Source organism: Eretmochelys imbricata, chromosome 1 (genome assembly GCF_965152235.1).
Source record: "Eretmochelys imbricata isolate rEreImb1 chromosome 1, rEreImb1.hap1, whole genome shotgun sequence".
Lineage (NCBI taxonomy): Eukaryota > Metazoa > Chordata > Testudines > Cheloniidae > Eretmochelys > Eretmochelys imbricata.
Genome location: NC_135572.1, coordinates 145344718 through 145488896, shown reverse-complemented (window position 1 = coordinate 145488896; position 144179 = coordinate 145344718).

Genomic DNA, 144179 nt, shown 5'->3' with positions numbered 1-144179 from the left:
CCTTCCATGTAAAATCAATAGGCATAGCAAAGCCACTAGGGGGATTCATAGTGTCTGGTTCTCTTCCCTTTTCAGGGTAAAGACCTTATTTTGGGGTATTCTTCCCCCTGCTTTTTTTTTTTTGAGAGAGAGAGATCATTGGGGTAAGCAATGGTTTCTTGAGATTTGGAAGGACTTTGGGGGTCTGGAGAATACTATATATATATAAAGCAAAGAATATTGAATATATATATTGACAAAGTTCCTCCTCTACCTTGGTGGGTCTTGCGCTTATTGGCGGATTTGCTCGCCTTGGAGCTTCACAGCAGCCCTCACTTTGGGAGTTTTTCTGAACCCACAGTCCAGGTCGACTCCTCCTGTGTCTGACCAGGATTTGGGGGGAACCCGGGCCCGCCCTCTACTCTGGGTTCCAGGCCAGGGCCCCGTGGAATGCAGCTGTCTAGAGTGCCTCCTGGAACAGCTGTGCGACAGCTACAGCTCCCTTTCCCTACTTCCTCATGGCCTCCTCCCAACACCTTCTTTATCCTCACCATAGGACCTTCCTCCTGGTGTCTGATAATGCTTGTACACCTCAGTCCTCCAACAGTATGCGTTCTCACTCTCAGCTCCTAGTGCCTCTTGCTCCCAGCTCCTCACACACACACCACAAACTCAAGTGAGCTCCTTTTTAAACCCAGGTGCCCTGATTAGCCTGCCTTAATTGATTCTAGCAGCTTCTTGATTGGCTGCAGGTGTTCTAATCAGCCTGTTTGTCTTAATTGTCTCCAGAAGGTCGCTGATTGTTCTGGAACCTTCCCTGTTACCTTACCCAGGGAAAAGGGACCTACTTAACCTGGGACTAATATATCTGCCTTCTGTTACTCTCCTGTAGCCATCCGGCCTGACCCTGTCACAATATATAAAGCAAAGAAGTTGAACTCTGTAAGAATTGTTTGTTTAATTTTTATTCACATTTACAATTGGGAGTGTTTTAAGTGATTAATGCACCAGGAGACTATTCAAAGCTTAGCAATGTTTAGCAGCCTCTTGGTAAGTGCATTTTGATTTCTTCCTACGAAGGAAAAATGTTGTGTATTGTGAGAGCATTAGATGGTGCATTGTCAATTTATATACTTGCTACAATTGCACTCATAACTCTTGCTGTCTTTGTCATTTGGCTTTATAGCTCCATTTTAACTTTTCCCCTTTTTATAATCATATAGACATGGCTGCTCAGCTGCATAAATATCAAAAGTAAATAGTTAAAATGTGCTTTACCCTGCAGTATGTAACAATTGCATAAAACCATCATTGCAATCACATTTTAATGTGCTATACACCTGTGGCTTGATAACAGCAAATTTGGTTGAATACGTAGTGAACAAAAGTCCACTAACGTATTTTAAACTGTCCTCTTTTTTGAGTTATATTATAGCTCAGTGTCCTTTACCTACTCTCTTGACATAGGTGGTGAGAGTCTGAGTACACATTTTCCTAACATATCATAATTATAGAAGTGCTAAAAAATGTTTTGATCACCCTCTGGGACAGTAATAGACAGTCCTCAAAATTTATTTTTTTCTTACCTAGAGTGGCTACACATTAAGCCACAGCATATAATTAGAATGAACAAAATAGAGTCCAGTCCAATGTTATTTATTATTTGTTATTTTACTATACTATGTTTGGACACTGCATGCATGGTACAGCTATTGTTTGTTAACTTATAACTGGTGGCAGTGGCAGCAAAACAAGTGAGTGTTCAAACGTAAGAAATGTTAAGAACTGAGAAAAGACAGCTGAACATTTTGACTTGACCAGAATCATAATTTCCAGGATTTTCTATTCATCCCTCAATCCCTTCCTTCAGAACCTTAATCTAACTGGTGTCGCTTGTACTCATTCATATATTTTATTTCAAACATTGTTCATGGTAACATATGTCATATGTTTATTACTATTTACCTGCAGTAGTTCTGCCTACGTTCCCTGTTTACAGTCTGTTCCATCAAAGCACTTAAGCTTGTGCTTAACTGTAAGCATATGTGTACAATAGGCCCCACTCCTGCAAAGGCTACAGTGGAGTTAAAGTTAAGCATTTGTGTCAGCCTTTTGCAGAATTAAGGCCTAGGTGCTTTGCTAATCTGGAGGCTTGTTCCCAAAATCCCTTTTCTTTTTTTAGGTTCTGGTTTTAGGTCTAAGTTCATCAAGGCGAACATTTGACCTTACACAATCCCCTACTTCAGTTTCCTCATCTATAAAATGGGATTCATGATACTGACCTGCCTTTGTGAAATGCTTTGAGATCTACTGATCAAAAGCATTATATACAAAGTAGGTGTTGGTGGTGGTATTATTACAATACAGCTGTTACAATCCTATTATTACAATCCCTTCCATAATTTTGGAAATCTTTTATTGAGTCATTTTGTATTCTCCTGTTTCCTAAGCAGAATAGCCCACAGTCTCTCAACTTCTATACAAAATAACTTCACTTAAATTGATTCATTCATTTAATTAATTTTGTCTCTTTTTTTGCAATATGCACAATGGGCTCTATCTGTAAATTGAACCTAAAATTGTGACTTTTTAAAGATAAAAGATTTTGTTTGTTTGTTTGTTTGTTTGTTTTGGACAGAATGAAGATCTTTACTAAAAGTGCATCTTGTGGATAAAGGGGAAGTGGTAGATGAGGTATATCTTGATTTTAGTAAGGCTTTTGATATTGTGTCACATGACCTTCTTATAAACAAACTAGAGAAATATAGCCTAGATGGAGTTACTTTAAGGTGTGTGCATAACTGGTTGGAAAACCATTCCCAGACAGAAGTTATCCATGGTTCACAGTCAAGCTGGAAGGGCATATTGAGTGGGTTACCAGAGGAATCAGTCCCATTCAATATTTTCATCGATGATTTAGATAATGGCATAGAGCATACACTTATAAAGTTTGTGAATGAAACCAAGCTGGGAGGGGTTCCAAGTGCTTTGGAGGATAGGATTATAATTCAAAATGATCTGGACAAACTACAGTGACCAGACAGCAAGTGTGAAAAATTGGGACGGGGGTGGGGTGTAATAGGCACCTATATAAGACAAAGCCCCAAAAAATCAGGACTGTCCCTATAAAATTGGGACATCTGGTCACCCTGGGATGAACTGGAGAAATGGTCTGAAGTAAATAGGATGAAATTCAATAAGGACAAATGCAAAGTACTCCACTTAGGAAGTAACAATCAGCACACACAGAAAATGGGAAATGACTGCCTAAGTAGTACTGCAGAAAGGAATCTGGGGGTCATAGTGGATCACAAGCTAAATATGAGTTAACAGTCTAACACTGTTGCAAAAAAAGTGAACATCATTCTGTGATGTATTAGCAGGAGTGTTGTAAACAAGACATGAGAAGTAATTCTTTCACTCTACGCTGCGCTAATTAAGCCTCAACTGGAGTATGGTGTCCAGTTCAGGGCGCCACATTTCAGAAAAGTTGTGGACAAATTAGAGAAAGTCCAGAGGAGAGAAACAAAAATGATTAAAGGTCTAGAAAACATGAGCTATGAGGGAAGATTGAAGAAAATGGGTTTGTTTAGTCTGGAGAAAAGAAGACTTCGAGGGGACATAAGAGTTTTCATCTACATAAAAGGATGTTACAAGGAAGAGGGTGAAAAATTGTTCTCGTTAATCTCTAAGAACAGGACAAGAAGAGATGGGCTTACATTGCAGCAAGGGGGCTTCAGACTGGGTATTAGGAAAATCTTATTGTCAGGGTAGTTAAGCACTGGAACAAATTGACTAGGGAGGTTGTGGAATCTCTGTCATTGGAGGTTTTTAAGAACAGGTTAGACAAAAACCTGTCAGGAATGGTCTAGCTATTATTTAGCCCTGCCTTGAGTGCAAGGGACTGGATTAGATGACCTACTGAGGTCCCTTTTAGTCCTACATTTCTATGGTTCTATGATTCTATGACTACAATACTCACCTATTTAAAGAGAGATGTGATTTTGTTTTTAAAAGCTTAAAAATGTAGTATGGCAGATAAATGCTGACAAGCAAGCGTCTTTCAACTGTTTTAAAGCATCCCAGCTAGAGTCCCCCTTACGTAGCCTTGTGAATGCTTAGACATAAAAGAAATACCCCTTCTTGGTTGTGATGTAGTGCTCTAGGAGAGAATACAGAGAAACCACCAAAAAGAAATCAGTTGCTGGCTGCCTGCACACATGGTGGGTAGTACATCTGTGCAAAAAGTTTGCATTTAACTGGAATCCCAGTTGTCTGAGGTGCTAACACATTTGTGTATATCAGAGCAGGTTCCCTGAACAGACCACAAGGTCTCAGGAAAGTGCTCAACTGAGTCACATTTAAAGGGGCTTTACCTGAGGCCCCAAGACTCACATACTGTCTCTGGAGTCAAAGGGTTTTCTTATAAGCTTAGATTCATGAAGAAACAGAAACTCCATATTAGCTTGAAGGGGTTGGTTCATCGTCCACATGTACTGAACTGTTCATCATTCACAGACTTGTCTTTGGAAAGTTGACTGCAGGGTTATTGAATGGAGAAACACTGAGGGCCAGGTGGAGAACTCATTTAAAATCTCTACAACACCAGTACAATGAAGTGGGCTGGAAGGGATGTAAGGAAGGGTAGAATCTGACCCTGAAAATAAAGCAAGAATAACTTATAAGAGAGTAATATACTTTAGAGGAGCAAAGTCAGCAAATTGGATGAGTAAAAATAAACTTTGGACTGACTTTTTCAAAGGCTTAGTTGCTGAGGACTGGTCTTTCTGTGCTGTACAGAAATAGCTACTTTTCTCACTTTCTTTTTACCAGCTTTTGAGACCTGTATCAGCAAGATCTCAACCTGAAACAGAGAATAAGGATAAAACAAAAAACTAATAAAAAGATGATGAAGGGTATATTCACAGATGGAAAAACTGAATGAATATTTTACATGGTTATTTTGCTGGGTGAAATCAGGCCAATGAACAGTCCTTGTGCCAGAGATTCAAGCTAAAACCCAGATTTCCAGTGCCTGAGAAAATGAAATGCAAGACAGGATTCCTGAGAGAGAAGTATATAACTAATTCCTAATACAGGGCCCTATCATTCCCTCTGCCACATGACCCTAGGAGACAAAACCCCTGCAAATCTCTACTGGGGAGAGGACTATCTCTGCTGGATAGTTCCCTTTCTCTTCCCCTGACTTTATGATAATTCTGTGAGGAGAACAGCATTGAGTTTCCTGTCTCCTATGTGGTCCTAATATTCATTGGACTAATTTTTTTCCCCAACTAATGGAGTGGGATAGGAAGTATACATCAGAGCAGAATTTAGCCCACTGACTATAATCACATTTTACAGATAAGAGGCAAGCATTGTGTTTGCACTATTATTTCAATGGCATAAGTCAGCACAGATTTCAGCACAAAGAGGGGGTTTTTTTAAATGAATCTCTCTCCACAGATACCTTTAACACCAACCCTTCCCCAGAGTCCTGAAAGCAGTGATTTCATAGGTAATGAGCCCACTAATGATACATCTGGAGTTCAGGCCCTAGCTTGTAGGGGTTTGGGTTCCATTATTGTGCTCAGGCTGACCCTCCCCTGCTCCCCCAGCATGGGTCCTTCCAGTAGCTTGCCTTCCTCTTCGCAAATCCTGCCCCCAATTCTCCCTCTATCCTCTCTGATACTCCAAGAGTTCCCAGAATACCCACATGAGCTCTGACAACCTCTTTGCTGGGCAATCACTCCTAATTCTGCATGTTCTGAGGCTGAGGGAATTGTATAAGGAGCAATGCAGTATTTCAAATGAGCAGCAGTCTGTGACCAGATCTATTGGGGACTATGATGTGATCCTGAACAAAAAAAACAGCCAAAAGAGGGTGCAACTAGGGAATATTTGGAGATTGTGAAAATGAGTGAAAGCCAGGCACAGACTATTCTGAGAAGTGGAAAGAGATTATGGGTGTATGTGATCATTTACATTTGAGCACATCTTACACCTTTTCTCCCCCAACCGGTATCATGATATGTCATTAAACACAGTGAACCGTATTCTTAGTATTTACTAATCTACTTAAAAGGAGTGATTGTCTTGGATAACTGCAATTGAGTGTGACTGTTCATTGGTTTGTTGTGGTGAATTTGCTTTAAATGAATGAATAAACTTGTTAATTAATCTATAAGTAATGGCAGAGTTTGTTTCATAGGTCTATTAATGAACACATTAGCACAAACAGATTTTGTTGCTGTGATGGTGTCCACAAGTGCCGAGTCATACAATCCTTTCCAAATGAGTGCCAATAAAACCCTTAATACATATCACTCCAGCTATTCTGAATTTTAAAATATTGTGTGCATAATTTTTAATTGTTTGGCACAGAATTCCCTCAGGAGTAAATGCTGTTGAAAACTGTAAATGGAACTTCTCTATTTTCTTCTCCCGGTATCTCATTAGCTTGGCTGCTGTGCTCAGAAACTCGTTGTTCCACTTTAGATTCTTACCTCTCTTTCAAAAGATCATGTAAGGGCAATATTCTCCCATACACTCCTGCAAGCACAGGAGTGTCAAAACAAGCATATCCCAGCAGGGAAACGAGAAGAAGGGAATGTCAGATACATAGCATGCTCCTCCTTTTTTTGGCATGGCACAAAATCCTCAGCACTGGGACAGCATGTGGCCAGACCTCTCTTGGCTTCACTAGGCAAGACAACAACAAAATGTAGTGTGCAAGGCAGCAAGCGCTCTCCAAAGCATACTGCCTTGGTGAGCTCGCAGATGTTGAGACAGATATCTGATCAGGTGTCAGTGATTGGCAAATCAGCCAGTGGGGCACATCTTCTGAAGAGCCATGTTACCCAAAGGAAAGTGGCCCAACATGGTGCCGCACAAAAGCGCAGAGTCACCCAGACGGACGCAGCCCTCCTGCTAGGGGAGAAGACAAAAGCCATTGGGAGGCAGAGCATGTGAGAAAATCTTGCAAAGAGATGAACGTGGAATGAACGTGGAAAGAGAGGACTATGGAATTATTTGGAGTGAGGATGTATGTTTTATATTCTGCATCGCACGTGACTCTCATTAGTGATGCATAGAGTGGGTCCAAATATTTTGATATTTAGACAAAAAATTTCACTATTTTTTATCCAACTCTAGTGATGAGAGAGAAGAGTTAGAAGAAAAGTAATTACAGACATTCAGTTTGAACATATCTGTGTACTTTGTGTTAAACTTACTGCAATGGCCTTTGGCAAAAAAAAAGGAAAGAGGGAGAATGAAAGATATCACTTGCCAGCAACATGATAATTTAAAATATTACATTCACGGGGCAAAGAATTTCTAGGACAATTTAAGGCTTTACTTATAAACAAAAATGAAAAAGCTTTCTGGCTAAAGCAGTGCTATTAGTAAAAGTGTACCAGCTCCCAAAATATCATCTGATAAACTGAGACAAAAGAGAACCATACTTGCAACAAGGGATGGTAAATACAAAATCAAAGAATTGTGTAAGGATTGTGAAAACCAAAGACATGAAGACCAAAGAAAAATGTATTTGCAAATGGCAATTTTCCTGCCTTCACTAGGAACTAAAAGAACGATTTATTGGTGCAGAAGCTTTTATGATGGAATTAAACAGAAATCTATAGGTAAGCTGCTGGGCCCCGAGGCCAATGCAAATATTAAAAAACTACCAAAGGATTTGCCTCTTCCCCCGCCCCCTGAATCTTACCAATTTATTTAAGTTTCCTAGACTCCTGTCAGATTTCAAAATTCAAAAATAAAAGCCATATTTAATTGATTTTGAAACCCATCAAAGAAAAATTGACTGTGCCTCTTTCTCTATTAAACATTCACGTCAAGACATTTACCAAGAGGCTTGCAAAAAGGCTAGATAGACTTTCTGCTTCTGTGATTAACTGGGATTAGACAGTCATTTCCCCCTCACAGAGTAGAGCACAGGGTTATGGAGACATATTGAACCATGGTGCCATTCCCCCTACTGCTGTTTCTCAATGGCTTGGGGGAAGGAATATTTCTGTGTCATTGTTGATCTTTTCCCTAGAAACCAGTGGATCTCCCTGGCACATGGTGTGGTCTGCACAAGGATGTATGGTCTCGACAAGGATGAGTCCTTAAATGGGTATTCCTAGAGGCACATACATTCAGCGACGAAAGTGTAGTTAAGGAATTGCATGCACAACTCCAACTAAAGGTCCAGTCTTGTATATATTTGTTCCACTTACCTAAATTCAGCAATATGTTTTCAATTAGCATTCTGTGTTTTAAAGAGGAAAGCAAAAGAAGACAGAAGTTAATCGTAGTAGAAATCAAGCATACAGTGTACTGCAGTGTTCAGAGAGTACTATACCTACCACTGAGCTTTCCTTAGCCTGGTCCAGCCCTAGTTCTGCTGCTTTGGAATGTCAAAGTGCCACAGATGCTGTACCTTTCCTGATATGCTAGGAGACTAGAAGACTTTGGTTCACAAGCCCTCGCTTCCCTTACTCAGCACTGTGCCGCAGTGACACAATTTCGCCATAGCGTTCCCAACAGCATATTGGACTGTCACTTGGATGAACTCAGAGATTTGTATAATACCCTAACTTAGCTCTCATTTCCAAGGATCCACTTCTTGATTTGCATACCTGAGAGACAAAGTCAAGCTACAAAAATGTCTTCTGAAGAGAACTCCCCATTTTTGTACTGCTCTCTGATGGACAGCTTGAATATTCGTCATTCAAAAATATGTAGTTGGACAAACAAAGCCATCTGCACTAGAACAAATTCATGTGTGCTTGTTTTTCCCCCCCAAAAAAGCAATTAGACTTGTCCAGACTTCTCAGGTGCATGTCGCCATATCCTGGTTTCTGTAAAGTGCATGGGAATGATTTGGCCCTAGAACTCCGTTAATGGTAATTGGCATTCTGCATGCTAATCTGCAGGAGGAAAGATACAGCAATGGGGCTGTACCTGACTTTCTCATGTTATTTACTAACAAAACAGTCATATTTTCCTCAACAACTTCCACTTCATTGGGTACATATGTTCTTGACTCAAAACTAGGAAGCAGATTTAGCTCAACAGCATATGGCATGATGTGTACTTATGTCCTTTTTTACCGTTTTAAAGGGAAAACATATTAAACAGATTTCACTATCATACATTAGCTGAAAAGTATAGGATAGAATTTGCTTTAAAACTCTTTCCCTTCTCTTATATTTATTCCCAGGTATTAACTTATTCTTGTTTTCCATCAGAGAAACTCTTTACTAGAGGAACTCTATTTTTGGAAGGTAAAGGAGGAAGTGGATGCAAGAACAGCTGCCATGTATAGAATTGGAGCAGTTGCTTTCTCTCTCATTCCAATCCTATTTTGTGTCCGCAGCAAAATGACAGCTGTGCAAATGTACTAACCGGTCCCTATTTTCAGGATATGCTGAGCTCATAATTCAGTCCTAATGAATGTGTCATTGGAATCTAGCAGCCTGTTTAGATTGCTGCTTCCGCTGTTATGGAAGGACTGGATGCAAAAATGATACCACATTAAATAAATAGATCTCGTGTTAAGGGCAAGGAAATGGAGGCAGGGTGGGGTCTGACAAGTGGTAGAGTGGACTGCGGAAGGCTTTGAGAGCTCTGCAATCCAGATACAAACACCCCTCTCCCCCACCATCCGCTTCTTTTTTTAAGGTGCTTTATACTTGATGTTGGCTGAAATAGTGTGATTTTTTTTGCAGAAACATTTGAGCTCATACTGCATGGTAGATTAATACTTTATGTTATCCAGTATAGCAGAGACAGCACTATTCTTGAATAGATGAGGAATTGTGTGACAGATGGTAAATTATAATGGCAAGGGTAGAAAAGCAGCAGAACAGTATAGATTAGCGTCTGGGCATATATACCTTCAATTGTACACCTAAAGGGCTTAAACGAAGGTACAACTAAACCAGTAACATGGTATTGCAGTTTCAGATGACATAAAACAATACAAAGAAAGGAAGGTCAATTTTAGAAAGAACTCTGTGGGCTAGGGAACAAGGAGTGAACAATGGCTCTCAAGTTTTAGTTTTAAACAAAATGGAAAGTTCTCGTGTCTGGGGCAGAAAGAGTCCTAAGGACTCTAAACCAGAGGATCATGAACAAACATGGGGGGTTGCAAACATACTCCCTTCTTATGGCTAGATGAGAGCAGGGGATGTGGGTAGAGGGTCCCAGAATTATGAGAGGGGGAACTTACTTTTTTTTCTGTTGAAATGTGGTCACAGTATAGAAAAATGAAAAGCACTGCCATAGAGCATATGCTTTGTACCACTTCTTAAGTTTTCTTAGAAGCAAGAATTTACCCAGTAAAGGTGATGTACTGTACTCATTAGCCTCATGATAGCAAAGACTAGCATAATTGGAACTTCTAGATTCTTCAGAAAGGATGTGTCTAACATGCACCAGCCAGCAGAACACACACTTTGGTGGACTTTCTACCACCAAAGGCCCCGTGGCCTGGGTTATAACAAAGAGTGAAAGAAATAGTCAATGGTTTTTCAAGAAAAGTATCAAATTTTTAGTTTGTGATTGTTGGAGGTAGAGGCAAGCAATGTGTGGGAGGAGGTGGGGAGAGATTGGGTATGCATTGAGGTGGATGTGGAAGACAGAAGCAGACAAATTTCTTGGAATATTGGTGGGTTGTGGGTTTGGGGAGAGACAGAAAGGCCAGGTTCTTACCTATTTGCTTTGTGTTGAATGAGACAGAGAAGGCAGGGAAAGGGGACCACTGGAAACACAAATGGAATCTTATAGATAGCTTCACCAGTGTGACACGTAGGGGTGGCCTACACAAGGTCATCATGAAAGGGAATTGGCAGGAAGAATATGCACATTGTCCAATAAGAGATGAACCATGATATGACATTCAGTATTTCCTCCAAGTGATTGGGTCTGCAGAGTCTGAGTCTCTACATGTATCTTGAGGGACAAATGCCATCCCACAATGTGGACTGAACAATAGCAGAATGTAGTTGGCTGTAAGTAGCCTCTTTTTTAAAAAACCTTTTGAATGTTTCTACTTGTTTATTTTGTTTTATCTGGTGTGGGGCCAAGTCTGCAATGAGAACTGTGATATCATGGCTGCAGCATCAGCCCCCTTTGTAAGACATATTCACATTTTTCTGTGCTCTCAGTTTTCCCTCCAGGATCCAGTGACTTTGGCAAGGTGCCTGAGCCAGAGGAAGCAGGTCCATCTGGCCCAAGGATCAGAGAAGCACAAAGAGGGCTTACATCCCCCACTTCCTGAGCCACACTGTGGTCACTGGCTGAAACCAGAGACCTGGCCCTTCATGTTCACAAAGGACATGAATATATGTTATGTTAATATGACAAATATGTTGTTAAAGCCTGTGAAGGGTGAAACTCACTAGGCTTGTGGGTTCATTTTGGAAAAGTAATTATGATGATTATTCCATTAGATACAGACCTGTTGTTTCTAGACATCTCATGAGTCTGGTTCAGTTTTGGTTTTGCTCAGGTCAGAGAGATAGCTATTTTTTGAAACTTCAGGAAACGTTCAAGTTTAGTTTGGTTCAGATTCAGGCTGATCACAATTTTAAGGGAACAATTCTGCCCTGTGCTAAACCTGGTAATCAGGAGATAGTCATAAACCTGCTTCCTTTTTTGTCTCGTGTTACAGTGTATCACTTGAACAGGTTTTTGAGGCCCATCATAATTACACTTCTTGCTTAGCTACACTAAAGTAATGCACATTTTTTAATATATAAACAATGTGATCGATCCAAAATAACAAAAGTGTGTGATTGGTTCTAGTTCTTTTCCTGCATTGTCTGTACCTCTGTCTCCACTGTTTGATATCAGCTAGTTTCTTTCTTCCTCCTCTTTCAAAAGGCAAGGCCTTTGCAAGAAAAGTTGATGCTTCTCAACCTAGGATATGTGAAATGTTGATGTGGCCCTTTGAATGGGTTTTAAAGCAGCAGATGACAAAAAGTACTTTGGAAAGGCTTTTGACATCAAGAAAGTATGAATCGTAAGCTTGGGAGAGGAGGAGCAGGTCAAAGCAATTACAAATAATACTTCAAAGCAATGTGAGAGGCTTCTGAAAGAAGTCAAGAAATGTAACATTGATATGATCTTCTGCCTTTTCTTTTTCTGCCACATTGATTATGTCCCCCCAAATCACACCGCCAGCACTCTGTAATCTTGTGGGGGGTTTCTTCTCTTGAATCTCAAAAAGTGCATATCCCTCTTCCCTCCACCCCCCCATTATTTTTACTATGATTGTTATGGTAAGTTTTTTCTCAGCAGTTTCTTAGATGTGTGACCTGAATAGCTTTCGCATAGTACATTCAATATTTATATAGCTGTTTATCACTGGATTTTTTCTACTTCACATACCATATCCATCTAGAAACCTCAGGGACAGTATCACAAAGCAACAACCTAGACTTTTCTTCTGTATTACATTTGTCAACTTACAAATGGAGCTGCCCTCTTAAATCTGCCCATGATATGAAACAAAATCTACACCTATGTCACTTAAATTCTTCAGTCTGACAGTTAACAAATGGAGCAACCAAAGACCTCTGTGGAAGTGGTTTAGTTAGGAAGAGGATTAAATCATGCCAACTTCATATTAAAAGTGCAAATATGCCACCCTATGACCTCGGTCACAGTCATGTCAACTTTCTGTAGACACTGAAACAAGAGTCATTTATTTTGCTTGAGTTTTGGTCATTCATAAGGTGTGTACAAGATTTCTTTCCCCTGGCAAATCCCACATTATGCAGTCTTGTTTTTTAAATCCAATCTGTCTGTGTCAGAAGCATAGCAGTAAGTCTGCTTCTCTGTATGAGGGAAATTGTTTTCTACTAACTGATGACCTCAGCTTAGCAGTTTCTTTTCCAGCACATCAAAGCGCACAGCCAGCCTTGCTGCAGCAAGTGCACTTCTGAGTGGCTTTATGACATATAAAGACCCTCTTTGGCATTCATACTGTGCTTCTCTATTGTTTACAAGCTAGCAGTGAATTATTTATGGAAGTTACAGGAGCTATCGCTCTCTTTTTTGCCCAAAAGCTGAATTTTATCTTGCGGTGAGATTTTATGTGAGAGCTATTTTTTCGGGTTTATGTCCTTTTTGCATTTATTTGACAGGTTTTACAGTAGCAATCCCATGTTTCCATTTTTTATTACCGTTAAAACCCAGCTCCGAAAATTATTATTAACTGCAGCATAGATTTAACCCAGCAGATAACATTTTTCTTAGCGTTCCTGTTTTGAAATGATTTCAGACAAGATCACAGTGAATAAACTAATATAAATAATCTCAGTGAAGAAGGTGCCATTTTGTTGGTCCAAAATAAAGCTACAGGTCATTGGTTCACTTCTGTGGTGTAAGTATATAAATGGCAACACATGGCTGAGAAAAATGATGTTTGACAGTTCTTAAAATAATTATTGATTACATTAACCACTGGTTGCATTTACATAAAATTGAACAGCTAATAGTGCCTATATTAAACGTTGCTCATCGTATGCTCTTCCCTTCTGCTTTCTTTCATAGAGATATACATATCAAATAACAGAGGCTGGTAGCCCTATAGACATTTGCTCAAACTTACCCATGTCCAGCTGTCTACTTTCACCCCTGTGAGACTTAACTGTAATATAATTTTTATTATTATTGTTAATTTTGCAACTGAATTCACTACCATGCTCTTAAGTTGTTTCCATTTAGATTTCTTTCCATAAGCATTGAGACAAACTGTGAGAAAGCAGTTTGCAAAAGTGGAAGATTTCACTCAATGCGAGCTGCAGCTGGCTAAGAATGGGTCTTTCATAGGTTCTTCTTCCTGTGAATTATTATTTATTTGTATTGCAATAGCACCTAAAGGCCTCAGTCAAGGCCCCATTATGCTAAGCACCATACATAAATATTAATTAGTCAATTAGAGCCCTGGAGGCAAAGTTTAGATTCAAGCCACCATAGTTCAGGCATGTTTGGCTCTGGGATTCTGATTGGGGGCCATCTGTAGTCAGAAGTATGTTGATGAGTGGTTTATTTCCTGTGGATGGATTGCTTTTACAAGTCTGGAAATGAAAAAGATGTCCCCATGAGGCTGCTTTCCATCCCGGGCCACCCTCACATAGGGTTTGTGCCCCCAAAGTTCTCCAGAGTTCCTTGTCTCCCTGTCCCAGTCTTTGTGTTCATGGTGGACATTCCTGAGCCTGACACACCCTGACACCTGGAATCCTTGAATGTGTGCACTAGGAGTCTTTAAGCTGGCGACACCGGAACCCTTCAGACATATTGGAATGGCCGTTTGCTGTACTGCCAATATCCCATATTGAGGTTGAATGATTCCTAAGCACCTGTTTCCTCTCACTTGCTTTGAGGTATATGCCTGTACACCAAAATTACAGCATTTTAGGGAGGCTGAGATGCCAGATCACTAATACTGCTGTCGGCACGTCCACACTTAGGAGCACACTGTTCAGTTTTGTGGCTGACTGGAGATGTAACTCATCGGGCATGACTCTAGCTGTTTTCAGCTAATGTCAATCTTTTGAAATGTGATGTGACCCTGATATGGGTGTGGATTCTACTGAGGAGACTGTTATGATTAAACACCTGCTCATAGCGGTGGCAAACTTATAGAGGGTATATATGACCTGTATGTCCTAATGGTTGGTGTGTTTGGAACCTGTTGCATGAGACTTTCAGAGGGGTCCAACATTGGCCTGTCTCAGCTTCCTTTACTATACCATTGAATTCAATGGAAGCAGAGTTGGGCCCTCATTGAACGTTTTTGAAAATCCTATCCTCCGTGTGTGCTATGGTTGTTCCTTTCAGCTGTAGTCAGTCAGAGAGAGGATGGCAGCTTTACTCCTCTTCCTCGAGGGAATGGGTGATCTTGTAAAATGTATATAATGGCATTTGAATTTTAATGCTTCAAATCAATGACATTCCTATAGGGGTGAGGCCCTATCTGAAGGCCCATTGTGGCATTCCAGGTAATGTAGTGGGGGAAAGTGGCCCAGGCTACTCTGATCTTCCCCTTGCTATAAACCCGCATGATAGACAGGGTACTGTTCTGTGGCCACTGCTCATCATGCTGATTATAATCACCTGCTTGTTACCTTGTGCTCTGTGTGTCTGTCCCATCGACCTGTTGTCACTCATTTTATACTTACCTGGTAAGCTCTTTTGGGCAGGGACAATCTTTTTTATATATTTGTACAGTGCTGAGCACAACGGGGCCCTGCCCTCTAGATGCTACTGCAAGAGAAATAATAAACAATAACCAACATCACCACATTTGTGAGTTTGGGCTAGACTTTCATTAGGGCATTAGCATCCATGCACTTGTTCCCTAGACTGGGCTACCATCCCCAGGTTGATTTTCTTCTAATCACACAGTACATTAATTGGAGTTTAGTCTTGCTCTTAGTAGCTCAGCATGAAATTTCATAAAGACCTCGTACCTGCGTGGCTGCTATTTTTAAAACTCCCTCTACACCCAGGCTGCTCCACTCAGCCAACCACCACAGACTGACATTTCAAAAATGAAAGAACATTCATACCATTAAACAATCTGTTCCTTGTAATCAACGTGTTTCAAGATTATTAGCATCTTACTCGCGAGCCACAGCCCTGTTCCTTCAAGTGGGAGCCTGTCTCTTAAAATCTGAAAAATCTCTTGGAATCCTAGAAACAATGGGTCAAATTTAGTCTGTGGCTCCTGTGTACTTTTGTCTGAAGTACACGTGGAAAGTTAAATGCAGTAAAAAGCATCTCAAGGCATAAGACAAAGGGATGTGGGCAGAGGGTCCAAAAAGGAAAAAAAAGACTTATGACTTGACCACGCAGCTCTTCTGTACATAGAACTCCTATTGACTGTAGTTGGAGTTGTGTGTGAGAAGAAGCTACAGAATAGGGTCTGATCATTTCAAAATTAAAAACAATCAGAGAGTTAAAAACTCCCTCAGAAAATAGAACGTTACTTAATTAAATGACTCTGATTCAAAGGAAGTTAGGAATAGAATAGTTGGTGAATCCAATTGTGTACTTCCTAATGGACTAGACTATTAGTGTTAGACTGCTGATTTTTTTTTTTTTAAGGAAAGGCAATTGGCCAAATTTATACCTTGTGTGACTCACTTGATTTTTGAGCAACAATACTCTTTCAATTCTGTAGCTTATCTTCTCAGATCACTCCCACTGAAGCTAGTTGTAGAATCAAGTCCTAAATCTTTTGCTGGAATTCCAAGCTAATGTTTTGATTGAGATGCTGTTTATTGCTTTAACTTTCCAACGACTGTCCTGACTACAGCCAAGAAAAAAGCATATGGATTGTTTATGCTCAGTTCTTTAAATTCAACAGACAAGCTTCTCAATTACCTATGTCCTGCTTGCCCTGTCATAGTAATCCCTCTCTTGTACACAAGTCCCTTATGATGTGTCAATTAAGCATTAAAAACAATATGAAGTTACTTCAGAATCAAGATGAAGAAATAACCTTTGTCTGAATGACACATGTCTGGTGCTTACTTGTGTTTTGCTTCTCCAGCATGTGTCCATAAAATTAATCTTTTGTTTTTGTCTTTATAAAAATTTTAAAATAGGGCAATTTTACTCTTATGAGACTTTTAAAATTACCACAAAAGATTACACTGTTAAAATTAGACTTACATAAAAATGTCTGCTCAATGGAGATGTGAATCAGACTCCTTAAAATTCTTCTTTAAAAGAACTGCATTGTATGTTTCAGCAGTGGAATAAAAAAATAAATAAAAAGCACCTTGTACTATTATGCTCATAGATGACATCTCAGTTTTCTATTTATGAGCAACTACAGGATTATGATTTTGGGATGCTTTTACAATTACTGAACTAAAATTTAAGGCTACCCTGAGTCCCTAACTTTATTTCTTTGCCAGTAGTGCTATTTTTTCCTCACATTTCATCCTATCAAACCAATGTAAAAAAAATTAATATAGGCTATAATGTGTCATTTTAGTTATAGCCTGTATTTGTGTTTAGGGTTATTGGGTAGCTACAATACAGAGGAGCTGCTAAATAGCAGGGGTTTATGGAATAAATCTGGCTGAGTCAGCCACAATTCCTCTGGGCAATCTGGAGAATCACACGCCAGAGAGCTTGCTCAGATAGTTTTTTAGATAGTTCAGTGTATGCTGCCCCTACTCATTCTAGTATTTCTTTCACTATTTGCTTCTGCTGGCATAACCTAGGCCAAAGGGTGTTTTCAGTGGTGTAAGGCAGGGATCAGCAACCTTTGGCACGCAGCCAATCAGGGAAATCTGCTGGCGGGCTGGGATGGTTTGTTTACCTGCAGTGTCCGCAGGTTTGGCCGATAGCAGCTTCCATTGGCCACGGTTCGCCGCTCCAGGCCAATGGGGGCTGCAGGAAGCGGCACGGGCTGAGGGATGTGCTGGCCGCCACTTCCCGCAGCCCCCATTGTCCTGGAATGGAGAACCATGGCCAGTGGGAGCTGCAATCAGCTGAACCTGTGGACGCTGCAGGTAAACAAACTATCCCGGCCCGCCAGCGGATTTCCCTGACGGACCACATGCCAAAGGTTGCCAATCCCTGGTGTAAGGTATACTCCATGTAGCCTCTGCTGCTGCGGTCTGTTCTGAGCCCCAACCTCAGTTTACAGCAGCCCTCCCCAGGGAGAATCCAGGGAAGGTGATGATGCAAACCCAAACTTAATCCCTTAGGTACAGTTGCTCTTTTTGGTACAAAAGGATATAATTTACACACCTCTCTGACAGCAGAGATGAATCTCAAGCCCAGTAGCTCTCTAAAATCAATAGTGTTAGAAAGGGGTCAGTCGTTCATATAGTCTAGTTAAGTTTGGTCCCTATAATATCTTTGTTGGAATGTCTCCTTCCTCTCTGGATTCTATTAGCAGAAAGCAGGTGGCTTGTTACAGCTTGGAGCAGAATCCTGGAATATCAGTTTGCTGGCTAAATTGCAAGAGAGGGCTCACTGGACATAATAGGTTGGGAGCAACAGATTTCACAGCATTCCCTCTAGTTTATTCAGTAGAGCATCACATTATAGTGGCTCTTGCTTCAGTACATTATCCCTACCATATCTTATTGCTACATTCCCACGTGCAGAGCCTGAAAACAGCTTTTTGCAGATTCAACAAAGGCAAAGATTTTTTTTAAGGAACAATAATAGTTCCTCCCTTCAGCTGACAGATAAAGACCCAAACAGTATGGGTAACAAATTGAACATAAATAATTTCAGGCATTAATGGTAAAATAGCAAGGAAAATGCTTGCATGCTCACTCTGTCAGGGCGGGGAGTTCTCATTTAACTTGAAGCATACATAAGGCTAAGATCTCTCTCTCTCTCTTTCTTTCTCTCTCTCTCTGTCAGTGCCTTTACAGTGTGGATGTACACAGTCAGCAGAAGCAGTGGAGTTACAGATTTTGGACTTCTTTAATGGGGCCAATCAAGTTAGATATAATGACAAGTCACTTTATTTCCATACACAGATGACAGTTCCCATATTAATCTCGCGAGAAGGGCCAATTTAGCACTAATAGTGTTATTTAACCTGGCCATTCAAAAAGTTAAAACTTTTTTAATGTAGTCATTTATCTAGCACTCACATCTTTAGACAGCTGATGTGTTTTGTTTGTTTGTTTTTCTGAATGTCTGAAATGTGAATTTTTGATTTCTCATCTAACAGGCCAGATAGTACTTTTTTTTTTCCTGAAGGATTTTTATGACACTTGAACCTCCAATATTTTTTCCATCCACCATGGTCTGAGAATACTCATCTCTCCATCTTCTTACTTTGCTTAATCTTCATAGATTTTTTTCTTGCACATATTTAATGGCATTTTAGGCATTCTCTGTCCTGCAGTGGCAGTATGCTGTACAGTGAAGATTGGTATATTGTTTTTGTAATGGAATTGGAGTGGATGACCTGGTTATTTGGACGTTTATTGTATGAGTTTAATTTAATAGGAGGTTATAAGGAAAAAACAAGCAAAAATGTAAAAGAATAGCTCAAGATAAGCCACTTCTCTGCAAATACTTGAAGATTAAGAGAGACTGTAGGACAGGTAAAGACCCAGGAACACAAAACATCAAAAGAACTATAGTGAGGTAAAAAAGTGTCCTGAAGAAGAGTTGTTCAGGGGAACCAGGCTGAGACACAGGTACCTGATGGGGTATCTGGATAAATTAGGTGTGCTCAGGGGATGGTGAGCCTTGAGGTATTATCGATGTGTGTAGACTGTTTTTAAATGATTTTTTTTCTCTAAAAGCTTAGCTCTTATTGTTAAAATAAATAATATTTTGGTTTGAAGAAGACTCTTTGTTCACTGTATACCACTGGTCACGACCTCCAAAAGGGAAGAACCACAGGTGCCAAATGTTTTGGACCTGCTTGGGTAAAAACAGTGATATATAGGGTGCTGTAGCCCAGGGTCTGGTCTAAGAGCAGGAGAATTGTGGAGTTTCACCTCAGGCAAGGTAAAGGCATGAGTCCTGACACCTGAGGGGTGCCCTCAGACAGATCAGAAAGAGGACAGAGGTGCAGCGAGCTCTATATGGGATAGCTTCATATAAGCCAAAAACAATAACCACTTCTGAACCAGTAAAAGTATGTGTCATTATTTTGCCTTTAGCAAATCTCTCTCTAATACAGTTATATATACAAAAACATAAGTAAAGATGCACACAGAGCATAGGCACATACATGTACTCATTTATCTTAAATGAGTGCTTTATGTGACCTAGTTCCAAGAAATTTAAACCAAAGACTTTTACTGATACACATTAAAAGCTGTATACCTCCCTTTATACAAATTCAAATGTGCAGTAAGAAATGCCACATTGTAAAATTTTCCTTTTCACATTTGGGCATAATGTAGTTTAGAGGCAGGATATAATGGTTTTATATCTGAGACAGCCCCATATAAGCAAGCTTCATAATAAGGATTTACTTTTGCATTTATTCATCAGTGAGATAACAAGTGCAGCCTCTTTTTCCCCTGTCAAGTGTACACAGTGCCAAAAAGGACAAGGCATTACAGCAGATTACTTTACATTCATTTTAATAATGTAGTTTAAATAAAGATATAAAACTCTTTATGGAACAGTGGCAGCGTACAGCCCTCCTCAAAGCTTATCCAAGCAAAAGAAAAGGAGTACTTGTGGCACCTTGGAGACTAACAAATTTATTTGAGCATAAGCTTTCGTGAGCTACAGCTCACTTCATTGGATGCATGCAGTGGAAAATACAGTGGGGAGATTAAGCTCATGCTCAAATAAATTGGTTAGTCTCTAAGGTGCCACAAGTACTCCTTTTCTTTTTATATACACAGAGAACATGAAACAATGGGTGTTACCATACACACTGTAAGGAGAGTGATCAGGTAAGGTGAGCTATTACCAGCAGGAGAGAAAAAAACAAACAAACAACCTTTTGTACTGATAGTGATAGTTTACAGTGATAGCAAAAGTGATCGTTTCAAGGACATACTACTTCAGTACCTTTAGAATTTTCATTGTGATGCCATTGCTTGATAATCTTGAATTTTCCAGTTCCTGTATTTGTTTTTCTTGCACAATCTCCAAGATTGCTTGTCTTTCTCCACCTTTTGAGGACTGGTTTCAGAGTGGTAGCCATGTTAGTCTCTATCAGCAAAAACAACGAGGCATCCTTGTGGCACCTTAGAGACTAACAAGTTTATTTGGGCATGAAGTGGGTTCTAGCCCACGAAAGCTTATACCCAAATAAATTTGTTAGTCTCTAAAGTGCCACAAGGACTCCTCGTTGTTTTTTTTTTTTTGTTTGTTTGTTTGTTTGTTTGGTTTTTTTTGAGGACTGTGTCTTGTAATTATTTCTGACATGGGAATCTCTCTCTCACGACCCTTGAGACCAACAAATGAGGCCATGCCACACAATTCAAGACCATTCCTAAGCCCACTTTCTTACCACCCACTTCCTGCCTCATCACCATAAATTCCTCTTTGGCAATCCTTCTCATAAGCAACACTATAGGGACAAAGACTTATGGCAGCTGAGAGTTGTAGATGTGGTAACAGTGATTTACCAGGGTAGAGGTTTTTATTCCTGGTATTTTCTTAACCCAAAGAACAAGAGGTTTGTGTCCCATTATCCACAGGTCTCTTACAAAAATAGAATTCAGAATGATATTATCTTTTCTCTGCCTGCACAATAAGAATTTGGGACCCTTGACTTTTAAGCTGCATTCTTCCACATCCCAATAAAAAGAAAACACAAGCAATATGACAAGCTAAGTGATAACTGTTACCTGTATGAGGTACTACTTTCTGGACAGGGTACAGCTTCCAGAATATGTACTGAGGGCGTGTCTAGATGAACACTCAGTGTGCAATAAGATGTGTGTAAATCTACAGCATACTAGCCTGCCACTCACTAACTGTTGATGCAGACCCTGGCACTGCGTACTAAAAGTTCCCTAGTGCACTTTTATTTACCCTGCTTTGAAAAAGAAGTAGAGCAAAGCACCCTAGGGAACTTTAGTGCATGGCACCAGGGTTCACATGGACAGTTAGTATCTGGCATGCAAGTGTGTTGTAGATTTACACACCAACTGTTGCACACAAACTTGTCATCCTGACAAGATCTAAGGCTCCAATTTAGGAAAGCACTTAAAATGTACTTAAAATAAAGCACCCTTTCGGAATAGGCATATGTTTGTGAATGGTGGCTGATATTCCTTGACTGACAGTGTCCTCTTATTAAGAAGACTGGCTTTTAAGAGTGCACTCAAGTGAATGATTAGTTCTCATTCTCAAGGGATTTTGGTACTTGTTCAAATCACTGAAATTGAGAGGAAATTTGAAAAAATTCTAATTCTAATCATACTTAGTCATTGACATTAGTAGAAAACTTTGAATTCCAGATGAGCCAGTATTATGTTATCCAGACCCTACTTTTCCTCCCACTGTTCCCTTTGCTCTTTGTGAAATACGGTCTTGAATAAAGTATAATATACCTGCTGGTTGTTCATGCGGAAGTGCTGCTTTTGTATAGTTAAATTATACTTTGGTGGGATTTTTTTGTTTGGTTGGTTATTTTTAGTACAATTTACAAGTGCATTGTTCAGTAACTTCCTGATTACCCCCTCAAAAACACCAATATCAAAATACAAGCAATTATAGCACTATTTACAAGCATAGAAATAAGTCAGGGGTAAAGCTGCTTGAATACTGTCAAATAACTTTTTATTATTCATTCAAATTCTGAATTCTTAGTTCAGCGATATTGGTACAAATTATTCACAATTCACTAACATTAATGCAAATGTGGTTTTGTTCACACAAGTTTATCATTTGTGCAAAAACACATTCCCATTCTTAGCTTTCTTTCATCATTCCTGGGTACAAGACTGGTTATTGTCTTCCTCAACAGGGCACAACATGACAACATTGGGAAATTGTTTTGTTAGTGTATTTGTGCTCTCAACCATGTCTCCATTAGTCCTAAATGAGAAATGTATTTCACTCAAAGCAAAATAAATAAACCTTGTGTTCTTTTTTTGATTATTATGCCACAAAAGCTTCAAGGGTTCATCATGTCACTCAACCTCCCAAAAATACAGAAAAAGTGGTTTTAGTTGGGGGGGCTGTATGTGATGGCTAGTGGCGTTCTGTTACTTTCTTTGTTGGGCCTGTCCTGTAGTAGGTGACTTCCTGGACACTCAATAACAGACTTAAAAGTGGCCATTCTTCAACAAAAAAACTTCAAAAACAAGACTTCAACGAGAAACTGAAGAACTGGAATTAATTTGCAAACTTGACACCATCAAATTAGGCCTGAATAAAGACTGGGAGTAGCTAGGTCATTACAAAAAATAATTTTCCCTCTGTTGATACTCACACCTTCTTGTCAACTGTTGGAAATGGGCCACATCCACCCTAATTGAAATGGCCTCGTTAGCACTGACCCCTTCCCCTCCCCCGCTCAGTAAGGCAACTCCCATCTTTTCATGTGCTGTGTATTTATACCTGCCTACTGTATTTTCCACTCCATGCATCTGATGAAGTGGGTTATAGCCCACGAAAGCTTATGCCCAAATAAATGTGTTAGTCTCTAAGGTGCCACAAGGACTCCTCATTGTTTTTCCATTGATTTCAGCGGGGTCAGGATTTCACCCATCATCTCCATTCAATTGCATAAGCCTTAACCATGCTAACTATGTGGGGTCCTGATTCAGCAAAACACTTAAGCACATGAGTAATCTCTGCCTATTCAACAAAGCATTTAATCATGTTCTTAAAGTTAACATGTGGGTAAATGCTTTGCTGAACAGGGTTGGGGCTAGGGCCAGTGTCTCTATTATTCTGCATTTGCACTATATTGCCAGTAGTCCCATAGCCTCAAGCTCCAACCAACGTGCCCAGGCTTGTGAGAATTAACTCTGACTGGGCAGCTGCCAGAAATCAGTGTAATGGTCAGAGCTGGGATTAATTGTAGGTGCAGTTGCCAAAGCTTTCCTAGCCTCTCCTCCCTTACTTCTGCTAGCCCATCGACCAAGCCCTTGCAGTGAGCTCAGTGAAACTCCTTTAATTGTGTTGACAGGCAGTCAGCAGAGCCCTTCAGCAGACTAGGCAGAGCTGTTATGAAACAGGTTAAATTAGCAAAGTTCTAAAGCAGCCAACCAACTCCAAGATGTGGCATGTCAAAGGAAAATACTGGCAAAACCTGGGATTCAGGAAAGCATCACCATAAGGAGCAACACTGCAATGTAGACCACCATCTTGGAGATGGTCCCTTCCTTTCAGTGCTTGTGAAGTACCAGTAAACCATTATTGTCTATTTCCTGCTTACAGATTGTACTTCATCCAGTATTGCATATTGTTTGCCATCTGTTTCATCCTCCTTAACCTCTTCTCCCATTGTCCTTATGTCACTCTAATTATTTGTACTCTTTTTGCCTCCGCATAGCCAAATGGCCATGGCTGGGCAATATGCCATCCTCCAACCACAACAAGCCAGTACCTCTGAACTGTCTGATCTGGATTTGGCCATGGTAACCACCAGGCTGATTATTGTAACATACTACCTCTAGGAATCACATCGCTGACTTTAATAAAGCTACACTGGTTCAGAATGCAGCAGCCTTTCTGCCGAGCAACTGAGGCCTCCGAGAGCACATCAACTCAGCAGTCCCACTGGACCAGTTTCAAAATTTGGTTCTCATCTTCAAAGTCCTATGTGGGATTCGCCCAGTTTACCCAAGAAACCTCTCTACCCTGTGTGATCATGGTGACTTCCCACAGCAGAACTGTGCCACTGGAATAATAGAACTGCCAGCCTCAAGAGTCACCTTCCTGAGCACAGGACACACAGCTTTCTCAGGGACTGGCCCATGACTGCCGAGCTCATTTCCAGATGAGATCAGAATAATATCAAACCTCAGCATCTTCAGAGTAAAAATTAAAATGCACATCTTTGACCTAGCTCTTTTACAATGATGCCCCTGAAAAACAATTCTCACTGACTGGTGGCTAGAGTCAATTAAAGAACCTTGTGTGTTCATTTAGGGGGAAAATGTGCCAAATGCTCAGATACAATGCTAATGGGCACAGTATAAAAAATTAGATATGAAGCTACTAAATTATCTATTTATCTATCTATCTAAAAGATTAAAATTTGAGCCCAACATCATAGGCAGTAACCTTTTAAAGAGTAACTCATGGCTCAAAGGAAATCTTAAAAGCATACTAATGCATTAGAAACAACTCTGCTTAGACAATATATCCTGCATCTGGTATTTTTTTACTTGCAGATACTAAGACTATTTGCTGAAAAGCGTAAGCTTTGTTTTTCACAGCTTCTCCTGACCTTCTTTATTCCCTTCTGTCAAGGTTCCTCCCCCACTCTGAACTCTAGAGTAGAGATGTGGGGACCTGCATGAAAACCCTCCTAAGCTTATCTTTACCAGCTTAGGTCAAAACTTCCCCAAGGTACAAAATATTCCACCCGTCGTCCTTGGATTGGCCGCTACCACCACCAAACTAATACTGGTTACTGGGGAAGAGCTGTTTGGACACGTCTTTCCCCCCAAAATACTTCCCAAAACCTTGCTCCCCACTTCCTGGACAAGGTTTGGTAAAAAGCCTCACCATTTGCCTAGGTGACTATAGACCCAGACCCTTGGATCTTCAGAACAATGAACAATCCTCCCAACACTTGCACCCCCCCTTTCCTGGGAAATGTTGGATAAAAAGCCTCACCAATTTGCATAGGAGACCACAGACCCAAACCCTTGGATCTGAGAACAATGAAAAAGCATTCAGTTTTCTTACAAGAAGACTTTGACTAAAAATAGAAGTAAATAGAAATAAAGAAATCCCTCCTGTAAAATCAGGATGGTAGATACCTTACAGGGTAATTAGATTCAAAACATAGAGAACCCCTCTAGGCAAAACCTTAAGTTACAAAAAAGATACACAGACAGAAATAGTTATTCTATTCAGCACAGTTCTTTTCTCAGCCATTTAAAGAAATCATAATCTAACACATACCTAGCTAGATTACTTACTAAAAGTTCTAAGACTCCATTCCTGGTCTATCCCCGGCCAAGACAGAATATATACAGACACACAGACCCTTTGTTTCTCTCCCTCCTCCCAGCTTTTGAAAGTATCTTGTCTCCTCATTGGTCATTTTGGTCAGGTGCCAGCGAGTTTACCTTTAGCTTCTTAACCCTTTACAGGTGAGAGGAGCTTTCCCCTGGCCAGGAGGGATTTCAAAGGGGTTTACCCTTCCCTTTATATTTATGACACCTTCTTATTTTTGTATATTGTATACTTTGTAAAACATAATTCAGTGACTTAGTCTGAGTCACTCGCTAAGCTTTCTCTGGCTATGGTAAGGTTTTTATACTGCCACCCATCACCATAGTCTCTGAGCCTTCTGTGTAAAATGGACTTCTTGGTGTGTGGGGCTCTTCTCCCTTTTCAGTACACAAAAAAATTCTTGGGGGACAGAGTTATGTTTTTGTTTCTTTGATTGCTTTTTAATTATGGGGAGGTATTAGAGACATTGAATTTTAGGGGGGCAGGATTAGTTTTGTGAGCATTGTTTTTGTTATGGTTTCCACAAAGGAAGGTTTAGACCCTGGATTGGCTGGATCTCCTCTGGAAATTAGCAGGAACTAGTATCCTATCATGCCAAGCTTCAGTTTAGCATTTTCTCTTGACTTTAAGGCTCTGTCTCATTTCCTTTTGTAGTGCTACCAGAGCAAAGCTGGTCAATTTGCTTTATCCTAGATACAAAATCATGTGAGTCTTTGCTGATTCTATAAAAATTAATGTATATTGCACATGCCATTTTCCCCTTTTGTTTCCTATTCTAGTATATGGATGTAATGTGGTTTAGGTTGCTAAGAAGTATCTGCATAATACATATTCTGTATTTTTGTGGCTGACAGTGACTTAGGTTTTGAGAGAGATAGTCCAGTAGAAAGATAATTATGTTGGTGGGAAGGGATTGATTATAAATGTGTTTACAGTATGGCTCTTCCCTCAGATTATTTTAGTAGGGGAACATTTGATTTCTACACATGCCTCAGGAATTCTCAAACACACCAGTTTTTTCCAGCACTAATTGCATGGAAGACTGGAGTTATATGTATAGTAATTTCTTATAGGAAAGCAATGATTTTTCTAAACACTTAATTGAAAAAATAATACTGTGTATACACTTCAGTTTTCTCTAGCCCAGTGGTTTTCAACTGTGGTCCACCGCTTGTTCAGGGAAAGCCCCTGGCAGGCCGGGACAGTTTGCTTACCTGCCACGTCGGCAGGTTTGGCCGATCGCGGCTCCCGGCCAATGGGGGCTGCGGGAAGTGGCGCTGGCCGAGGGATGTGCTGGCCACCCTTCCTGCAGCCCCCGTTGATCTGGAGCGGCGAACCGTGGCCAGTGGCAGCCACAATTGGCCGAACCTGTGAACGCAGCAGGTAAACAAACCGGCCCAGCCTGCCGGGGGCTTACCCTGAACAAGCGGTGGACCACAGTTGAGAACCACTGCTCTAGCCAAATCCTTCTGCCCTGTGTTGGGTGTTTAAGGCTCAGGGTGTGAGAGCATTGTATGCCCTCCTGTTACATACAAGGCAGCAGAGTTGAGATCTGAGAGACAATGAAGAGACCGGGTAGTATGGGAGCTGCACAACTGATGTTCCCACACTGTCAGCTGGAGGGGAAAAGGGAGTAGAAGAAAGGTGGCAGGGGAAAGGACCAAAGACAGGAAAGAAAGTGCACTAGTTAGAGAGAAAAGGAAGAGCAAGTGTTGGGAAGGAGAGGGTCATGATGGACATTTACAGGGAAAAGAGAGAGGAGGAAAGCTGTTGGTTCCTACCTCCTTACAGCTCATGATGCCAGCCTCCATCGCCCACTTGTTAAATTTTTAAACAAGCACCTTTGTGTTTTCTCCCATGCTGTCCCTCATCTTTGGGAGGAGCTCCCTAAAAACATCTGCTAAATTCCTCATTAGCCTCCTCCAAATCTGTCCTCAAAACTCTATATTTGCTGTGATGCCGACAAATATCTTGACAACAGTGTGGTCACTGATGTGACGAGATCACTGCCTATCGTGCTGACCAATATTGTCTCATTGTTTCCCTTATATTCCTGCGTCTCTCTGTATCATGTTTCCTCTTGTCTTACAGTCAGATCATAAACTTTTTGGCACAGGACCATTTTTTTGTTCTGTGTTTGTACAGCAGCTATCACAATGGGATCCTGGTCCATGACTATGGCTTACACGTATAATAATAATAATGAATAATAATTAATAATAGAAAGGCAAAGAGGAAAATATCGGAAGTCAGACAGGAAATGAAAGACATAGAAGTAAAGGGTCATCAGCGGATTTGAAAAGCAATAAAATGATGTAATGATCCATATCAAGAGGGTGAAAGCTATGGAGTTTTCTTTGGGGATGTTGCTATTAAGTTCAGCTTCCTCAAGAAAGCTGAAGGAAAATAGCATTGTCATTGGAAAAGCTCAAGAACCAGTTGGGAAACAAAGCTGTATTTAAATAATTTTATGGTTGTACCTGTTTTTTAAACAATGAATGCCCTGAATTTCATCTAAATGTAAGACATGTATAAACAGGACATTAGAAGTACCTTTATTTGGGTGTATTGCCATGACCTGGAAAAACAAAAGTAAAGAAAGATGCAGGAATGTGATCAGTTGAAAATACATGTTGATGAATAACAGAACCTGTTTGCTGGGTGGATTCAATGAGCAATGGCATTATGGCATGATGAGATAATTTCTCTGGAAGTGAAGGTGGCATAAAGCCACTAAGTCAACTCTCCATATGCCACCTAGGGATCCCCTTACAAAATGAAATCCCAGGGTGTCTGCTTAATTCTGCTCTTCAACCTGCTTTGAACCACTGAAGCAGTTCAGGAAGCCAGAGTGGAGCTCAGAAACTCTCTGTTTCAGTCTATCGCTGTACCTCAGTCCACCACGTGTCTATTTTAAGCACTTAAAATATATTTATCACTACAGGAACTAGACTCCTTTCATGATCTGAATCCTGCCCATGCTATCGGATGTTGCTTATGGCATGAATGATGCTCTGCCATCCCCCTCTATCTTGCCCATGTACTCTATGCTGTTGAATCCTGGAATTTTCCCCTCTCGAAGTAATGTTTGATGGAAGAATTCTTTTGGTCAGTCCCTTTTGTGCATTCCTCCAGCTGCCCAATGGCATGCCTGTCATGGCAGACTCTGGCTTCATTCTTAACACATGTTCCAAACACTTTCCTATTATCTTCTGAATAATTTTAAAGACAAAGATTGTTGAACTCTCTGACAAAGCTCAGTTTTGTTAAAAAATAATTCTATTTAATATCTGGTATTTTTCTAAGGCATTTGCTTTCAAAGGCGTTTAAACATCTGTCTGTTCCTTTGGTGGATCTCCTACATTCACATCCAAAAAAACTCAAAAGCAACATTTGAGTTGAAGATTCATAGCTTGGTCCTTAAACTGCGGATTTTATATGATCAGATCTTGTACAACTCATAAATGCAGCTGCCACCTTGCAAGTTCATGACATTATTTCCTTGTGGATATCCCTATTGACTTGCAAGTCACTGCCAAGGTAAGTAAATCGACTCACTTCCTTTATTCCTTTGACACTCATGTTATTAGAAGTACATAAACAAACTTGAGGGGTCCCAATTTTGGTCAATCTTGGCAACAAAAAGTCTTAATCCATTCCTGTTTGAGTTCTATGTATGTAAACTACAGTGGTTTCCATTTAATTTCATCAGTTGTTAATCTTATTGAAAGATGAGAGATCCAGTTATGTGTATTAAAAATAATCTTTATCAATCAATTTTGGTTCCTTTAATGAGGTAATACTGGATAATCTACTCACTGGATACTGAAAATTGCTATACAATTAACAACATCACAGTGCTGAATGATTTAAAAGGAAGAACCCAAACAAGGTATGATAATAAAAAAGTGGTTGAAAACAAAAGTTGTTGTACAATATCTGTCACCTCTACATTTTGAGTGGAAGGATGATCTTGTGGTTACATCCCTGGACTGAGACTAAGGAGCTCTTAACTCAGTTACCAGCTCTGTCACAGATTTTCTGTGTAACCCTAGGCAAAGTATTTAATCTCTCTAATCATCACTTCCCTATCTATAAAATGGAGATAAAAATACTTCCTGTTATCTACCTGTCAGTCTTGCCAAGTTAGACTGTGAGCTCTTCCGGGCAGACTGTCTGTCACTGGGTGTTTTTACAGTGCCTTGTACAAAGGGACTTCAGACATTATGATAATACGGATAAATAATAATCTACTACAGAAAGATGTAGCCTACCCCCTCTAATAATCCAACAGATTTTCAAAATTTTGGGTGTCAGTTTTAGAGACACTTTAAAAGGGGCCTGATTTTCAGCAAAAAATTAAGTGGGGCCAGGGTACTGTGGTGCATACCTTACAGAAATGAAGCTATGGATGCATGGAATATTGGTGGTAGCCAAATTACAATGAGCTTCCAAAACTTTTCTGAAGCTTTTTGAAACCGTAATTAAGATGCTGAGAGCCTGAACAAGAGTTCTGGCAGTGTGGACAGAGGAAAAAGGGCAGATATTTTTTAATCTGTAGGAAGAAGCAGCAGGATTTGGACACAGCTTTGGATGTGCATAGCAAGGGAAAGTCAAAAGTGACATAAGTGAAGTTGGTGCCCCTTTGTTCTCACTCTCTCCCAGGGCTGAGGAGGTATAGCGCACGGGTGAGTTCGCGGCCAATCGCCACAGGTGATCAGAGTGCAGTTTTGAACACAAGACACCCCAGATTTTTGCCCCTGGATTGTAAAGTCTGCCATGGTCTGAAGTCATCAAAGGATTATATGCTTTCAAATGATGAAATCCAGCCCCCTGCACAATGCCAATATACACATAAATAGCATAGAGGGAGGGAAACCCTCCCCACCTCCTAAAGGCAGGGTATGGAATTCTAGTGCGCTTCAATCAGACCTGGTGCCACATAGCACTGCCCCCTACATAGGGTTTGTGACCAGTCTGCCCATTCAAGGTATGTTCTTGCCATTCTCCCAGCCAATCCAGAAACTCATGCACACTCCCATGGACAAAATTACCTTAGCATGGGCTTTCACCCTGCACAGCGGGTGGTCCTGCAGAGCACGTCTGCTGTCTCAAAACTTCCTAGTCCCTTCTCTCAGAAAAAACATGTCAGTTCTCCTGCATTTCACTCTTACTAGGTCCAGAAGGAGTCACACATACATAGGTGGAAAAGAGAAGATTAACACTGAATTCACAGCCTTTACACTAAACACTACTGCCATGTGGGTTTAATGGGACAAGGGCGGTGAGGTAGTATCTTTTATTGGACCATCTTCTCATGGCGACAGAGACAAGCTTTCAAGCTCACCCGGAGCTCTTCTTCAGGGTCTGATGTTACTTCATTCTTCATGTGTGGTTTAATCTGGTAGTCCTATATGTACTTTTTATGGGAACGGGTATTACAACACAAACAAATTCGAATCACCATTGTCTGAACTCCAGAATAGGTGGAATTATAACTGCAAGTGAATAATATTTATTCACAACATTGCTTAATTTACATGTTAAATATAAACCAGTGACAATTTACAGCCTCTAATTTACTTGAAAATGTTGGTTCCAGAAGTTTTTCTGGTCATTGTCCTTTACCTAAAATGCCGACTCATGTCCAGCCCTAATAATTCTCAGTTCAAGGCATTTGGAAAAAAAGCACTCAACAGCTATGGTAAACACATGGGATAATTCTTGTCTTTTGTGGAACAAGTGTTTGTCTGAGAGCTTACAGGAGGACAGGAGAGGGTAATCAGAAATGCTGATTGCTGGGTTGGTTGTTTAAACCACAAAGAGTTTTAAAGCAATCCAGCTCTGCTGCATGCTAATTATTTTGCTTTGATAGCTTGGAAAGAGGAATCAATTAAACTGCAAGATTTCAAAAAATGTTTAACTCCCCTCCTTGTATTGTTTCTCTTTAGTTGTCTGCCGTTGTGTGGAGAAGCCGCATGGTCCAGTGGATAAGACGTTGGACTGGAAGGCAGGAGACTGGGTTCTTTTCCTAGCTCTGTCTCTGACTTGGGTCTGTGACCTTGGGCAAGTCATTTCACCTCTTTGTGCCTCCTCCATCATTGTCTCTCATGTTTATTTAGACTGTACGCTCCCCAAGGCAGTGACTGTCTCCTGATGTACAGCATCCACCACAATGAGGCCCTAGCGAACAGGGGACCACAAACAGGGGAATTTGAGAGGGGGAGAAGGAGATCCCCCTGCTGAATGAACAAGGTGCGTGTACTAACCTTGGGCTGAGTGAGTTTGTTTGGCTGTTTGTGTTTTTCTTTCTCTTTCAGGTTATTTCAGTTACAGAGTCAGCTGGGATTGTGTCTCTGGGGACTGTTTGAGGCTTTGTTCCCCGGATCATCCTTGATCATCTTTGCTCAGCCTTGTGATCACCCTCGTGCTGTGTGATTAACGAGGGGGTAGGGCTGACCTAGGAGAGAAGGCCTTAAAAGCCAGAGGCTAAGTGACACTGGCTGCTGGTTATTTCTGGCAGCAGGCAGTGCTCCACCCCTACTCCCAACCCACCCATCATGGTGATGGAAAATTGTCATGCTGCCCTGGCAATGCGATATGAGGAATCACCCTGAAAGGTGGAGGAGGAGAAGTCATGTACCCCCAAGGCTGGGAGGATCACAGCCACCACTCCCAGGAGAAAATGTAGGGTAGTGGTGGTTGGTGACTGTCTTCTGAGGGGGACAGAGGCACCCATCTGTCACCCTGACATGGCAGCCCGGGAGGTATGCTGCCTGCCAGAGGCCTGTATCTGAGAAGTTGTGGAGGGATTGTCGAGGATCATCGGGCCCTCTGACTACTACCCCATGCTACTCATCCATGTGGGCACTAATGATACTGCAAGGCATGACCCTCAGAAGATCAGAAGTGACTACAGGGCTCTGGGAGCAAGGGTGAAGGAGTTGGGAGTGCAGGTTTGATCCTTCGGTAAAGGGTAGGGGCCCGGGCAGAGACAGATGCATCCTGGAGGTGAATGCCTGGATGCAAGGATGGTTTTGCCAGGAGAGCTTCAGCTTCCTTGACCACAGAATGCTGTTCCAGGAAGAAGGGTTGCTAAGCAGAGTTGGGGTCCACCTATCGAGGAGGGTGAAAAGCATATTTGGATACAGCCTGACTAACCTAGTGAGGAGGGCTTTGAACTGGGTTCGAAGGGGACAGGTGACCAAAGCCCACAGCTAACTCAAAAACATGGAGACCTGTTGGAATTTTGGGAGACCTGTTGGAATAGAAGGGTTGGAATTTTGGGGGAGCATGGGTTGTTATATCAGGGATAAAGGAGACACAAGACAGAATTGTGGGGTGGGGAATCAAATCAATATCTTAGATGTCTGTATACTAATGCGAGAAGTTTGGGGAATAAGCAGGAAGAACTCAAAACGCTAATAAATAAACATAGCTGTGACATAGCTGGCATCACAGAGACTTGGTGGGATAATATGCATGACTGGAATATTGGTACAGAAGGGTACAGCTTGCTCAGAAAGGACAGGTAGGGGAAAAAAGGAGAAGGTGTTACTTTATATATTAAAAATGTATACACTTGGCTGAGGTTGAGATGGAAGTAGGAGACAGACTTGTTGAAAGTCTCTGGGTAAGGATAAAGGGGGTAAAAAACCAGGGTGATGTCATGATAGGGGTCTACTATAGACCACCTAACAAAGACGAAGAGGTGGATGAGGCTTTTTTTATACAGCTAACAAAATCATCCAAAGCACAGCATTTGGTGGTGATGAGGGACTTCAACTACTCAGACATCTGTTGGGAAAATAACACGGCAGGGTACAGATTATGCAACAAGTTCTTGGAATGTATTGGAGACAATTTTTTATTTTAGAAGGTGGAGAAAGCTACTAGGGGAGAGGCCTTTCTGGATTTGATTTTGACAAATGGGGAGGAACAGGTTGAGACATTTTACTGACATTGATCTTCTGCTGGCACAGCCCTCCACAGCTCCCAATGGCCGTGGTTCACCATTCCCAGCCAATGGGAGCTTTGGAAAGCGGCAACCAGCACGTCCTGGCCGCCCGTGCCGCTTCCCGCAGCTCCCATTGGCCAGAAACGGCAAACCGCAACCACTGGGAGCTGCAGGGGGCCATGCCTGCAGACTGTCAACGTCAGTAAAATGTCTCATGGCCCGCAATCAGATTACCCTGATGGGCCGCAGATTGCCCCCCACTGCTCTAAAGGATAATATTCTACACCTGGTGGGCCATTCTATGAGTGGCCTGATATCTACTGTTGTTCACCTAGACTTTCTCCTAGACTTCCTCTTCCCATTATGTGTTACCCTCACAGATCAACTTAGTATACAGATGGTTTGAGAAAGACAAGGAAGAATGTCAATGGTGCAAAATGACCAGTTCTTTAAGACCCTGTCTATAATATGTAGGGGGAAACAAGCTGCATTATCATGGGGGACTTCAATCTAAGTGACAAATACTGGCTGTCTCATGCTGCCAGTAGTAAAATGTCCTCAGAAATTCTAAGTATTATAGATGACAACTCCCTAACTGAAAAAGTGTTGCATCCAACACAGAGGAATTGTATTTTAGACTTCATCTTGGCAGATAAAGATGAATTGATCAGAGAACCAAAAATTTGTGGAAGCTTAGGTACTAGTGACCATGACTTGACTATTCTCTCTGCCTAGTCAAACAAATATAAAGTTCAAACCAGTAATAAATATCCTTGGTTCTTTAAAAGGGTCAATTTCACAAACCTGTAAAAAATTATGAGCCAAATCAGATGGGATAAAGAATATAAACAGAAAAAGGTGAATGATAATTGTTTAAGAACATTCAACTAGATGCCCAAAAATCCACAATCAGGAGTGAATGCCACCCTGATTTAAAAAGCAACCTGGCACCTGGCTTAGTGAGGAAGAGAAAGCAGTGCTCTCTCTCTCTCTCTCTCTATATATATATATATACAGCTAATGGGAAAAAGGGGAAGTAATTAAATAAATCAGAAGTTAGGTATTGTAGAAAATTGATCAGGGAATCAAAAAAACAAAAGGAGAAATCTCTTCGCCAGTGGAGTTAAGGACAATAAGGAGTTTTTTTAAGTATATTAGGACCAAAAAGAATCCTAACAATAGTATTGGTCCACTACTAGATGAAAATGATAGAATTATCAATAATAATGCAGAAAAGCCAGAAGTGTTCAATGAATATTTCTCTTCTTTATTTGGGAAATGATCCAGATGATGTAGTCATATCGTATGATGATGATAAAGTAGTTTCCGTTCCAACAGCAACTAAGGAAGATGGTAAACATCAATGACTAACTTGACATTTTAAAATCAGCAGTCCATATAACTGGCATCTAAAAAGCTGGCCAAGGATCTTTCTGGACCATTAATGTTGATTTTCAATAAAACTTGGTGCACTGGGGAAGTTTCAGAAGACTGGAAATAAGATAATGTTGTACCAGTATTTAAAAAGGATACATGGGTTGACCCAGGCAATAATAGACCTGTCAGTCTGGCATCGATCCTGGACAAAATAATGGAACAGCTGAGAGGGATTTGATTAATAAAAGGAGGGAAATATAGTTAATGCCAATCAACATGGAAGATAGAGCAAAATAACTTGATATCTTTTTTTTTAATGCATTACAAGTTTTGGTTGATAAAAATAATAGTGTATATGTAATATATTTAGACTTCTTCCTTTGCACCATATGTCATTTTCATTAATAAACTAGAGAAATACCAAATCAACATGACACACATTAAATGGATTAAATTGATAGGTCTCAAAATGTAATAATAAATCGGGAATCATCACTGAACACTGTGTTTCTTGTGGAGTCCCAAAGAAATGGATTCTTGCCCTACACTATTTAACATGTTTATCAATGACATGGAAGAAAACATAAAATCATCACTGATTAAGAATTTGGATAGTGCAAAGATTGGAGGAGAGGTAAATAATGAAGAGGAGAGGTGACTGATACTGAGCTCTCTAGAACACTTGACAATTTGTGTTTCAATATGGCAGAATGTAAATGTATACATCTAGGAACAAAGAAGTAGGCATTCCTTCAGTGACCCTGAAAGGAGTCCTGGAGGACAATCAGCTGAATAGGGGCTCCCACTACAATATAGTCAAAAAGGGCTAATGCAGTCCTTGGATGTACAGTATATACAGAGGAATATAATGTAGAAGTAGGGAGGTTATATTACCTCTGTATTTGGCACTGATGCAACTGCTACTGGAATACTGTGTTAGATTCTGGTATTCACAATTCAAGGAGGATGTTGAAAAAAAGTGGAGAGGGTTCAGGGAAAAGAGTGAGTAAGGACTGGAAAATGTGTCTTACAGTGATAGACTGAAGGAGCTCAATGTATTTACTGATCAAATAGCCAGTGACTTTATCACAGTTTTTACATACCTACATGGGGAATAGATATCCAATCATAGAAGGCTCTTCAATCTAGCAGACAAAGGTATAATGGCTGGAAATAGAAGGTAGATAAATTAAGACTAGAAATAAGGGACAAATTTTAACAATGAGGGAAATTAACCATTGAAACAGCTTACCAAGGATTGTGGAGGATTCTCTATCACTGGCATATTTTAAATCCAGATCAGATGTTTTTCCCAAAAATATGGTCTAGTTCAAACAGGAATTAATTCAGGGAAGTTCTGTGGCCTGTGTTATACAGGATGTCAGATTAGATGATCACAGTGGTCCCTTATGCCCATAAAATCTGTAAAATCATATACTGTAGTTGTCATGGAGGACAGCTTCATAGAATATCAGGGTTGGAAGGAACCTCAGGAGGTCATCAAGTCCAACCCCTGCTCAAAGCAAGACCAATCCCCAATTTTTGCCCCAGATCCCTAAATGGCCCCCTCAAGGATTGAACTCACAATCCTGGGTTTAGCAGGCCAATGCTCAAACCCTGGAGCTATCCCTCCCGCCTTTATAGACTAAAGAACGCATCTCTATAACAGTATCTGCAAGATGTTCTCCTCAGTACTTTGTTACATAGATCAGATCTTCAAGGAAATATATATTCCCCTGGTACTTGCAGAATTAATGACTGTTAAAAGCATACAATTACTAAGGGGGTAAAGAAATAGTGGTGATTAGTTTTATATAGCATATAAAAATATCAGTTGCTCTTGCATTTGTTGCAGCACTAGCAAACTGATTCTTACTCTCTTCAGCCTATGAGCAGCAGCTCATTTATTTCTATTCTTGAAGTCATTTTTACCCTCCTCCCCCAAGCTCCTGTTTATAGAAAGCACTTATTCACAATCTTTTACTCACTCCATTAATGATGGCCAGTGATTATATGGCCAATACCTATTGTATGATCTCTGAGGAATGCTGTATCTGGTCTACAAACTGTATTCTCGCCTTAATTCTTCTCCATGTTTCATAATTGAATGAGTGGTTCATTTTCTACAGACGCTTCTCATGTTTCGACAGCTTTGCCTTTAAGAAACATTATTTCCCAGGATCTTGGTGGTGTTTGGTCACTAAAGTAAAGAGAATTGACACACAAACACCTTGCTCAAGTCTACTTTGTTTGAGATTTAGCAGGTGGAATTTAAGATTATAAAAATCCATTTTTAAAGAAAATGGCAAATGTGACAGTTTGTTGCTTATGTGCCATGCTAGATTAGAACATTTTAAAAGGAGAAAACTATACTAAATTGAAATACCTCTTGTTCTGTCACTCCAGCCTAGGTGATTCATCCTACCTATTAAAAACATGGAATGAAGCCTGCCCCAATGACTTAGCTGCTAGTGGAGCAATGGATTGGCCATTCAGGAAGTTGTCAGCCCTCGTATCCCCGCCCCTGTATCAACATGCTCATGCTATTCATAGAGACAGATATAGAAGCGTAGGGCAGGTGTAAAAGTTGTAAAATGACATCACAAACTCGAAGGGTGAGTGTGACATTTCACTCTATAGTCTTTATGAAAATATGTTTATTATATGAATATGACAAAACTGAGATATACTTTATGCAAGATGGCTCAAGTGAGATATCATGGAAAAGGTTATGATTTACCGAATGTGACTATCTAATTTGTATACCTGTATCATTTCTGTACCTGAAGTTAGGAATATTATCTATGTATCTGTATTTCAGATATGTTACTTTGGGTGTCACCCCCAACCAGCCCTTCAGGTAAAACAATGGAAAAGCCAGACAGTGCTAATGGCCCACTGGCGAAGACAATTGACTGTAAAAGAGCTTAGTCTTCCTGTGGATGCTGGAGACAGCCTAGGAGTAATAGCTGCCACAGTGCTGCAGAGACATGGGTCTGAGTCACCTGGTACCGAACCCACCCCTTGGAATGCCAGTGTTCTTCCACTGGGAGACAAAGGGTTCCCACCATACACAAGAGCTATATAAGGCAGGGGAGTGACATCATCAAGGTTCTCCTCTGCCTCCTCACCAAAGAGACACTGAAAAACACCTGGAAGCAAGAACTGAACTCGGGGTAGAAGGGTTGAGCCCAAGCTGGAAGGGCACCTAGTTTGTGAGTAACAATACTGAGGTCTCAAGCTGGAGACCAGTGCAGCTGTCTTTCCAGACTTTCTGTAATCTGCCTGCAAGAATATCTAGAGTGAGAAATTACTATTTGTAACCAATTTCTTTAGTGAAACAAGCTTAGTTTGCGTGTTTGGTTTTCTTTGCTTAATAATCTGCTTTGTTCTGTTTGCTATTTCTTTAACCACTTAAAATCCACCTTTTGTCATTAATAAACTTATTTCTTGTTTATAATATAACCCAGTTTATGCAATTTATGACTGAGGGGGATAAGAGGCTATTGAATGATGGAGAGTTCACATTAGGAATATCCTGTATGTAATGCCTGTGTATTTTTTAGAAACAGGAAACAGGAAAACCCATGTTAGGCCCGTTTCTGTTGTATTTTTTCTCCTCAGTCTCCAATATTTACAATGGATTATCAATTATTTTGCTTTGCATATTGAATTTGATATTAACTAAAGGAAAGAATCATTAGTACTAGTTATTGCCAACATGGCTGCATGGAAGATTTCACATTTGTCATTACCAATGCTCTTCTTTTCCAATCTAAAATCCCTTTATTTTCCCAATCCTGGCCCTTTCTAGAGCAAAGACTGCAAATTCTGTGGAGGTTTTTGTGACATGCACCAAATCCACTTGGGACTAGGAAGAGAATGTTAATCTTATTTCCATCTGTGGGGAGGGGAGTGGAGATTACAATACAAATATCCAGAGAAAAGGTTATTTAGTTAACCTATTGCACCATCCACCCCCATCAGGGAGGTTTTTGTTGGTGTTATTTGCATTATAGGACTATGGCCTTGATTTTGGGGGGAGAAGGGGGATCTGTGCACTCCAGTGACTGTAGGCCTTTTTTGTTTTTTGTTTTTGTTTTTGACAAAATCAAAATTAAAAAACCTCTCCAAGATAGTAGCTTTCTTGTGACCTTTCCTACCTCTTTCCAAGTAAAGTCAAATGCTCTGCTCCTACCATGACAGGTGCCTTTCTCCAAATGGGTCCCCAAGCACATTACAAACTTTACTGACTACATATAAAATGTTAAGACCAGGCCTGGCCCTACTGACGGCAACGAGAGCGTTGCAGAAACAGACCCTTAGGAGTGAATTCATTCCAGCCCTGCTCCCAAATTGCTCTTTGAGCTGCTGTCAGGCAGCTCAAAGTTCTGCCATAGGTTTAGGGGTCCTTAATGCATCTTGCAACGGTGGATGATTGCCATCCCCTCGGTGACAAGAAGGAGAGACAAAGGTGCGAGTACCAGCTATAGCACAGATCAACAGGTTGAGTTCTCCTATGCCAAGTTCGTTCTCTGCAAGGCATTTGGAGCTGGCCCTCAGTGGTGCCCAAACAGCTGTCACCCAGCTAGAGAATTTGGCTCTTAACCTGCAAGGTCTAGGGCACTATGCAATAGCTGTTCAACAGGGCAGAGCAGCTCCCCACAAGGGTTTCTCAAAGGGAATAAAAAACTGGTGTTTTGCATGACCCTTCACTGACTGTTAACACACCCATGAAAATACCCAATCTTGCAAAGAACCTAATACATGTTTGAGTACTGAAAAATAATAACATTCAGCATGGCTTTTGTTAGCATCTGTCTAAGAAAACTGAAAACGTCACTTAGGGTATGCCTGCACTGCAAAAAAACAAACAAAAACCCCACAGCTGTAGTCTCAGAGCCCGGGTCAACTGTATCAGGCTCACGCTGAGGCTAAAAATAACAGTGTAGACATTTGTGCTTATGCTGGAAACTGGGCTCTGAAACCCAGCAAGAGAAGTGGGTTTCAGAGCCCGGGGTCCAGCTCAAGTGGGAACATCTGCACTGCTATTTTTAGCCCAGTAGCACAAAACCAAGTCAGGTGACCTGGCCTCTGAGACTCGCTGCCACAGGGGATTTTTTTTGCAGCATGCACATACCCTCAGAGACAAACTGAGGCATTTAACCTGATGTGCAGGATTATACAGCCTGCTGTACACCCCTGTGCGGACAGTCCATTTGCCATGGCCCCACCTCTTCCCAGCCTCTTTTGCAGTGGAGCAAGACAGCAGTCTTGGCACACCCTCAGCTGTGTCAGGCCTTGTGCTGGCTCTGCTTGGGGGGAGAGTGAGTAATCCTGACACCAGCTGGACCAGAATGGGGGAGAAAGAGGCACCTTCTAATAATGTGATTAATATACCCCCACCTTGTTTATCTCATGCCAATGTTTTTAAATATAAACACCCTTGGGAGAGGTCTCTAATCTGAATTTAAAACTGGCTGCAGGACTAAATTCTGGTTCATGAGTTTTTAATCAGGCAAAATGGTTCAAATTAGGAACAAATTTTTGCAAAAGTGAATAAAACTCAGTGTGACTGGTTTGTAGTTAGTGGGGACAGGAAGAAGTGTGGCCCATTTTTATATTTTTCTAATATCACTTAGGAAATTAGGTTGTTTTTTTTTTTTTGGTACAAAAAGAGAGAGAGAGAATGAGAGTTTTTGCAGGTCTTTAATCTATTATTAGACTAATTGCTTTGGTATCTTAAAAAAATATCAAATAACTGAGTTATTGCTGGAAAAGTAGCTTTCTCTGACATTTCTAAGCCTCTTATTATGGTGATTTCTTAGCACTAAACAAGAATTAAAGGTAGCACTGAAAAACTGTACTATAATCTTCATTAGCAGCAACTGATTACTTTCTGTTCCCCCCCTTTTTTTTCTTTAAGCTTGAACTCTTTCTTGTGGAACCTGTAGCATGCTGTGTGCAGTTGTATTGATTTCAATGGACCTATAATTTCCATTTGTACAAGTTCTAGTAATATTATCTCATTAATACCTGATGCAGGTGTGTCAATGATCCACAAATTCACTAAGGCATACTACACCGTGATGAAATACTTCCGAACAGTTACAAAAGAGCACAAAAGAGGGGAAGATTTTATCAATACTCTGCCAGTCACCATGGTACTCCATTTCTACCCATATGGTATTTTCAGCTGCATCAGTGTAGGTGCAAAACACCTTTGTAGGGACTGAATTGGAGCTCTACACGCATGAAACAGTTGGACACCCTGGGGTTTATGCCTTTTTATGGTGAATTTAAAAGGCAAAGGCACTTGCAGTAATTTTATTTTTTAAATGTTAAGGGCCATCCAGTCAGCTGCTGTGCATGAAGTATACGTTTATTGCTTGTGTCGGCAGGTCAGCTTTTGGAGAACAGGACGTTACTCTTGTCAAGGTTCCTTCCCCACTCTGAACTCTAGGGTACAGATGTGGGGACCTACATGAAAGACCCCCCCCTAAGCTTATTCTTACCAGCTTAGGTTAAACACTGCCACCACCAAAGTGTTACACAAAGAACGGGGAAGTGCCCACTTGGAAATGTCTCCCCCCCAAGATATCCTCCCAAGCACTACACCCCCTTTCCTGCGGAAGGCTTGATAAAAATCCTCGACTATTTGCATAGGTGAACACAGACCCAAACCCTTGGATCTTAAGAACAATGAAAAAGCAATCAGGTTCTTAAAAGAAGAATTTTAATAGAAGAAAAAGTAAAAGAATCACCTCTGTAAAATCAGGATGGTAAATACCTTACAGGGTAATCAGATTCAAAACATTAGAGAATCCCTCTCGGCAAAACCTTAAGTTACAAAAAGACACAAAAACAGGAATGTACATTCCATTCAGCACAACTTATTTTATCAGCCATTTAAACAAAACAGAATCTAATGCATATCTAGCTAGATTGCTTATTAACTCTTTACAGGAGTTCTGACCTAAATTCCTGCTCTGGTCCCGGCAAAAGCAACACACAGACAGAGAGAACCCTTTGTCTCCCCCCCAACCCCCCGCAGCTTTGAAAGTATCTTGTCTCCTCATTGGTCATTTTGGTCAGGTGCCAGCGAGGTTCTCTTAGCTTCTTAACCCTTTACATGTGAAAGGGTTTTGCCTCTGCCAGGAGGGATTTAAAGGTGTTTACCCTTCCCTTTATATTTATGAAAACTCTCCAGAAAAAGTGCATCCCCCAAGGCAGGAGAAAGGTGGAGCAGTAAAGTGGTATTATTCCACAGGGACCTGCATCCAGCCCACTGTGATCAAATTGAGAGTCCCTGTAACCTCTGAGCCTTTTAAGGAAGGGGAAAATGGAGGGAAATGGCAGAGGATCTCTCCAGAAAAGTTACTAAAGTTGAAATTCTCCCACATGCAGAGAGCTCAGATAAGGCTCTTCACTTCATTTAAGTCCATGTTAAAGGCAGCAGTTATGGGAAGAGCCTTGTATGGGTTCTCAGCAGACTCAGGACAAGACTTTCAAATATGGGTGGCTAAAGCTAGTCTCCAAAATTTATATTTAGTCACCAAACTAAGAGGCCTGATTTTTCAGAAGCGCTGATCACTCAGCAGCTCCCATTGATTTCAGTGACTCTGCGCTTGTGAAAAATCAAGCCACTTATTTTGGGGCCCATGTTTCCAGTACCCATTTCTGAAACTCTTGGCACAGGAGAATTTCACCCTAAGGCCTTGAACCTGCAATTGCTTTCAGTGGGGGTCCATAAAGGTGCAGGTTACAGTGACGAAGAGTCATTTGCAGATTAGGGGCCTAAATTAGTTACATACACTGGGAAAAGTGATGAAATCCCAAGTGAAAGCTATTAATCCTTATACAGTTTATCAGAATGTGTCTTTATTACTGTGGTCTTAAAGGACACCGATGGAATATAAAATACAGTGTGCTGTGTACCATCACACACCACTGAATACACCTTAGCATGGATTTCCTGACTTGTGTTAATTTGTCACAAATATAATACTGTTACACCATTTTCCCCTAATTAATATAAATGTACTCTGTATTCTTAGTATCACAAATCTGTTTAGTGGCATAGATATGAAGCTGAGATATTAAGTCATGGGGTTGAGAGATTTCTATCTCAGATCAGTTTGGACCCCCAACAGGTTGATCTGGCATAATAAACCCCGTGTTTTCCTATGCAGACATATGATGTGGTATAATTACATTGTTGTTGAGAGAGGCATGTCTTCATTTAATGCAGGCACTGGTAGAAAAGCTGCCGTGGATCCATTCATACTGTATTAGTGAATTTCCAGTTTCAAAGTAGTGACTACCCAATGCACGGGAAGCCTTTGCCATCTATCAGTCTTCACTTTTTATTGTATGATCAAACACAAATTACTCAAGATTACTTTTCCCTATCTCTAACAAATACAATACCTTAATTTAGACACACAGTAAAGTCAGATTATTAATGGCATCAAAAGGCACCACAGAATATGCACAGATTATACAGCATCATGCTAACTCAACCAATGTTACAGTCCGTGTGTTCCATATGAGACAGACTTTGCCAGGAGAATGTCGAGCGCATTAGCTTAAACAACAAACTCATGGTGATTCCAGAAGAACATGCACTGTAATTCATTACTGAATGGCTTTTCATATATCTAGAGAAAGAGGTAGGGAGGACAGTCGGGGATATTAAGAACGTTAAGTGTACAAGCTCTACAATTTAATGCTGAAATGAACTCACTTATTCAGTAAGGAGGAAGAGCTTGTATATTTTTCAGTGCAGAGAAAATAGCTTTTGGGAAACTTATGGGGAATAACTCATAATGAATGTTGTCAACACCTCCTTTAAAATGCCTCCATTAGATGGCAATATATGGGTAGCCTAGTCATCACTCAATCACATTAAGTTCTATAAACTCCTGAAAGCTGTTGAGCGGACAGCTTATGTAAATTTGGATGAGCTAGTTATTTATAAGGCATATTTTCACGGAGTTATTTATTCCGTACCAGTGTTTGAGATTTACCTAGACAGATGAATGAAAAAGAAACCAAATGAAAGCATGGAAACATAAAAGAGAAAATAAGTTGAGCTTTACTACACAGTGCTTACCACAAGCACTTTTCTACAGCCAATGGTCCTTAATGGTGTTTGCTTTATAATCTTTCTAACAAAATGAGAGCCTGTCATACTCATTTAAAGCAAGATATTCCTACAATGAGCACACTATCAGCAACTAGTATGAGCAAAGGGTGAACCATGGGGATTCTCTTACTCAAAAAACCCCATTAAATACATCTTCTTGGCTTTGAAAGCTTGCAAAATTGCACTCCTAAAACATGTGAAATGGAAATTGATCATTTTATCCATGATTTTCCTGGGATGGTGGGGGGAATACCTGACATTTCTAATTAAGAAATAATTAGCTGGTAATCTATCAGGGAATAAGCATGATCCGTGTTGATCTGTCCCTTCTTTTCTCTTCTTTTTTTCTGCTATCCTCCCTAATTGTCTATGAAAAATCCTTTTCGGGTGGCAGCTAAAACTAGGAGAATTAGTTGCAGTGGAAATTATTTGAGCCATTTAACCCTTTTTACATTTATGAATTTGTAGCTTATCCTAAGTTATTTAACACATTGTTTATGTGAACATATTTCATCTTGTGAGTTGCGCCAGTGATATCAAATGGTAATAGCTATATATACTCCCAACCAAAACTGGATGCATTGCTTTTTAAAGTGGTAGTTACTCATTTATTTCACAGTGTAGACAGATGGAATGTTGCTGCTGCAGTAACGCAGTCCAGGCTGCTAACCTGTTACAGCTGCTCAGTGCTTCTCTTCTTGGAGCTCTGGAGTTATCAGCATGAGCAGATAGTGCAGCCTGCTAATTCAGAAGACCTTGAAGTTACTCATAAAGAAAGACTGCTGGGTTGGTTTGGTGGTGAAGGTGCTCAGCCAGGTTTATTGCCTATGAAGCATGGTCCTAGTGCCCCATAGGAGCTACAAGAACTCTAACACAGGTTTGCCTGCAATAATGGATCATCTCAGTCAGCAACAGGAGTCTCTGCTGCACCCTAGGCTGGACAAACGTGGCCCTCCTATGACTTCCCCTTTTATACATTGATAGAAGCAAGTTACATATTATACTCCTGACATGGTTAGTTACCAACCCTAAACCTTGTACCTGCTGGATCAAACAAACCATCCCCATTCATTATTCTGTCAGCCCATTTTTATCTTACTTGAGGTCAGGGTGTCCCTGTACCTTGCCCTAGGAATGTGTTTGTTGTTACTTCAGAACTCTAAGTATTCCTGTACCATCCTCTAGGAATGTGTTTACATAAATACCCAGTACCTAGTACTTCTTAGGCATGCCTATGTTTTAGCAACACTAGCCATACCTTTGCTAAGTTCATGTACCAGACAATTCTCTGCTCCTTGAAGTCTTTAAACACGATTTGAGGACTTCAATAGCTCAGACATAGGTGAGAGGTTTTTCGCAGGAGTGGGTGGGTGAGATTCTGTGGCCTGCGTTGTGCAGGAGGTCGGACTAGATGATCATAATGGTCCCTTCTGACCTTAATATCTATGAATCTATGAATCTGCTTTATGACAGGGCCTGACTTCTACTCACATCGTGGCCTGTCTTTGCTGACTATGGTTCGGGCTTCAGGTCTTGCATGAGGTGCTGTATTTCAGGTTCTCTCTCTCTCTACGACACACAGGACTATTTTTTCATATATATATTTGAGTGTATTTATATGATAAAAGATTGTGTAGTACCCAATTTCTTTTCATAACGCTAGATTGAGAGTTTAATTCTTAGCCCACAACAAGAAACAGCAGTAACTTCACTGCCCCAAGGCCAAGCCAGGGAGGGAGGTAAGACTTCCAGAGTCAGAATTAGCAAAGTAAACCAATAAGAGATTATTTCCCTTCCATTCTGGTTTATCTGTGCTGGCTTGTGCATTTGTGGGGATGAAGTCAAGGAGGCTGTTCTCCCCCCCTGTTAGGATGGTGCCAAATTGGTGTGGCCGTACTGAATGAATGATGAGAACATAACTTGACATGACTTCAATATGGCTGAATGGCTGCAGAGGATCCTGGTGGCATGTTCCCTTTAATTTGATAAAGAACTGGCAAAGTCTGCATGTACGATTGATATTGAACCTACTGGTCGGCAAATATGGGCCCATGTAAAAGTAAATATCACATTATAAAGTTCCAGCATGGAGCACAGGTCGACCTTGTTCTAGTGACCTTACAGAAGGAACGTCATGCAGAGAGCCAGAGTGAATGAGTAAACATGGGGTGATCTTCATTCGGTACCACCCCTCAAGCCCCTTCTAAAAATACTAATTAGGTAAAAATTAGTAACCACATACCCACTAGCCATGCTTTTAAGATGTGACTCCTTTGAGGAAAAAGAGTGTAAAAATCAAGCAAATTAAATTACTGTTGGGATTCCTTCATTGATGCTTGATGAAGCAAAGTTGCTAGACAGAGTAGCCAAAACTCTGCTCCGTGGGCTTGAGTAGGACTGTGAAGCAAAGGGGTCTCAAGGCAACCGAGGCCTTGCTTCGAGGGAATCCAAGACAGACCAGAGGGCTGAGAAGAACAGATAAGCAGAGAAGAAGCCGTTTATAAAACTGGTAACCACCTTCTTTGTTTGCCAAGCAGGAACTGCATGAGGCTAGCGCAGGGCCTGCTTGTGTATGTCTGTGAAAGAGAGACTCATTAAGGAAAATGTATAGCTCTAATGTATAGCTCTTAATGTCGAACATAGAAGTTAGGTGCTTGATATAACCCTTTACCGGTTGTGTAATTCCATCTCAGTAAACTGCTGTGTATTGAAGATAATTACTGTGGACCTTTTTCACTGGTATGACAGTAATCTGCTCCACTGGGAGCCAGTAAAGATCCATTTCAGGAGTAATAGTGCCCCCTGGTGTCAACACCCCCCCACACACACACTATGACCTATGATGTGGCCCCTACAGGGGATTGAAATGCCTCTTTATTCCCCTGCATGGGTGTATGTCTTGCCCATGCTTATCTTCTGTTATGGGTATTCAAATACCCAATGGCTGATAGGCAGAACTATGTGCAGAGCTAGAGATTGTACCAAACATTACCCAGATCTCTCGTTGGGAGTAAGTCGTAGCTCCTACCCTTGAGCAGAAAAAGGGAAGTAAAGAATGACAAAAAACTGTAGTACTAGACTTTTTTTCCTATGGATACAGATTCAGGCATTAATTCAGGCATTGCCTAACTTTTGACTTTGCAACCTTAATAGTATTTTAATGTAATTCTAAGAAAGTTCCTTGTTCAGCATTAGAAGAAAGTGACTTTTTCTGTGATTCTTGTCCTATGACAGTCAGTATTGATGATAATGTGTCTGTAGGTCAAGTTGTGCCAGAAATCAGGCATCTTAGTGATTGTCTGGAACCCATTCAAACCTTGTTGGAAAGCAAATGAGAAAAAGGCATTTTAGTCTTTCTAATGGGACACATGGTTCTGAAATCTTCTACAGATAACAGAAAGAGTGAAGTATTTGACAGGACACAGATTGTGAATTGACTACAGTGCTGAATTTGCCATTTAAATGAACACAGGGATATTAACGCCATGAAACATTTCCATAGAACAGAAAGGACTTGGGAAAAAGTTCAGCTGAGGAAAACTAGCTTACAGTTACTGGAGGATCAACAACTTTAACTTCTGTAGTGTCTTCTTGTGCCAAGGCTTTTTAATACATTTGCCTAATCTTTCTGTTGGTGTGATATGAAGCTAATTTACATAAACTGGACTTCCAGATCTTTGTGCTCCTTCTTAGTCAGTTTATCTGCACAGTGTTGAAGATGCCGTAGGCCAGGCCTACTGTCATCCTTGCTTACATTTTCACCATGTTATGTCTGGTTTTGTTTTCATTACCCACATAAGTTTTTAGTGATAGACATTGACAAAAGTTCTTCAAAACAAATACCTTAGGCTAATGTTTTCAAAATTAATGAGTCTTTATAAATGCATTCTGTCAAAACTTTTGCTTCAGAACTTAACAGAAACTGTGACAGAAGTACCTGCGAATCTTAAAATACTGAGCAGACAAAAGTCCATTCATTTTGGGATAATATTTCATGATTATTATACTTTCCATAAGCAGATAGGCTTCTTGTTTTCCTCAAACATGCTGCAATTCCAAGGATTCCACTTCCTGGCTATGTCCATCTGCCATTGATGCAAACTGCTGTCTTGAAAATCATGGAGAGTTTCAGAAAGATGAATTTCCTAAGCACAGAATCTACAGATGTAGAGCACTGACTCAATCCATTAAAGCAAAGACTGGCTGACAGTCTAATTCCATTACTTTCAAGGGAGCTGAATTTGTGACAGCCACTCAATAATAATAATAAAAACAAAAGCAGAGAGCAAAAACAGAACCCAAAAACTAAAGAGCACTCTTTTTTTTTTTTTAGGTTGGCAGAGAAAATACTAAATTCAAGTGAAGCTGGACTATATAATTCACAAGTGTGAGATAACCTCAAACCTGAGCAATGTGACGATCGGGAACAGCAAAGTAAATGCAAATATACCACATGACATACAGCGTGCTTCTGTTCTCACATCACCAGTTCCCACTATCTTTAGCTGAGTTGCTCCTTATATACTCTGGGGTAAATGAGAGGAAAATCAGTCTTATATTTGCCAAAATATGCCTAGCTCAAGAGGAAGTCATTCATCCAGTACCGTGCATCATTCACTTCACTCTGCAAACAGATTGTTTTGAAAATGCAGCTGGTGGCAGAAAAGAGAATCGGGGTTGGGGGTGGAGTTGAAGACTCTAAGCAGTAAGATGCCATAAATGTGTGGCAGGTGCTAATCTAGGAAACATAGAAAGTGACCCAGTTTCCTAAGGTTAAAATATGTTGCTCACCTGTTCTCCTTTTGACTTTTACTGAAATAGGCAAGCAAAGACATTGTCCACTAGATCAGTGGGGTAGTGGGGTATAGCAATTGCAAAGGGTCAGATAATCATATCAGTCTCTCAGTCTGCCCTATGGAGGGTGACTTTTATTCCGAAGAAAGAGGGGCAGGGTGATCCAGTGGGTAGGGTACTGGGCTGGGACTCAGGAGACCTCTGTTCTGTTCTGTTCCTGGCTCTGCTATGACCTCAGGTAAGTTACCTCACCTCCCTGTGTGTTAATTCACTGCCAAATATTTTAGATTGTAAATAGACAAGGGGATGCTACAGGGAGAAAAGCTGTTGGGGACATAACAATATTAGGGGTAGGGGGCAGAGACCATTTTTATTAGTTTTATTAATATTACACTAGTGCCCAGATGTCCCAACGTGGGTCGGGTAGGTGTTGTATTACAACATATGAAGACCCTTGCTTTGTGAAAGCCATCATGTTTGTTTGGATACTAGAGGAAAACCTGAGTCCCAAAATTCTAACTTTGGAGGCACCTGGATCACTGTTTGAATCAGCCCATCTTTGCTTAAGAGACTATTAAAACTTTAGAAGTCAAATGTTTACATACTATATATCAGGCAAAGACCCTATAATCAGCTGAGTCTACGTTGACCTAAAACTTACAGACTTCTCTTTTTCTGCAAAGTTTGAGAACATTTTTCCTTCCTCTTTGTGACCCAGGCTGCAGACCGAGAATTCCAGGGTCTGGAATTTCTGGGAGCAAAGGATAACAGTGATTCAAGGTCTGTAATTCTACCAGAGTTGTCAATTTTTCACTGTCGAGCATGCTAATTTCTTTAAGGTCCATCTATTGTTGTTCTGCTCTGCTGTCTCCATGGACACTGACTTGGGAATATAAAACATGCAGCGACCCAACTTCAGGGGCATCCAACTACCGGCTCATTACCTTGCATCTCCTGCTGTTTCCACCATCTGAGAGAGAATGATGTGACCCTGGCAAGTCAGGGATAGAGCTGTCTGAATAATATTGTGGTCTAAGGAAAATATGACTGTGCAATGATGCTGGTGTGGTGTGCTGATAATAGGTATCACTGACACTGACAAATCTTAGCAGGGAAATGAATACTTCATAATGTGAAATAGTCCAGGGACCTTTTTAAATCACAGGTTACTATGTGGCAATTATATGGCTTAACTCATTGTCATCCAACACACACACAGAATGGCAATGTCACGACTGTACTAGCAGCAAGGCTAAGAGAACCCATGGGATTTAAAAAAAACCAACTGCAGGTGTCAAGGGGATAGTGTAAGAAGTCACAGCTGAGGTTTTGACCATAGATCATTCAGATCCTGCTTCGGTTGCTCTCGTTCACCTGAGGCAGAATAACTTAATCTGTCAATTTTAAAAAACAATAAGCAGGGGAGCTGGTATTTAGTACTCGCATGAATGCTGCTGTGCTTTTAAAAGGACGTGACATGGCCCCTGCTCACCTTACCCATGCAATAGTGACTCTGATGGGAGTTATTTTATTGGAAGTAAATGGCATATGAGAGAGGTGAGAATTTGGCTGTCAGAGAGTGTCTGTATTTAATGATTCTGAGATAACAAAAATAGTTTACAACAGCTGGAGAATCTAAAACTTTTCTATATTAAAACTTCTGTTTAACTATGAAAATAAACAAAGGAAAGCAAGAAAAGAGAAAAATGCGAGGGCATAATTGCACACAACTGATGGGCTGCTATTTTACACCCCTATTTCAATCTTTATTTTCTTTTTCCCTCTAATTTGATCATATAATGCTATTATTCTATTCCCCACAGATGTCACCCATAAGTATTTCTTTAATACAGAAAGAATGGTTTCGGTTACCAAATTACACGTGTATATTTTGTTATGTAAAGGCTCCAAAAGAATAAAATTATATAATATATATTATTATTAAAATTACAGTACAGCCTGGAGGTCCCCACTGAGCTTGGGCCCTATTGTGCTAGGCAGTTTCCATACACCTAGTAAGAAACAGCCCCTCTCTGTAGGAATTTACAGTGCAAGGGTCTAATACAACTTCACTGAGGACCATGGAAAGACTTGTATTGACTTCCATGGGAGCTGGATCAGGTTCTAAATAGACAGGATAGACAAAAGGTAAAAGAGAAAACAGAGGCACCAAAAAGTTAAGTGATTTGCCCAAGGTCACACAGCAAATCACTGGCAGGGTTGGGAATAGATCCCAGGTTTCCTGACTTCAACATTACATAGTATATTTATTTACTATATTTTTATTACTATAAATTAAATAATATCCATGGGCTGGAAAATTATCACTCTGCTCTTAACTATGGGCTGGTCTTGCATTCCTTGTATACTGCAAGCTCCCAGGGATTTTATTGGGAGCTTTGGGTTCACAAAGAACGCAAGATCAGGACCTCTATCTGTTCTTTTTAAAGGTATGTTGTTTGCTTTCTTCTAAAGAACTTTTGTTTTATTTTTGTATTTAATAAAGACAAATGGTAATAAAAACATTCATGGCATTTCAGCATAACACTGAAACCAAACATGACCACATAGGTTACAATAAATACTTAAGAAGAGGGGGTGAAGAAAAGGAATAATAAAAGAGGAAAAAAGACATTATGGGTAAAACTTTCAAACCACTTAATGAGAGCCTAAGTCCCATTTTTCAAAAATGCCCAAGTGATTTGGGAACCTATGTTGTAATGGGGCCACTTAAGCACTTTAGAAATTTTTGCCTGATAGCTATATCTTTACATCCCTCAGTCAAATCTATAAAGCTATAGGGATACCTAGATATATGCAAAATTGCAAGAAAAGTGAAACTGACTGGTGAGTCCAAACCCTCAGTCACAATACTATGAACTCCTTATTCCCACTTGTTAGTAATAAAATGTATGTAAGTTTTCAATAGGTATGGGGCAATCTAAAAATTAAATTTAGCAAAGATAGATTAATCTAAATTACTGGAGAAGGAGAAGCAATATTTGATAGCATGACTTATTAACGTTATCCTCTAGCCTGGCATTTGTCATATATTAGTTGAGATGGTTCCAAATCAAAAGCTAGATCTAAACACCCATGAACTTTGAGGAAGTTCATACCCATGCCCAGTTCTGAAATTTGTGACCAGTCCCTCTCTCTATAATGGGAGAAATCAAAAGCTCCTCAACATGGGGAGGAGTGGGGATATCTGGATCCAGATTCAGGTCTGGATCCTAGCTTTGGACCCAATTCATCAAATCAATTAAGTGCATGTTTAAGTGCTTTGCAGAGTAAGGATAGATTGGGGCCTCTATACTCAGGTCCATCTCTAAATATTTCAAAATAATTGACCAGATGAAAAATGGTGTCAGGATTAGACACTGAACAATCAAGGGTGAATTTATGGGCAACAATACCATTCCCCAGTTTTCAGTAATGTCTTTATTAAGTTTTAATACATTAGAAATTAAAAAAACAAACCAAAACCTGGCTTGCAGTGCTATCATACTTTGAAATATGAAACAATAACTAGGCTGTTGTATGCACATTCTACCACAATTGCCAAAGAAGTGTCCCATTAGTCTCTACAATTCATGAATAATGAGAGAACGTGAAGTGAACTGAAAATAACATCATCAAATAACCAACAAATGAAAATTAAGGAAGCAAAATGATGTGACTGCAAGGTCAGGCTATCAAACACATGAGAATAAAAACCTAATGTGTGTGGCTGTAATAGGATTGCTCTTGTTTAAATATTCATGCATATTAGGGGTAATTCAGTCCAATAAAATTGCACCTCATTTACACTCACTGTTGTACATGTCATTCTTTATTTGATTGTCTGTGGAAAGCTTAATATGAATAAAATCAATAAACAGATTTAAGATAAATACAATACCCTATTTGGACATGGCCTTGTTCAGGGGTTTCAGAGATTGTAAATCTGAGTTATTTAGATATAAGCCAATATTTCCTGGCCTGGGGTGGGGGGGCATTCATGCAGTTACAAGACCAGTCAAATGTACACAGGGCAAAGAAGAGGACCAATCAGTTAGAGAAACATGCATGACATTGGATCTTCACCTTTGCACACACACTCACAACAATAAATAAATAGTGGTCAGCTCTTTGAAAGATACCATGCCACTTTCCTGCGCAACTCTCACAATAGCCCCTAATGACACTGCTAGCCACAGCAGTAGAACACATGTTTGCAGGACTTCGGATTGCAAATTCTTACCAAGTTTTATTAAGTGGCATCTCTCTTGCAATGCCAGGGCCCAAATAAATCCTGCTGCACGTTATCTTATACCAAAAGCAGCCGGGGACAGTAAGTATCCAGACCAGGAGGGATGTATTAAATATACCCATGGGTTTTAGATCATTTAAAATCCCCCCAATGGAGTCTGAAGTTGTGGAATGATATTCATGACTCTCACATCTCCAGTAATTACATCCAGGCTGAAAAAGCTCATTGTTCCTAAAATGCCATCCTTGATCAATCGCAAATCTAAGGCCCACTCTGCAAGGGCCACAGCAATTTTCAGCACAGTTTTAAACTCATGGGCTTTCTGAAAACTCGCATTACATTTGTTTTACTTGTAATAATAAAGTCATGCACTATTTGTCATTACTTTGCTATGTAGAACAACTCTTGCTTTTTTTGTCCTAATCAGCATGTCACAGCCTAGAAATGTGAGATCCTTTAAGGTCTGAAGCACAATGGGAGGAGTTTGTCCGTTTTTTGTTTGTTTGTTCTTTTTTAAATCGTGTGATGAACTTTTAACCCCTTGGCAGTGAAAGTGCTGGTACTGACAGCCATTCTGAACACAATTAACTCATAGGAGAAATTATAGCTGTGGTTTAAAGAGCGGCTGATATGCATAGTAGGTGCATTCACACACACACACTCATACACAATATTTGCATTTATCATCGCATGTTTTTTATCTAGCACTTGTTAACACACATTGAAGAGCGTATAACTATTGCCCTTTACTATACTTATTATTCCCTTTTGGTCAGGTTGCAACCATGCAATATTTTGTCATGTTTGTCAACTACCTAACAAAATTAAAAAGCTGCAAGAGTGTTAGCGTCTTCTACTCACCAGCATGAATAACCTCAATAACAACATACTGCATTAAAAATCATTGTACTCTTGCAGCAAGCGTTATATTTATATACAGACAAGGACCCAGAAAGAACAGTAAAATGTAGGATTTCTCTTTGCATATTACAATACCGCTTTTTGAATCAATGAGATACTTGTGGCAGGAAGCAGACACATAAGCAAGTCAGTTCCCAAGTGTCCATAATCAGCAGCTTTAAAAGTGTGTTCTTAATCATTCAAGCCAGTAACATTACGGAAGATTGTCTCAATATCTCTTAGCTGTGGGAAAGAAGGGAAAATACTAGCACCACGACAATCAATATAAGGGGAAATGAACACCCGTAAGAAAAGGTGGGGGAGAGGATACAGATGTGGAACCAAGAAATTATGACTAGAAAAAAATCAGGAGGAGGAATATAACCAAGCTGCATACAATAAAAAAGCTACATAATATGAAGCAAAAACAAACAAAAAAGAGATAAGAGAGAAACTCAGAAGAGAGGGACTCTTACTGCAATGAAGAGAACACAAACAGATACACACTTACCTGGAATAGCTCAATTTTAAGAGGAGAACTGTAAGGTAACAAAGAAAAATGTCTCTATATCTTTGGACGTGGACATAACCTCTTTGAAAGAAGGTCAGAGTTTTGTACCCAAAGCCACCTAATTCCTGAGCCAAAGGTGACTTGGGCTATTAATAGTTATTCTTTATTTTGCTATTGTTTATTATTCACATATGAGTAATGCCATGAATCTGCCATGGCGCTTTAGAAAACAGAGAAAGAACTAGTCCCTTCTCCCAAAGCATTTACACCCTGAGGGCCTGCGCCAGTCCTATTGAATTCAAAAGCAAGCCATTTTTATTGGCAAGCTTAAATATGGATGTAGATACTGAACTTTAGCCTCCCAAGCATTCTTTTAAATGGTTGTTTATTTCAGATGTCTTCGTAATTGTGACCAGCATGTAGATAAATTATGTTAAGAGTGAGCATGGTGGCTTTAGAGCCATAGATATCCCTGTGTGTAAGGGCAGGACCATATATAGACCATTGAACAAGTTGGTTTTCTTGTTTCTACTCAGGAAAAAAAACAGCATTTAGCAGAAGTAGAGGGAATGTTTCACAGGTCCAGAAGCCTACTGGAATGGAAGGTGGATCCTGTTCCTCAAGGATACTGTCAGGCCTGGGATAGGCAACATTCAGACAATCGCAATTGCTCCCGTCCCACCAAATAACCAGTGGAGGAGGAGAGGGACCACCTAAAAGCAGGAAGAAGTGGGCTAGTACCCGATCACCAAGCACCAATGATGAGAAGGGGTCCAGGGTAAAGGGGTGGTGCCTGTGTGTGTATTCTCAGAGTACTGCATTGATATAGAGCCTGCATCTCCAAGTTAACTTGGCCCATTGCTAAGCCATGCTAAGGGACAGTGCAGGGTTTGATTTGTGTGTCCCACATTAAACAGACACTGCAGGATGATCCCAGTGCTACGGTTAGCAGTACTTTGGGCTATTGGCTGAGCCACAAACAACTCAGGGGGAAAGTTCCCTTTGCCAAATCAGCAATGTTGCCACTGATCAGAGGGAATCACACACCGTGCCCATTCCTGCAGCACTTGGACATTGCTTAGATGACTCCTGTCTCAAAATGACCAAGTCTGGCCTTGCTTCAGAGCTTCTGAGATCTGACAGAACTCAATGTGGTACAGCAGCAAGGTCCACAATAGAATGGCAATTTGAGCTGATGTTTAGCACAACAGACATACAGAATAACTCTGATGTAAGTGGATGGGCTTCAGACTTTTAAATAGCTAATCGTAATAGAAAAATGTATCTTGAAGAATAGCTTATTTTCATAGAGGAAATTGATATATGTAGTTATCTGGGCTTAAAATCACATCTGGCTTGGTAAAATAGAAATCTTGGCAGTTTTATAACTGAGAAACGGTTTGCAAGAATTCTGATGTTAAGCAATTTCTCAGCTCTTTTTACTGTCATCAGATTAGAACTTTACAAATAGAGGGGCCAAATTCATCCCTGCTTTGATGTCATTGGAAATACAGCAGAAATGCATTTAGCCCATTAAGATTTAAGTCACTCCAGTCCTCAGTTTTAGGCAGTGCTGAGTATTTAGAATCTGAGGGTCCTTTGACTTCTATGGACATTGGACTGGGCCTTGAATGGAGTCAGAGTATGGGTACCAGAGCCTGCATCAGCTATGCCTTATGTGATGCTGACAGACCAGCTCAGGCCAGAACCAGAGCCAACTCACTTGTTTGTGAATATCAAAGGAGTTAAATGTATTAGTATATGTTCAGGCCAATTCACTTGTAGGTTAGTAGAGCTCAAAGGAGATGTTAACTGTATTGTTTTTGCCTATCTATATCCTGTTGTTTACTTTTACATTACATTTACAGTATGCATACCTGGTAATTAAATAACCCTATGTCAAAATGTGTGCTAATGTAAGAGTGTAGTCAGGTGTTGGAACTTCATGAAAACAAATGGAATGTTACTTGTATTGTTTTCACTTATCTACTCCTATGATAATGCATTTACATTATGTATGTCCCTGTGACTAAATAACTCACAGACTGCAAATTAAGAAGAGTGCTAAATTCAAAGCAATTGGCCATTATGTGGAGACAGACACTTGTCAGATTGTTGTCTGTGAAAAGAAGCTACAGGTACTGATTCAAAGAGATATTCTTTATCTCTGGGCTGGTTGGATTCTAACAGGGCAGAATAACTGAACAAGAAGATGGAGATCCCCAAAGTTATTCCGGGTAGTCTGAGAAAGAATTTTTGGGAAACTGTCCGTTTATTACACCATTCCCACTATTTGGAGTTACACACTGTGATTTACCTGTTATTATATTTTATCTGCTTTAATCTCTCAATAATTCTCATTCTTTTTTCATAGCTAATAAACCTTTAGTTAGTTTACTAGAGAATTGGCTGCCAGAGTTGTCTTTGATGTGAGATCGAGAGTACCCATTGATCTGCGGGTAAGTGACTGGTCCTTTGGGAGGTGAAGAAACCTGATGTATGTGATTTTTGGTTTATGTGACCATTACCACTAAGTGAAGTTCGTCTGGGTGGTAAGCTAGCCTGGAGAGTCTAATGGAACTGTCTGTGACTCCATGGTAAGACTGGTATAGTGATCCAGGAGTTCACATTTGTTACTGGCTTGGTGAGATCTAATAATAGAACACACCAACAGTTTGGGGTGTCTGCCCTCATTTTCTGATAGTCTGCCCTGAGACAGACACTCTCAGTTGTGAGCCACCTTAAGTGAAGCATCAAAGTGGAAGCAGACAAGGCTGCATGTGAAGTGCCATTGTGATGTGCTGATGAGAAAGACAGCCAAGCAGCAGTTTTAAACCCACCTTTTTTATTCTGCTGAAAGCAACTGCAGGCCTTTGTCTCTCAGAAGCCCCTTGATGCAGAACTTCATATGTGGCCCAGCTCTGCCTCTTCTTCTTAGCTCATAGGAAGTCCCATAGGCACACCATTCCCATTACGTTTTCAAATACCATAAAATGGAGAAGGTGGGGGGGGGCTTTCACAGAAATAAAAAATTATGAGTCAAGCCTCAGAAAAATTATGATTTTGTCTCGAAAATCGTGAGATTTAAAAACTAATACATTTAGGGTTCTTTTTATTTGCCTTTTGGTTTTTTGAGCGTTAGGGTTCACACTTTCTAGCTTTTCTCTGGAAACTCAGATTCTCCCATAATCAAATGACTCCAAAGGCTAGGACTTTAAGAAAAACACCAAATATTCTGAGATCAATATTACTATTAAGGGAGTTGGTAATACTGGGATGCATAAAAAAGTAGGCAGGTAAATAACATTGATACTATTATAATAGTATTGACTTAATGAATGGCATGGTATCATTTTTCCTACTCCACTTAATTTATCTTAATTTTTTTTTAAATCAGATATTTATGAAGTCCAGAGAGGGATAGTAAAAATGGTTAGAGGCATGGAAAAACTTCCATGTGAGGAGAGATGGAAAAAATTAGGACTGTGTGATTGAGAAAGAGGCCAAAATAATTAAGGTCATGATAGACCTTCACAGATAATGAAAGTTATAGAGAAGATAAATCAGGCTTTCTGAAATCAGGCTCATAAGAGAAGAACAAGGAGCCATAATTATCCTATGGAACTCACTGCTACAATATATTGAGGCCAAGAACTTAGTAGGATTCTAAAAGAAATTGAACATGCATATTGATAGTGTGAACATTCATTTATACTTGGTGGGAACAGTCTAATGCTTGCTGAACAGTAGGGGGTTAACAATAGACTTAGTGGGGATGAGTTGGGGGGAAAGGGGTGTGAGGAGGCATATTTCAGAATAATAATTTAGGAGTGTGTCTATCACTTAGTCATAAACATTGCTTGGACTAAAACTTTATTTTGTATAAACATGTTGCCTTTTAACTCATCACCTTGTAAACAAGGAGTATTATCAAGTTATCATCTAAATATCAGAAAACTCAGTGTGACCTATATTAATAAAACTGTATGTGGGTGCAGCTAATCTACAGAGGAAACAGCTTCAAATTTTACTTAAATCCCCATTTAAATGTATATTATATGAAAAGCCTGTTCTCTTACCCTTCAAAAACTACTCCCCAAGTAGTTTAAACTTGTTGGCTTGTCCTTTTTGTTAAGGCTATATTTTAGTCACAGGTATTTTTAGTAAAAGTCATGGACAAGTCACAAGCAGTAAACAAAAATTAGTGGCCCGTGACCTGTCCATGGCTTGTACTATAAATGCCTGACTCAATCTTGGGGTGGGGTGGCCCGGGGGGGCCCACGGGTGCTCGTGGAGGAGCAGCCCAAGGGGCACCATGGGTGCTTGTGGCAGGGAGAAGCCCGGGACCCCCGCTAGTGCTGGGGAGCGGTGCTGGGGGGGCTGGCAGGCTCCCTACTCATCTCCTTGTGGCTCCCCAGAAGTGGCAACATCCCCTCCCATCAACTCCCTCAACTCATGCTCCCCCTGCCCCAAGCGCCAGCTCCACAGCTCCCATTGGCTGGGAACCACAGCCAATGGGAACTGCAGGGGCAGTGCCTGCGGGCAGAGGCAGCACATGGAGCAAGGAGGTGAGGGAGGGGGATATTGCCACTTCCAGGGAGCCCCTGCAAGGTAAGCACTGCCCAGAGCCTTCACCCCCTCCTACACCCCAACCCCCAGCCCTGAGCCTTCTCCCACACGTACCAAAACTCCTGCTGCTGCTGCTGCGGGAGGAGGAGAGCAGTGGCCCGAGACTGCCCTGGCAGCAGCAGGTGTGGCTGGCCCAGGGGCTGCCCAAGCTGCTCAGATGGCCCCCAGGCCAGCTGCTCTGACCACCACAGAAGTCCCAGAGGTTCCAGAAAGTCGTGGAATCCATGATTTCCGTGACCTCCGTGACAAACTCGCAGCCTTACTTTTTGTTTGTATTGATGTTTTTATTTGTTTCATATGCCACTAATAATGTGATATATAAGAAGAAAATAAATATAGGGATGTTTGTTAGGGGAACAGGGCAGGGGCTACAGCTGGCACTAAATGTTTATCGTATAAAAAGGTGAAAAAATCAATGAGGTTTGGGTGTTAAAAACAACTATTACATCCTGGGGGGAAGGGGGTGTTAAATGTTGAAGGGCACCATTGCATACTGATGACCTCTGAGTGGACCCCACAAACATTTGTGATACCATATAACTATGAAACATTGGTTTTTTAATTGGAAAGACAAGAGGATTTATTGAGCCTTTTATCCACCACAGGTGTAGCCTACCCACAAAATACAAATATTTGTCTTTGTACCTACACAATGCCTTTTTGTGACACTAACAGAAAGATGCTGCTTGAAAAGTATTAATCATTCTTTCTTTTCGTTTAAGGGAAGATGCTGCTGCAGATCTAGCTTTTGAGCTGGAGGGAAGGCTTAAGAATTGTAATGGTGACCTCCAGTGGCAACTACTGGGAAATGAAGGATTGTCTCTATGAATATATCATGGAATTAAATTGTACTAAAATATGTTCTTTACAGGGATATTGGTAATTCTGTTGAAGTGTAGAAAAAAATAATTATATGTTAGTTCACAAAATCAATGCCACTTCCCCAATTTTAGTTTTCCTAGTTAGATATATCATGAATATATCAAAAGAGGGGCGGAGATACTTTTAAGAATAAAGTACAAATTTTGGAAGCTGAGTGAACCCTAGTTATTCCATCTCCTCTAAGGAAGGACGATCTGAACAGACTTGCTCTACTGTGTACTTTTGTGGCATTGCTAACAATATTGTTAACCCTTATGGGCAAATGGGTCTGCGTCATCTGAAATATTGTGTGCTGTTTGGAGGCCACTTGTGTGATTTTCATTTTGACTGCTGTACACTGGATTCTACATGGAAAAAGATTTTTTTAAAAAAGTTTAAGATCTAATATAAATAAGACCATAAAGCGTATTTAGGTAGAAATCTTTTTACCATATATATCATGTGATAGGGTATACATCTCTAGTACAGACATCCAAGGCTTCACCTTCAAGCAACATGCGCCCACAAATTTTGCAGATGCACATAAAAATCTGGTTACTGAGCATCTAACTGATTTGCACAATCAAATGCATATTTTCAACATACCTGTGGTTGCATGCACATTTGTGAGAGAAAGCTTAGAGGCCTGTTTGAAAATGTGTTCCAAAAGAGTTTGGCTTGCGTAAAAAACTATTAATAGCTATTTATTATTCATACTGTGATAGCACCTAACTGCACGAATTAGGTTTAGGGTGCCATATTGCTACACACTGTCCATGTACATAGGAAGACATGGTCCTTGCACCAAATATCTTATAATCTACTGTGACAGTAAAAGCAATATACATGTGTTCTCAAGATTTTAAAATCCATGGCCTGTTAAATATTACTTTTATATGTCACTTCTGGATTTTTCTTTAGGGTTTTGTTCACTAAGATATATAGAGCAGCATGTGAAGAAGTGGGGCCATTGGACACTCTATCACAGAAATAAGAGGAATAGTCAAAATAATTTATTCACACTAATTAAAGAATTAGTGAATCTTTAATATATTTTCTTTGTATGCCTGGGTATTTGACAGATTCAAGTATGGTGACCAGTCTTATAATATGTATGTGGAATGTGCTGCTTAATCTGGATATTGGACTTACATAAATAATAGGAACATTTCTTGCTTACCTCTGAAACATATAAGCACAGTAACATTAAAGCAGTCATGTTTTTCCTAGGATAAAAACAAGTACAAATTACAAGTGCTCTATTCAGCATTTTTTGTGTTCTAAGTATCGTACGGATGTTAATTATTTAATTAGTAAATTTAAGTAAACAGTTAAGACACTACTTACATATATACTTCCTTACTTAGTTATCACTGAAAAAGTAGTGTTTTGCTATGGGATGGCTTGGTCTAGAAGCCACTTCAGAAGGAAGGATGTGAAGGCTGGAGGGGATTAAGGATTATGGTTTTGATTTACTCTATCTTGTGACTTCATGTACAAGAGAAGGGCTTCCCAATTTCATTATGTGGCTTCTATACGATGGTGGTGACTGGTACTGTGGTGGGAGGGAGGGAGAAAGGGTAGGACTGAAATAAAAAGATGAAGTGGCTGCTTGATCATTAAGCATCTTATAGTGTCTTATTGTATGTGTCATTTTTCCATTGCATAGTATGTAAATTCTAATTTTCCATTATAAAAATGCCATTGCTTCTTTTATCCAGGATTATTTACAGGTACACATATCTTGAGTGATTGTCCACATTTGTTTCAAAGGCATTGTATCAAAAAGCTGGAAGATATGACACAAAGTCCTTCCACTGCCAACAGAGTAGAAGAACATGAATAAACACAGTGAAAATTAGTCAAGTCATAACTTTACCTTTACCAGAAAAAATAAGACATTCCAATTCTTAAGGAAATACTCACGTATTTCAAAGGAAAATTATGAATACCCAGTGTCACCATGCCTTGGTGGGTCCCAGCTGTGAATACCAAATTCAGGACATACAGCTGAGAGACAGGGCAGATTCACCCCAAACTGGTGGTTATTCTAACAGTAGATTATATCAAGCCAGTAACAAAAATGAACTTCTGTCTCACCACACTGGTTAACAAGAAGTAAAAATGCAGTCTCCTTAGGCACTCCAGCCCTTGGCTCACCAACCAGATACTGGACTTTATGGTGAGTGGTTACTGAAAACCAATTTCATCGGACAGAGGGTCCTTCTAATCCTAAGGGATCAGCCACTTAGCCAAATCAATATAAAACTCAGATCTTACCCAATAATCATGCTGATGCCAATCCTTTAGTAACTAAAAACTAATGATTTAATAATATTAACAAGGAAAGAAAAGAAGAGAGTTATTGAACGGTTGAAGGATCATATACATACAAGTGATTTTCAGTGTTCATAGATCAGGACCACAGCAGTAATGGAATAAACTGCTAGCTTGCAAAAATATCTCTGGAATCACCCAAACAGATTGGAGGTCATCAGTCCTTGTTTAGAGCATCCCTGTTAGAAATCCAGTCCAGAGAAATAAAGCAGGAAAGAAAGACAAAATGGAGATATTTCAGGGGTCTTTTATAGCCTTTGCCATGTGCATGCAATTTTACTACCCCAAACAAAGCCCACAGCCCCTGTTTGTGGAAAGGTTTCAGAGTAGCAGCCATGTTAGTCTCTATCTGCAAAAAGAACAGGAGTATTTGTGGCACTTTAGAGACTAACAAATTTATTAGCTTTCGTGGGCTACAGCCCACTTCATCGGATGCATAGAATGGAACATATAGTAAGAAGATACATATACACATACAGAGAACACGGAAAGGTGGAAGTAGCCATACCAACTGTAAAAGGCTAATTAATTAAGATGAGCTATTATCAGCAGGAGAAAAAATACTTTTAGTGATAATCAAGATGGCCCATTTAGACAGTTGGCAAGAAGGTGTGAGGATACTTAACATGGGGAAATAGATTTAATATGTGTAATGACCCAGCTTATGCTCAAATAAATTTGTTAGTCTCTAAGGTACCACAAATACTCCTGTTCTGTTTGTGGAAAGTTACTCACCCAAGATGGAGTCAAGGGTCACATGAGCATAGCACATATCCCTTCATGGCTTGATGACTCACAAGGAGTCGCTGTTGGCCTCCTGGTGTCAGGGAGTGTTATCTGGGCTAGATGAGTTTCTTCTATGGCCCATTGTTAGAGTGAAGTGTTCTTAATGGACCATCAACATATAGCTCTCTAGCTTTGATGTAAATCTATTTGTGAGGTGTCACCCAGGAACAAACACATTTAAGATGCCAGTACACAGCCAATATTCATAACTTTAGATACAAAGATGATACATGGATTTAACCAGGATAATCATATTTGATAGACTGTAACTTTTCCATTGACATCTTACATGACATACTTTGTATAAGAGTTGTTGCAATTGTATAGCAGTGGTAGTATCAATGATATAAATGGTCATATGCAATCATTCAGTGTCACACTCAAAAACTCAATGTCCTTGATATCTCTGGAAAATGATTTCCTTTATCTCCCTAAGAACCCATGAGTAACAGCCAGGAGAGATTTCAGAGTGGCAGCCGTGTTAGTCTGTACCCACAAAAAGAACTGGAGTACTTGTGGCACCTTAGAGACTAACAAATTTATTAGAGCATAAGCTTTCGTGGCTACAGCCCACTTTATCGGATGCATAGAATGGAACATATACAGAGAAGGTGGAAGTTGCCATACAAACTATAAGAGGCTAATTAATTAAGATGAGCTATTATCAGCAGGAGAAAAAAAACTTTTGTAGAGAGGTGCTCTCTATCTACAGGGCCACATTGGACCCAGATGAGAGTCTGCATATGGAATGAAGGTAGAATACAGCCCTGCATTTGGACTCTGCTTGCTCCCTATGTCTTGGGTAATGCTATTGTAGATTAGGGATACTTTAAAAATTTCCAGAAAGGTAAAAGGGCAAAGTGCAGTACCTTTGTTCAGAGTACGTGTATACCTTTGGGGTTTTTTTTAATGTTTTGCAGTGGGGCAGGTGCCATAACAGGTTTACAATGCCTGCAGCCTGTCAGACTTTGTGGTTTCTTGATTCCCTCTGGCCCACAGTAGTTTATGGGAAGATACCATAATCTCTGATTTGCATATTTATACTATTATGTGTTTAACTGGTATCCTCTGAGTCTCAATAATAAATGCCCATCTACCTACAAATAAACAGAAAAATGAAAGTTTGATGTTGCCTGCCTGTTACATTGCATTTTACAATCACAGCTGAATGTATTTGCTATAATCATAAAAACTGTAAGAATTTGAGGGGAACAAACCTGTATCAAATGTTAACCTTGTACTTTGGCACCTATTCCTTTCATTTACTACTTAGAATATTTTAGTAATGTGTAGTGAATTATCAATCTGAATTATATTTTGTGTGATGATAAGAGGCTGCCCATGATATGGGAAATAGTTAATATTACATGTAGCAGTGTGACTCTGAAACAAAATAGTAGGAGGAAGATTTACAATGATATTCAGGCACCTAAGATGCAGATTTTTTTCAGAAGCTCCTAGATAGGTTAGGTACCCACTAAAATCCCACTGGCCTCTTAGGTGCCTAAATACCATTGTAAATCTGCCGCCTAGTGTTTTGTTTCAGATTCACACTGCTACTTGTAACATTAAGACAGGTTTCAGAGTAGCAGCCATGTTAGTTTGTATCCTCAAAAAGAAAAGGAGGACATGTGGCACCTTAGAGACTAACAAATCTATTTGAGCATAAGCTTTCGTGAGCTACTTCATGCATCCGATGAAGTGAGCTGTAGCTCACGAAAGCTTATGCTCAAATAAATTTTTTAGTCTCTAAGATGCCACAAGTCCTCCTTTTCTTGTAACATTAAGTATTTCCAGTGCTAAATACCATTGTAAACCTGGACCTTTATCTTAACATCCTCAGAAATTAGGGAGACTTGGATCTGAATCCAGACACCAATTACAGATCATGAGATACCCCTATTTCTATGATGGGCTGAACTAAAATATGGACTTGAACAGCTCTGAGCTTCGAGGAAGTTACAGATACAAATCCAGATTTCAACTCGGTGACTTATGAAAGTAGGGAGCTTAGAAACACATGGCTAATATTGTCTTTTGTATTCTGACACATCTAAAAGTGGGTTAGGGTGGCTGGTGTGCAGCCACCCTTTCCGGAAGTCATTTCTAGCTATTATGTACAGGACTAAGAGCTAAAGGACCCTTACAAAAGTGCATACATTGTGGGTAAACATTTTAAAGGGTTTTACAATATCCATAAATGGAACCTCTACCTATTCTTTATTTGTTCATTTATTTATTTATTTAGTAAGTCCAAAGTGAATAAGGAAGTGTTACTTACCCTCCACATAACACAAGAACCAGGGATCAGCCAATGAAATTAATAGGCATCAGTTTAAAAAAAAAAACAGAAGGAAGTACTTCACACAGTGCACAGTCATTCTGTGACAGGTTTCAGAGTAACAGCCGTGTTAGTCTGTATTCGCAAAAAGAAAAGGAGTCCTTGTGGCACCTTAGAGACTAACCAATTTATTTGAGCATGAGCTTTCGTGAGCTACAGCTCACTTCATCAGATGCATACCGTGGAAACTGCAGCTTGTGAAGGCCAAAACTAGAACTTGGATCACAAAAGAATGAGATAAATTCATGGAGAATATTTCCATCGATGGCTATTAGCCAATATGGTCAGGGACGCAAGCCTCTGACTGCCAGAAGATTGAACTGGATGACAGAGGATGGATAACTCAATAAATTGCCCTGTTCTGTTCACTCCCTCTGAAGATTCTGGCAGAAGACAGGTTATTGAACTAGATGGACCATTGATCTAACCCACTATGGCCATTTTATCTGTTCCTTATTTTGGCAATGACTGCAGCTGCAAATCAGGTATTTAGACACAAACTGCCCTGGCAGATGCTGTAGCAGCAGGTGCAACATTATATCTAAGATTGTTTGCGTATTAGTACCTTATTCCACAAGAAATCTAATGTAAATGTACAGGACTACTCACAAAAAACTAAGAGCTTCAAAAGGTAATAAAAATTATTACTCTGCTCTACATTAGTGTTTGTCTTAGACTTAATTCTTACTGTTTAGATGTCCCTGACTGATGGGGTTCTTGAATACATAAAAAAAAGCCACACAAATAAACAGAAAATCTCCTTAATGAAACAAAACAAAACAACTCATCCGAACTTTTGCAAAGCTTCAGCAGTAGCACCCAAATGGCCAATGAGGGGAGGGGGAAATCAAATATTCAATCGTAATGTGTCCCTGAACAACACCCTCCTTCCCTCAAAGACTCAGGATACCTTTCATGAATCCTAATTAGTTTTAATTACTGACACTTTGAAGGATAGCTTAGCTTCTTGCATCCCCAATTTCTTCATTGCATTAGGACTTCTGCAAATTATCCTCTAATTTCCAGGTGCCCTCAGGACTATTTAATAATGAAAGGGTTTAACAAATACAAACATTAAGTTGTCTGTTACCTGAGAGATAAAAACAAAAACTGTTTAAAATTTTATTTAAATGCATTTCCCCTTCTTCATTGCACACTGAATAAAATTCTATGATGAACAAGTTCTATAGACTCTACATGGCAGTGTGGGAGTAAGGATGACTCTAACAGAACTCTGAGGATGGGAACAACAATCCTAGCTAAGGGTGGGAAAACACTGACAATAGATGGGTCAGAAACCAAGCTGGTTACCACAGTCCAGTCCCTCATGGTCACATAGTCACAGAAACACCACCACAGTTGGTAATCTCAGCTGAGAAGATGAGGGGGCTATTCTCTGATCTGCCAAAACCATTTTTTACTACTTCCTGCTGCCCCTGGATTGGGGAGGAAGGGGGAATGTCAGGGATGTTCTGAGGGCATGCTGGGAGAGAGACTTGGTACAGCTGGGCCGAGCTCCACTATACCTGATCTTCAGCTGATTGTAAAGTCCAGACCTTAAACCAGCTGAAGATTTTGGAGGAAGTCCCCAGCTACACTAACTAAAGTCAGTCAGAATTTTTTTCCCATCAGAAGATTGAGATGAAAATGGAGGAAAAATACATTTTGTGTAAATTTACCATAGAAAATTTCAGTTTTTCATTAATAAAAACTGAATACAAAAATGTTTTGGCTGAAAACTGGAAAAGTTTGGCCCAAATCAAAATAACTCAATTCAGAAATGCTGCTGCAGTGCCTCATGGGTGTTTTACTTGGGGTATGTCAAGGTTCCTCCCCCACTCTGAACTCTAGGGTACAGATGTGGGGACCTGCATGAAAAACCTCCTAAGCTTATCTTTACCAGCTTAGGTCAAAACTTCCCCAAGGTACAAAGTATTCCACCCGTGGTCCTTGGAATGGCCGCTACCACCACCAAACTAATACTGGTTACTGGGGAAGAGCTGTTTGGACGCGTCTTTCCCCCCAAAATACTTCCCAAAACCCTGCACCCCACTTCCTGGACAAGGTTTGGTAAAAAGCCTCACCAATTTGCCTAGGTGACTACAGACCCAGACCCTTGGATCTTAAGAACAATGAACAATCCTCCCAACACTTGCACCCCCCCCTTTCCTGGGAAATGTTGGATAAAAAGCCTCACCAATTTGCATAGGTGACCACAGACCCAAACCCTTGGATCTGAGAACAATGAAAAAACATTCAGTTTTTTACAAGAAGACTTTTAATAGAAAATAGAAGTAAATAGAAATGAAGAAATCCCCCCTGTAAAATCAGGATGGTAGATATCTTACAGGGTAATTAGATTCAAAAACATAGAGAACCCCTCTAGGCAAAACCTTAAGTTACAAAAAAGATACACAGACAGAAATAGTTATTCTATTCAGCACAATTCTTTTCTCAGCCATTTAAAGAAATCATAATCTAACACATACCTAGCTAGATTACTTACTAAAAGTTCTAAGACTCCATTCCTGTTCTGTCCCTGGCAAAAGCAGCATACAGACAGACACAGACCCTTTGTTTCTCTCCCTCCTCCCAGCTTTTGAAAGTATCTTGTCTCCTCATTGGTCATTTTGGTCAGGTGCCAGCGAGGTTACCTTTAGCTTCTTAACCCTTTACAGGTGAGAGGAGCTTTCCCCTGGCCAGGAGGAATTTCAAAGGGGTTTACCCTTCCCCTTATATTTATGACACGCCCCCCAAATCTCAGCTAGGGTGAAACACTGGCTGGGATTTCTTCCTGGAGCTCTAGGAAAACAGAGTTAATAAGACACATGCATCTCTAAATATACTACCAAGTACATAAAGACTAACAATATTTTCCACATCTTAAGGATGATTTTAACCAGTTGATTCTGGGAAACTTTCACGGGAGAGTGCATCAGCCACTTTGTTAGAAGCTCCTGAGATGTGTTGGATGTCGAAATCAAAATCTTGGAGAGCTAAACTCCACCGAAGAAGTTTTTTGTTAGTTTCTTTGACTGTGTGAAGCCACTTCAGTGCAGCATGGTCGGTTTGCAGGTGGAAACGCCGTCCCCAAACATATGGGCGTAGCTTTTCCAGAGCGTAGACAATGGCATAACATTCTTTTTCAGTGACTGACCAGTTGCTTTCCCTCTCAGACAGTTTTTTGCTGAGAAACACTACAGGGTGGAATTCTTGATCAGGTCCTTTTTGCATTAAAACTGCTCCCACACCACGCTCGGATGCATCTGTGGTTACTAGGAACGGTTTGTCAAAGTCTGGGGCCCTTAGTACAGGGTCAGACATGAGTGTCGCTTTAAGCTTGTTAAAGGCCTTCTGACACTTTCCGGTCCACTGAACAGCATTTGGCTGTTTCTTTTTGGTTAGGTCTGTCAGTGGGGCAGCAATTTGGCTGTAGTGCGGTACAAATCGTCTGTAATAACCGGCCAAGCCTAAGAAGGATTGAACCTGTTTCTTTGACTTTGGGACAGGCCACTTTTGGATAGCATCCACTTTGGCCTGTAGGGGGCTGATAGTTCCTTGACCCACCTGGTGTCCAAGGTAAGTCACTCTGTTTAGGCCTATTTGACACTTCTTAGCCTTAACAGTTAGTCCTGCCTCCCTTATGCGCTCAAGGACTTTTTGTAGATGTTCCAGGTGGTCTGCCCAGGAATCCGAAAATATGGCCACATCGTCAAGGTAGGCGACTGCATATTCTCCTAATCCCGCTAGGAGACCATCTACAAGTCTTTGGAAAGTGGCGGGTGCATTTCGCAGCCCGAAAGGGAGTACATTAAATTCATACAGCCCGAGATGTGTGATGAAGGCTGACCTTTCCTTGGCAGATTCATCTAGCGGTACCTGCCAGTACCCCTTTGTTAAGTCCAAGGTAGAGATGAACTGGGCCCGTCCCAGTTTCTCTAACAGTTCATCTGTGCGTGGCATTGGATAGTTGTCTGGGCGAGTTACAGCATTTAGCTTACGGTAGTCCACGCAAAAACGTATTTCCCCATCTGGTTTGGGAACTAGAACCACTGGAGATGCCCATGCACTTTCAGAGGGGCGGATTACACCCATCTGTAACATATCCTGGATCTCCCGTTCTATAGCAGTTTTAGCTTGAGGAGACACCCGGTAAGGTTGGACCCTAATTGGGTGAGCATTACCTGTGTCAATGGAGTGGTATGCCCGTTCAGTCAGTCCTGGGGTGGCTGAGAACGTTGGCGCGTAGCTAGTGCACAGCTCCTGGATCTGCTGTCGCTGCATACGCCCAAGGGTCATGGAGAGGTTCACCTCTTCCACACCACCAGCACATTTCCCTTCGTAGTAGACACCTTCAGGCCACTCAGCATCATCTTCTCCCTGGGCTGTAAACTGACAAACCTTTAATTCTCTGGAATAAAAGGGCTTTAGAGAATTAATATGGTACACCTTAGGCTTTCGGTTGGAGGTGGGGAATGCTATGAGATAATTAACAGCTCCCAGGCGCTCCTGGACCGTGAATGGCCCTTCCCACGATGCTTCCATTTTATGGGCCTGGAGCGCCCTTAAGACCATGACCTGGTCTCCTACTTTGAAGGAACGCTCTCTGGCATGTTTATCATACCAGGCTTTTTGCTCTTTTTGAGCATCCTGTAAGTTTTCTTTAGCAAGGGCTAAAGAGGTTCGGAGGGTGTTTTGTAGGTTGGTTACAAAGTCCAGAATGTTAGTTCCTGGAGAAGGTGTAAATCCCTCCCATTGCTGCTTCACCAACTGCAATGGCCCCTTAACCTCACGGCCATATACAAGTTCAAATGGGGAAAACCCTAAACTGGGATGTGGTACAGCTCTGTAGGCAAAGAGCAACTGCTGCAACACTAGGTCCCAATCATTGGAGTGCTCATTTACGAATTTACGTATCATGGCCCCCAAAGTTCCATTAAACTTCTCCACCATGCTATTTGTTTGATGGTGGTAAGGAGTGGCAACCAAGTGATTTACCCCATGAGCTTCCCAAAGGTTTTTCATAGTTCCTGCCAGGAAATTAGTCCCTGCATCTGTGAGGATGTCGGAGGGCCAACCTACCCTGGCAAAAATGTCTGCTAGTGCCTGGCACACACTTTTAGCCCTGGTGTTGCTTAGAGCTACTGCTTCCGGCCATCGGGTGGCAAAATCCATGAAAGTCAGTATGTACTGCTTTCCTCTGGCTGTCTTTTTCGGAAAAGGACCCAGAATATCCACAGCTACTCGCTGAAATGGAACTTCAATGATGGGGAGTGGTTGTAGAGGGGCTTTGACCTGGTCTTGGGGTTTTCCCACTCTTTGGCACACCTCACAAGACTGGACATAGGTAGAAACATCCTTGCCCATTCCCTCCCAGTGGAATGACCCCCCCAAATGGTCTTTGGTCCTGTTCACCCCAGCATGGCCACTAGGGTGATCATGGGCTAAGCTCAAGAGCTTGGCCCGGTATTTAGTTGGAACTACCAACTGTCTCTGAGGATGCCAGTCTTCCTGGTGTCCACCAGAAAGAGTTTCCTTGTATAAAAGTCCTCTTTCTACAACAAACCTGGATCGATTAGAAGAGCTGAGAGGCGGTGGGTTGCTCCGTGCCGCTGTCCAAGCTCTCTGGAGGCTTTCATCTGCTTCCTGTTCGGTCTGGAACTGTTCCCTTGATGCTGGAGACATCAGTCCCTCATTGGATTGTGGACCTAGGCTTGGTCCCTCTGGAAGCAATATAGGGGATGGAGCTGTTTCTGTTGACTGTGAACCGCTCTCCGCTGGTGCACTATGTTGGGATTCAGGCTCCGGCTGAGCCTCTTGTGTAGGGTTATCGGCTGCTGCCAGTTCAGGTTCAGTGGGGCCCTCTGGTGTTGAGGTTGCAAGTACTGGATTCAGTGCTGACACAGGGTCTGGTGTTGGTTGTTCGGCTGGTTCCGGTTCTGGGACTGGTTCCGTCTGGGTCTCTGGGACTGGATCCACTACTGCTGTTGCAGACATTGGCCTAAGGTCCAGGTCCATCACCTCTGACTGGGTCCTGATAGCAGTTTCCGGAACAGAGCTAGGCCTCACGGCTTGTTTAGCCTGGCTGCGGGTGACCATTCCCACCCTCTTGGCCTGCTTCACATGATTGGCCAAGTCTTCCCCCAACAGCATGGGGATGGGATAATCATCATAGACTGCAAAAGTCCACATTCCTGACCAGCCCTTGTACTGGACAGGCAACTTGGCTGTAGGCAAATTGAAAGAGTTGGACTTGAAGGGTTGAATCATCACTTGGATCTCTGGGTTGATTAAATTGGGGTCCACTAAGGAAGCATGGATAGCTGACACTTGTGCTCCGGTGTCCCTCCACGCGGTGACCTTCTTCCCGCCCACACTCACAGTTTCCCTCCGCTCCAAGGGTATCTGGGAAGTATCTGGGCCTGTGGACCTCTGGTGTGATTCCGGTGCAATGAACTGTAATCTGTTGGGGTTCTTGGGGCAGTTGGCCTTTACATGCCCCAGCTCGTTACATTTAAAACATCGTCCAGCTGACGGGTCACTGGGGTGAGGAGGGTTGCTGGAGAACGGGGTGGCAGGACGATACGGGGTCTGGAGGGTTCTTTGGGAGGTAGGTGGGGCTTTGGGCTGCCCCCGGTAATAGGGTGTGGTCTGGGGTGGTCCCTTCTGGTCTCCGCTCCAACTGCGACCAGTTTTCTTCTTCTCTGCCACCTCCACCCATCTGGCTCCAATCTCTCCTGCCTCGATTACAGTTTTGGGTTTCCCATCTAGGATGTATCTTTCTATTTCCTCAGGAACACCCTCTAAGAACTGCTCCATTTGCATTAGGAAGGGCAAATTTACTGGAGATTCAACACTTGCTCCTGATATCCAGGCATCCCAATGTTTCACAATGTGGTAGGCATGTCGGGTAAATGACATGTCTGGTTTCCACCTTAGGGCTCTGAACCTCCGACGAGACTGCTCGGGTGTTATCCCCATTCTGACTCTCGCCTTGGATTTAAACAGTTCATACTTGTTCATGTGTTCTTTAGGCATTTCAGCTGCCACCTCAGCTAAGGGTCCACTGAGTTGCGGCCTCAGCTCTACCATGTATTGGTCAGTAGAGATGTTGTACCCAAGGCAGGCCCTTTCGAAGTTTTCTAGGAAGGCCTCAGTATCATCGCCTGCCTTGTAGGTGGGGAACTTTCTGGGATGGGAAGTGGTACTTGGAGAAGGATTACTAGGGTTTGTTGGGATATTCTGCTGAGCCTTTATCTTCTCCATCTCCTCCACATACTTCCTCTCTTTTTCCTTCTCCTCCAGTTCTTTGTCCCTCGCTTCCATAGATCTCCTGTGAGCAGCCGCTTGGTGTTGTTCTGCCTCCCTTTCTTGTTCCTTCTTCAGCCGCATGAGTTCTATCTGTCTTTCATGTTCCCTTTGTCTTTCCTCAGCCTGAAATTTGGCTAATTCCAGCTGTAGTCGAGCTGAGGATTTGGTCATTCTAACCTCTCTGTTTTTAACTAACTTTACACCCGAGGTTTAGAAATAAACAAACAAAACTTGGCTGTAAAATTTTGCTGTGCTGGAATAGAATACCTATTCTCTGATAGTGATTGTCAGCCTACAGAAAAAGACAATTCCCTTGTCTCTGTTCTGGGCCCAACTTAAAGCAAAAAACCTCCAAACTACTTGGAAACCTGCTTACCCAGCCCAAAGAAAAAGCAAATGGGTAGAACACACACCCCCTATTTACTTTTAGGAAGAAAAGAAAAAAAAAAACCTCTGGGTTGGAAGACTGTGAATTTCCCTGCAGGAGTTAAGTACCCTGCCTCCAGGCAAAGAAAACCTGCAATTCACAAGATAATCCCCTTTTGTCTCTGCTTGGCCACAAAGCAGGGAAAACCCAAGATGCTTTCAGTTTCAAAGCTGCTTCAAAGCCACAGGAAAAAAAAATTCCTTTTTAAAATCTGTATTTCTAGTTCAAAAAATCTCAACTGGATCTCAAAATGATTTCAGGTTAATCCCACCACTATGCCACCATGTCAAGGTTCCTCCCCCACTCTGAACTCTAGGGTACAGATGTGGGGACCTGCATGAAAAACCTCCTAAGCTTATCTTTACCAGCTTAGGTCAAAACTTCCCCAAGGTACAAAGTATTCCACCCGTGGTCCTTGGAATGGCCGCTACCACCACCAAACTAATACTGGTTACTGGGGAAGAGCTGTTTGGACGCGTCTTTCCCCCCAAAATACTTCCCAAAACCCTGCACCCCACTTCCTGGACAAGGTTTGGTAAAAAGCCTCACCAATTTGCCTAGGTGACTACAGACCCAGACCCTTGGATCTTAAGAACAATGAACAATCCTCCCAACACTTGCACCCCCCCCTTTCCTGGGAAATGTTGGATAAAAAGCCTCACCAATTTGCATAGGTGACCACAGACCCAAACCCTTGGATCTGAGAACAATGAAAAAACATTCAGTTTTTTACAAGAAGACTTTTAATAGAAAATAGAAGTAAATAGAAATGAAGAAATCCCCCCTGTAAAATCAGGATGGTAGATATCTTACAGGGTAATTAGATTCAAAAACATAGAGAACCCCTCTAGGCAAAACCTTAAGTTACAAAAAAGATACACAGACAGAAATAGTTATTCTATTCAGCACAATTCTTTTCTCAGCCATTTAAAGAAATCATAATCTAACACATACCTAGCTAGATTACTTACTAAAAGTTCTAAGACTCCATTCCTGTTCTGTCCCTGGCAAAAGCAGCATACAGACAGACACAGACCCTTTGTTTCTCTCCCTCCTCCCAGCTTTTGAAAGTATCTTGTCTCCTCATTGGTCATTTTGGTCAGGTGCCAGCGAGGTTACCTTTAGCTTCTTAACCCTTTACAGGTGAGAGGAGCTTTCCCCTGGCCAGGAGGAATTTCAAAGGGGTTTACCCTTCCCCTTATATTTATGACAGGGTACATGGTGCTTCTGTTATACTCTATATGCTTTGTACCCTGCTCTGACTACATCTTCCAAGACCATAGTTTCTACTCTTGGAAAAGGGGGCAGTGCATCATGGGAATCCCTGACTATGCTGCATCATGGGAAATGTAGCCCCACTGAGGAAACTGGCCCACAGAAGAGAACAGGGACATGAGATAACCGAACAAAAACATGCATGAGGTGTGTGGCAGCATTCCCAAATAAACATTTCAGTTTTCAGCCAAAATATTTTTTGTTTTGGGGCATTTGTTTTTTGGACAAAGAATTAAAATTTTCTTCAGAAAGGTGGCACCTTTCATGAAAATTTTCCTTTGTTTGATAACCCAATTTTCTAAAAAATAAAATAAGACATTGATGGAAAATTTTCATACAGCTCTAGCTCTAACTTCTGTCTCAGAGCATAGTTGGCATGTAGTGGAAAAGTAGAACCAAAGTGTGGTTTCTGCTCTGGAAAGTGACTATGTAAAACGTATATCTTGTTATTCCAGTGATCTGTTCCTTGTGTGTACTCAGTTGTAGCTGCATATTTTACTGACTACAATACATTTTTACTACTTTTTATTCTTGTTAGCACTGCTGAGCCAATACAGCTGTGGGAGGATCACCTGGTTTTTAATCCAGCTTGCACACCATCAGCAGAATTGTTAACTAAATCCGACTTGTAGAATCTTTACTGCTGGAGATGTGTGAGGCTGATACATCCCAACTTGACTGTCAAGTTTGAGACTTCGTTTGCAGGCATGACTTATAGAAAAATTACCATTTTACTTGGAAATTGAGTAGATTTGATATGGAATCATTGAGAGACAATAAGCATGGAACCACATCACCCATTTTTTGCGAGTTACTTTTCAGAGTAGAACCACACTTTAAAGTCTCAATGGCCCATAGAGACCATATTCTCATGCCTACTGAGTCCCTCCAGGTCAGAAATGCTGCATAAATCATGGGAGGCTTAAGGATAGACCCATTACTCAATGAGAAGGGAAAGACAATAACGGACAACACAGCAATGGACAATGTTTTAAATGCCTTTTTTTTGGGGGGGTTCACCCAAAAAGTTAGTCATGGCTGGACAACTAACATAGTGAACATTAGTGTAAATGGAGTAGGATCTGAAGCTAAAATAGGCTTTTGAAACTGTCTCACATGACCTTCTCATAAACAAACTAGAGAAATATAGCCTACACAAACCTACTATAAGGTGGGTATGCAACTCGTTGGAAAAGCATACTCAGAGAGTAGTGGTTTATTGTCAAGCTGGAAGGGCATGTTGCGTGGGGTCACTCAGGGAACTGTCGTGGGTCCAGTTCTATTCAATATGTTCATAAATGATTTGGATAAAGGCATAGAGAGTACACATATAAAGTTTGAAGAAAATATCAAGTTGGGAGGGGTTGCAAGTACTTGCGAGGGCAGGATTATAATTCAACATGACCTTGACAAACTGGAAAAATGGTCAAAAATAAATAGGTTGAAATTCAATAACGACAAATGCAAAGTATTACAAGAAGGAACAATCAGTTGCACACATACAAAATGAGAAATGACTGCCTAGGAAGGACTACTGCAGAAAGGAATCTGGGAGGCATAGTGGATCACAGACTAAATATAAGCCAACAGTGTAACAATGTTGCAAGAAAAGCAAACATTAGTCTGGGATGTATTAGCCAAGAGTGTTGTAAGCAAGACACCAGAAGTAATCCTGGCAGTCTACTCAGCACTGATAAGGCCACATCTGGAGTATTGTGTCCAGTTCTGGGCACCACACTTCAGGAAAGATGTGGACAATTTGGAGAAAGTCCAGAGGAGAGCAACAAAAAGTGATTAAAGGTCTAGAAAACATGACCTATGAGGAATGATTGAAAAACCTGGGTTTATTTTGTCTGGACAAAAGACTGAGGCAGAACATGATAACAGTCTTCAGGTATGTAAAAGGTTGTTATAAAGAGGGGATCTCCTTAACCATTAAGGACAGGACAAGAAGTAATGGGCTTAAATTGAAGCAAGGGAGATTTAGGTTAGACATTAGGAAAAACTACTTAACTGTATGAGAAACCACAAACGTTCTAATTAAGTGTCTGACAATTCTTCAAGTCTACACTTGGTGGTCAGATTGTGGCTGGCCCCTGTGCAGTTGCACAGTATAGGAGAGTACATGGAGCTTTCCCTACTTGAGCCTCTCCTCTCTCCCCCCGCCACCCAACAAACACTGATTGTGGCTCAGCCAGCCAAAATTACAGTAGTCCCTGTACTTACTTGACAACAAGGTCTTCTCCCTGTTACTAAATCATTCCAAACATTCAGGAGGAGACAGGCTTCTCGGCCTGCCACATCACTGCACTGGCCAGTGGGGCTGGCCAGCCAATCATGCAAGAGGGTACACGTTTCACCTTCCTAAGTGATGGCTAAGAGGACATGCTTCCACATGGATTGTTAACTCTGCCTTGCCCCCAAACACAATCTGGTCTTTGATGTTAAGTTTGGTCCTGTTACACCTTTCATCGCATAGGTGCTGAAACTAGGGGTGCATTGCGGTGCAGTAGCACCCCCTGGCTTGAAGTGGTTTCCATTATACACAGGGTTTACAGTTTGGTTCAAGGGCTCTCAGCATCCCCACTATAAAAAATGTTCCACCATCCCTGTTTCATTGTAACAGGTTTCAGAGTAACAGCCGTGTTAGTCTGTATTCGCAAAAAGAAAAGGAGTACTTGTGGCACCTTAGAGACTAACCAATTTATTTGAGCATGAGCTTTCGTGAGCTACAGCTCACTTCATCAGATGCATACCGTGGAAACTGCAGCAGACTATATATACACAGAGAATATGAAACAGACATGAAGGTCGCTATCTTAAAACAAAAAAACTTCAAATCCAGACTCCAGCGAGAAACTGCTGAATTGGAATTCATTTGCAAATTGGATACTATTAATTTAGGCTTAAATAGAGACTGGGAGTGGCTAAGTCATTATGCAAGGTAGCCTATTTCCTCTTGTTTTTTCCTCCCCCCCCCCCCCGATGTTCTGGTTTAACTTGGATTTAAACTTGGAGAGTGGTCAGTTTGGATGAGCTATTACCAGCAGGAGAGTGAGTTTGTGTGTGTATGGGGGTGGGTTTTTGGAGGGGGGTGAGGGAGTGAGAGAACCTGGATTTGTGCAGGAAATGGCCTAACTTCATTATCATGCACAATGTGTAAAGAGTTGTCACTTTGGATGGGCTATCACCAGCAGGAGAGTCAATTTGTGTGGGGGGGTGGAGGGTGAGAAAACCTGGATTTGTGCTGGAAATGGCCTAACCTGATGATTACTTTAGATAAGCTATTACCAGCAGGACAGTGGGGTGGGAGGAGGTATTGTTTCATATTCTCTGTGTATATATAAAGTCTGCTGCAGTTTCCACGGTATGCATCTGATGAAGTGAGCTGTAGCTCACGAAAGCTCATGCTCAAATAAATTGGTTAGTCTCTAAGGTGCCACAAGTACTCCTTTTCTTTTTGTTTCATTGTAGTGGTTCTTCCATCCCACAGCTGTGTCATTACATTCTATTGCAGTAATAAATAATAAGAACCTAATACCTATTTCAGGGGCTTGCAGAAAGATTAAGCATGAGACTGGGACCAGGTAGGTTTTCTTGACCTTATAGCAATGAGGTCTGTATAGGCTGGACCCCTATGGTACTTATTCAGGTAACATGCACATTAAAGTCCAAAGGGCAGGATTGGGGCCCACAGGCTGTAAAGAATCTTTTATTTAACTTGTTTTTATTAGTGTTTGTATTTTCCCTGAAGTCTTTGATGCTATTTTTTATATTTCGATAAATAAAATAGGTTACTGTTAACATGATGCTACCCCTGGTTTAGTACAGAATACTTGGTTTCCACTATTATCTTCTATTCCCACTACAATTTTTCCACAGCATGCAATAGCCCGGAGACTCATAGCACTACTACTGCTGTGGCTGAATTATTATACCACAGATCTGGAAAGAGGTCAATTAAGAAAGAAGGACTTTCAGAGCCTGCAGATGAATTCAGGATTTCTCTATAAAGAATAGATAACCAGGTATGTTAAATCTTGACAGAGTAGTGACAGAAGTAGAGCGCATCCTAGTTCCAATATCATTTCATGGTAAATGTGGTAACTAAATAGTAACTCTGTTAGAGACAATAGTAGTAACACAATAAACTACATTAATGCTACCTCATTCTTTCCTGATAACTGTGCAATTAACTCATGACACTACTGTAATAACATTTTCCCCAAAAAAATCAATAATAAATTCTGCTTCACTGAAAGCTGACATGTGAAAGTTAGATGGATAATTATAGCACATGCATTTCCTGTAAGCTCATTTTCTGCTTTTGGATCAATGATTCATCAAAGGGATAATGGGAAGCTATAGAAGACTGTAATGTTAATAAATAAATTGGCCTTGCCAGTGCTTTGACAGAAGATCTCCAGGAAAACCCAGCAATCTTTGAAAAGTCATATTTCACCAGCAATCAACCAGCAGTCCCTTTCTGAGGCAAAATTTCCATTGCCTAAGTAAGGACTGTCGGACTGGACCCAAATTGCCATTCTTCCTTCTAAATTCCATGTCTCAGAGAGATGTGAGGTGGCACTGTGCTACTAGAGCTGCCATTTTGGGAAGCAATCTGGAACCAAAAAGCTCCACATTTGTCTTTAAAATACCTATGTTACTTTACACAAGTCTGATGGTGTTAGCCCCTGTCTGCTGACCAAGTCCAAGCTACATTTTGCTGTATGAAATTCCATCAGGGATTTCAACTGCATAAAGTATTCTTCAGCTGTTGGCTTAAAAATTTGTCTAGCATTGCTGTGTGTCATTAAAGAGCAGCCACATAGCATCTACTTTTATGGGTGAGTGACATGGTTCCTTCATGTGTCTGTGTGAACATTTATTTTAAAAAACACATTTTGGTAATTTTTTGTGAATATTTGCATTGAAAAACAGATATTAATTTTTTTTCATTTTGTTCTGTTGGGAAAATCCCACTTTATCTTACTTTTTAATTTTTTTTTTCTCATTTATTCCACTGGGAAAAAGCAAGGTAATAAAAAAGGCAGGGGAGAGAGCAAGGAAATTCAACTATTCCTCTATTTTTTCCAATAGAAAAAAAGGGGGAGAACTGAAATATGCACGAGAAACTAGGAAAACCCCACACATTTGCTCACTTTTTAATTGTTTTCCTCCCACTAGAATAAATGTCAAGGCTTACAATTTTCAAAAACACCTACATAATTTAGGAGCCTAAGGGCATGTCTACCCTGAGTTCTGAAGCCCACAGCAGCAAGCCTCCGAACCCAAGGTGATTGGGTTGGGGTGGGCTCCCACTAGCATTCTAAAAATAGCAGAGCTTTAAATTTGCGGTTTGGGCTGGAGGTCAGGCTCTGAAACACATACCTCTTCCCTAGGCTTCAGAGCCCAAGCTCCAGTCCAAGCCGCCACTTCAAAGGCCTGTCTATACAGCTATTTTTAGAGTACTAGCACAAATGTCAACCCAGGCTGGGAGGCTTGCTCCTGCTCACTCCACAAAGCTGTGTAGACATACCCTTATAAGTGCCAGATTTTCAAAGGTATTGAGGTGCCTGAAAATGAAGATAGGCACCTAGTGGGATTTTGAAAAGTGCCTCAGCAGGTTAGAGTGCCTAAGCAGGCGTAACTCCCATTAGAAATCTATCTTTCTTTGAGAAAGTAGCTCTGAAAGTAACACTTGAAACTCTTAACACTTAAAAGTGAAAGTGGCAATCTCACTTTTTAAATCTTACGGTTTCATCACCAACACTCAACAATGTTACACTTCAGCGCTGACATTTAAAAGCGAAGGTGTTACTTCATCTTATTTTTACCTTCCCCCCCCCCCCACCCCCAGCCACACACACATGCTTTTCGCCAGTGGAAAAAGGGAATGGGAGTTTTTTGCTGTTTTATTTTAAATGAGAGAAGATGGGTCCTTTCCCACAATTTCAAAACAAAAAAAAAATCAAAATTACTTGTTTTTCCTAAAGTTTCCATAATGAAATATTTTAATGAAAAATTTGTCAAAAATTAAAATGTTTAAAAAAATATTCCTTTTTCCATAAAACCTTATTTTTATAACAAAAATTAAGAAAAAAATAATTCATCCAACTCTTGTATGTGTGTGTGTGTGTGCTTATTTGTCCTAGGCAGAGCTGATAGCAACGTCCATAGTTAGGGTTGCCTAATGCTTTCCATTCTAAGCCCTGTTTTCAGTAGCTATGTCACATCCTTCTAGACCAGATACAATGGATGGTCCTTAGAACTCACTAACCCTGTCTCTGAGGGAATGCGGCCAGGGAGAGGCGTAGTAGACAATGAAAATTTACCAGGAGCAGAACTAAGGAAGCCAGGTGAACAATTAGGGATTTAAATAAGGATTCACAAGAGGGGAAGAGGGAGACACAGAAAGTTTGGGCAGGAGGAAGAAAGGGTATGGAAAAGTTGAGGGCAAGGGCAGTGAACTATGGGGAGAAGACTTCATGTTTCAGAACCCAAGCTATGCTGTACAGCAGCAGAACTTGAATAGCCCCAGAGGACCCTGGTCCCAGTCCAAAGAATGACCTGATGTGGTGATGAAACTGAGGCAGGGAAATGCATATAGGGATTTAGTTTTGCTGAATGGATCTGTGTATTTCTTGTGTGATTCAATAAAGCACAACCGCTTGGTAGAACGCTGTGCAAAGTGGCTGTGTGTGTTATAAACTACAACTATCACTTGCTGCTGACAGTTAATCTGTAACCCAGAAGGCTCGCACCTTCAGTGGGATTCTGGGAGAAGGTGTCTTTAACCTACAGGGGGGATCTGAAGCATCAGCACTGGTTCTGAGGACTTGGCAGGGGACAGGAGGTGCAGCTGTCAGGAGAGATGGTCTGCGCACTGAAAGTGTGCCTAGGGACCACAAAACTGGGACAGTCCCTAGGCTCTGTTCAGACTCTGGAGGCTTAATATACCTGGGGATCCAGAGGCTGGAATTTCCACTCACAGCAATCTAGTGAGTGGCCTCAAGGAGGTGCTCAATTCGAGCTGTAACAGCTTGATTGTTGCCTTAGGGGGGGGGGTGTGGGGGTGTGTGTGTGTGTGTGTGTGTGTTAGAGAAAAAAAGAACAAAAATTAACCAGACAATATTTCCAGAAATGCGTTATGGAAAGATAAATGATTTTGCCACTGCTAAACAACTTCCCAGCAGTTACTAGTACTTTAAAGAATTATCAACTTTGGAGCAGAAACTTGAAATTTGGCAGCAGGGAAGTGCCTTTTGTAGTCCACATAAACATATAACAATATTTGCCCAAGTTATTATAACCTGTAAAAGTTGCCACTTACACATATAAAAGCACTTGCACTGTGAAACTCACTGCCACAGGATGTTGCTGATGCCAAAAATTTAGCAAGATTCCAAGAGGGACTGGACATTTATATGGGTAACAAGACTATCCAGAGTTGTAATAGTTAATTGAAAGAAAAGATTATTGAAGGGATATAAAGCATAATACTTGGAGGTTTACAACAAACTCTATTATGGATTAGGCCGAGATTTTAATAGAGGGCAGATTATCCCACAGCTGCCTTCTACAGAGTTTCTTGCAATTTCCAGGTGCAGAATACTGTCAGAGATGGGATTCTGAACCAGAGAGACCTTGGGAGTCTGACTCAGTAGGGCAATTCCCATGTTCCCACATTCCTATACTCAATAAAATTAATTAGAAGCTGGCTCCTAAAATCTCTGGACATTCCAAGTGGACTGAGCATACTCCCAGCCCTGGAGAGTCCTCTACATGCTAATCAGACCAAGCATGCTCCAGCCCCCTAGAAATCCATAACCTGCTAACCATGCTGAGCATGCTCTAGCCTCTCTGAGCTCTTTAACAAGAAAGCTGCCCCCTCTTCTGCCCCCGCCCCTCCCCCCAGCATCTTCACCCTCTTCCTTGGCTGATGTGGCAAGAGGTCCCCCTCTCATTTCTATTTCTGAGGCAAAGCAGGCACCAGGAGGAGACCATGAATTCTAGTCTCAGCTCCTCTGCTGACTGAAGTTAATAAATCTGTGCACTTCATCACCCTATTATGGATCAAGGCCCCTATCTTAAAAGACAGGCTGTGGCAAGTATCATTCACCCCATTTGACCACAGGATAACTGAATGGTTGCACTGATATGTATAATTCAATGGTACCTTTGACCTAAAAGGCACTGTACAAATATCACATTTACTGTTTCAAATGTTACCACTTGGTGGCTAATAATTCTGGATCTTGGAAAGGGAATACAGAATCTTGTAGATCTAGGTATGACTCTAACCTTGTTCTAATGACTGAACATACTACCTGACACCTTTGTGGTGGCATATGTGATGTGAATTGGTGATCTCAGTCCAGTTCACCTAAAACTCTCTTGTTTTGGTTTGGTTTGTTTTTAACTGATTGCCAGCTGTCCCCATTCATACCAATGGGGATAGTGTATCATGGCAGATGAGCAAAGAGCTGAATATGAAAAATATGAAATACTGAAGAAAATTAAAATATACTAGCATAAAAAAATGTCCCCGACATGTTCAGAACGTGTTTATCAAAATGACTATCCATCAGATTCTCAGCTGATAGTACTAGCTGGGTTTGAAGAGAAGTAGCTATTGTATAATATATACATATATATTGTATATATTGTAGGTGGTAGATTTAAAATGGATGAGGTGTTTAGGAACATAAAGTTCTTGGTAAAATAGGACATGATCTTTGCAGTCATAGGGGAACATGGGCAGAACTTTGTAATGGCTTGCTAATTACCCTGAGTAAAGTAATTTGTTTTATCTGTCTGCCATTTGGTTTCCTGCAAAGTGGAAAAAAAACTATTATGGGATTTTGCTGAAACTAATTACTACTATTTTATCATGAAGGCTGCTGAAGCGTAATCTCCCCCCTCCTCTATGCCCCCCTCCTCCATCCTGAATTGAAAATCTTATGGGATGCCAAGTACTTTAATCATCCTATATTGTAATAGATCCTGCTGATTCTCAGACTCCCACTTTAATAATATGTAGTGATATCGCAGTACTGTAAAGTCAATTCTATCAGGCTAACCACACTGTTATTTATTTTATTTATTTATTTATTTATTTGGTTCACCATTATATAGTCTGTGGAATCCACAAAGTATCAATGAGAGGAGGAGACATGAGGCAAGCATTCTGTGTTTCTTTATGTTATATGCTGTTGAATGATAAATTAAAGTGAGGATTACTTGCCTCACTCTTGTCCCATCCAGCTCATGTTTGTATGATCTCTTTGGGAGCTGATTTAAATGCTGATGACTTTGTGAATAAGTAGTGACAGTCTATCACAGAATTAGTGAGATATCTGGTTAGCAATCATAATTCGATAGAAACCCTGAGATATTTATTTTTGATCATTAACACGAAATCCTGCTAATGTTGAAATATCTCATTAGAAAGGTTGGCATGTTGTCTTTGATTGAAATTATTGTTCTGTTGAGATGAATGACAGTGCCTAAATGTGTTCTGTCAAATCTTGATAGTTAATTAAATTGATTTTATCAGGATAATCAACCGCACAAAATACAAACCATTAAAGAGCTTATTTGACTAGAAAATAAATTGATCACCAGCCTTTCATTCTTTATGAAGATGAAGTACAGAAGTTATCGACATTTCTTATTAAACATTAGCAGTGAAAATTCAACAAACATAGATGGTTATAAAGGGATTATGTTGCATTTAAAAAAATACATTACTGGAAGGTTAATTTCTTTGAGCAGCAAGCTAAATGAAGATTGATAGTTAGGAAGAACAGCAGCAAGTGGATCTTTAAATAGGAGATGAGACAAAGGTTTTGTTTCTCAGAACAGACGTGTGGAGAGAATTACAACCTTTGTCATTGAACTTCTGAGGTCAACTCTGGTCCTACAGGAGAGACATCTCTAACATTAAATTTTCAGCTAGTCAAACGGGTTTGCATTCAGAGATACCAGTGAAGTGAGACATAAAAACAGATATTCATGGTTAAAACACATGTCCTGCATTGCACCCTCTCTTCTCTAAATCTCTCTCTCTCTCTCTCTCTCTCTCTTTCTCAAGGTTTTCTTCTCATTACAACTTTTTGGATAATTGAGATTCAACTATACAAATAACTGGGCCAAATTCACACCTGCAACAACTCTACAAATAGACTGAAGACAATGAAGTTACAGAAGGAGGGAATTTGGCTCTGAATGTGAATAGTTATTATATTCCTTATTTACATAATATGTATGAATAACTATGTCTGTTTACTATACATTGATATGTGTAGAACAGAGATGGACAAATGCAGCAAAAATATACTGTGAATAATTATTCAAATGTTAAACCCAGTCAAAGTGAAATTATTTCTACCCCCTTTTGTGTTCCTCCTTCCACCAGCATGCATGCAATCAAATCTTAGGAACATAGATACTACCATAATGGATCAGGCCAGTAGTAGATCCAATCCAGCATCTTCTTTCTGGCAGGGGCCAGCACCAGGTGCTTCACAGGAAGATGCAAGAAACCCCAATTTGGGGGGTTATTTTAACCTGTCAAGCTACATACCGTATGTTGTCACATGGAGTAACATTTTCAAACATGCCTAGAGGACAGATTTCTTTTAAGGTCTTTAGGTGCCTAAAGATGCAGAAATCTATGGAAGCTAGGCACACAGGCAATTTTGAAAATCTCACTAGGTATCTATTTGCATCTTTAGGCACCTAAATACCTCTTAAAATCTGGCCTTTAGCAGCCTCAGTTCCACTGACTTTCAATGGGTCTTCGGCTCCTACATTTTACCTATGGTCTTTAAAAAAAAAAACAAAATAAAAAAGTGAGAGAGAATAGAGGCAAATTTAATTCAGACAATAGCAATAAGCAATTAAAATAAATTACTAGGAAACGACAATGGTCTCTTCCTGTTCCTAAGTAGGTCCTTTAATGCGCATGAATAATGAAGAAAAAGAAATATAGCAAAATAACTAAGTAAACAATAAAACCAAAGCAGTGCAGGGCTTCTAACGGAACTGAAAGCAAAGCCCATTTAATAACATATAATACACAATACATATCAATTACACGCTCTTTGATTCAATAAAAGACAGTGATTCAATTGAAAGAGCCCTTCTTCATGCTCATGGTCTAAGAAGAGCAACAGAGCCCTGAAATTGAATTAGAGCCTTGGTGTTCACTTTGGGACTATCACTGATATTATAAATATGTATTAAATGATTACTGCAGTTTTTGAAACAAGAAAAAGATGCCTGTAACACAAGGAACATAGGCAAGTGGGGCAACAAATGCATGAGCCAGCTGGAGCATCACTGTTTTGTTTTTGCAAAGCTATATTTCAAACAATTGGCCCTCTGTCAGACAGTATTATCTAAGTAGGTGGTAGTAATACAAACAGCATCAGGACCCTTGTGACAGAAAAACAGCCTTGATAATTAATTTCTTCATCATTCTTATATTACAGATGGAATGCATACAACCATGGGTTTTAATTTTTCTTTGCAATGTAATACCAAGCACATGGGTCTCTTGAAGAGATGTTAACCATTGCATCGCTATCATTTTTCATCTATTAAGATGTCCATGATTTCTGAACATCACACTTCATGCCATTCTTGATGAATATTTACATCACAGATCTTCCTCTCTCATACACAATATTGCTATTGTCTCTATTAACATACAAGCATTGATCTCACTTGCAATGTCCTGGATCTCCTCAGAGGAGTCCCATCTTATTCCAGCCTGCTATTTTGGAAATTCAGAGTCTTAATTTGAAATTACTGATGCAGGGATGCCAGTTACTGAAGCGAGAGCTGTTGTACTAGCAATGTAATAGGAGAAAAATGTTCATATTACTGCCGTAGAAAGGAAAAGATTATTCTTTTATGTTAAATAAGGACTACGACTGACATGACGCAGAAAAACTATTACTGATGAAGGAAGATGGAGGTTATTTCATTAGTAATATACAATAGGTGGGAAAAATTTATTCTTTTAATGATATATTAGGAAAATTTGATTTTGAAGGGGCCAATAATCTGGATTCTCAGACTGTATACTGCATATCTCCTCAATGGACCAGCATTAACAAAGAATTAATTACAGTCACTAAAGAGAGAAAGCTCTACTTCCACAACCTGCAGTCTCATTCCCACTAAACTGTGGGCCTGTCCCTGCATCTCCATTGCCCAACTTTGTCAATGCATAGCCTAAATCAGTATCTAGTTACAGAACGATTGGTTAAAGCTGAATCCAGAGAAGGCCAAGGTGATGCCAGTGGGAAGAGAGGAACACTTTGAAGAAATTGCTGCCTTTGTGACACCCTGTTAACTGAGGCATCTTCCTTCAGATTGTGAAATTGGTCTGTAGCTTTGACCTCCTTTTGGACACCTCAACGCTATTGTAAGCCAAAATAGTTATAGCAGCAAAAAAAAAAAAAAAATGTCCTTCACTATTTGTGACTGGCTAGAAGATTTCACCCCAGCCTAACATACTCAGACATGTTCACACATCTATTTGTGACCATCAGTACTGATTATTGCAATTCATTATATCTATGAAGGAAGCCACAGTCCTGCTCCAGCTGGTTCAAAATGCAGCAGGGGGTCTACTAAGCAAGCAACATAGGTCATCATTAACTGGTTGTAAAATAAGACCACTACATCACTTCTCAGCAGGCAAGGAATCACATCAAAAAATCAGCTTCAGACCCCTCTTACCCTCAAAAAGCAACACTAATATCTCCCACCTTTGCAGGACAACCCATTGTCAGACCTGCATTTTTACCAGCATTAAAGACATTTGAAAGTAGAAACATGTTTGGTTTGTTCATCTGCCTATGCAATACATCTCTCACTATTAACCTTCAACTGATCCCAAAATGGAGAGCGGCAATATGTTCTGGGATCTGGAGGAGATTAAGCTACCCCATAATTTCACAACTATCCTGCCAGTTTCTGCTAAATTTAAATTCTCATTGAAAAGGGTAAAATTGTCCAGGTTGCAAAAATAGGCTTCCAAATACGACCCCGCAGACAGATGGCCTGAAATAATAGCTTGAGGGGTATGTCTACATTACAGCTGAAGGTGTGAATGCATGCTTGTGTAGACATACATGTGCTAATTATACTCTAGCTAGCTCACTAAAAATTGAACAGAGGAGCCATGGCACAGGCTGCACAAGTCTGCCTGACTCCCCCAGGTATGTAATGGTTTGTGAGCTGCACCCATTTGTTTCAGGGTAGAAGTAACTCTGAAGCCTAGTGATGACAATATAAATGCAACAATATTACTTATTGAGCTGTTACTGGATTCTATGGTGGAGATAGGAGTTTGTAGCAGCAGCTGACTCACTCTCACAGTAATTCTATCAATATGTACTGCTATGTAGTTCTTGGCTAGTCTCTGTGTCTGTCACCAAAGTTTGGTGGAGGTGTGGAGAGAAAATACTGTACTGCTGGGCTTCCTAACTCTCCCATACACCCCACCCCACCCCCACCCTCCTGCCTGTCCATGGGAGAAGAGAAACAAGCTGTGTCTCTGCTTTTCCAAGTTTCCAACTGGAGCTTGGGAATAGAAAAGCTGTCACTGACCTTTCCTCAATTCCTGGATAGTAGAGGGGGGAAAGACGCAGAGAACAAGCTTTTTTCCCCTCCCCCTTTCTATAAGTTTTGCTCTCTGGGTGCTAAAGATGACACTAATGGCTGCTGAAAAATGGCTGCTAATTGCTTTTTCCTGTCCTTATCCTCTCGGTGATCCTCCCTCCTCCCAAGTACCCCCCCTCAGTGCAGCACAGAGTTCAGGAGCGAGGTAGACAGTGTTCAGGGAGAAGAGGGGCACAGATAGCATTGGTATGAAAAAGAAGAGCCACAGCTGCAACACGTATCCATGCCTGGGAAGAGGGGAGAAAAGGGTCTTCACACATGCACCACTTTCTTCCCCTTGACCCCTGCACCATGCCACCACTCCAGGGTTGTCACAGAACCGTTCACAACTTTAGGCCACTATGAAATATTGTTATTTGGGACCTGGACTGAGGGACCTGTAGAGGTCGGGAAAATTATAAAGATGGACTGTCATAAATATAAAGGGAAGGGTAAACCCCTTTGAAATCCCTCCTGGCCAGGGGAAAGCTCCTCTCACCTGTAAAGGGTTAAGAAGCTAAAGGTAACCTCGCTGGCACCTGACCAAAATGACCAATGAGGAGACAAGATACTTTCAAAAGCTGGGAGGAGGGAGAGAAACAAAGGGTCTGTGGGTCTGTCTATATGCTGGTCTTTGTCGGGGATAGACCAGGAATGGAGTCTTAGAACTTTTAGTAAGTAATCTAGCTAGGTATGTGTTAGATTATGATTTCTTTAAATGGCTGAGAAAAGAATTGTGCTGAATAGAATAACTATTTCTGTCTGTGTATCTTTTTTGTAACTTAAGGTTTTGCCTAGAGGGGTTCTCTATGTTTTTTAATCTAATTACCCTGTAAGATATCTACCATCCTGATTTTACAGGGGGGATTTCTTCATTTCTATTTACTTCTATTTTTATTAAAAGTCTTCTTGTAAGAAACTGAATGCTTTCTCATTGTTCTCAGATCCAAGGGTTTGGGTCTGTGGTCACCTATGCAAATTGGTGAAGCTTTTTATCCAACATTTCCCAGGAAAGGGGGGGTGCAAGTGTTGGGAGGATTGTTCATTATTCTTAAGATCCAAGGGTCTGGGTCTGTAGTCACCTAGGCAAATTGGTGAGGCTTTTTACCAAACCTTGTCCAGGAAGTGGGGTGCAAGGTTTTGGGAAGTATTTTGGGGGGAAGGACGCGTCCAAACAGCTCTTCCCCAGTAACCAGTATTAGTTGGGTGGTGGTAGCGGCCAGTCCAAGGACAACGGGTGGAATATTTTGTACCTTGGGGAAGTTTTGACCTAAGCTGGTAAAGATAAGCTTAGGAGGTTTTTCATGCAGGTCCCCACATCTGTACCCTAGAGTTCAGAGTGGGGGAGGAACCTTGACATGGACTAACAAGCTCTTGTCTCCAAACCAAGGTATTCTAATCAGGATGCCCTGGTAAACAGAACAGATTTGACAGTTAGTTTTGGGGTCATATGGCTCTGTATTTTCCGGTAGCTACAAGTAATATGGTAGCCAATGTGCAGCACTGGACAAACTTATTTTTTAATTAGCAAAAAAGTTGACATTTTGAAGTTATTTTTTTTTGCATATTTCAAAAATGGACACGCTTTTGAAACACCTTTCATGTAATTGATTATTTAAAAATTAGTGAAATGGTTAGCAGTATTATTTGCTTGTTGAAGGCTGTTTTTGCTAAACAAAAAATGTCTATAGCCATTTTAATTGTGGTTTCAATGACATTTTCAACAAAAATTCTGATTAAAAATGTTGTGAAAAATTCTCAAAGAATTAAAAAATCTAAAAATTCAAGAATTTTTCATGAAATCTTTTAAAAAATTCACACAATTACAAGGCAAGTTATACATAGAGAAGGTCTGCAGGATCAGACTCGCCAAGCTGTGTATTTCCACATTCGTCTGAAATACAAAGTATTGCCTGTTCCCTGTTTACCAGACATAGGACTCAATTGTATCTAAGCACGCAGGTGATATGAATGTACCCATAAAAGGAAGTGAAATTATTTTAAATGTCCTTTTCTTAGAAAAGTCCTCATTAACTTACTTGGGAAAGTAAGGCTTTGAATCGCTATCATTTCCAGCTGTAGCTAATACATCTCAGTAAGCTCCTGATGAGCTATGAAATATTATCATGAAATGGAAATCATATTAATGTAACTGCTTAGCTTTGGGAGGGAAAAATTAGATAAACTAATTTGTACTTCAATTTTCAAGACAACTATTTGTTAGCTATGTAATTTAGCACCATTTTACGTCATTTAAGTCCTTTTCCTATCTGAAGATTTAATTAGTTTCCTTCTGTCTACAAGCGATTTTCTTGAACCTTTCCAGACAACCCGCACACCTCCCAATAAATGTTCCTGATAGCACTGCAGAGAAATCAATAACCTCCATGACTGTTCAGTAAAAGCTACAAATGTTTCCCAGTCAGGCATGAAAACAGCATTGGTGCTCCTGCTGGCAAGCAGCACTGAAGCCTAAGATTGGCTAATGGCAGAACACATCTAGGCCTGGGCCTGATGAAAATTATTTGCCCTGGAGGAAGATCATAAATAATCTTATGTGGCACAAAACCATGTGTTTCGCTTCTCATAATAAACACGCAGCATGGTATCAGAATGGTTTGAATCAAACTGCTTCCAAGATGAGCTCAGTTCAGTAAGATGTCTTTTTTTTTTCTATTTTACATGATCAAATTTCACAGAAGGGCCTGACAGATTATGTTTCAAGTCTGGAAATTAACCTTCTATAGTGTCTACTTCTACTCCCATTCACTGAGGTCAACAGAAACCGCTCATTGAATTCGACAAGAATAGGATTGTGTCCAGAGCAAGACCTTTCCCTTTTTTTTTTTTTTTTGCTGTCTTTACTTCTCCATGATCTAGCATTAATTACACATATTATTATTCCTATTCATATTACATATGGTAATTACACTACTACTATCATCCCTGACCTCGTTAACATACCCTTTATTGCTTTTTCTCATGCTAATACAAACATGGACCGCAATGCTGCATTATGTAGCATGTGGGCTGGCTTCTGTGTCTGCACATTACACCCTGCAGAACCAAGGCCATAGCTGTTAGGGGTAGGCACTGTTATTTCTTATATTGTACAGTGCCTTGCACAATTGGGCTTGGGACAGGGCGAGGTTCCCACCCCTATCTCCTGCTATATCTACACAGACTATTCGGAGACCTTCAGTTGTTCAACACACCATGTGGTTTATTTACATTGCTCTTCCCATCACATCACTGGTCCATACACCACAGCATTTATAGCAACCGTTTCTCCTCTGCTTCGGAGAGGACAGGAAAGAGATCTCCACCCAGCGATCCCTCTTGGTTCTGGCTCCGCTAGTCAGTCTCTGTCTCCCAGCACTTCCTGCCTTCTTCTACCTTCTGCATTAAGGGGCTAATTAGCTCTTTAGTATTCCCCAGCCCACTCAAATCCGCTAATTAGGCCCCCATCAGGTCCACCCCGCTGTGGGGTGTTGATTGATGTTTAAGTACTCGGAGTGCTGGCTCAGCCATTGATTCCCAGCACTCTGGCATACGCCTCCTACTCCTGAGTGGAACCCCTGCTGCACAACCCTTACCTTAGCATGCAGGTGGTGGAGTCCCCCTTGGTGCGCCAGAGCTTTTCCTCCCTGGCCAGGCGTATTATTGTGCCCTGAGTCTCTCTTTGCTTCCAGGGCAGTCATCTGGGGCTCCTTTAAGGGCTCTGCGTATTCTTCACCCACAGAAATCACATTTGGTGCGTAGAGGTTTCCCCCACAATTTTATTTCTGCCCACAGGTCCTTGCACCAGGGGTACCGGGGGGGGAGGATTAGACTCCCTACACTCAGTCCCTTTACTTTGTCTGGGGGCCTGTGGTCTCCCCTCCTCTGCCTGGCTGCTCGGGGTCCCTGTCTCACCCAACTCCCAAAGCTGTGCTTTGGCTTTTCCTCCGGGTGTTCTGGAGGGAGGGAGGGAAGCTCCATAAGAACATGGGAACTGCCCTGCTGGGGCAGACCAAAGGTCCGTCCAGCCCAATATCCTGTCCTCCGACAGTGGCCAATGCCAGGTGCCCCAGAGGGGAATGAACAGAACAGGTCATCATCCAGTGTTCCATCCCCTGTCACCCATTCCCAGCTTCTGGCAAACAGAGTCTAGGGACACTATCCCTGCCCCTCCTGGCTAATAGCCATTGATGGACCTATCCTCCATGAACTTATCAAGCTCTTTTTTGAACCCTGTTACAGTCTTGGCCCTCACAACATCCTCTGGCAAGCAGTTCCACAGGTTGACTGTGCGTTGTGTGAAAAAATACTTCCTTTTGTTTGTTTTAAACCTGCTGCCTATTCATTTCATTGGGTGACCCCAAGTTCTTGTTATGAAAAGGAGTAATAATACATTCTTATTTGTTTTCTCCACACCAGTCATGATTTTATAGACCTCAATCATATCTCCCCTTAGTCGTCTCTTTTCCAAGATGAAAAGTCCCAGTATTAGTAATCTCTCCTCATAAGGCAGCCGTTCCATACCCTTGATCATTTTTGTTGCCCTTTTCTGAACCTTTTCCAATTCCAATATATCTGCACGCAGTATTCAAGATGTGGGCATACCATGGATTTATATAGAGTTAATATAATATTTTCTGTCTTATTATCTATCCCTTTCTTAATGATGCCCAACATTCTGTTCGCTTTTTTGACTGCCACTGCATATTGAGTGGATGATTTCAGAAAACTATCCACAATGACTCCAAGATTTCTTTCTTGAGTGGTAACAGCTAATTTAGACCCCATCATTTTATATGTATAGTTGGGATTATGTTTTCCAATGTGCATTATTTTGCATTTATCAACATTGAATTTCATCTGCCTTTTTGTTGCCCAGTCACCAAGTTTTGTGAGATCCCTTTGTAACTCTTCACAGTCTGCTTTGGACTTCACTTTCTTGAGTAGCTTTGTATTACTTGCAAATTTTGCCACCCCACTGTTTATCCCTTTTTCCAGATCATTTCTGAATATATTGAATAGGACTGGTCCCAGTACAAACCCCTGGGGGACACCACTGTTTATGTCTCTCCATTCTGAAAACTGACCATTTATTCCTACCCTTTGTTTCCTATCTTTTAACCAGTTACTGATGCTTGAGAGGACCTTCCCTCTTATCTCATGACAGCTTACTGTGCTTAAGAGACTTTGGGACCTTGTCAAAGCCTTTCTGAAAATCTAAGTACATGATATCCCCTGAATCCCCCTTGTCCACATGCTTGTTGACCCCCCTTAAAGAATTCTAGTAGATTGGTGAGGCATGATTTCCCTTTACAAAAACCATGTTGACTCTTCCCCAACAAATCATGTTCATCTATGTGTCTGACAATTCTGTTCTTTACAATAGTTTCAACCATTTTGCCCAGTACTGAAGTCAGGCTTACCAGCCTATAATTGCTAGAATCACATCTGGAGCCCTTTTTAAAAATTGGTTTTACATTGGCTATCCTTCAGTCATCTGCTACAGAAGCTGATTTAAATGATAGGTTACACAATGGCCCTATTGTTCTTGAGTGCTCCTTTACCATCTCAATCATCCAGTGGCCACACTGGTTGTTTAGCAGGCTTCCTGCTTCTGATGTACTTAAAAAAAATTACTATTAATTTTTGAGTGTTTGGCTAACTGTTCTTCAAATTCTTTTTTGGCCTTCCTAATTATATTGTTACACTTCATTTGCCAGAGTTTATGCTCCTTTCTATTTTCCTCAATAGGGTTTAACTTCCACTTTTTAAAGGATGCTTTCTTGCCTCTCATTGCTTCTTTTACTTTTTGGTTTAGCCACAGTGGCACTTTTTTTTATCCTCTTTCTATGTTTTTTAATTTGGGGGTACTGTATACATTTAAGTTGAACCTCTATTATGGTGTCTTCAAAAGTTTCCATGAAGCTTGCAGGGATTTCAGTTTTGGCACCGTACCAATGACCTCTCAACCCCAGCTACCAGGCTCATGGTATTTGTGTCCCTATTTTCTTATTTTCCTTCTCCTCCCACTCTGCCTCCTGGGGATTGTCCCTTTTCTTCCCCTGCCTCGTGGCTTGTTGTCCTAGGTCCAGTGTTTATCAAACTTTCTCCCTCCAATTTCACTATTTCCTCTTCCTCAAGTTTTGTTTCCTCCTGCCTGGGCTTCATTTTCATTTTCTCCCGCTTGGGCCCCCTGGTACCATACTGCGTCCCAAATGGGAATGGGCTCCAATCTGTGCCCAACATGACAGGGTGGTACCCCCATCTAATATCCCAAGCTGTTTCCAGCCAAACCTACCTTGAACCCCCACAATACCTCTGCCATAAGGCAGCACTTCTTATCCCTATATATACATTCATGTTTTAACCTCCCTCCTCAAATCATCCTGTGAGGTTTCACCAGCTCCTGCTTGACTCGTGAACAGCCTGACGCCATGTCCACCCATCCTCTTAGACTCCTCCTCCCCACCACTACAGGCAAGGTTAACAGGGTTTTTTTCTTTCCCTTCCTGAGAGTCCCAGCCCAACCCCAGAACTTGACCAAACCACATTCCATTGATGTGCAGTCTCTTTTTTTTTTTGTGCCTGACACCGATGCTGGTAGCAGGAAATGGCCCAATCCCCCTCACAGTTTCTTCCTTTTTTTTTCCCCTCTGGGCCTTTTCCCATAGTAAGTTCCCCTCTTTCCTTCCATGGTCCAACCCCCTAAATGGTTGACCCTTTTTCCTAGTAATGTCCAGCCCTTCGAATTCTTCCATCAGCTTCCCTTGCATATGCTGATGTTGCCTGACCCAAAACCAGATGTTCTCAGGGAGGCTCCGCAGAAACTGTTCAAGAATCAGAGCATCCATGCTCTCCCCCACATTTTGAGTGTCCAACCTCAGCCAACAGGTGGCCCCGTAGGTCAGTCTCTAGGCAAAATTCCAGGGCCGGACTCCCCCAGCCCAGCTCACAGTTCAAATTTTTGGCCTATGTTTTTGGCGGATAGTCACACCCAATTCAGGAAGGCCATCTTTACCACCTCATAGTCTCTCACTTGCTCACTTGTTAGAACCATATAGGCTGCTTGCACCTCCCCAGTCAAATAGGGGGCCAACTGCAAGACCCAGGTAAAAGATACTCAGGCAGCTAACTCTCATTGAAATTAATGGGAATTACATGCCTATATACCTTTGAGGATCTGGGCCAAAGAGACTAAGTGACTTGCCCAAGGTCACACAAGAAGTCTGTGGCAGAGAAGGGATGTGAACTTGTCTCCTGAGCCCCAAGCTAGCAACCTAGCTACTGGCCTCCAGGCATTACTGCAATATAGTGATAAATAATTATTTTCAACGCAGAAACAAGTTACAGTCAGTCATATATTATGTATTCAGTTTGATTCAGAATAATAGATTTTGACAGCAATTATAACTTTCTCTCTGAGGGCATGCACTGGTCCAGTACTACCATCACAATGATTTATGGGTTACATTAACACTCTTATCAGGAGCTTCACACTACCCAGAAACATTTAGAATTGGGAGGAAGTGGGAGAGAGAAGACACTCGTAACGATATATTTGACATATTCCTCAGTAGGCTCATAAATTAATCTGAAGAGGTCTGAGTGCTGACAAGGAATACTGTTTAAAAAAAATCACAGTTCATCAAACTTGCTCCTTCTACCATATAGGATACAAGGCCAATTTACAGAAAGACCTTGACCAGACATATATTGCCCACTAGGTCTGACTGTCACATCTTCTGGGTACAGCCTGGGCAAGTATTAGCCTCCTCTGAGGCAACTTGACATGATGAGCTCCAGTGACAAAGCAGGAGGTTGAAAGGCTGTCACCAGACGGTATAGTGTTATATTTCCCTTTATGTCAGTTTACTTTCTTTACTCCTCGTTCACGCCCTTTGCTCCTTCCAAGTCTCCCTTGTTACATCTCAGGGCTGAATTGTAGCTTTACTGAAAATCCTGAATCAGGGGCAGTGCGTACTCTATCCCTGGGGGAATTCTGCGCCACTGTGAATGCGCAGAATTCATGTCCCCTGCAGATTTCTTTCCTCCCCCACAGAAAAATGACTTTCTGACAGGAAAGCAAAGGGAAGCTGCAAGAGGAGTCACACACCACTGCCTAGCAGAGCAGGTACAACGTTTCAGGCACCCAGAGCAACTGGTGGAGAGGTGGATCACCATGGGGCTGGGGACACCCCAGCCAGTGGCTCCTACTCTGATCCAGGATCAGGTCTCTTCCCCTGCAAGGAATGGTTGGCGCTGTGTCAAACCCACCCAAAGAAACCTCACTCAGCTGCAGGAAGCTCAGCATCCTCTCCTGCTTCCTGCCCCCATTGCTCCTCAGCTGTGGGGGGAGGAGTCACTGTATGAGGAGCTGCTCCCCCATCCACCCAACCCCTGTGCACCTGGACCTCCCATACACAGACACCCCTGCCAAGCCTCACCCACTACACCAAAACCCATCTAGACCTCCATAGCCGAACCCCACCCCACTGAACCTCAACCCCTGCATCTGGAGCCCATTGCATCCAGACCTCTTGCCTCTGGACCCCCATCCCTCCACCCAGACAACCCCACACTGAGCTCCCTGCAATCGAACCCCCACCCTGATGCACCACTCCCTGCACCACCCTGAGCCCCCACATCCAGACCCCCACACCACTGACCACCAACTAGCTGCACCCAGACCCTCACCCCACCAATCCCCGCTCCTCCAGCAACCAGACATTCCCACCTGCTGAGACCCCCACAACCAGACCCCTCTTATAAGCCCCAACAATCTTCACCTGGAAGCCCCTGCAGAGTCCCATTCCCCTGCCACCTGGAACCCCCCAATGAGCCTCTGTGCATCCAGATCCCCCCACACCTAGAACCGCCACTGAGCTACCTGCACCCAGATTGTTCCACACAGAGTCCTCTCACCCCACACCTGGATCCCCCCACACTGAGCCCCTCCACAGGTGGATCCTGCCTGGTTGAGCCTACCTGCCCCTCACCTGGTGCACCTGGCGCAGAGGCAGTCAGGCATGGCTCCAAGATGTTTCTGGATCAAGGTCAGGTGCAGCCTCACCGCTGAGTCCGTGTTCTGGGAGAGTGGGGGCTGCAGGGTGATCTTCCACCTTTATGCAGCCAGTGGCCTGTGCTACTACTATGCTGGAGCCACATTTATTTATTGACAAATAAAACTTGCAGAATTTTAAAATATTGAGTGCAGAATTTTTAATTTTTTCACACAGAATGCCCTCAGTAGTAATACTCAGAGGACCATGTTCCAGGAGGGACTGGGAGAAAGAGATTGCACAAGGCCGTAGGAAAGATTACTTCCCTGGCTTTTCTAGCTCATTTGTGTTGGTTGTTCTGCTGGGGAGATAAAACCAAGTTTCTGCCCACTGCCCATCTATACAGGAGATGGAGCAGTGGCTGCTGTCCCCCCTGCACTGCTACACATGATACAGGCGGAAAGCACAAGAATGTAAGGGGTGCCTTATACCTTTCTTTTACTCGTCGGCACGGGCATGGAGCAAGGGTCCCAATCTGATCCTAAGCCAGGAGAAATGGAGTGCTTGTGGCACCTTAGAGACTAACCAATTTATTTGAGCATGAGCTTTCGTGAGCTATAGCTCACTTCATCAGATGCATACTGTGGAAACTGCAGCAGACTTTATATATACACAGAGAATATGAAACAATACCTCCTCCCACCCCACTGTCCTGCTGGTAATAGCTTATCTAAAGTAATCGTCAGGTTAGGCCATTTCCAGCACAAATCCAGGTTTTCTCACCCTCCACCCCCCCACACAAATTCACTCTCCTGCTGGTGATAGCCCATCCAAAGTGACAACTCTTTACACAATGTGCATGATAATGAAGTTAGGCCATTTCCTGCACAAATCCAGGTTCTCTCACTCCCTCACCCCCCTCCAAAAACCCACCCCCATACACACACAGACTCACTCTCCTGCTGGTAATAGCTCGTCCAAACTGACCACTCTCCAAGTTTAAATCCAAGTTAAACCAGAACATCTGGGGGGGGGGTAGGAAAAAACAAGAGGAAATAGGCTTGTTTTTTCCTACCCCCCCCCCCCCAGATGTTCTGGTTTAACTTGGATTTAAACTTGGAGAGTGGTCAGTTTGGACGAGCTATTACCAGCAGGAGAGTGAGTCTGTGTGTGTATGGGGGTGGGTTTTTGGAGGGGGGTGAGGGAGTGAGAGAACCTGGATTTGTGCAGGAAATGGCCTAACTTCATTATCATGCACATTGTGTAAAGAGTTGTCACTTTGGATGGGCTATCACCAGCAGGAGAGTGAATTTGTGTTGGGGGGTGGAGGGTGAGAAAACCTGGATTTGTGCTGGAAATGGCCTAACCTGACGATTACTTTAGATAAGCTATTACCAGCAGGACAGTGGGGTGGGAGGAGGTATTGTTTCATATTCTCTGTGTATATATAAAGTCTGCTGCAGTTTCCACAGTATGCATCTGATGAAGTGAGCTATAGCTCACGAAAGCTCATGCTCAAATAAATTGGTTAGTCTCTAAGGTGCCACAAGTACTCCATTTCTTTTTGCGAATACAGACTAACACGGCTTTTACTCTTAAGCCAGGAGAGATTCTGGAGCCCCTTTGGACTAAGGAAAATGGAAATGCTGGTAGCGCATGTTTCAAGAGGGGTTCTGCACTTTGAGACTCACTTTGCTCCTTCACCTTTCAGAGTCCAGATTTTATTAACTTTTGTGGCATCTTGCCAAATTCATGTCTTTTCTCAAGTATTTGGGAAGGAGTGAGCTAATGGCTAGAAAGTAGGGTTATGAGTGGGGCTGTATCATGGTGGGTGAGTAGCAGTATGGTATTGTGTGCAGATCTTTGTGTTGTTGTAATGTATTATACTTAGTTAACTTTAAGCTCCAATCCTGCATCCGAGAGCATACAGGTGCAGCAGTCCACCCACATGCTATCATTTTCAGGACTCGGGGTTTAGTTCATATATTTTATCATTGTAAAAGTCCTTAGGACCCAGGATAGATGCTTAGTTTAAACACAAAAATAAATAAATTAGTATTTATATTGTAACTCAAAGTTCAGAAATTTCAGTATCCTTTTCTTGTCCATTCATCTTAGTGCCAATCACTGTAGTGTCTAGGCAGTCGTCTCCATAGGTAAAGGCTCTTGCTTCATTGGCCCAGTGACAATCATTGTTTTACCCAGAGTATGAAAAATAAAAGTTGGCCTGAAAAAGTTCACTTTTAGCTATGCCAGGACATAACATGAAAAAAAGAAAGCCCCAGGGAGCATAGTTATTTCTGCACTTTGGCACATCTTTGATATCTTTTCATCTAAACCAAAGAAAAGACCTGAATAGACCCCTCTGCTGACATTTTGGTACATTAAGCTTCTAGCTCCTCATGCTTTCCTTTGAGGATACTGCTCCTGACAACTGGGATCTCACAGACCACCATCACTTTCCTGAGAGCACTTGTACTTATTTAGGCTTTTTCACCCTCCTCCACAACTCCTTTAACACAAGCAAAGAGACATATTCTTCACAGGACAAAAGTTCTCTAAGACACATCAGTAGGAAATGTCCCAGATATCATTTTTCAGAGTATATCTTGCAATCTCATCCGCTACACAGAGCCTGTTATCAAGTTCCTGTTATCCTTATTTTGAAGAATTTTCTTAAGACTCAGTATGGCAACAAACATGTCATCATCACCTGAGGCAGTGCAAGTTTGTGTCAATAGCTTGCAGACTGTAGGGAAAGCTTCGCTTTCTTATTTATTGTGCTCCGAGACTTCTGTATTGAGTCCACTCCCTTAAACAGTTTCCCTGAGATCTTGTATGCAGTGTTGTTGTATCTGTGTCGGTCCCAGGATATTGGAAAGACAAGGTGAGTGAGGTAATATCTTTTGTTGAACCAACTTCTGTTGGTGAGAGAGACAAGTTTTCATGCTTACACAGAGCTCTTCTTCAGGTCTAGGAAATGTACTCAGGCTTTGTCTACACTACGCACCTGTGCCACTACAGCCATGCTACTAAAAGGCATGCAGTGTAGCTGCTGTTTGTCGGCGAGAGAGAGCTCTCCTACCGACAAAAAACTTCCGCTCCCAACGAACAGCAGCAGCTTTGTCGGCAGAAGAGCACTCCTGCTGACAAAGCGCGGTTCACACCAGCACTTTTCGTGGGTAAAACTTTTGCCGTTTTGGGGGGGGGTGTTTTTTAACACCCCTGAATGACAAAAGTTTTGCCAGCGAAGTTCCAGTGTAGACAAAGCCTCAGAGTGTCACAGCTAATACAAGGTGGAACAGATTGTTTAGCATAAATAAACACATATTTCAAGGGACCACTCAAGGTGAAGTGGCCCCTTCACACCCCTGCAGTCATAGGGGGGAGGGAAGGCAGCTTCGGGTGGGGGGATTGTTAGTGGATTATAGATTGTTGTAATAAGCCATAAATCCAGTAAGCTCCCAGGCTCATCTTTTGAAAGTGTTGTGCAGGTTTCCTTTGAAGATGAGGACTGATAGGTCAGATAGAGAATGACTGCTTTGTGAAAAGTGTTCACCCTTAGGTGATAGGGTGTTTTTGTCTTTTATCATTTTCCTGTGTAAGTTCATTTGGGAGAGTAGTGTTTGTCTGGTTTCACCCACATAGCTGTTATTGGCACATTTAGTGCACTGGATGAGGTACACCATATGTTTTGATAGGTATCGGTAGGACCCATAGATTTTGAAAGTTGTATTATGGCGAGTTGTATTATTGATCATTGTAGCAGTGAAGATAGGTTGCATGTTTTGCACCTAATGTTCTGGCAGAGTCTGGTGGTGCTTTGAGTTGATGTGTCCTTGTTTATGGGGAGCCTGCTTCTGATGATGAGTTTGGAGAGGCTGAGAGGTTCTTTAAGGCCAGGAGAGGAGGTTCAGGAAAGAGGAGTAGAGTTCCATCATTTGAAATGTACCTTCTTTTCATTCTAGTTTAATAGTCAGTGCCAGTCTTCTCCAGCCTCCAGTTCCCATTTTCCTCAGTAATGGAGTTCACATTCTACCATTATTATTTATTTCATCACTTCTTTATTTGCCAAAGGTTTTCCTTTCATACAGCGGTCACCATTAAAAGGTCAGCAGCATTTACCCATAGTTACCTCAGAGTGATATCTGAGATACAGTAGTATTTTTCTACACCTACAGTACAAAATAATGCCCTGATTCTACAGAAAGCAAATTATAAAAATCTAAATTATCTTGATGGATGGAGATTTGTGTTTTACCTGCATTCTCTCATATACCACTGATGAAAGGAAGGTTGGTCTGTCTGTCTGTCTGTATGTCTCTCTGTCTCACACACACACTCATTCACTTATACTTACATAGTTTATTCAAAAGGGGTCAGTTAATTGTTAGGCATAGCCAATAATTCCCTAACTCTCCCACAGTCTGTAGGCCCTGTGCACACTGATGTGATACTCATGGTCAGAAATTGGGGCAAGGCAGCAATAAACTGTTTCACAGCACACCCAAAAATGATAAGGCCAGCTTTGCTTGTTACAGTGACAAGCATCTGCTATTGCTCTGACTGCAGAAGCTGCTGTTTCAAAGGGAACTCCCTTTGTGAGAACTCCACCCACAATACACACATCCAGGTTCCCTAAATCAGGCTCAAATGCACAACCTTAGCTCCCATGTAATCAAGATTAGCATATCTTATCGATATATATACTTTTACCTTAGAAGTCTTTTATTACAACTGCAAAAAAAAAAAAAAACCCTGAGCCTGTAGCTTAAATTTGTTGGCTTCTGTTTTATTTAGAGACTGTATGTTATCATGCATATTTAACTATCTCAACTGCACTCTGTTCACTATTCCATCTCCCTCTAGGACTACTTTTAGCTCTCCTAAACTCTGAAAAGTTTCAAACAGCTGTCAGTTTTCTTTTTCATTTAAAATTGCAGAGAAATATTTCCTTCCTCCTCCCTGAGAGCAGGAATTTCCTGATTCAAGGAATCTTACAAAGAATGAATTATATAGCACGTTTAGAAATCAGAATGACATTTCCATCCCTTATAGACGTTCCTCTCAAATTTTTTCAGCTTGACTGCAATGACTACTGAGACCTTGTCTACACTACACAGTTTTGTTGACAAAAAAGTCAGTTTTTGTCAATAAAACAGTGGAGATGTACGCACTACAATGGTCCTCCCGCCGATTTAACTCCCCTTCTACACCAACGAAATAAAACCACCTAAATGTAAGGCATAGAGCTTTTTGCAACACAGTTAGATCGGCGCAGTATCAGTGCAGACAATATGCTTGCTTATTTCGCACTAACTGGCCTCTAGGAGGTGTCCCACAATGCCCATCTTGACTGCTCTGGTCAGCAGTTTGAACTCCACTGCCCTGAAGGCACACAGGCATATGCCCATTTAAAGGCCTGGAAATTTTTGAAATTCCTCTTCCTGTTTGTTTGGCATGACCAGTTCACACAGCATCTTCCCATGCCATCCTTGGCAACAACCCCATCTCGACCGCCAAGAGCCCCATCCCAAGGACAAAGTGGTAGACAAGGAAGTGAAGTTGGAGGAGGATGTGGAACACACAACATGGTCGCCTGGTGGCGCTGTGAGTCAGGACCTCTTTCTGACTCCGAAGGGGTCTGGCCAGTCCCAGCACTTTGCTTGTGGCATGTGTGATGCAAGAGAGGGAAGCTCCAGTAAGTGCTCATTTTGCTTTGATACTGCACAATGAGAGGAGATTAAGCTCTCATGTACTTTGTTATATGGTAGAGGAAGGATAAGGGACAGAAATTAACAAATGAATCTATACAGCTATGCAATGGGGGCACGGTGTAAAAGTTTGTTAATGTACATCAGGATGTCACAGGAATCCTCCATAGAGATCTCTAGGAAACTTTCCTGCAGGTACTTTGCAAACCTCTGCTGAAAGTTCCTTGGAGGAGCACCTTGTTTCTCTCCCCCTCCCCCCACCCCCCGCCACTGTAGGAAACTTTGCAGGGTCAACTGACAATTATTTCTGCAGAGATCAGAGCAGCACACAGGCGAGCAGCATATGGACCTGGCCTGAAGCCGCATGAATACAGCAGATGCACCTTTGCATTCTGGGTTACCCTCAGGAGTGAGATATCAGGTTCGATTACCCCAGCCTGTGGAAAAGGTGCCAATATTTAGAATATTCTCCTGGGCACATGTAGTGACCCTCTTTCCAAACCGCCCAGACCCTTTGTCCCTTCTTGCCAATTCCCCTTTCCAACACCTCCCCACCCCAGCGGAACTCACCATATATTGGACTCTCGCCGATCTGTGTGCTAGCCAAGGGACAGTGAGAAAGATGTGTGTGTAATTTCTGTGATTCACAGCTGTGAGCAAACTCACAATACTGTTTCTGTTCATTGTTTCTTTCTTTTCTGAAGATGTGCCCTTGAGGACCCCTCCTCCACACTGGTGGAGCACCTCTGTCAGATAAGATGGTGAACCAGGAGTAAGGAGGATATGTTTCATTAAGTGCTGCATTCAATAGATGCCACACATACCAAAAAGAGAGTGTGGAGTGAGGCAATCAATGAAAGACTCAGCCTGGATAGCCTGGAATTGACACGGGGCAGGAGCAGATGATAAAGCTGTTGGAGGGCCAGACTGAGATGCTCAGGTTCCTCGTTACACTGCAGTCTGAGCACATCTGTGCATGACTCTCTGTGCAGCCAATACAGAAGTCCGTTCTATGCCCTCCCCAGACTCCCCCACCACATTGCTTGCATGTTCCTGGGTCCTTGCAGTATCCTGTGTACTCCACCCCTAGAGACTGGTTTCACAATGAAAGCTGGAGTTACACACAGCTGTGAGAGCAGTAACTGAGAGACTGTTCCTCATTACCATATCCACTGTTTGACAAACTTTTTGTGTTTTGCCCTGTTATTAAACTTTAGTTTTTGAAATAAAATGAATCTTTATTTGTGTCATATACACATTAATTGGTACTAACATTCAAACACAGGAATATTTGTTCAGTACAATTAATGCTCAGGAGGGAAGCACTACAGGGGTCATTCAATGTGTCAAACAAACTTTCCCTGCCAAATGCATCATATAAAGACACATTACTGGGAATCATTGTCAAAGTGCTCCTTCAAAGTATCCCTAATTCTAATAGAGCTGCTCAAAATCAGCAGCCAGATGACCTACTTCAGTGCTCCACACCTGGGGAAACATTTCCACCTTCACTTCACAAATATTATGTAGAGTGCAGTAGGCTGTAATCACCATTGGAATATTTTCTTCATTGAGATCTAACCTGCCAAAAAGGCAGTGCCAGCAACCTTTTAATTGTCCAAAGACACATTCAATGGTCATTTGGCACCTGCTGAGCCTATTGTTGAAGCGCTCCTTGTTGCTGTCTAAGTTCCCGGTGCAAGGCTTCATGAGCCACAGGAGCAAGAGGTAGGCAAGGTCTCCCAGGATCACTGTGGGGATTTCCACATCCCACATTTGAATCTTCTGGTCTGGAAAGAAAGTCCCAGAATGCAACTTTCTATGTAGTTCAATGTTCCTAAAGATGTGCACATCATGTAACTTCCCTGACCACCACACATTGATGTCAGTGAAACAGCCCCGGTGATCCACCAGTACCTGCAAGATCATGTAGAAGTAGCCCTTCCAGTTGATGTACTCCACCAAAAGATGATCTGGGGCCAAAATTGAGATATGTGTTCCATCTATCATTCCTCCTCAGTTAGGGAATCCCATTGCTTGAAAGCCGTCAAGTATTTAATGCACATTACCGAGAGTCACAGTCCTTCACAGCGGGAGGCGATTAATGGCCCTGCATACTTGCCCCCACGGTGGACTTTCCAACTCCAAACTGAGTTGCAACCGACCAGTAGCAGTCTGGAGTTTCCAGCTGCCATACAGCAATCGCCACTTGCTTTTCCACAGTAAGGGCAGCTCTCATTCTGGTGTCCTTGCACCATAGCGCTGGGGTGAGCTCCACACACAGTTCCAGGAAGGTGGATATGCACATCCAAAAGTTCTGCAGCCACTGCTTATCATCCCATACTCGCATCATGATTCAATCCCACCACTCAGTGCTTGTTTCCCAAGCCCAGTATTGACAGTCCACCAGGTGCAGCTACTCTGTGAATATCAGCCGCAATCTTGAATTATTTCTTTCCATAGCACACAGACAGGCAGGCACCACTGATTCACTTTCTGATTTGCAGCTCATGAAATATTGCAGGACCAACCATGTTGTATTCATAATGCTCATCACCAGACTGCTCAGCAGTCCAGGATCCATGCTTTCAGGCAGAGAGGGCGGGTGCACAATTAACAAGGGCTGTTGACAAATAGCAAAAAACAAAGTCAGAAGCCCATGGAATGATGGAACAAAAAGAACTGCATCATGGGACAGTGAACACACATATTTTTACGCAATCCATTTCAGAGCTCCCAGCAGCAGAGGGTGGCGATTTGCAAAGTGGGATAGCTACCCACAGTGCAGTGCTCTCTCTGAGAGCAAGCACACTGACTGTGGATGCGCTCCGCCGTCACCAGGAGCTTTGTGTGGATGTGCACAACCGATGTGATTAAAGCGGCTTATGATTGTTGATGTAACTTAAATTGACTTAACTCTGTAGTGTAAACATGACCTAATATGCACCTCGCAGCTTAGTGGTTAGTTTCTAGTCTCCCTTAAAAATTATAATCCTCAATCACAGTTCAAGAGCATAAAAATTCACCACAATATTACAATTTCTAAAAAAAAAAAAAAATCTGTCTTTAATGGATTGAATTTAGCTGTACTATTTTCCACTCTTTTATCACAGTGCATTTTTCAAGGGAATAAATTAAACACATGTAAATTATGTCAAGGGATCATCAGCATATAGTAAGAGGATGTTTGATAGTGAGAACCTTAAGACAGATGGAACAAATGAACTGCTCACTGTACATGAACATCAATAGACCTGGTAGAAGATTTTAAGGCTAGAAAAGACCATAACATGCTTGCATTGTGAAGGGAAGAAGCCTAGTAACAATGAGAGGTTGACGAGAAAGGTGAGAGAAAGCATGAGTGGGGACAAGGGAAGTCATGAGGCGAGAGAAAATGAGGGTTCTGTGGGAAAGGTGAAGGAGGAAGGCAACTGAGAAATCTCAGTGTCAATGATAGTGAAGAAAAAAAATGATGTGGGAGAGATCACATCAGCTCTTGTCAATCTTCTCTTTCAATAACTTGGCAATATTCTATGCAGGGGTGAAGGGTCGTAGGTGGGGGTCAAAGATGTTGAATGTTTGAGATTGTGGTTGTATGATTCAATGAGATTGGAGAATTAGTGAAAGATGGCCAAATTTAAGGAGAAGAAAAGCCTGTGCAGCAGGAAGTCTGTGGGGTACTGGGATATTCTCAGCAGTGCAAGAGTTGTGGAATAGGATGTTGGGGGTAAGCCAGGGTTGGCAGGAGGTGGAATGGACTCTGAGGTGGGAGAAAGGGGTGAAGAATTCCAGAGTAATGGAGAGAGTGGAGGGAAAAGAATGGGCAACTGAATCTGTAGAGGAGAAGTGAGAGAGAGTAGGGAGGAGACAGCTGAGAGCGGTGGAGAAATCATAGCACATTAATGGACAGGAAGCCCCAGAAGTGTCAGGTGGAAGGGAGAGTGACAGGTGCTACATGGGTGATGCTGAAAGTGATGAGATATTGGTGAAAGAGTAGTAAGTCAATCACTGAGAGCTCAGAAAGGGAGCAGTGTAAGTAAAGATAAGGTGAATCAAGTGGTTATTTTGGTACATGAGAGCTAATCTAAGCATGAAGATAAAGCAGGAAATGTGAGGCTAAAGAAGGAGAACAGGTGTCGATATGAATATTGAATTGTAGGAATTGGTGGCACCAGGTTCATCTGTAGCCTTCAGGATCAAGCTACTGGTGACCCCCTCCCTCATAGACACAACAGCATCACGGCAAGAGGACACTCCTTGCTCTCTTCATCAGCCCGTCAGAAAAAAACAGCAGGATCAAGAGAGGAAGGACAACTGTGGCCTGCTTCTTCATTCTAAAGCAGCAGGATCATAGACAGCAGCCGCTTTCTGCCTCCACTACCTTCAGGAGACTGCAGGTTCCCTCCTTGAAGAGCTGCTGATCCCTCCGGACTTGCCTTGCTTTCATTTGGTATTGGAGACCTTTTCCCCCCATGGAAGACTCGTTTTCAAATGATGTAAATCTAAAATAAATGTATTTGATGAAAAAAAATTGAAATAGGAACCCTTGATCTATTTTCTAGTTTGTATGCTTTTGGTTTTGGTTTTGTTTCTTTCTTTCAAACTTCCAGGTTTTAATAATATAGAAAGTACAGAGCAATTTTTATTTAATGTTTACCTTTCTACAGCAAATGGAAAATTACAAACCCAGGAAGCAGGTTAAATGGTACAGTAGCTCTGCTAAGAGTGCAGGAAAGTAGTAGCACAGCAGAGTCAACACCCAGCCGAAGCTGATGAATTCCTAAATAGTTAGGATCTTATTTTTAAAGAAATAAATTACTAAAATTATCCATTCATCTACTTATATGGCTTCCATCACTGTAGAAACTGAGCAGTAAGAAACATAAGAAAAACTGAATATTCATCACATTAAATAAAATAATTTCTACTGAGTCGATTTGCTAAGATACAGCCTCCATTGCTGTAAGATAAGTGCATAGATTAGATGAGGGAGGAGGTTTCAAAAGTTTTCATGAGGTACAGCATTTCTTTAAGGAAAGACGTAAATCTCTGGTACATTTTCTTCTTGGGAACACCCATAAACCTGCATGGGAGACTAAGACTTTACCTTAGTGCTAGGTTAAAGGCAGAGCTCACAAAAGTCTGAGTATGCAGTGGGCAGGAATTAATGGCACCATGGTAAGCAATATTAGTCATGCCTTAAACGTTTCTCTCTCTCTCTCTCTCTTTCCCCAAACCTTGAATTGACCCTCTGCTGAAACACTGGGAACTACCTTGTAGTAAACACTGCAGTTCTAACGTCCTAGTCGGGAATGGCATGGCTGGTACTGCATACCCACCTATAAATCAGACCAAGTGGAAAGTTTTGGGAATACAATATGGCAACTTGCCAGTATTTTTTAATATTTCCATACATCATCATTAACATACAGAGCAATGTTGTTCCATATGGGAGACTAAAATCATACAATTTCTAGACTCTTAGATCTCAGCAAGGAATTATTTCACTAATGTGTATCCAATCCAGTGGGTTAGCAAAATAAAGAAAGATGTCAATGAATTAACTAATACCCAGTTCTAGCACTTTATGACAATGTAGCCATTACAGACTTCCCTTCTACATTCATGCTGACTAGGGCTTGACACTGACCCCAAGAATGGTATACAGGGCCATCTGTCACACAGTGCCATTCAAGGGAAAGAAGGTGACCACAGGCAAAAATCAGCATTGAAAGCCAGATAGAGAAGTAAAAACTTTTAACTAGAAAAAGGCCTTGAGCGAGATGATCATGAGGCTTGTCTTGAGAAGGAGGAGCAGGCACAGCCAGTCTCATTTCTCAGTCCTTAGATGATTGTGCATGTCTTCTCCCTATTCACAGTACAACAAATGTTATGTCCGTACACTCTATACAAGTCACAGAGGCTAGTCACAGCATGTGCTGGACGCTGTTTACCACCTACTTACCAACCACTACTGAAAATATGGGCATTTGCATATAATGATCTGTGGATACATTGCTGCTTCCTTCAAAGCAGCTGGAAGAAAGCTTCTCAAAACACTGAGTCAAGACAGAGGCTCCTGCTTAGTGGGATGCCATGCAGAATGCCCCAAGTCCTTTTCCTGGTGCATAGCCCTCTAGATCTAGCGGATACGCAGAGCAACAGATCTGGTGCCCACCCCCACCTCACTCCCAAACCTTGTGTGCCACTGTGTAGTGAAGTAGCTGAGGTCTGCACCCCCACACTAGCGCCCCAATGCTTGTCCCTCCTCCCCATGAAAAATGAAACTACACCCGTGTTGTTGCCAGCAGTTGTCCACAGCTAGTAATTGTCCACAGAGAAGGCTTGGGAAAGTGAAATCAATGCTATCTGCTTTAGCAGTTCTCAAGCAGCTACAAAGGTCATATATCCCTGAAGGCAAATTCCTACCGCAATACCAAGCAACCATTTTCAAGTAAGGTCTTCGGGTGATAAATATGGTAGGCACTTTTTGGTATATCACATGGGTCAAGAGGGTGCATGAATATTTCAGGGATGCCTATGTGTACTTGGCAAGTTGTCTGTTTAAGTCTTGACCCATCTCTAGGAAAAAAAGATGTAGAATTGGATAATGATGATTCAGAATTATTTAATGCATTGTTTTGACAGACTTCAAATCATAAAAGTAAAAGCAAACTCTTAATAGTAAAATATAGATGGAGATGGAAACACAGCAGAGCAACAAAGAGTATAATGCAAGATATTTGAAGCTATTTTGACACTTTTTCTCTCTAAACAATAGTCTTTATGTAAATTTGTAAACTCGAGTGACTATATTCATGAGATGTGAGAAAACAACAAGGAATACTTTTAAGAGTAAAGGCTAAAATAGTTCAATTAGTAATGTCTCACCAGCATAAATAGAGTAATGACCTGACAACTACTAATATAGAGAACCATGACTATGGGCTTGAGCCAGACTTCACTGCCAATGGATGGATACCCATAGACTTCAACTGGTGCTGGCTCAAGCTGTAGCTGACTAGTTGTAGGATACTAATTCATTCATTTTAATGTAGAATAAACTTACATACATATAAAGATAACCTCATTAAGAGGGGAAAAAATGACATATAAGAAGTGTGACTTTCTCAATTAAGAGCTTTGTAAAATACATACAGATTCAGTAGTTATCCTTGCAGGGGCCATGCCTGGAGCTTACAGTTTAAGTAGAGAAGAAAGACAAAGCATGGAAGGGGATAAAAAAGGAGGTAAAGTGAGTTGCCCAAGCATGCAGCAGTTCAGTAACACACACAGGACTAGAACCCATGTTTTCTGAGTCTCAGCCAACTATATTGGTCCACAGCCTCCCATACTATAGCTGCCCAAAATTGGTCACCATTGACAGCTTGTCTAAATTATATATAATTTGCACAGATACCTGGGCAGACACACACCAGGTCAGATGGGGATTCCTGTGATCATGGAGAGAGGAATGCACATTGGTTTCACATTTATAAAGTGACATCAGGATCTTTGCTAAGTCAAGCACTGTTGAGATACGCCAGCCCATGGTCAAGCAAGGGTGCAGGGTCGGTCTGAGGTGGCAAGGTATCAGTAGTCAAGGCTTTTCACTTAAATGAATCATGTAGCGACCCACATGAAAGCAACCAGTTACTTGGTAGCAGCCCTGACTCAGCATGACTGGAGGACTGTTGGTAGGCCAGAGGCCAACATCCCACCACTCACTGGTGATCAGGGTGCCTGTGAGGACAGAGGCAGTCAACAGGCACTTCCTCTGATGTAATCCCCTTGTGGCCTGACTGCCACTACAGCTAGCTTCTCTGTGTACAGTGCATGGGGATGTGACAAACGTTGAAAAGGAAAGGGTACTGAAGCACGGTCACTTTAAACCAGACATTTGCTAAGCTGGAGCTTAGGAAGTGAGTTTGAGGGTGTTTTTGTTATGTTGTGGCATCAGATAAGCCAGCCTGTTTCCCACCAGTGTGCCCAAAGCATTACTAAGTGTCATGACCTGAACACTATGACTACAAGGGAAACATGATGTCATGCAAACCCCAGGTTAAACATAGCTAGATCATACGCAAAACAGTGCTATAAACCAGCCTCAGCATAGGACAAGATGTACATGTATATAAATATCTAAACTTTCTGAATCTAGAAGCTACTTCACCAGGCTAGGTGGCTTTTTGTTCCCACATAATTCCCCGTCACATGTCCCCTTTCTTTGGGGGAAGGATAGGATTGATGACCTGCTATCCCTCTCTGGTGTCTTTGGTGGAGAAACTACTCTCAACTTACAAACTCTTCTCAGGTATTTTTGTCCTGGTTCCTAGATTGGACCAATGAGATCCAGGTAGAGGAAGGCTGAGATTGTATTATTGTCCCCTCACTACATGTGGCTGGAGTATTCTTGGAATGAGCTGGTGTTAGAGTTCTCTCAGGTGAGAGAACCCAGCAAAAGCAGCATTATGGTTTCAGAGGAGTAGCTGCCCCTCAAGTTTTAGAACGGTAAATGGAGAGGCAAGCTGGGAGGAAAACTAATAAGAATTAGACACACACAATAGAAAAAAGTCAGGAGGCCAAGGCACGAGACCATGTCCAGGTAAACGAGAGACAATGAGAAGGTTTAAGCAGCATGATCAGAGCAAGGATGCCCTCAGGTTGCACAGGGCCTGGGCTGAAAGCAGCCGCTGTGGCTATGTATAACTAGAGAGGGGCCCCAATAAGCAGTGAGTAACCCCTGTGACAAAGATCACTGAAAAGCAACAGGGTCTTATAGAAAACCTTTTGAAAACTTCTGAGTCTTCCAATCATTTTAAAAACTTTCCCATAAGTCCCACTATATCTCAGAAGAGGGCACTGTGGGATGGAGATCTGTGAAGAGTGAAAGAATTCAGCCCAGTTCTCTACATGAATTGCCATCACCATGTAATTTGCAATTAATTATTTCCTTTGTTTTTATCCAGAGAACTGGGTGTGTGAGATGTATTTTGTACAAATATATGATCATTCACATTTAAAGACTGCGCAGCCTTAGATGTGGGAGAAGATTGTTTAGCCTTTAAGATATCTGACCAGCACCACAAAGAGGTTCAAAATCACTGGAGGGCTTTTTTACACGCCTTCACTTTTTTTTAATTAATGATAACCAAAGAAAATACTCTTTATCCTCAGATAAAGATCCTGAGATAAACTGGTTGTTTTTGGAGGGGTTGTTTGTTTTCATTTCAGAATGGAAAACATTTTGAAACAGCAGAATGTCCCACAATAGGGAAAATCCATCCAGTTCTAATCAATAACCTATCACAATCTCTTGTAAATACTCCAGCAGAGCAATTGTTTAGCCCCTTTGTAAGTTTTGGAACCGTAAATAATGTTTGGTCCAAGCCTATGCTGTACCCTGAACTGTTAAAACTGAGCTAAATGTGTTAAATTGTGTCTATATTGTTAAGTGCGGTTTTCGACAAGTAAAGCTAGCTGGGTTGTTTGAAAAGAGCACCTTTTCTCCTAGTGTGGATAAGACCCTACCCAATAGCCATAATAATGTCCTTGTTAGTAATCATATTGTGTGTAATGGCCTGAGGTTATGATATGTATACTGTAGGCAGGGGTAATTAATTGCTAAATGTTTGTACTTGTTCAGCTTAGGAAGAAAAGTAATAACAGACAGTAATAGGAAACAAATGGTATGTTTTCTGTGAGAGACGTGGTATGAGGAAATGTGGGGGTTAAATAGGTTTATATTTGAATATACTGTTAAAATATTATGGAAATAAACCAGTCAGAATCCAGCCCAGCAAGCATACTGCTTTAAACAGTATTAATTTAAATCCACTTTGTAGTCAGGATACACACGTTTTTCCCCTCCTTAATTTACAGCTAACGGTCATAGTTCTGTTGTGACTCTGTTGCCCCTTCACTGAGGCTCAAGGATATTAAGATCATAAGCAACTGTTGTCAGGTTTTACTAAAACTATGAAACTTGTATCGTAGCATTGGTGGGTAATGAGTGCTGTAGCTAAGACTCAGAAGTGCTGCAACTTTGGATGGTTCATGTATTTTTTTTCTTTTTAAATGTATGCCAAGTGCACTCAGAACTCTGGGAGGGTGTCCTTTGCTATGGAGTTGTTTTTTAGATAGAAATAGATAGATTTCAGTCACACTTTGTACTGAGGTTCCATGTGGTCAATAACCAATTAATAAATTATTAAGAGATGTTTTAATAAATGTTTAACCCACTGCTATGGCATCCAACAGGTGCCTAGAACCGTGGTTTATAAACATCTCTAACACTTCATACTGATTTACTTATAAACATCTGTAGAACAGACTCATGTCTCTAACATGCTTATAACATCTGTTAGTAATTTATTAATTGTATCATTAATTTGTATTACTGTTACTACTAATAGTTAATTAGTTATACATACATTGTAAAATTATCAATTGTTATAAATAAATCAATATTACATTATTGAGTGCTATAAGAACATTACAGACATGAGTCTATGTTATAGCTGTTTTTAAAAACATCAGTAGAAGGTTACAAACCATGGTTATAAACACTATTGAGCTGGATGCCATAACATTTGGTTAAACATTAAAACATCTCTTAATCATGTATTAATCCCTTATTAACCATTTATAAAAAGAACCTTAATATTAAGTATGACCATTATAATTCTCCATTTTCACATGCTCTCCACTTGCTTTGGGACTGAAAATGTCCATGGCTGGGTTTCAGCACAAATTATATTTAAGCAAAAGTTAATATTTCAAAGTTCAGCCATTTTTGATATAGCACAGTTATTGGGAAAAAAGGAAGTGAAATAGTTGTTGTGTTTTAACAGTAGGCAAATCAAGTTTTTGCCAACTTTACAAAATTTGCATGCTCATTGCTTCTGAAGATTAGGCCACGAACCCATGACAGGAATTGAAATACAAAACTGCAGCTATATTCTCTAGGTCCAATAGTCTCTATTTAACATAAAGTGGAATGTAAGAGTTGTTCCTGGTTTGCTCTGTACACCAAAAATAGTTAATTGTACTAGTTTGGGTATTTAATTTCCAACTTTTACAGACAGGTCAACTGACTGAACCTTAGCAGGAGGTGGAGGTGTGGGGGTTCAAGACCATAATATTATGTAACAGATTGCACATTGCAGAAGAAGCTCATAAGTAGTTTTCATCCAATTACCCATATCCTGTTAAACAAGCTCTATCTTAAGCATCTTGGGCCAGATCCTCAGCTGGTGTAAATTATCAGAACTCCATTGAAGTTAATGGCAACTTATACGAGCTGAGATTCTTGCCCTTACTAATCTTTAATGAATCAGCATTAAACTTTAATGAACAATTTGTTCCTTTCCTTTATGACTTACTCTGTCATAACTGAATGAATCAAGAAAAATGCCGTAGAGCCATTGGCACATTTAACTCGGATTACTAATATGCATCTTTCTGATGTACAGGTTTGTTCATGTTTGTTGGAGTTAGAAAGAAGTGTTCAACAACCAACGATATATTTGGAGGGAGGAAAACCAGAGGAATACATCCTAAGTTATGTTGCCAGATCACACATTTATTTGCTTTTCACCTCTCTATTTTTTTATATGTTTTGCTTTACCATTTGCAAACCATGCTAGGCCAAATTTTTAAAGGGACCTTCATTTTTGCAACTGCAACTTCGTGTCCCTGGTAAACACGAACCCAAAATGCTATTAGATTAAATGCTAGTGTTTGCACCCTATATTAACTGTAGGCTCAAAACTGCACAAATAAAAATGGGGGTTAAAAAAAATCAGGCCTATTATGACACAGTTTTTACCATTTATTTATATAGTTTCTTCTTACCTTCTTCTTCTTCTTCTTCCCTCCCCCAGGAATTATATAAACAAATCACTGTCACAAACTTTTTTTGTTTTGTTAAATAAGATTTAAACCCAACAGGGTGATTATTCCCTCTGTGCTTGTTCATTAGACAGAGTGGGAAGTTGTGGCATACTAGTGAAATCACAGTCAGAAATAAATCTGTGTCTACAGGTTTAATCAACATATATAAAACTGACAGGCAAAAATGCGTGCAGCATTCTTATTATGAAAATTCACTAATCTTCTCTCTTCCTCCCACATCCAACAACAACATCAGAGAAGTTTTGTTAGTCAAACAACATTTGATGTTGTAAAGTACAAAATGAGCTTGTGAATGATGCTAATGTACCCAACAATCACTGCTCAGGCAGTTTTACTTGGAAAAAAAGTGTGACAAAGAAAAATGCAATTGTTTAGGGAATTGTGCAAGTAATAAAATGCTATTGTACTGTACTTAAAGTAAATTAACACGATCAGGCATAAAATCATCATACTGATGCCTTTTAAAGATAAGGAGTAAGTACAGTAAATGAAAAACAAATGGTAGTATAGCATCCAAAAAGAGGAATCCCTTAAAATTGATCACATCTCGACCTCTCTGCTGAGCAATCTTGTCCTTCAGTCCATTTATTTTGTCTAAAATGTCTGTAGCTCCCTCAAACACTTAGACTTTTTTACTTCAATGGGAACTTTTTTCAATTATAGAGAATGCCGTAGTGACTCCATGGTATCATCTGCCGGAGCAGTGTGATCTAATGGATAGTGGAAGGGACTAGGAGTCCAGAGTCCTGGCCTGTAGTCCTGACATTGTTGTGGTCTCTCTGTCTAAACTTGAGAAAGCCACATGCAGATGAATTTTCAAATAGACTCCCTTAGGGAGTGTCACAGGATGTGACGGCACTTTAAGACTGTTTCTTCATCGCTGTTACCTCATGTTTAACTCGCGTGTTAACCCTAACTTGACTCACGTCCACACATCTCTTGCTAGAGTTAAGTGGTGTTGTGAAGCTCAAGCTAGATGGCCTCTCAGAAAAAGTGGGTTGAAGCTCAAGTGAAACTCATGTTCCAGCTAGTAAGGGAGTGGGGATGCAACAGCTTGAGTTCCAGCAACTCATTAACTGTTCATCCAATCACTCTGCTAATCCAATCACTCTGTATAACTGTGACTTCAATGATTTGAAGTGTGGTTGCTTTCACTGGAGGCTAGCCCCGGTGCAGTAACTCAAGTGTACTAACTCGAGCTAACTGCTGCAATGAAGACGAGCCTTAAGGGAATTGGGTTTAGCCCCTCCCTTCTTCCCTCCCGTAACTAATCAACTGCCACCCAGCTGAGGCTCTTAAGTGAGGAATCGAGTTAGGCATTGTAACACCTCACTCTTAGGATATGTCCACGCTATGAGCTAGGGGTGTGATTCCCAGTTTGCATTCGCATACTCATGCTAGCCTCTCATCTGGCTAGCGTGCTAAAACCAGCAGCATAGCCATGATAGTAGGGGCAGCGGCAGCACATGCTAGCAGCACCAAAGTTGAGCCCACTGGGTTCAGGTGGGTTTGTTCTCAGGGATAGCTAGCCCATGCTACCACTGCCCATGCTACTGCAACTACGCTGTAACTTTTAGCAGGCTAGCTCGAGCCTTAGGCACCCTGCCACCCCGTGGAATTCACAACCCCAAATTAGGTGACCAGGCTCCCTAAACAACGCCTGGGGAGAGGTAGATGCCTAAGAATGGGAATCATACAAGCCAGCATGCTGAATGGGGAGCTGCCAAAACTAGTCATCAGGAAGTGCTGAGGAGATGAGTGTGGCCTAAGATCCACCTCTCCAAGGGAGTTAGGCACCTGACTCTGGACCAGAGGGAAGTACTTGCCTCCACTCCAGATTCCCAGTTGTGAACCCTCTCCAGGAGTTAGGCACTTAAGCCAGGTTATTCCTTTCTCATGAAAAGAGAGAAGGAGGACCTGCCACCACCACCCCTGTCTCCCCCTGCCATATCTAACAGCCCAGTGGTTAGAGTCCTCACCCAGGATGTAGAAGACTTTAGTTATAGATTCATAGATACTAAGGTCAGAAGGGACCATTATGATCATCTAGTTGGACCTCCTGCACAACGCAGGCCACAGAATCTCACCCACCCACTCCTGCGAAAAACCTCTCACCCATGTCTGAGCTATTGAAGTCCTCAAATTGTGGTTTAAAGACTTCAAGGAGCAGAGGATTCTCCAGCAAGTGACCCGTGCCCCATGCTACAGAGGAAGGCGAAAAACCTCCAGAGCCTCTTCCAATCTGCCCTGGAGGAAAATTCCTTTCCGACCCCAAATATGGTGATCAGCTAAACCCTGAGCATATGGGAAGATTCCCAGGAAAGAATTTTCTGTAGTAACTCACATCTCACCCCATCTAACATCCCATCACAGGCCATTAGGCCTATTTACCATAAATATTTAAAGATCAATTAATTACCAAAATCATGTTACCCCATCATACCATCTCCTCCATAAACTTACCGAGTTTAATCTTAAAGCCAGATAGATCTTTTGCGCCCCCTCCCCCCCCCCCCCCCGCTTCCTTTGGAAGGCTATTCCAAAACTTCACTCCTCTGATGGTTAGAAACCTTGGTCTAATTTCAACTCTAAACTTCCCAATGACCAGTTTATATCTATTTGTTCTTGTGTCCACATTGGTACTGAGCTTAAATAATTCCTCTCCCTCTCCGGTATTTATCCCTCTGATATATTTATAGAGAGCAATCATATCACCCCTCAACCTTCTTTCAGTTAGGCTAAACAAGCCAAGCTCCTTGAGTCTCCTTTTATAGGACAAGTTTTCCATTCCTCGGATCATCCTAGTAGTCCTTCTCTGTACCTGTTCCAGTCTGAATTCATCCTTCTTAAACTTGGGAGACCAGAACTGCACACAGTATACTGATCAAGGTCCAGGTCATTAATAAAGATGTTAAACAATGGGGTTCCCAGAGCAGATCCCTGTGACACCTGCCTCCAATCTGATATCATTCCATTAATAATTACTCTTTGTTTGTGGTTGTTTCACCAATTATGTAACCGCTTAATGGTAATTCCACCAAGCCCACGTTTCTCCCGTTTATTCATCAGAGTGTCATGTGGGACTATGTCAAAAGCCTTGCTGAAAGCCAAATATATTATGTCCACTGCATTCTCCCTATCCACCAAACCAGTTACCCTGTCAAAGAACAGGTTTCAGAGTAACAGCCGTGTTAGTCTGTATTTGCAAAAAGAAAAGGAGTACTTGTGGCACCTTAGAGACTAACCAATTTATTTGAGCATGAGCTTTCGTGAGCTACAGCTCACTTCATCGGATGCATCCACAGTATGCATCCGATGAAGTGAGCTGTAGCTCACGAAAGCTCATGCTCAAATAAATTGGTTAGTCTCTCCACAGTATGCATTCGATGAAGTGAGCTGTAGCTCACGAAAGCTCATGCTCAAATAAATTGGTTAGTCTCTAAGGTGCCACAAGTACTCCTTTTCTTCCTGTCAAAGAAATAAATCAAGCTGGTTTGGCATGATTTCTTCTTAGTAAATCCATGCTGGCAGCTAGTGATTATCCCTTCATCCTCCAGGTATTCACAAATTGAATGTTTTATACATTGCTCTAATAGCTTCCCAGATATCGAGGTCAAGCTGACTGATCTATAGTTCCCCCTTTTTAAAGATGGGCAGTATGTTAATCCTTCTGCAGTTTTCCAGGACCCCCCTTGTCACTCAGGAGTTTGCAAATATTATTTTCAGCGGTCAGCTAGTTCTTTCAGCACCCTGGGGTGAATAGCATCAGCCGCCATTGACTTGAATTCATTCAAATTCGTCTGAAGATCTCTGACATGTTCTTTACTTATCCTGATCTGCATCCCTTCCTCTTTTATTGTCTATAGTAACTTTGCTAGTCATCCGGTCACATGTCATTTTTGTGAGAGCACTGAAGCAAAGCAGCAGTTCTGCCTTCTTATCTTCTGTTACCAGCTCACCTTCTCCATTGAGCAGTGAACCCATGCCATCTGTGATCTTTCCTTTTTGTCTGACATACTTGTAGACCCTCTTCTTGTTGTCTCTAACATTCTATGCCAGCTGTAATTCATTCTTTGCCTGGGCTTTCCTGATTTTGTCTCTACACACTCATGCTAGTCCAATTCCTTGGTGACATGGCCCTCCTTCCATTTCCTTTGTGTATCCCTTTTGGTTTTTATATACCTAAAAAGCTCATTGTGCAGCCACACTGGTCTCCTGCGGCTCTTCTTACCTTTCCTCTGCATCAGAATAACTTGATGCTGAGCCTCTAGTATTACATATTTTAGGAACTACTAGCCCCTTCAATGCCTTTTCATCCTTAATGGTCTTTCTATGGGACCAAGGCACGAAAAGAAAAAGAAAAATGTCACTATGTCTCAGTTTCCCAATCTGGTAAACAAGGTTAATAACAAATGCTATCTTTGGTACAGTAGATATTTCCTTAGCCAAACAAAAAAGTATATAGGATAATTACTGCTCTTCAGTATTAGGTTTTAATACTTCCAGCTATGCTACTTTATGGATACTTTGCCAGCTTGAACAGATAACCTTCAGCTTTGAAAATCTCCAGGCTACCTAGCTCACACTAGCTTGCCCGTGCTGATTTTTGAAAAGGTACGTGTTAACTTTGTGAGTTAGATTAACCATTGTAAAAATGGACATGCTACAATGTTTTCAGCCTTATTTAATTTTTTTATTTGGTGTTACAAGATCATAAGACGAAAGGTGCTATATGAACGCAATGTTGTGGTTCATGTAATGCACAGAGTACAGTTTTAGAGTTAGTGAAATGATTTCAATTATACGCTTTCTTTTGACAGTATTTTTCCAGTGCCAAATTCATCTTGATGTTGTTCAGATCTATGCTCCTATCCCAGTTGAGCCCCTTCTCTCTGTGCTTCAGGAGAAATAACTTTAATAAAATGCTCAAAGCAGCATCGCAATAGTTAAAGGTTAAACTGCAAAGCTATTGCTAATGTTTTTTAATGCCCTCAGAGGCTGTGTTATAAGAGATAAATCATTCACCTGAAATTTCAGGTAATCAAGAGGTACCTTTACTTGGTACAACTCTTATTCTCTTTTTGTCCTGGATGATCTTTCATGTGGAGATCGAAAAAAAGAGATAAGAAAAGTCCAGACATGAATTGAAAGTTAAACGGATTTGTGCGGGTATGGAGATAGGAATAACCTTTATGTGCTGCATATTTTAGGAACAGTGGGGCCTTTTCCAGTCTTATCTTAATGCTAAAAATATAGTTAGACCCTTTGGGAAAAGTTCTAAGGTTTTCTGGAAATAGGAAAAGCAAGGTTCTATCATGACTTTGTTCCTTCTGGTTTAGATAGATGTGAAATAACGATGATGGACTGAAAAAGAAAGACATAATTTACTTTAAGGATTGCTTTGCTGAACAGACATAACACTGACTTCAAGAGAATATGGAAAGTCAATCTAGAGAACGATGTTGGCCAAAGAAAGCACCCACCTACAATATGTAAAAACATATAGGACACACAGTTAGCTGTGACAGAACAATAACATTTAAAATACGACCAAGGACTCTGCTCTGTTCCCCACCCTCCTCTTGCAATCCCAAAGTGCTCTTGATGAAGCATCTATCCTCTGACTCCTCCAGACACTGAGCACTTTCAACTCCTATGTCCCTTACAGAGGAAAATGGCCACTTGGTAGCAGGAGTGCACAGTTAGGTCAGATAAAATAAGATCTAAGTCAAACCTCCACTGAAATCTTGAGGTTCAATAAATGTTGGTTAACTTTTAAGTTGAATGAGACTCTTCCTTTTCTAGTTTCAAATGGAAGTGGGAATAGCACAAGAAAAGGTATTTTCTCCATACTTCCAACTTGAAAGAACAAGAAAGTACCAGAAAACTCATGAGAGAGCCTGTGCTCAGAAGATTTATGACCCAATCGCTCAGCCAAAGAGGTTTGAGGTCATTTTGGCAAAGCATCTCAACTCTTCAAATTGTTAGTTAGATTCAATAGATAAAATAGCCTGTTTCTTTCATTGTGCTCCCTATGACCCCGATCCTGCAAACAGTTACTTTGTTCACATGAGTAGTCCCACTGAAGTTCGGTGAAGTTACACATATGCATGTTTCCAAGATTGGAGCCAATACAGTATTTTTAAAATTGAAGCCCTACTACCAGAGATGCATGGAATCACTATGATACTTCTTGCAGGGCCCCTCTGCCCACACAATCCAAACTCCTGGGCGGGCTCTATTAGGCTTTGTGTTAGGTGTGTTCTCTTAACTGTCCCACAGCTATCTTAAGTGAATGGCACATTCACACATCAACTTCAATGAGGTTTTAACTCAACCTATAATAAGATTTAACCAAGCTCATAACAACATGCTAGTTTTTATTTGCACAAGCAAACCTCCCATTTGTGCACTCTAATGGGCATTTGTGTGCACACAAATCGGGCAACTGTGTATTTAACTATCCAATTTCTGTGCTTAACCAAACAAGGGTTTTGCATAAGCACATAGCAAAGACTGAAAATATGGCCTCTAGTGACTGAACAAATAATATACCTTGGCATAATGTATAAGAGCATAGTATTTGCATTCAGTCTAGATACTGCAACATGACATGTAAGGCTGTAATCTTGTATTTTGCCATGTCCTCATTCCCCTGTAACTCACTTTGATCTTCTGCTTTGAGTCACCATTATTTTCTGCTTTGCATCACAATCTAATTGACCCTCCTTAATAATTTTGTTTGGGTTTGTCATTGTAGTGATGACAGTTACCAAGGTTCCTTTGAAGTTTAATATACTTAAACAGTAAACGAAAATAACAGCCAGAGGAGTGCCACAGTTGACAGTTTCAATGTGGGGGAGTTTACGGCAGAGTTTTCCGTTTAGCAGGGATTGCTGATTTTATTTTTTTCCCCTTTGTGTTTCTTGGCGCAAAGTCCTCCCAGACAAAGTGTTCAGCTGAAATGGAGATGACCTACATACAATTTGTTGGTCTCATTAATCATTGAAATAAGTACTGAATCCATTTGATTGCAATTATGCACTCTCTTTCTCATTAATCATGACACTAAGTCATTTACCTGAACAATGTGAACAAAGTCATCATGATCTCCGTACACAATTCAAAAGCAACATGAAAGGCATAGATCTGTGTCCACAGCCTATAGATGTCACATGGTTACGGAAACAACTAAATGAGCTTCACGGAATACAGGAGTGCGTTTCCCAGACTGAGGAAGAGATCTGTGTAAGCCTGAAAGCTTGTCTCTCCCTCACCAACAGAAGTTGGTCCAATAAGAGATATCACCTCATCCACTTTATCTCTGATATCCTGGGACCAACATGGCTATAACTACACTGCATATAAAATTGCCTCTATTCAGAAGTAACATTTTGACTGCTAGATAAATGATGGTCTATGTACACTTTTTGTAGAACAACTTTGACACCTACTGGCCACTCAGCTTCATGCAGTACAGTAGTAACTTCCTTTTGAGGATAAGGGTCGTGTGTAGAAAAGCATCTACTGATGGACTACAGTTGAATGTGTTGAATATTTTTGTTTTTCTTTATTTGCATGTTTGCCAAAGTCATCCTTTTTAAATAGCAGATAATACCCTAATAATAATTAGAGATTTAAGTATTAAAAATTATCATAAAAAGAAAAGGAGGACTTGTGGCACCTTAGAGACTAACCAATTTATTTGAGCATAAGCTTTCGTGAGCTACAGTTTCCTGGCAGTTTCCACAGTATGCATCCGATGAAGTGAGCTGTAGCTCACGAAAGCTTATGCTCAAATACATTGGTTAGTCTCTAAGGTGCCACAAGTCCTCCTGTTCTTTTTGCGAATACAGACTAACACGGCTGCTACTCTGAAACCAAAAATTATCATGAGGTTTTTGGATCAGAAAACTTAGAAAGCAGCATAGAATTCTGATTATCGCCTCAGTTTTAGAGCAAAATTTTGGCTTTGCCACAAACTGAGTGAAAGCGGTGTAGAATAGTGTTGCCCTAGGAGCAGACCAGGAACTCAGAGTTACAGCGTGGTCCTTGTTGCCCCACCCTTGTGTTATTATATAGGCTGTTTGTTAGCCTTGGATAGAATTTTGGGTTTGACTTTTCGGTACTCTTATACCTGTATTTATATGTGTGAACAAAGACACTGTGTGTTACATCTGCCCACAAGCATTCAAGGGGATGAAAAGAAATAAGGGATAGAACTAAAGCATTGCAGGCTATGGTGGGAGTGTAGCATATGAGCATACACTGGAAGGCTGCCTGGCTCCTCTCTCAAGCTAAGATCAAGAAATCAGTTGGGAGGGGCAAGAAGGGATTGGGGGGAGGCATAAGACACAGTAAACGCCACAGAAAAGCCTGGTCTTGGCCAGTGCACAACTTCACTCCTTACCCCTCCCATGGGATACAAAAGATATGGTACTAAGACCCCAGACCAGGGCCGGCTCCAGGCACCAGCAAACCAAGCAGGTGCCTGGGGCGGCAAATGTAAAGGGGCGGCAGAAGGTTGGGCTCTGGGGCGGCAATCCGCCCTCAGCGGCGGCAGGAATTCGGCGGCTGCTCCATCACAGCATGTTTCACGCTCGGCGGCAATTCGACGGCAGGGACGCGACTCTTCTTCGGTCGCCGGTGGCAATTCAGTAGCCACACCGTCACTCCGCCTCTGTGTTTGGCAGGCAGGATTCCGCCTCCCCGTTCAGCGGCAAGTTTTGGGATTTTTTGCTGCTTTGGGTTGGCAGAAACGCTGGAGCCGGCCCTGCCCCAGACTCAAGACCACCCAAAACAGAACATGACCATAAGTTGTAAAGCGTGGGACCAGGGGTGTGCTCTGAAGGTATATTTGGGCCTGCTAAGGAGGTAGGAATAGGGAATAGGTAACAGGGATACAGGCAAAGGCTCTGCAGCATCAGAGCTGGGAACAGAACACTGGGAAACAAACTGCCGGCGTCTAGAACTATGGATATGCTTGCTTGAAACTAACCCCAATAAACATTGCACTGCCTGCGCTTTGGACTTCTGGCCTTCTGCTTTCTGTCTGCATGAAGGGAAAGCCTCCTAACACCTTGTTCCAGGGTGAAACCAGCAAGCTACCTGATAAATTATTTCCCTTCTGCACAACTGCAGCTGCACTGGCTGGTTGGGTGCGAGGGACAGAGCCAAGATTCCACCCATTCTTTATCCCTGCTGCCAAGTCCCCATCTATCTGTTTGGGACAAGAAGAAGTGGCCCCGATAAAGGCTGCTGTCTTCAGAGCCCCAGTCCCGCGGGGACGTAGGAGGCAGAGATTTGAAGCACCATGTTGTGATGATTAGGGGGAGTCCATATTGTACAACTTAGGAATTCTGGTGGATATTACGAAGTTGTTGCTATGCAAATTGCTATATTATGGAATGCCTATAGATCTGTGTATCAACCATGGTTTACAAGCCTGAAAATATGTCTCTGCCATGGCAGGACAATTGTCAACCATGCACCTCCACCCCTCTGTGGCTGCTGCCAGCACAGTGCCCCTCCCAACCCTCAGGGGGCTCGGGCTGTCACTCCCCCATATGGGGACCCAGCTGTCATTCCTCCCTCCAGACTCCCCCCCCCCATTATTTTTAGTAAAAGACACGGACAGATCACAGGCTCCCATGAATTTTTGTTTATTGCCTGTGACCTATCCATGTTTTTTACTAAAAATAACAAAATCTTAACCTTATGAATAGTTAAGGACTATCACCACTTGAAAAGGTCTTACCTGGGGAGAACAAAATAATAACTGCACCACAGGGAAAACCAGTTTTACCCTACCTTTCTGAGGGAAGGATGGAAGTGAAGAGTGGAAATTTACCAGTAGCAGAACCAAGGAAGCCAGGTTTAAATAAGGATTCACAGAAGGAGGGAAAGACACAGGAAGTCTGGGCAGCTGGGAGGAAGGGCACAGCCCAGTCAAGGTGAGAAGGGACAAGGTGGGGAGAAGCCTCCATGTTTCAGAACTTAAGACACGTTCTGCAGCAGATGGGCCTGGATGGCCCCAGTTGACCTTACCCCCAAACAAAGAATGCCTTGGAGTAGAGAGGAAACTGAGGCATGGAAATGTGTTCAGGGTGTATTATTTTTGTATAGATCTGTATTTGTCATGTGATTAAAGATCAACAGTATGGTAGAACTTCATAGGAAGTGTCCTTGTTTGCTATATGCTACATGTACCATGTGGCCCCTTGAGGAGGTAACTCAGAAGGCTCACACCTTCAGTGGGATTCTGGGAGAGGGTGTGTTTAAACTACAGAGTTAATCTGAAGAGTCAGCATTGGTTCCAGGGCTGGGCCTGAGACCAAAAGGGCAGAGATCTCAGCAGAGAGTGCTAAACATATGGTCTGCACTCAAAGAGTGTGCATAGGACCCCAAGACCAGACTCCAAAGGCTTAAAACACCTCCAGAAGCTGGGATCCCCTCACACCAGTCTGGTGGGCTGCCAGCAGTGGAAACCTGACCAGATCTGTGATGTATAATAGATAGATGCTGTGTACTTGCTCTTGAAAAAAAAAGCCCAGCTCACTCAATTATTGCATGAGTATTTCGGTAGGGATCAGATTTGGTGGGCACCCTACTCAAGCTAAGCTCACAGTTCCAAAAGAGTGACATTTCTCTTGAAATAATCAACACTGACAGTTCATGCCATTGTTTACATGGTAAGCATTTGGCTTCGGCATTAAGGCTGATCTAAGGGGGGGGCCAGGTCACATCTCTCAGTTACTGGACAATATTAATCACTGGCATAACTGTTATGGACTTATTAGGGATGCACATGGTCTCGTGTCCTGCATGCTGCTGTAGCTCAAGTTAGACAGCACTGCATTGGTTCACATTCACAAGTTATCTTCCCAACCAGTCCTAGGAATTTCACTGAAAAATATTAAAGCTTAAATCCAGAAAAAACTGTTGGTGAGGCCAGGGAAATGATAGTATGGATTACTGAATATTGTCTCAAGCTAACCATTGTGGATATATGCAAATGTTGTACTCTATACATTGTTTAAAATTAGGAGAGGCAAGTTTTAAGAGGTGTGAAAGAGACCTAGAATAGCCAGAATGTCTGAAAGCCATTTGTTTCTCTTGCCCTAAAACCTTTTATCACTTATGTCATGGTTCCAGGACGAACTGCACCTTAGACTCCTTTCAGTCCTTCTCAAGGCCAGCTTCCTGTACCTCACTCTGGGAGGCAGAGGCACCAACCCCAGGGTGCTCCAGGGATGGGGCACCACAGAAAAAAAATAGTGGGTGGTCAGCACCTATCAGCTATCTGCCGATCAGCTGTTCAGCTGGCCCCACTGATCAGCTCCTCCCTCTACCCCACAGCACCTCCCACCTGCCACCAATCAGCAGTTTGGTGGCAGGCAGGAGGCACTAGGGAGGGAGAGGGGGAGTAGTGGAGCCAGGAAGAGGCAGAATGAGGGTAGGTTGCACTAGGAGGCAGGGGTAAAACAGGGGTGGGAGAAAGCAGGGCGGGGTGGAGCCTCGGGAGAGGGAAGGCATGGGAAGAGGGTGGGATCTTGGGGGAAGGGGCAGAGTGGGTGTGGGGCCTTGGGTGAAGCAGGGGTGGAGCACCCCCAGGGAAAACTGAAAGTCAATGCTTGTGCTGGGTTGGAACCACATGACCCAACCTCTCAAGCTGGGTATCTGGGCTGCAGCCCTCCTGGTTCCCAAACACATTAACAGCACAGGCCTGACTAAGTTTTGTCCCCTGTACGTTTTCCTTCAGGAGCCCGGGACAGTATATGTTTGCAGCGATACATAAACAGCATCTTCAAAACAAAGCATGATTTATTCATTCCTCAAAGGAACCAAGCATATACAGAGGAGAGGGTAAACAGTACAAGGCCTACATGCATGGGTATTACTTACACCTTTGTAAACCCCCTCAGTCCAGCTAACTCCATCCCCGAGAGGGACAAATAGATTACCCCTGCTGCAGTTTCTACCTTTCTCCTCCCTGTGCATTTGACAGCCTGTCAGCTTTTCACTGACACCCTGAGCATCCTGGAGGAAACAACAATCCTGGAAGAAACAACAACAGTACTATTTATGGGGGAATGTCCCCTATCTGGCTTTATCTAGGCCAGAATGTTTTGCTGTTCACCGTGTGTCAGCTTCTATCTGCTGTCAACCAACCCCCCCTTTCCTCCTTCACAAGGCCAAGGTTTCTGAGGGTTAGCATTCCCTTTGATCTTAGTCTCATCTGGGAACCATTCTAGCCTAGATGGAGCCAGAGTGGGGATTTTCCCAATTAATAGTTTTTCATTGTTTCTCTGCAGGACTCTTATCTGTGTCATTGTTTCATTTCCTGTTGATTTCTCCCTTAACAGCTTTCTTTGATTTAACTCATGGAACTCAGGCAGGTTAGTATCAAACAGATAGCCCTGAGAGTCATATGATATTTATTTTAAAAAATACACATAACTCCCTTATTCTGAAGAACTTCACAAGGCGAACAATGGGTGTCCAAAGGGTCATGGAAATAGCTATCAATGCCTCCTACCCACAGTTTACACACACACACAGCTCCATTCCTGATGTCTAGGGGACACACACACACACATATATAGCCATGTTGTATAAACAAAATGAATAACAATAATGCTGAGAAACATATAGATTATGGGTTGTCATTTTGTCTGTAACTAAGCAGCAGTGGTGATATACGCCATCCTTCCTATTCATTCATGTAGTATTAAACAGCTATGTACCTTTCCAGCACACAGCATAACTCTTAAGCCTTTGGAAGAAAATTGGGGTAACCTTTCCTTCCGTCTGCCAAGGGACTATGTAACCTTGTAATTATCTGGCTTTAGATAGAGGAGATACAATGTAATTGTCTAGAAAAGAGGTCACTGGTTTATACATTCTCTGACAGACTGCAGAGCAAGAACCACTATAGAGCCTCTCCAGCAGACCTTTTTAATTTATTTTCCCTTAAATGCAGTGAATTTTAATGCTGTCTCTCTGACCCACATGTTAGTATTTTTATGAACATGTGATTAACTGGTACCACAATAGAAAGGCCAACGTGTCAAGAATTGGATTCTCTTAAATGATTTGGGATTTTTTTTCTTTTCTAGAAGGTATAGAACTCAAATATGGCACAAAGAAACACAGATTGGAGAGTTAAAAGAAAAGAAAAGAAAAAATCAGTAATTAATATTCAGTAAAAAATAGGAAGAATGTGTTTACAGATAGCATTATAAACACTATAGAAGTGATCATTATTATTGATTATTTGTATTGTGTCAGTGCCTAGTGGCCCCATTCATAGACCAGGTCTCTACTGTGCTAGGTGCTGTACAAACACAAAACAAAAAGACTCCTCAGGACACGGATGAAGTATAATATCAGAGACAAAAGATAGATTCAGCAAAGAGACAAAGGGCATACAAAATAACTGAGACACAACTGGTCAGCATGAAAAGCAGTGGTCTCAGCACACCAGCTACCTAACCCCCTAAGGTTTTTGTAGGCATCACAGCAGGGGAGAATTTTAAGAAGGAATTTAAAGGATGTGGCATAGTACAGACTCAGTGCTCTTTGTCTACGTTCATGGCAACTACACCTGTATTTCCCCCTCCATGGTCCACCAAGGGCATCCACTCTAGGCTCGCAGCTCTTCAGTTGTCATCACTACTGAGTAGAGACCTGTGTCTCCCTCCCTGCTGACCAGTTTTTTTTCAGGCTGCATGGTTCCCTGCCTACACTGTGATATCCCAGCAAGTCACACTTCCTAAACAGGCCAGCATTTAAGTTTTGCTTCCCCTCTGAAGGCTATGAACAGCTGTAATTGCCAGGAGTTATAAGATACCACACAGGGCTTTATAAGCAAGCACAGTTATTCTTAAAGGTGAAAGCATTACAGAGAAAAACATTAAAAACGAAATCCTACGCACATGCTTAAAAGCTTACCAAAGGTCATCCCCCCACCTCCATCCAACCTCAGGCTCTGGTAGGTGTCAGTCTTCCAAAACCCACAACTCTGTTTGCCCCGTGTTCACAACTGTCTCAGATTCAGAACCAGAACAGCCATGAATAGTTCAGGCTTCCCTTTATACATACTGGGCTTTGATCTTGACCTAATGTAACAGGCGATCACCAAAGGCCCATTTCTCACAGCATAGCTTCAAAGGAGTTTTTGCATAACTGGGGGTGGGAAATTTGCAATAACCTCTCCCTAGATAATTTCAAGCAATCCACTTCACACATATCATCCCAAAAGACCGTTATTATCTGCCATATTGTTCAATATAGTCCTTCAATCATCCAGGCCCACAGTAATACATAGCATTTGAATTAAATACAATGGACTCCAAAGATACTTAAACTTAATTCAATAAGATTTTTCTAGTATATTGTAGAAAATTGCCTATCTATCACATTTCCCTTTTTCAAACTCTTTTGAAATAGGTTTCTACTAGGGCATTCTAGGTTTGTGTACTTTAACCAGCTGGATCAACCCCTAAATTATATCACAAGTGAAACGGACTTTGGTGAACTCCAACTACAGCATAATGAACATTTGTCCTCTTCTGCAAAATCAACACACAGTGTGGCACAGTTCAGCCTGTTCTTTTTCCAGGAGAGAACCTGGACCCTGCCAAATTCACCCCATGAAAATTATGCAGTCAATACTCTTCATCAGAATACTTTGTTAAAAAAGCTCTGACAAAAGCCATCTTTCTGTCCTTTCAGTGGTAGTTCTTCCAATCATAAATCAACATGCTCAGAACTATTTTTCACAGTTTCCAATTGGAAGAACCCTCTGAAAACTGCAGACAAAGATTAGGTTAAATAGTAGGAAAAATCCAGATAGTTGAGCTCTGGAATAGGTTTCCAAAGGAGGCTGTGGAATCCCCATCACTGGAGGTTTTTAAAAACATGTTAGACAAACACCTGTCAGGGATGGTCTAGGTTTACTTGGTTCTGCCTCAGCACAGGGGCTGGACTTGATGACCTCTTGAGCTCCCTCCCCCCCTACGTGTGCTATAAACAATCACAGAAAGTGAATCCAAGGGCTGATCTCACGAATAGCAATTAGGTTTGGAAGGCAGGGTGAGCTTCAATTTGTACAACTTTATTATACTGTAATTTGAACTGGTTACAAAAGAGTTCAATTTCCATGTTAGTCACCAGCTACTCTGAAGGCAAATACTCACTGTTGCCATTTTTGGGGAGGGGAAACTAAAGAATGGAGTGGGGAAAGCCAGTAGGCTGTTAAGAGTGAAAGGAGAACCGAATTAAGCTAGCTGTAAAGGACAAGCCTTGGGTAACAAGGAGGGGTACTTGCAGGATATTGTGTACTGAACTGCTGTGAAGAGATATGTACCCAAAGTCACTCTCACTTTTTTCTGATATGCTTCCAGCATATTTAATAGGAATAGTGTTACACTCTCTCTCATAGTATTTTAAACTCTTTATATTAAAACAGATCTGTAAAGGTGACTTGGAAAGAGTTTTTTTAAAATAGGTTTGTGTGACGTTTTGATCATTTAAGTAGGGCTCTGTTTGGTCTTTTTCATTAAATTCCAAAGAATTTGGAATCTGGACCTTTATGCTTTTACTGGAGGACCTAAAGGAGATCTCAGAGATGTAATTCCAACATTTATTTTCATCCCAAATTGGGACAAAAAGTTTAAATTTCAAAAGTTTTCATAAGAGAAAATTCTCCCCACGCCGCCCAAAAAATCAATTCAGAAGTGTGAAAACATTTTGTTTCAACATTTTTAATCCAAATGAAACATTTCAACATTCCCAAAATTGAAATATTTCATTTTGGCTTTTTGAACTGACCTGAAATGTTTTGTTTCAAGTTAGTTCAACATTACACTACATTTGCCCACACTTCACCTCCTGTGATTTGTAGTTCAGGAGCCTTACACCCTGCTCTTCCATATGGGGTAGGCCCCATCCAGTGTCATGTGACTCCCATGAAGCACTATGCAGCTTGATCAGCCCAAAACCTGCATTGCATAATGGAAGATGTAGTCTTCCAGGGAACTCAACCCAGAGAAGAGAATAGGGGTCCAAACTACAACTCCCATAAAGTAATGCACTGATGGGGAAATGCCCTTTAATGTTTTGTTGACCTGATTTGAAATGAAATGTACAGAGTCAGTTTAACAAAATGAAATATTCTGATTTCAGTTGAACTTACCCAAAATAAAATATTTTCCAATGAAAAATCAGATCTTTAGGGGGCAAAATTCCTACAGAAAATTTTGATTTTATAGAAATTGCATTTTCCTTATAAAAATCATTCTGGTAGAAAATATCAAACCAGCAGTAGTCAATGGTTAAGTTAAGTGGGTTTTAACAGAAACAAGAAAATTTTAAACTGTCTGACTAAAATTCCCTTCTCTTCTCAGAGGACCAGCTTTCAGTCTCTTGACCCTTGTGATGGGTCACTATAGAGTCACTTAGTCATTACAGAGTTATCCAAGATAAACAAAATCTGAACTTCTACTGAGGAAAAGAAAGACAGATTATTTTTTTAAGATCCTTTCAGGATTTTTTTCTATACCAATACAAAAAACAAGGTTGCAAAAGTCCTTTTTTTCCTCTCTCCCTCCTATCCAAGACCCCTTTAACAAATGCATCATCTTAAAAAGGACATTTGACATGCAAATCTCACACAAGTTTAAATGTTATTATACTCAGTGTATGACAAGCTGCCCATAAGAGACTGAGAACCTGAGATACCCCAAAAATTCTTGACAATGTGAAGTGCTCACTCTCTCTCTCTCTTCCCCCCTCCCCCTCCCTTCCATATTTACTGGAGTTAAAGTAAGCGGGAGTGGTGAAGACCATAGTTCCCTCTTTTCTGCTAAAAACAGAGGGGAGTTCCCCCCATTTGCTCACTGGCTTGGGTGAACATGTTTCCCCTATAGCTCCCTTTCCTCTTAGGCTAGTGCAGTAGGAAGCAATCCCTCTTGTTTCAATGTACTTTACCTACTGTATCTTTATAGTCAACCTTCTATGAGGTGAAGCTGCAATTGCCAAAGTTTCTTGGGTCTTCTGTCTCCCGGTTCCATGGGTATTAATATGGGATGGCACTACATATGGTGCCAATCCTGCAACCAGATACACAGAGGCAGAGGAATCTGTCCAGATAGATCCAGTTCCTGGACTGGGGCTGCGTCATGACCCAACTACTATGAGTGAAGTAAAGCAGTGACTATATTATTTTAAAAGTATAAAACAACACTGCATGTTATTTTAACGTTCTAACTCTGAAACTATTTCATTTGCAGAATTTTTCCTTTAAACCAGACTTAAATAGCTGCAGAGTTCAGTGGTAAATATTTCACATTAATTTAAATTTAGAATCCTTCATGGTGCTGCCTAGAGATGACATGGGAATTCAGGGTCATTTCATATCCTCCCTCCCAAATTAAAACCCACAGGAGGGGCAAATACAGATATAAATTAGATAGAGAGATTAGCTACAGTGAGAATTTGGAAGGGGTTTGAGGGAGGCTGCATAGTGGACTGGGCCCCCAGGATCTGCAAAGAAAGGAAACTCCAATCTCATGGTGATGTGCTTAATGCTCTGCAGAGATGTCAGGCCTGCCCCTCTGCCCACAAGCATGGCTCCTTTAGGAATCATGTTTCCAACTGTCCACTTTCCCATGCCTGACCAATTCCTCCCTTGTCTCATGGATGTGTGGGTGCAGATGTTCACAGCAGCATTAACTGCTCTGTAGGTTTTGTATCTGCCAGTTACCAAGTAAGGCATCATGGAACCAATATCATCTGTACCCTGTTCCTCTCTGTTCCCTCCAAACTTGACACAAACCACCACAATATTCTAATTTCATGTAGTTAGCACCAAAGGGTTTCCAGGCAGTCTAGAAAAGTGGGGAACTTGCATCCATTCCCATCTTTGTGCTGGTTCAGTGACTCTTCTGCTCCGTTTGCTCCTTCTTCAATAACAGAAGGAAGAATAGAGGTCCTTGGACATTTTCCACTAGACAGAATAGGTAAGTGGTGTTGAAACATTGTGTAGGATTCTCTGTTTCTTGAATCCTCCTTGTACAGCTTCTTATTATTCTTTAGCTGTCTCTCCTAACCCAAGCAGGTCAATTACAACTTAAGTACACTTCAAGGAGAAAAGTCTGGTAGAGAAACACACTGACTTTTTCTTAGTGTTACGTAATTACTGTATATCCTTGATCCTCCAAAGGGACTGCACAGTGGCCATCGTTAGTTATTCCTCATACAACATCAGACATCTGGGAAACTTTTTTTTTTAAATAGACACACGTTCTAAACTCTAAAGTACACACTGGCAAGTGGCAATCATTTGATCCACTTGATCTTGGGGCCACATAAAACAGACTGCTTTGATAAGCAAATATGAACATGGGAAGCAGCACAAAATGTGCCTAATCCCTAATGAGAAGGAAATTTCCCCAGCATAATTTTCTCAGTTGTTAAAATAAACAAGAACTACTTGAGTACTTGTGGCACCTTAGAGACTAACCAATTTATTTGAGCATAAGCTTTCGTGAGCTACAGCCCACTTCATCGGATGCATACTGTGGAAAGTGTAGAAGATCTTTTTATATACACAAAGCATGAAAAAATACCTCCTCCCACCCCACTCTCCTGCTGGTAATAGCTTATCTAAAGTGACCACTCTCCTTACAATGTGTATGATAATCAAGTTGGGCCATTTCCAGCACAAATCCAGGGTTTAACAAGAACGTCGGCGGGGGGGGGGGGGGTAAGGAAAAAACAAGGGGAAATAGGTTACCTTGCATAATGACTTAGCCACTCCCAGTCTCTATTCAAGCCTAAGTTAATTGTATCCAATTTGCAAATGAATTCCAATTCAACAGTTTCTCGCTGGAGTCTGGATTTGAAGTTTTTTTGTTGTAATATAGCAACTTTCATGTCTGTAATCGCGTGACCAGAGAGATTGAAGTGTTCTCCAACTGGTTTATGAATGTTATAATTCTTTACATCTGATTTGTGTCCATTTATTCTTTTACGTAGAGACTGTCCAGTTTGACCAATGTACATGGCAGAGGGGCATTGCTGGCACATGATGGCATATATCACATTGGTGGATGTGCAGGTGAATGAGCCTCTGATAGTGTGGCTGATGTTATTAGGCCCTGTGATGGTGTCCCCTGAATAGATATGTGGGCACAGTTGGCAACGGGCTTTGTTGCAAGGATAGGTTCCTGGGTTAGTGGTTCTGTTGTGCGGTATGTGGTTGCTGGTGAGTATTTGCTTCAGGTTGGGGGGCTGTCTGTAGGCAAGGACTGGCCTGTCTCCCAAGACTTGTGAGAGTGTTGGGTCATCCTTCAGGATAGGTTGTAGATCCTTAATAATGCGTTGGAGGGGTTTTAGTTGGGGGCTGAAGGTGACGGCTAGTGGCGTTCTGCTATTTTCTTTGTTAGGCCTGTCCTGTAGTAGGTGACTTCTGGGAACTCTTCTGGCTCTATCAATCTGTTTCTTCACTTCCACAGGTGGGTATTGTAGTTGTAAGAATGCTTGATAGAGATCTTGTAGGTGTTTGTTTCTGTCTGAGGGGTTGGAGCAAATGCGGTTGTATCGCAGAGGTTGGCTGTAGACGATGGATCGTGTGGTGTGATCAGGGTGAAAGCTGGAGGCATGTTGGTAGGAATAGCGGTCAGTAGGTTTCTGGTATAGGGGGGTGTTTATGTGACCATTGTTTATTAGCACCGTAGTGTCCAGGAAGTGGATCTCTTGTGTGGACTGGACCAGGCTGAGGTTGATGGTGGGATGGAAATTGTTGAAATCATGGTGGAATTCCTCAAGGGCTTCTTTTCCATGGGTCCAGATGATGAAGATGTCATCAATACAGCGCACGTAGAGTAGGGGCGTTAGGGGACGAGAGCTGAGGAAGCGTTGTTCTAAGTCAGCCATAAAAATGTTGGCATACTGTGGGGCCATGCGGGTACCCATAGCAGTGCCGCTGATTTGAAGGTATACATTGTCCCCAAATGTAAAATAGTTATGGGTAAGGACTTACAACTACAATATCCACCTGCGGAAGTGAAGAAACAGATTGATAGAGCCAGAAAAGTTCCCAGAAGTCACCTACTACAGGACAGGCCTAACAAAGAAAATAACAGAACGCCACTAGCCGTCACCTTCAGCCCCCAACTAAAACCCCTCCAATGCATTATTAAGGATCTACAACCTATCCTGAAGGATGACCCAACACTCTCACAAATCTTGGGAGACAGGCCAGTCCTTGCCTACAGACAGCCCCCCAACCTGAAGCAAATTCTCACCAGCAACCACATACCGCACAACAGAACCACTAACCCAGGAACCTATCCTTGCAACAAAGCCCGTTGCCAACTGTGCCCACATATCTATTCAGGGGACACCATCACAGGGCCTAATAACATCAGCCACACTATCAGAGGCTCGTTCACCTGCACATCCACCAATGTGATATATGCCATCATGTGCCAGCAATGCCCCTCTGCCATGTACATTGGTCAAACTGGACAGTCTCTACGTAAAAGAATAAATGGACACAAATCAGATGTCAAGAATTATAACATTCATAAACCAGTCGGAAAACACTTCAATCTCTCTGGTCACGCAATTACAGACATGAAAGTTGCTATATTACAACAAAAAAACTTCAAATCCAGACTCCAGCGAGAAACTGTTGAATTGGAATTCCATTTGCAAATTGGATACAATTAACTTAGGCTTGAACAGAGACTGGGAGTGGCTAAGTCATTATGCAAGGTAACCTATTTCCCTTGTTTTTTCCAACCCCCCCCCTTCCCCCCCGACATTCTTGTTAAACCCTGGATTTGTGCTGGAAATGGCCCAACTTGATTATCATACACATTGTAAGGAGAGTGGTCACTTTAGATAAGCTATTACCAGCAGGAGAGTGGGTTTGTGTGTCGGGGGGGGGGGGGGGGGATGAGAAAACCTGGATTTGTGCTGGAAATGGCCCAACTTGATTATCATACACATTGTAAGGAGAGTGATCACTTTAGATAAGCTATTACCAGCAGGAGAGTGGGGTGGGAGGAGATATTTTTTCATGCTTTGTGTGTATAAAAAGATCTTCTACACTTTCCACAGTATGCATCCGATGAAGTGAGCTGTAGCTCACAAAAGCTTATGCTCAAATAAATTGGTTAGTCTCTAAGGTGCCACAAGTACTCCTTTTCTTTTTGCGAATACAGACTAACACGACTGTTACTCTGAAACAAGAACTAGAAGGGGAACTGCTCTGGGTAGCAAGAAGCACAAGACATGCTGAAGCTCATATTGGCCCATTTTTAGTTCATACAATATTAGGATTGGTCCCTCTCTCTCTCCACTTCTACCTCCCAAAACAATATGACATTTCAAGGCAGTCAATTTTGCATGTAATTATCCTCCCGAGTCATGAAAAAAAATGTAAAATTAATGCCTAAACGCAGAAAGTCTCATGCAGGGCATTGGAGGGAATGGGGAGATGAGAAGCAGGGCAACATTGCACTGATGCTGGGTGTCTGCCAGACTTCCCTGTTTATTGCTGTATTTGGTGTCTCGGGGAGTTTGTTTCGGGGGCTTTTTATTTTCTAAATTGAGTTGTCAAAAGATCCCTTACAGTTTTATCTCCTTATTTAATAATATTCATTCTGCAATCACTTTCCCACATATATAGATATATAATTTTGCATGAGAGCTCCTATGGAAAAACATTTGCTTTCTTTTCATAAACTATTAAACTCTAATAATCCAATCAACTCAGTTCTTTCTGTGTTAAAATATGGGAAGAGGGTTTTTTTTTTCCAGCAAATCTAATAAGGGTTCCTCCCCCCTGCTGTGTACATTTGGAAGGAAAGAGAAATGATATACGATGGATTATTGATCATTCCTTGTAGAGCACTAGGAATGATAAATCACATGGGACTACACAGTTCATTAGACATTCACAGGATGAGGTACTGTGGTTCTGGAATATTTAGACCAGGCAGCAAGCAGAGGCATTATAAAATGCTTTTTTTAGTACTCCTCAGAGAACCCTAAAACTAAGAGGAATTCTTTTCCCTCGTCTTTCAGCCTGATCAGTCACTCCAGGCAGAGGATAAACTTCCACTGACGCCATTAGGAATTCTGCCTATTCAGGCAAGCCCCAAATAGCAAAGATCCCATTCTTCCAGAATAGCCAGTGTCTTCCAGGATCATTTTCTTTTCCTTCAAAAGTCATCTAAATGAGTTTTAGAGATAATAAGACGCATGGTTTAAAAACATTATAGTCTCTGGTTAATGTTAAAAATGGAAAGTCATTGTTCACTGTGATTATTTATACATCTAATGATGCTATTGCTATGCATTACTGATGTCTTTCACCAGTAATTGTTACTTGCTTTTTCTGTCACTACCCAATAGTATAACCTAGCACAGAATCACATACATCACTGTGGTGTATGTGACGCCCACAAAGGGATTCATCAGCTCTCATTAGTTGCTAGGTAACAGTGCCTGGACCTTAGTGTATGTTCAGCCAATGAGGGCACTCTGCTGTGGTAATGTTTCTAATTTGTGTTTCTTTGGTGTACTGTATTGTCACTCCATATCCCACTGGGGAAATTGTGTGGGGTTTCTCTAAAACTAGAAACTTTACTGCAATGATTAGTGCTCAGTAGGTAGATTAGATAATAATTGTCCACTATGGGGCTTCTTGACCCTTGCTCTGACATATCTGATATTTGCCGCTATCAGAAATAGAATTATATTGGTCCAGTCTGGTGTGGCAATTCCTATGTTCCTAGATAGAGCTGGTCTTATCTGATTCCCCACTTAAAAATCACCACTCCAGTTCCACTGCTTGTATGCTCGTTGAATTTGTCTGTGCGTTTGTTGTAATATTTTAATTAAATTGTTATTATTGATTTGTATTACAGTAGCACCCAATGGTCCCAACCCAAAACCAGGGCTGCAATATGTTAGGTACTGTATAAGCACATAGTAAGAGCCAGTCCCTGCCCTGAAGCTTTAACAAAGTAAGTAGGCAAGACAGATAAAAAGTGGGATAAAGGAAACAATATTACCCCCATTTCACAGTTGGGACTGAGGCACAAAGAAATCAAGTGATTGTCCAAAGTCACCCAGACAGCAGCCTGTGGCAGAGCTAGAAACTGAATCCAGATTTCTCAAGTCCCCATCCAGTTTCTTAGCCATAATTACTCCAAACAGAACAGTCATGTTCTCCATTTCTTACTCTGGCTCAGGATTTTTCCATTAGAAGAAGCAGCAAGCAATTTTTCAAACATGATTTCAAACACCTGGCATTGGTGACTGTCAGAAGACAGGATACTGGGCTAGATGGACCTTTGGTCTGACCCAGTGTGGCCATTCTTATGTTCTTATGATTATATCAGTTGTGTAATGGAGTAAATGCACTCCACAATTTGAAGTAGGAACTCCAGCTAGTGTGATAGTCTGAGAACAGAGACAAAAATTTAATTTAGTGAAAACCAAAAAGATTCTCAGGTAAGTGTCTAGTTTACCTAACTCCTCAGGATTCAGGCCAATGTTGCTCTTTGGAAAGAAAAACATCTCTGTATACTTTTTGTGAGTTTTATTAAAAAGAATAAACAAGCAATTATTAAAATTCAAACATATCACTAGGACTAAAACTACTAAACTACCTATTTGTAGTTAGAGCGACAAGGTGGGTGAGGTAATGTCTTTTATTGCATAACATAACATAACATAACATAACAGAAGTTGGTCCAATAAAATATATTATTACCTCACCCACCTTGTCTTTCTAATATCCTGGGACCAATGTGGCTACAACAATATTTGTAGTTACTAAACTAACTACAGATAGAAAAATGCAATTATGAAATCAAGATCACAATTAAAATTGAATAAAAAATGGATTAATAATGATACTGGGTTAAATCGATTGGTAACAACACCGAATTAATACAGCAGGTAATCAAATCATGAATTTCATACTTCTTATCAATCCTAAATCAGAAAATTGAAGGAGGTAGCTGTTTACTGCCTTTGACCAGACCTTTTAGTTGGGATTTTAAATGAAAGCAAAGTCTTAAGGAGTTATACAAACCAACTTGTGGTTTATCTTTGAGTTACGACCTTAGTGCTAATTCAGTCTTCCTCCTTAAAGCTCACTATAGTTATGGTGACTAATCTTTCCTCTTTTCCTTTCGTCCCTCTGCCATACACAAGATGCAAGTTTTACCAAATCATTTCAAAAAGAGGAAGTTTAGGAAAGAATATTTTAGCAACTTCTCTGACACTTTTACTAACCAAGGGAAACATTTTAAGGACTCAAGGACAGAATTAGGACTAAGTTGGGAATGACTGTCAGGCACCTTCCCAATGTGAACTCACTTTACAGACATGTGTACACACATACATACACACTCATTCTTTCTCTCCATACATTCACACCCTAATAGAAGTAGGAGACTTTTCTCCTTTCAAACATAATTAGAAAATAGAGAAAAAGGGGGAAAGGTTCTTGTGCTTCTTGGTTTTGTGATCTTTGACTCACATGGTGCAGGACTGTGACTGCAGATACAGGAATCAGGTGACTGAGTAGCTGGTCGGAGCACTTGTCACCAGTGGGGGTGTTTTAGGACAGCAGTAGTCCAATCAGGCTGACATAACCAATGACCAAGTATCAGAGGGGTAGCCATGTTACTCTGTATCCACAAAAACAACGAGGAGTCTGGCGGCACCTTAAAGACTAACAGATTTATTTGTGTTAGTCTTTAAGGTGCCACCAGACTCCTCATTGTTCCAATGACCAAAGTCTTTGCCTCCTCTTCACTTAGGTGCCCTGCCTAGGGAAGTAAGAGTGGCACTCCATTCAGATATTTTCAGTGATCTGAAAAAGCACACAGGCCTTCCTCCTCATCTTGACCCTTACAGAGGGTGAAATCTAATTACTCCAGTCAGATGGTTCATGAACTCTGTATACAGTCAATGTGAGCCAATCCTATCAAACTGGTCAGGGTTCAGCCTGATGTCACTCTGGAAAGTCCTGCTCAGGATGACTGTTTTCTGTAAATTATCAAACTACATGCAATATGGTCTCCCAAAATATGTGAAACAGGAGAAATATGAGACTTGCTTTTGAGGAAGGTGCCCCTCTTCCCTTCTAGGGTAAGGACAGTGGGGTGCCATATGGCATCAATGTATGGAATAGGCCTAAGTAGTTTCATAAAGAGACCTAACAGCCTAGTCTGCAACCTTGGTTCACTCATACACATGCACACATCCCTTCAATATTCTGGAAATAAATTTAACTAGCTCATGACTGTTTGTCACATCTTTCATTAGACAAGAAAATTACGCACTAGCTGAGGTGGCTTTTACTGTGTGACAGGTCATGTCTCGTTCCGAGTAACGTTCACCTTGAAGCAAAAAGCTGCTTTGCATCTTATCAATATAAATTCCATTTGCTATAAGGCAATTCAAGTGTAATGCCAAGCCAGAATTCTCATTTGGGTTATGTCTCTCGCAACAGACTGGGCAGCAGAAGTAAAGCATGAAAAGCAAGTATGATTATATGCTACAAGAGAGTATACATTACCAAGCTGTTGGGCCTAGATGCTCAAAGATAGTTAGGTACCTGATTCCCACTGAAATCCATGGAGCTAGGTACCTAAATATCTTGAATATGATGAGGCTAAAGGTCAGTGAATTTATCTGACCAGTAGCTTATGAATATGCACCAAAGGTTGACTTACTGTTTCCAAATATGGATCCGTAGTTTGATGTTTCATTAAAAAAACTAAAAATAATAATAATACAGAATATCAATCTAAAAATAGTTCACAGCTGAGGGGTAGTAGAAAACAGGAAAAAATAGTTATCTTTTTTTCTTTTAAAAAAATACTAATTGCTAAATACATTTTCTTTACACTTTTTTTTCAGGTGCCCAGACTCTTGATCACTTTTCTCCAAAAAGCAGTTTATTGCTCATTTTGTATTATAAAACTAAATTGGAATATTTAATAACTTTCATTTCTTTTTTTTATACTAGGTAGTGAGTTTAAGTTGATCAGAGGACCACAGACAGTTGACAAAAGGCCACCATGAGGAGCAGAAGAGGCAGAAGGCAATGTGAAATGTTTCCCTCCTTTTCCCTTCTCAGCTCCATTTGTGCCCTGGCTCCAGACCTTCCCACATCCAGCTGCTTCTCTTGGAAGCAGCTGAACTCCTGTAGTTCTTTTGCTGAAGAAAAAGAATTGGGAGCTTTCTTAAAGTCTGTCTCTTGCTTGGCTAAGGCCTTGTCCACATCCAGACTTAACCTGATACAACTAAATTGGTTTTAATTCAAACATTTTGTTGTTTTGGTACAAGCTTTCTTGTGGACACTCTTATTTTAGAATAAAAGTGCCCTATTTCAGTTTTGCTTAAGTTGATGAGGCAGGCTTTCTCCCTACCCAGTTTCCTGTCTTGCAGACACCTCAATTCCTAGAAATATATTCTGCTGAAGAAAATGAACTGAAAGACTTTAGCAAGAGTGGATTCAGTGGAATGCAATGGACAGATGTCAGATGCAAGAGGAACTTCAAACAGTTATTGTAAATAGTATGTTCAATGAGCTTAGAGATGAAAGGGAGAAGGGAGATGGAGAGGAAAATGGGGTCAAGGTTGTTGGGGTATTTTTTTAAGATGGGAGAGAGAGAGAGACTAAAGCATGTTTGTATTGTGAAGAAAAAGAGCCAGAGGAGATTGAGAGGTTAAGAACTTTGAAGGAGGGGATGAAACCGGGCACAAGGGAGATCAGGAGATGACTCAGTGTGGAAAGAGGAGAAGAGCAGATGACAAACACTGCATCTACGATCAGTGAGCAGGAGGAAAGTGGACTTTGGGGAGTGGGAAGGGGGGAAGGGAAGGCAATCCAAGGGGAGAGAGAAGATCATGCTATATTTTGTCAGTTTTCTCATGGAAGAAATTGTCAAGATCTGTGCCGAGAGAAAAGCAGAGGGAGGAGGAGGAGAGCATTTAACAAATGAGTCAAAGGTAGCTAAAAGGTGTCTGGGATTGTGGACATGGAATTCAATTAAGTTGGAAGAGTAGAGTTGTTTAGCTGGGTTGATGGCGGAACTGAAAGAGGACAGAACAAATCTGTAATGGAGGAAGTCAGCCTGATCCCGAGACTTTCACCAGAGAGGCTCCATAGCACAAGAACAGGAGTGGAGGAAGTAGATATGGGGGGGAGCCAAGGCTAGGGGTTGGCAAGGAAGACTTTATGATGGGAGAGAGGGGAAAGCAGTCAAGGGGTGGAGGATAGTGAGAAATGGAAAGAATCAATCAATGGAAGAAAGGGAAGAGAGAGCAGGGAGGAGAGAACTGACAGCAGATGAGACATCATCAATGCTGATGGACAGAAAGTTATGGAAAGGCCAAGTGACAGGATCTGAGGAAGAGGGCTGATGCATGATGATGAAGGAAACTAAGTGATGGTGGGAGTAGCTCCAATGGGAGTTCCCAACTGGGAGTGCGCACATAAAGTAGCTACTTGGGTGTAAAATTATTCATATGTATGAGAAATTGCAAGATTAGGGCCTAACTATGCAAGAAGAACAGCTCTTGAACAGTGCATTGAGTCTCCGAAAGAGTTCTGAAAAGGCATTTCAACAAATTCTGGCCCATCCATACTGGGAGTGGGGGGAGGGGTGGATTAGGCTAGCTGAAACTGCTTTTAATATTGTTTTCAACGTAGCACCCGTGTTAGTCTGTATCCGCAGAAAGAAGAGAAGTACTTGTGGCACCTTAGAGACTAACAAATTTATTTGAGCATAAGCTTTCACTTTGAGCTGTAGCTCACGAAAGCTTAGGCTCAAATAAATTTGTTAGTCTCTAAGGTGCCACAAGTCCTCCTTTTCTTTTAACATTGGTTTTCCAGCACAGTCATTTTCATAGTATATATCACATTCTATGGTCTATATCACTAACACAGAAATCCAACTATTGAAAGATATTGCAAGTATAGCTTCTGATTAGTTGTTTTCATGTAATTCATTTCCTTTTCTTTTCTTTTTTTCTTTCATTTTGTTTATATAGCCATCTTTAGGTCATCCGTTGCCTCTTATTACATCTGATTTGAAAAATAATCAGTTGCTAATTTGTAGCAACTATCAGTAGAAAACAATTAAGATACTATTGTTTTGGAAAGAGAGAGGGTTTTGTTGTTTTAACTAAATAGGAATATGCATTTGATCTCTGTAATATGTGGGTAAACAATCAAAGGAATCAGTTTAGAACAAATGCTTCATTGCTATTTACTAATGTTAATTAGATTACAAGATTTTAAGGATATTAAAGAGTACCTGAAGGGATACGGCTAAGAAGAATCAACTTTGTGTGTGGGAGGGAAATGAGGGAAGCGGCAAGAGTAGGAAAGGAAGGGTTTAAATGGTGTACTTGGAAAAGAAGGATAAAAGACTAGTTCATTATCTCTTTAGTACAGAAATCTGGGAAACCAAAAAGCTAAACTGGTGAAACTAAATCCAGAAAGCTTTCTTTTTTGTTTTTCAAGATGCCCTAACAATAATGAAGCAGGGTGAAAAGATCAGGACCACTTTATACACATTGTGCTAATTACTGCAAGTACTTAAAGTTGTAATTAGCTTATTATACTGCAGAGAACCTAACATGGCATGTCTTTCAAAAAAAATTTCTCTCCAGATCATTAGTGGGAAAGCTAACAACATCTGCTTCAAATAGAATCAACCAATTAGCACCGGCAACTTCACATAGTTTGCAATCAGAGAATTATATTGTGCCAAGTGCTAATTTCAGTGTGAATACTATCTCCTTCTTATATCCCATGCTTATCTGCCAGCACAGCTGGTGTTTAACACCACTGACTTTAGTGGAATCTCCAAAAACTTATGTTAATTTGAAGTAACCTAATCAGAAGTGTGCAATACAGACTGGGCTTGATCTCAGCTTAATTAAAACTGACCTTGTCATTTCATTGCCTATAAAACACTATTATCTCACCATTTATTGCTCAGCTATGATAAATATTCAGTTTGTGAGAACGCAGGAAGACATGCTCCTCACGGAAAGAGCTATTTTCAGATATCAAAGCTTGAATTTAGCATACTTGAATGTAACATGCAGTCCGCAAATAATTCAGATAGTTTAGAAAAGCCAAAAGAACCTTCAGCCTGCCAAAAGTCCCAAACAAGCAATTCACTCATGCAATCTACTTCTGTTCACAATCAGAAATATTCAGCAAAAACTCACTACTGGACATGGCAGCAGATGTGAATGAAATATTTATTTTTAAATTAAGTTGTCCATACATTATATT